At 39.5% G+C, this 144,179-nt stretch overlaps 3 protein-coding genes across 10 annotated transcripts; 2 read left to right on the top strand and 1 right to left on the bottom strand.

Annotated features, from left to right (window-relative positions):
• Positions 1 to 42,230: 42,230 nt before the first annotated feature.
• CCDC80 (coiled-coil domain containing 80) lies at positions 42,231 to 78,362 on the top strand. The gene is made up of 8 exons (XM_038583254.1): positions 42,231 to 43,094; positions 43,513 to 45,332; positions 53,197 to 53,353; positions 65,513 to 65,649; positions 67,481 to 67,629; positions 74,127 to 74,230; positions 76,744 to 76,824; positions 77,856 to 78,362. The coding sequence occupies exons 2-8, from the start codon at positions 43,524 to 43,526 to the stop codon at positions 78,200 to 78,202; spliced, it is 2,784 nt and encodes a 927-aa protein (XP_038439182.1). The 5' UTR covers positions 42,231 to 43,094; positions 43,513 to 43,523; the 3' UTR covers positions 78,203 to 78,362.
• Positions 74,082 to 110,057, bottom strand: SLC35A5 (solute carrier family 35 member A5). 8 transcript variants are annotated; one of them, XR_005383320.1, is made up of 9 exons: positions 109,588 to 110,057; positions 108,416 to 108,564; positions 104,169 to 104,267; positions 102,755 to 102,888; positions 100,146 to 100,213; positions 92,008 to 92,788; positions 90,253 to 90,554; positions 82,882 to 82,988; positions 74,082 to 74,287 (listed from the first exon to the last, which is right to left on the bottom strand). XR_005383320.1 is itself a non-coding variant. In XM_038582813.1 (7 exons), the coding sequence occupies exons 2-7, from the start codon at positions 108,543 to 108,545 to the stop codon at positions 90,486 to 90,488; spliced, it is 1,281 nt and encodes a 426-aa protein (XP_038438741.1). In that variant the 5' UTR covers positions 108,546 to 108,564; positions 109,588 to 110,057; the 3' UTR covers positions 89,092 to 90,485. The 8 variants fall into 8 exon arrangements, 1 of the variants encoding a protein (XP_038438741.1); XR_005383319.1 differs by lacking the exon at positions 74,082 to 74,287 and adding an exon at positions 79,821 to 80,898; XR_005383321.1 differs by lacking the exon at positions 74,082 to 74,287 and adding an exon at positions 88,687 to 88,782 and having other exon boundaries at positions 82,645 to 82,988.
• A 197-nt stretch (positions 110,058 to 110,254) lies between these two features.
• ATG3 (autophagy related 3) lies at positions 110,255 to 136,568 on the top strand. Its single transcript, XM_038582812.1, has 12 exons — positions 110,255 to 110,416; positions 114,012 to 114,053; positions 117,929 to 117,978; positions 120,869 to 120,939; positions 122,242 to 122,349; positions 125,948 to 125,997; positions 128,227 to 128,308; positions 131,732 to 131,766; positions 132,016 to 132,171; positions 132,950 to 133,077; positions 134,608 to 134,676; positions 136,298 to 136,568. Exons 1-12 carry the CDS (start codon positions 110,345 to 110,347, stop codon positions 136,377 to 136,379), a joined length of 945 nt encoding a protein of 314 aa, XP_038438740.1. The 5' UTR covers positions 110,255 to 110,344; the 3' UTR covers positions 136,380 to 136,568.
• The last annotated feature ends 7,611 nt before the right edge of the window (positions 136,569 to 144,179 follow it).

The following is a 144,179-nucleotide window of genomic DNA, read 5'->3' as shown; positions in this document are numbered from 1 at the left end:
TTATTGGCTACATTAATTTTTTTCAACCCAATGACTTGAATTTGATTGACTTTTTTTTGGCACAGAAATGTAATGTGACCGTCTTTTACTTAGGGTATGGGTTGGGTAGGGTGGAGCTAAGTGTGGTTGGGGAGCCAACCTTGGCTTCTGAGTTTGGTTCGGTGCCAGTTGGTGGAAACTTGAGAGTTTCTAGTCCTTTTCAATATGATTACATAGTGAGGAGAAAAATGTCCAAACTAGGCAGCTGAAAAATAATTTCCCTCAAATCATGTAATAAAAACTCAAGAAGCATTTTTACTTTATTTGGCTGTCATAAAGAAGGGAAAATAAGGGATATTTAAAGATTTGTAATGCACCCACAGAAGCCAACTGCAATTTAGATGATACTTACAAAAGGTATGCATTTTTTTTTTTTTGTACAGAGTGGTATGAACTAACCTGCTTTGCCATAAAAAAAAGAAATACTAGTGCTTCAAGTGGGATGGTAGACAATGGCATTTATTAATCAACTTTGCAACATGTCTTCACAGTAAGCCAGGATTTTCTTTGAGACTATTAGCCGTAAATGAATGGCAGTCTTTACTCACTACCTCTCCTGTTTATGAAGTTTTGCTCTCTATGACATTTATCCAGATTCTTTACTTCTCCATCTTCCAGAAATGCATTTCTGTCTTCCTTGCACTTCTGGCCATACATATCACAGATGTTCATCTTCCTGAAATATAATTAAGGCTGGACAGTTTCATGGAACATTCTCATTATCCCAGCCTCATTCCTACCCTGCATATGCTCAACATTCTCACGGATCATTGTAAAATGTTTATTGCTTTTTAGTGTTATCTGATGAATATGTCCATCCAGGAAACATATCTCATGTTTTATTGCACTAACTTTTTATTCTGGGAGTCCTATCTAGGGTGATAGGATTAACCTTGAAAAAATTGTACTGATGGCATATTTTTGTCTCCAATACAGTCCAGAATATTCTATAAGTCTCTGCAAGTTTCTCTGAAGCTTTTGGTGTGTTTTCTAAGATCTATATTCCTCAAGCAGATTCCACATTGTTTCTCTGTTCTTCTCAGACCTCTTCTTTGGCCTGGGAGCATTATATCCCAGGTTTGGCCATATGTTGAGTTCTGGTCAATAGAATCTGAGTGAAAGGAACATGGTCACCTCTAGCCTGGCCTCAAAACCTCTGCAGTGTTTTAAGCCAGTGTTCTCAACCAGGGAGGGTGTGGTTTTGCCTGCAGAAGTTTTGGTAATGTCTGAAAACATTTTGGTTGTGGCAACTGGGAGAATGCTACTGGCATCTAGTGGGTGGAGCCAGAAATACTGCTAAATATCTTACAATGTACAAAACAGCAAAGAATCATCCAGCTGAATATGTCAGCAATGCTGAAGTTAGGAAACCCTGTTTTAAACTTTTTCTTACTCTGCCTCCTACCTAGATGCAGGAGACCCATATGAAGATTCAGAGAATGTAAAAGTTGCCCAAGCCTCCAGCTAGAAGGAGACTGGCCTTCACTGAACAATTGGTTGGCTCACAACTTGAGGAAGGAATAAAGCTTTTACCATGTTATGTCTCAGAGATGTAAAGGCTATAAAGTGGTTAGAAATTTTTGACTAATTTAAGCTAAAAATCTTGGACAAGTTAGTTAATCTTATTTTGACTTAATTTCCCTTATTATTAAATAAAAATAATACTAGTACCTACCTCATTAGGCTTTTGTGTGGACTGAGTGAGTTTGTACTTGAAAACACTTAGTAGCGTGTCTACCTAATTGGTTAACCATTATATTTATGAAAATCTATTTATCTTTGGACTCATTCCTATAAAGGACTACTCAAAAGTTTGATAATAGCCAAAGTGGGAGACTAAAGGTGCAGATTTCTCTAGGTTGTAAGCCTTCTCCAGATAGCATTGTTCAATAGAATTTTCTACAGTGATGGAAATGTTCTGTGTGTGGTCTAGTATGGTAGCCATTAGCCACGTGTAGCTAGTGGAGATTCAAAATCTAGCTGGATTGACTGGCTAGAATCACTGAGAAACCGAAGTTTAGATTTGACTTGATTTTAATTAACTTAAATTTAAGTGACTTTTGTGCCAGTTGTTACTGTATTAGACAATGCAGCTCTAGAATGCAAGTTCTAGGAGACCAGGGAATTGTTCTGACTTGTTTATTGTATCCTCAATGCTCAGATTATTCCTGGGACTTAGTAGCTCCTCAGTTAATATGAATGAATTTTAGTCCATAGAGAATATTTTTTAGGGGATCCATATATCCACAAAACATAATAAAAGCAAAATTATTACCTGGACTAAACTGTTAATTTGTTGCTCCTCATCCTCACTGAAGAGCTCCTTATGTCAGATGTATGTTATGTCACTGCTATTCTGGATAACCTAGAGTCCCTCACAAGAGTATCTGTATACAGAAATAAAACTGTTATTAATGGCATTTTAGGTCATATAATTCCATACATTGTAGGATTTTAGAAGTATCCCTGACCTCTACTCACTAGATACCAGTAGGCCCTGTCCCAGGTGATAACTAGAGTGTCTCTAGGTAGCTTCAAGTATTGCTTGCCCTGCCCCGGCCTCATAAGAACCATCTCTCTATTCCAAGAGAAAGACAATGGCAAATAAATAAATAAATAAATAAATAAATAAATAAATAAATAAATCCCCAAGAGAAGAACCAATTGTTCATTTCACCAGGAGATCTTGCTTTGGATGAGATTGCAAACCCAAATTTTAGAGAAGCTGGCTTTGTTTTAAGTTGTATCCCTAGGTTATGTGCTTTTAATATAGACATAAAGACTCTTCTTAGTAGTGGCAGCAAGAATGAGTGTTTAGTGGTTGTCAGGGATTCAATTAGCATTTTGCTTGGATTGTCTCGTTTGATGCTTAAAACAACAACCAGCCAATAAGTTGAATATTATTACTGGCATTTCATATGGGGGAAACAGGCACAGAACTGTTAAGAAACATGTCTAAGTTCAGGCAGCTAGTGGACGCTAAAACTCCAGTGAAAGAGCATGTGATCTGACTGCAGTTTGTGCACACTTCCTGCATTACCTTCCTAAAAGAATAATTCTAATAGAAAGACTATCTGATCCCTGAAGCTGAAGGCTGAAGTGAGAATGAGATAGTTGGTTCTCTCTTTGCCCCTCCAACCACATCAGTACTCCATCACCTAACCTACTCATGTCTTGGGCAGTCCTTTCTATGAATGGACAGAAATGCAGAAGGAAAGCTCAGAGCAGAATCTATCCTTATACCACCACTGGGCCATTTTCCCTTTAGGAAGAGTAGTCAGACCTAGATCATCAAAAGCTTATCCAGTGGCAGTGAAACTCATGGGAAGAAGATGGCTTATAGTCACACCGACATAGAACCAAAGTGTAGTGTGGCCAAGGAGCTTCCATTTCTGAGCTTTGGCTTCTTCATTTGCACTTTAGAAATCACAAAGACTAAACCCTGCAGAGTTATGATGTGTATAAAGCATCAAGCCGAGTGTCTGGTACACGGTAGGTGTTCAATTTAATGGTAGTTATTCTAGTGGCTGAAAGGATAGTCCTTGCTAATTTACCTCTGAAATTGGACTCATCGCTCTCTGTACTCCTACCTTGAACCCTGTCTTCAGTTTTGATTCTTTTTGCTGTTTGCTGCTGGCTTTCTCGTCTGGCCTATATTCTACATGTCTGACCTAGTCACTTGCCTCTTATGATCAACCCACCTCTGGGGCCTTTGTGTCACAGGTCTTCCTGTTCTGGAATCAGCTTGCCCTACATTTTTAGTTTTGGTTTGGTGTCAGGCTCCCTGACATGTGAGCTCTGGAATCAGCTTGCCCTACATTTTTAGTTTTGGTTTGGTGTCAGGCTTCCTAAACCTGTCTAAGGCTGCCTATAAGCTGGAGCAAGTAGAATTCAAAGAAACAAGAAAGAGAAGGTGTAAGTAATGCTTACTAAAAGAGCCAAAGAAAAAATAGCTACAGAATTAGAGAGTCACAAAACGGAAGCAGAAAAACCACAATGCAGAAACAACAAAAGCTGAACAATTTGGTATGAAAGAAAGCCAAAGGTCTTTTCCCTCTGGCATGTATGTGGTTTCGGGTCTCAGTGCTCACGTCTTCGTGAGACCTACCTAGGTCAGAGAGCTTGCACCGAATAAAAAATCAGCTCAGAAGAAATCCTTTGAAGCATGTTGAGTTGCTGCTGCCAAAGAGCAAACTGCTTGCCTCCTGTGGGCAGGAGCCTACAAAGCCTCGGAGACGTGTGTTTGCAAAGCAAATGCTGGCTTTTCATGTGTTTGAAAGCTGCCAGGAACAAATTTTTCTTTCTTTTGTGCTAGGCTTCTTGCCAATACCAATAAGCAATTTTGGTTCTTAAAAACAAAAACAAAAACACAAAACCACCGGTTTCAGGTTGACCTTGCAATCTTCAACCACCACCTGCAGGACTGGAAACATACTTCCATATGATACTTCCTCTCCCTTGCTGAAGCTGAAGGCTTGAAACCCAAGGCTAAGAATGTCCCCTTTGATCCAACATCACTGGTAAGAAGAAGTCAGGACACGTGCATCAAAAAGGTTGACTGGAATAAAGGAAACTTTAAACCCAGGATTTACAGATGATAAGTAATCAACATACCTCTGGCCCCCGTGTGGCTGGAGGCAGACCATTTATTTTATTTATCTGAAACAAACGAAATCTGTTTAGTTTGTGGTACATTTTCACAGAAACAAGAAGAAAACACTCTGGATTTTATTGGTGCCTATAAAGCAGATTGCCCCCTCAAGTCTAAAAGTGTAAAGAAACAGGGCTTCTTAGTCCTCTCTGTTCCCATCATGCCTGTGAGCAAAGAAAACCCTGGAGGGAGAGGGAGAAGGGAATCAGAGGGAAAGAGTGAGGGCAATAAACACATAAGCCTAAGTGTCTGCTTGTTGAGCAGATCTTTTACATCCTACCTGGAATGAGTCACAAGAGAGTTCCAGGCAAAACTTGAGAGAAGCCTTTATGTTTCAGCTTTGGTGAGTTCAGCTTACTGGAACTCCTGACACAGCCGGCCCTCAGAGAAAGAAGCACACAGAATTTGCATGTCCTGGACTTGGCCCTTCGCCTGCCTCATGCCCAGCCTGGCTCCTAGTTGTGACCTCCCTAGATGTCCCGCTACCCATGGCTCCTATTTTCCAGTTGAGTTCTTTCAGCATTAGTCTTGACCAGCCCTGTTACCACATCCAACTTCACCTACTCATGATACTCTTTCTTCTGGCTCTGGAAATTCCCTTGTGATAGGAAAGTCGGGGGTTGAGAATCAGGGATTGGTGAGTGGATGAAGCAGGGAAACACTCATAACTTTATTCATTCAACAAGTATTTATTATTTACTCTGTGCCAAAAGCTAGGACTTCCATGGTCCAAAACATAGTCAAGGATCTTGCTCTTATATGTGCTTGGGTTCCATGTAATACCACATGCAGGTAACATCTCCTGATGGTAATGATCCACGCCAAGCACTGTACAAAGACCTTCATCCTACAAAATACCCACAGAAGCACTATAAGGAGTAAACTTGTCAGTTCTGTTTTGTAAGCTGAACATCTGGAGGTGGAATACATTGTCTAGGCTCGTAAATAAAGTCAGTAATGGGTGAAGCTAGGATTTTATCCAAGCTCTAATTCCTGCCCCACTGCACTTAATTTCTGTGCTGCACTCTGCTAGTTTGGAATCACAGATCCTTGCACATTGCCATTCTAAAACGTTTGTAGAATTGGACTGTTTGTTCAGAGAAGTGTTGCAGGGTAACACTGTGAGTGAGGAGAAGGTAATGACATCGGTGATGGTAATGTGACCAATTGCACATAACTTGAAACCCTGGCTTTGGGATTTACTGTGGGAGGTGACTAATTAGTCCATTTTTAGTTCTCTTCCAAAGACTGCATAGCTCTAAGGTATGATGAAGATTTACATTCAGGGCTGAACATCTTAATGAGAATTCTTTTATGTCTTTTTTCCCTCTGGAGATAATAAGCATCCTAAGAGAAGGGGATTTTGAAGAGGGTATAGAATGTTCTGACAGCCAATGAGTCTTCCATCACCATTTGAACCCTAGGGATGTTCCTAGGACTCTTAGATCAGTGTTTTACTTGAAACCAACCAGGCTCTTTTGGGACCTTATATTTGGCAAGGAATCTATCTCAGATCATAGCATATCCCTTGGCCATTACTCAGCATTTCTGAGAAACCCTCTATCTATCTGAGTTTGCAATAATCTCCTTGTTTGGTAAAGTTGCCAATCAAAACAACGTCACCATCTCTGGTCCAACATGTTTTCCCTAGCATGGTAGACTCAATTCCCACTGACATCACACAGGGGTTTTGGAGGACTGTAATCATAGTGGATGACTATGATATTCCCTGGGGTAGGTTCACAGGGAACCTACCTTCACCCACATGGGGAATTCTCTACGGTCAAGGAAAAGACATACCACAGTAGGGCAAAGACCTAAGCGATTGGTTTCAAAGGCATAGCCATTGTATTGTCCAGGTCTGCAAAAATAAGCAGAGTCTCTTCTGGGACAGTGCCCTTGTAATTCAGCTATTGTCTAAATTCCAAAGCCCTAGACATTTTGTTTGGTTTGTGGCTCAGCAGTGACACAGTTGCTATCAACCCCTAGGCAGACACAACTGTCTGGTTGGCAGGATAAAGCCCATCTTCACTGGGAAACATGGGATAGTTCTAACATTGTTTGAGCCAGGAAAGCTCTGTAAGGAGGGAAATGTTAATTTCAGACCTAGAAGTTGCTTTTTCTCTTGAGCAGACCCAAAGATAGATAAAGAGGGGCACCTGGGTGGCTTAGTGATTGAGCGTCTGCCTTTGGCTCAGGTCATGATCCCGGGGTCCTGGTATCGAGTCCATGGGGAGCCTGTTTCTCCCTCTGCCTATGTCCCTGCCTCTCTCTGTGTGACTTTCATGAGTAAATAAGTAAAACCTTTGTAAAAAAAAAAAAAAAAAAAAGAGTAGAAAAAGAGGCACCTCAGTGATAGCAACCATTTGTTTCAACTCTGAGAACAGTCTGCTTTCTTTCATCCATAAAGAAGAAGGTGGCTGTATCAAATGAAGCCCAAGAGGTAAAAGGATTAAAAATTCTCCAAGGGGATCCCTGGGTGGCTCAGAGGTTTAGCGCCTGCCCCTTTGGCCCAGGGCATGATCCTGGAAACCCGGGATCGGGTCCCACATCGGGCTCCCTGCATGGAGCCTGCTTCTCCCTCTGCCTGTGTCTCTGCCTCTCTCTCTCTGTGTGTCTCTCATGAATAAATAAATGAAATCGTTAATAAAAAAAAAAATTCTCCAAGGACATAAATTCTAAGTCTGACAATCTTTTAAATAATCTATCTAAGGAATTTTATATCTTACCAACGAATTCTCCCTTTTGAAGGTTAGCATAATAATAACTGATATTTACACAGTGCTTAATTTGGGCTAGGCAGTAGTCGAAGTGCTTTTAAAAAAATTGTATATTATATCTTTGAATTCTCACAGCAGCCCTATAAAGTAGGTCTTATTTTAAAAATGAGGCAACTAAGGCACAGAGAGGATCAGTAACTTGCTCGAGTTTTCACAGTGAGTAAGGGCAGAGTCAGGAGTTGAATTCAGGCAGTCTAACTCAGAGGCTGAAGATACCCCAAACCCTTTCATCAGAGAAAAGAGAGAATTTAAAGGCAAATAAAGAAGCGTCTGTCATTCCTTCCCTTTGATTTAGGTGGCCATGCTTCATGTCTCAGTGACAAAAACTAATCCACAATGTTCCAACCAGCAGAAATACTCCATGGCTCTGGAAGCCACTTCTCTATCCCTTCATTCTTACTACTCCCTCCTTGACCAACAGCCTGCTCCATGTGCCAGCTGGTATCTGTGGGCTGATTATGTTTGGAATGATGCTAGGGAGTGTGGCATATGTTCACTCATAAGAAAGGCAAGGAGCCCTCAGTTGGGGGTTTAAGGGTGGGTTGGAGCAAATCACTTTGCTCTGAGATCTGTTACAGGAAACCAATGGACTCTGGTTAGACAGCATATGTCATTTTCCACAACTCAGCACGTGATGACCAAACTTCTACTCAAAGGTGACATTTTATGAAACACCAGATGCAGTTTGGTGTCTGACTGAAGTTAAGTGTAAAAACAGCCATGGATCCCTAAGAACAGAATAATAATCTCCCCAGGAAATTTTTCCGTCTCTGAGATTACTGACTAATAACATAGTTGACCAAATAATAGTGCTGGAGAGGGAAAAGAATAGGCTATAATGGGAAGAGATGCTAGCTAGCTGAGCTCATCCAGGTTACAAAATACATCTTTGCCATTCATTTGTTTATTTTCTGTTCCTTTTCATGACTTTCCCCTACTATTTTAATAGTTTCCCACTATTTTAGTAGTTTTATATTCATTATTTAATATTTTGCATCAGAGATACATGGTGATTATCTCTAGTTTTAGGATCTTTGAGTCTAAGGGCTTAGACAAACATTAGGATCCCCTGGGCCAATCATACTGTTTTGTGAATGAAAAGGCTGAGACCCTTTCAGGTTAAGGGACTTTTCAAGGGTAGTGAGTGAGATGGCTGGAGATAATGCCTCACAGCCGTGGTGGTGGTTTGAGCTCAGCTTTCTCCAAACAAAATTGGTGGTGAGGCAGAGACAGAGTGGAGCAGCAGCTCTTTGACCCTGGCTTTACCCCTTTTCCAATCCCTGTGGTAGTCACCCTGTTATAAACACCAGGAGTCATATTGATGACTTTAGAAGTATAGGGGTGAGACAGGGTGGTACATGGGTCTATTCATTACAGAGTGACTCCCTTCCAGATGCCATCTACCTGCTTACGGTGTTCAGTCCTTCACTTCAGGTCATTCTTTACCTAATGCTTTCAGCCGCTGAGATACCTACACTGTGTCCTCCTCAAGGACAAGAGAAGGTTTAGGGGCTTACAACTGTAAAACCTTCACAGTCTTGATCACAGGCACAACAGATTTTTACTCTTTTCCTTATCATGTTTGTTAAGAACAGCTTATTTTTATTTAGAAGCAGTTAAGCAACCTAAATGACATCTATAATTGCCTATATTCTTCAATTTTCTTATTCCATGTACAATACAGCCAAAATGTGTGCATGTGTATATATGTTTCTTTGTATTTGCATAACTGAATCTAGGATAGCAGTTTCTGAATCTGAGAACAAAGTAGGGTGAGCTTGATTTTTAAGTCTCAGAGTTTGAACTAGAGTTAGACTGAATTAAATGTTTAGTGCAGCAGTTGAATTTAGTTTTAAGCAATAGTATTTATCTACTTGTAGAGATTTGTGTCTTGTTCCACTTTATACAACTCTTTCTGATGCATAGCTTGAACCTAGATATTAATTCCCCTAACTTGATATTTAATATGAAGTTAACTTTTAAGGAAACATTTAATTTTATGTTCTGGGTTCATTAATTCAGGGAAGTACTAATGGGCCAAATATAATCATGATTATGCTGGGTGGCAGCTGCTAAGGAAACACAACGAAAGAAAAATGAGATTTTTTTTTTATTTGTGGCAAATATCATAAGACCTTTAGAAGCTGGGTTTAATTTTCCTGTTTCCAAGTGGTGAAAACACAACCTCTAAGAGTTTCTTTGAACTGACTGTGTTCATGTGGCAAGCTAAAGGAGGAACCTGCAGACTATTCTAGATATCAGTGTGTTCTCTTTACCTACTTTACTTCCTTTCTATTTGCCAAACTCAATTTGGTCTCAACTTCATTGGCTTAGATTGTTTCCTCAGATAAATAACCCCAAAGTAGGCTCCGAATTATACCTGCCTCAGCATATTTGAGTGCACTATTCTATGAACTCCTGTATCTAAGGTCATCAAAGAATAAGGAAAAAACATCCCTAAACAGCTAACAAGTTGGCAGAAGCCAGGAAGTATGGTCCTGGTATAAGGGGAAATCTCATTGAGACTTCTTAGGGCAGGGAATGTTTTATTGTTCTAATTTCAACACAGTCAGTAAAGGGGATGTTGGCTGTCTGCCAGATAAGGAAATGAAAACTGTAATGAAAAAAAAAAAAAAAAGCCACCATCAGAAATAGAACCATGTCTATCCTAACACTCATTTGAATTTTGTAAAACAACTCTTACAAAGCAACCGGGGAAGTTTAAACATTACTTTCATATCCACCCAGGGCTCAACATGTCTGGACTTGGGATGCCCTTCAGCTCAACCAACCAGAGAAAAAAGGGCATTCCCAACTATATCCTAGTGAAATGATTTGTGGGCTGAGCCAGAAGGAAACCCAGGTAGGAAAGCTGAGCCCAGCCCTCAGAGGCTCCATGCTGCCTGCAGAAGCCTACTTCACTTCAAAAGAAATTCCAAACAGCCAAGAGAAAAACTTGACAAAGTCCAGAGAGTTATTGCAATAATCTTGATTTAAACTTGGTTTAGTGGATTTACCTAGAGTAATCTATTTAAAATGATTGAAATCTTATGAAATATAGTCTCTGACCACAGTGGAATAAAATTAGAAATCATAACACTCAGAAATTTGGGGAAGTCATAAATACATAAAAATTAAACACACACTCCTAATTAACCAATGGATCAAAAACTGTCTCAAGAAGAAACGGAAAATATGAATAAATCTGTAACAAGTAGAGATTGAGTCAGTAATTAAAAACTTCCCAATGAAGAAAAGCTCAGGACTAGAAGGCTTCATAGGTGAAATCTACCAAGTATTTAAAGAAAAATTAATACCAATCCTTCTCAAAATCTTACAAAATCTAGAAGATGAAGGAAAACTTCTCAACCCATTCTGAGGCCAGCATAACCTTAATTAAAAAACCAGACAAAGACATTACAAAAAAAAAAGAAAGCCACAGAAAAATATTCTTCATGAATATAGATGCAAACATTCTAAACAAAATTTTAGCAATATGAACCTAACAATATGTGAAAGAAATAATATATTGTAACCAAATTGTGCTTATCCCATGAGTGTAGTATTGGCTTAATATTTAAAAATCAATGTAATTACCCATATCAACAAATTAAAAAAGAAAAGCAAACCATGCTGTAAGAATTGGATAACTTTGTGCAAAACAAAACTAAACAAACAGAAAATGAAGTTTGATCCATATCTTACACTATAAAAAAAATTAACTGAAAGTGGATAACAGACCTAAATGTAAAACTACGAGTATAGAATTTCTAGATGAAACATAGAAGAAAATCCGCTACTTTGGGTTAGGCAAAAGTTTCTTTTATCCAACACCAAAACCAGTACCCATAAGAGGGGAAAAAAAAAAAAAAGATAATTGGAGTTAATAAAAATTAAATTTTTTTATTCTTTGCAAAATGCTATTTTTTACAAAAAGAGTTTCAGGTCAAACCATAGGCTTGATTAAAATATTTGCAAAGCACATAACTGAAAAAAAACAGCAATAAACTTGCATCTGGAATATATAAAGAATTCTCAAGCCAATAATATGAAAGCCACCCATCCGATTTTAAAAAATGGGCAAAATACTTGAATAGATACTTCACTTCAGCAAAGAATATAGATGTAAGTAAATGGTAAGATTAACTCAACATTTTTAGCCATTAGGAAAATGCAAATAAAATCATAATGAAATAACACTGCATACCTATTAGAATGGTTGAAATTAAAAAGGCTGACTATATCAGGTATTGATGAGAACGTAGAGAGACTACTGGTGGGAATGTAAAAAAGGATGTAATTACTTTGGAAAAGAGTTTGGTGGTTTCTTAAAAAGTTATAAATATGCTCTATGATTTAGCCATTTGTCTCTTAGATATTTACACAACAGGAACAAAAACCTATGTCCACACCAAAGCTTGTACACACATACTCAGAGTAGGAATTTTTGAAATAGCCCAAATCTGGACACAATCCAAACGTCTACCCACAGGGGAGTAGATAAACCATGGTACGTCCACACAATCGAAGGCTACTTACACAGCAATACAAAGGAATGGACTATCGATACCTGCAGCAACACAGATAGACATCAAAATAAACACTCTGAGTGAAAGAACACACGCAAAAAAGTACATACTGCATGATTCTATTTATACAAAATGATAAGTGACAGTAAATCAGTAGTTTGCTGGTAATAGGAAGTGGTAGGGAGGTAGAGGACTAGGAAGGAGAGAACTACCAAGGACCACAAGGAGACTTGGCGTTGATGTATGTTTTCGCTTCCTTGATTTTGATGATGGTCTTACAGGGTGTATGTAACAGATATTCTCAAAATTTATCAAATTGCCTACTTTAAATATGTGTAGTTTATTGTATGTCAATTATACCTCAGAAACAGGTTTTAAAAGAAATAACAGAATTGTGACTATAAATTGAAATTTAAAAGAGAAATTCAGTGATCAAAAACATGAAAGTTTTGGTATTGTGGTAAACTTCCTCATTCCTCCCAGAATTAAGTAATACTAAACAGGTATACTTGGTGAAACCTCTCTTGAATTACGTATCATCTTGAGTAACTTACATTTATTTACTGAATACTCACAACATCCCTGTGAGCTAGATAACCCACTATAACATTTTATAGTTGGGGAAACTGAGGCACAGATCACCTTAATCAAGGGTTCACTGCTAAAACTAGCCAAGCCAGGATTTCAATCCAGACCGTCTGGCTCTACTATGTTTACTCTTGACCACTGCGCTGTATGACTTCTCAGACAAAACTCTCAAAAGATTGTGAACTGAGCTAATTGACTGGAAGTAGAAATATTGAGACAAGAAGGAAGACCTTCAGGGAGCCAAGGAGAAGGGCTGCATGAGGTCTGGACAGAGTGGCCCAAGTCATCCAGATCTGGCTTTGTGCCTGTCCCGCAATGGCCCACCGGGCTCTGTGCATGATACAGCACCACTTATATTCAAAGGATTTAGCCTAAACCTTTGACTCCTTCCCTCATTAGGCAGGTGGACTGTTTCTGCCCCAAGCCAACCTCGAAGCTCAGGGTCCCTCACCAGTTTTCACAAGAAATTCAACCTCCCTGAGAAAATTCGGAACATTTTTAGTTTTCATAAAGATCTGGGCATTCGTGGGAAAGAGTGACACCTCCCAGAGAACAGCATTTCTTCAATTCCTTCACCTCATGCAACTATCTACCTTCTAATCCTCTCTTCTTCCTTCCCCAGGCAGTGTCCATTCCCCCCTATATCTTTCCTGCAATGCTTAGTCCTAGCTTCCCTTTGGTTTTCCTTCTCCACTTAAAAAGCTAGTCCATGGCTTTTACCCTCCTCCCAAGCCTGTCAAAGTCATTCTGATGTCAGTTGCTAAGAAGACAAAGTTATCTCCATATCCTCATAGGAGCTCTTGGCGGACTTCCCAAGGCTGACCTGACCATGGTTGCTGTTCTGAGCATATCTAAAAGAAATGCATGGAGCACAGGCAGGGACCTTCCTCCCAGATAGAACCTCAGCCCTTGGGTTCTATCTTCAGTAAGCAAAGGCCCAAACTCAATGCACCCTTCAGGAATCTGACTGAGATTTTCTCAGACTGATAACCAGATATCTCCCGGTGGCTAGTGGGCATCAGTTTATATGGTTCTGTTAGGGAGATTTAAAAAAGCCTGGAGAGCTCTCCCCTCTCCTCGAGCTTTGTATGGCTGTCCCACTTTGGCTTACAAAACAGTTTGCAACATGAAGGCAGCATTGGCAGGGGGGCCATTTATAACTCAGGATCTCAGTCTCCGAGGGTGGGAAGAACAGATGGAGGATGATCTCAGCCCCCGCAACGATCTGGATTGCCCTGTCACCCCCTCTCTGTGAGGGTACGTGGGAGAGTAAGGGGGTGGAGAGGGAGGAAGAGAAAGCAGATGGGGCCTCTCTCCAACAGTGTGTGCAGAGTGAGGTGTGGGAGCAGAATAAACTCTGTGAAAGGAAGTGAAATCCCCAATGAGACAGTCATGCTACACCTCTTCTTTGCTGTGTCGCCCCCTCACTCCAGTGATGACTAAGCTGATTCATTTAGGGCACATCCATTTTCAAATGAAGAGGAACAGTTAGGGCCTGGGAGAGGAGGAGAGAGACACAGGCTCAGTGTCCTCTCCTATAAGAGCAGAGATGTGTGTGCAGGACAGAGGATCTGTGGATGTGCTCAGCAATCACAGTGTCTTACACAGGCCTGACCTAGTTGTCAATGTGTGAAGAGGGAGCTGGGGATTATTTTCCATAAAAAAATCAGAACTCTTGAATATCAGCTCATCTGGCAACCTCACTGGATCACTTTAACAGCTTCCTAGCAGGTCTCCCTGTTTACAGTCTGTTTTAAACCCAGCAGCCAGAGGGATCCTTTTACAGCATAAATCACATCATGTCACTCCATTGATCCAATCTGCCCGTGATGTCCCATCTGGCTCAGAGCAAAAACCCAAGCCCCAGAAATGCTCTGCAGGGCCCTGCACTGGGGGAGGGGAGAGGGGGGTGGAGGACACCTGATTTCCTTAGCTCCCTCCTCTTCCTCTTTTCTCCTTCTCCTCCTGTCCCCACAGATTACACAGATTCAAGTCCTGACATTATTCTCTGCGTGTCTTTGGGTAAATAACTGGTACGTGTCTCACTTCCTCCTCTGTAAAATGAAGCTAGTAATCTTATCTTGCTCACAGAGTTGTTATGAGAACAAAGAAACTAATATTTTAAAAGCCCTCAAAACAGTCTGATACATGGTAAGAACAATCCTGTTGCCTCTCTGCTCCAGCCATGCTGGCTTCCTTGATTTTTTTTTTTTTTTTTAAATAAGCTTTGTTTGTACCTGCCTGGGTGCCTTTGCAAATGCTGCTTTCTCTGCATGGCCCTGCTTCCAGAGATACCCATGAGCTTTGCCCCCTCTGCCCCACCATCCCCACATTCAAGCTTGCTTACTAGTATTTGGGGTGAATCAAAATTTTAACAATTCAAAGCAAAGATGGACCAAAAGAAGAAGAAGAAGAAGAAAAAAAAAGCCAGTTCAGAAGAAATTAAATGGGTATTGATTGAATTTAGGAAAGAAATGGGAGGAAAAAGACAATTATCTCAAAATGAAAATTCAGTTACAATGTGGCTAAAGGAGAAGAGATTCGAATAAAAAATTAACAAAGAGCGTTGAGAAAAGCCTGAAAAATAACAAAGATAATTAAGATATATGATACATTTTTCTAGAAAATCATGAGAGCACCTAAAGTTTTAAGCTAGATATGGATCAGTGCTGTCTCGTTTAGGATTTGTTCTAGATGTTCTGGAGCATCCAAGACCAGCTTACCACCATCCTGGCTACTGAAAACTTTTTGCCATGACCTGTTGGCATGAACTGTCCAGGCTGAACTGTCTTGTCTGGCCCTGGGGCTCCGGGAGGCAGAGGGCCCACGCTCCTTGTGACTGTGTCTAGCCCTGCCTGGCTGAGATACACCATCACGAGGCTCCCCAGAGGTTCCAAGTGGCAAATTATGCCACGTGCCCAGCTCCTCCACCCCCTGTCCATCCTCTTCCTTCTCCTCCAATCTCTAGGGTCAGGGTCAGGGTCAAGGGTAAGGTCAGACCCTGTCGATCCCTCACTTCTCTGCAGAATCACAGTTTCCATTTCTATTTGGCATGCCAGCAATGATTACTTTCCTTCATTCATCAACAATATTTATTTTAAGCAATAGGTATCTAGTATTGCCCTTATTTTCAGAGAAATAGAAACAATTGTATGTTTTTTCTTATTTCCAAAGAACTCTAAACAAGTATAAATGGAGGCTTCAGTGTGAGTGCCTTAAATCAGTATCACCGATTCAGAGGCAATAGAGGATGGAAGAGGGGCAGTCTCCACGGTCCTGCTTTGGTCCTAGGCCAGGGAGGGGAGGCCACAGGAAATGGTCTTGGAAGATTGCTTGTAGCTCCTGACTCATCCTGCCCTTGGTCAAGGTCTTCTGGGCTCCTTGGCAGCATGGGGGCGATGTAGCGAAGCCTGGGCCAAACTATAAGAGAAAGAGAGACGTTTTCTCCTTTTGGCATGAGCCCCTCCGCACATTATCTGGAAGAAGCGAGGCTGAAGTCTGAGAGTCAGGCACACCAAAGTGCATTCAGACCTATGGAAGCTGGCAGATGGGTGCCAGTGAATGTCATGTGATTGAACACTTTTCAACACTTTTCAGGGTGGGGAAGGGAAACAAAAATAGAGGGGAAAAAAATCTCAGAACATATAAAGATTTTGCTTGATGCCTTTTGAATGAGAGCTAGAGTTAGAGTGGAGACAGTAGTCACTGGCCTTCCCTGCCCGCCCGCCCCCCCTCCTGGAAACTTCTCTTAGGGGTGGGAGGGAGACTTAGGGATCGCAGATGTTGAGTAATTTTTTTTTTTTTTTTCTTCTCAGGAAGCTTGTCTGCTAGAGTCCTCATCTAACTCTTCTCTGCCCCTTCAAGTGAGATCATTGCTTTGCTAACAAGCTTTGGGGAGGAAAAAAGTCTCGTGGATTCGTTGCAGAATATTGTCACTTTAACGGAGGTTCACTCAGATTCGTGTTTTCCCTCAACCTGAAACAAAACCAACTTCCCATTCCCTCTTTTCTCCTCTCCTTTTTACTAGAAACAAGTTCTGTGACCACAATGGGGAGGAAGTGACCTGCTCCAGCCTTCCCACCTCAGCAGAACCTAATGAGCATGAAATGACTCTGTTTAGGATCCTATAAACACCCGCTGTTCCTGACCTGGGGCAGAGGGAAGAAGGGGCAAGAAACATGGTGCCAGGGTGAGGGATAAACTAAGAGGCCAAACAACGTAAAGAACGCTCATCAATGTTTTGTAACTAAAATCTGGGTTTATACAAATTTTAGGAAAATTCTAGATTTGTACATTTTTCCAACTGAAGACCACGTTAATATTCATTTCTGTAATCACATAGTATGCTACTTCGCCTAGTTTTCCGTTCAACCCCAATACTACTGCAGTCTGAGATGATTTGAGATTTTAACCATTTCAGTTTTGACTTTTGAAATTAGATATGTCTGCGAATATAAAATAAACTGCTTTTAAAAATCCAGAAGTGAGGGAAGCCTGGGTGGCTCAGTCAGTTGAGTGGCCGACTCTTGATTTCAGCTCAGGTCATGATCTCAGGGTTATGAGATAGAGCCCCACCCCCCCCCACCCCAGGCTCTGCCCTCAGTGGAGAGTCTGCTTGGGATTCTCTCCCCCTCTCCCTCTCCCTCTCCTCTTCCTCTCCCTCTCCTTCTCCTTCCCCCTCTCCTTCTCCCTCTCCCTATCCCTTTCTCTCTCCTCTTCCTCTCCCTCTCCTCCTTCCCCCTCTCCTTCTCCCAATCCCTCTCCCTCTACCCCTCTTCTCTCCCCCTCTAAAAAATAAATCAAATCAAATCAAATCAAATCAAATCAAATACAGAAGTGAATGGCTTTAGGTCTGATCCCACATTGAACATTCCAGGGTTTCTGGGGCACTTCTGTATATGCCCCCGCTCTCATGAGATTTCACTGCCTGACACATGGATATACTTGCCCACCTCTGTTCTCACTTGCTACCCCTAGATGAAGCCTGACTGCTCTTTATACATGCTAGGGTGTGTAAGTGGTTACGACCGCATTCTGAGGGCTGACTGCCTGAGATCATGTTGTGGTTTTGCCACTTCTTGGATGTGTGGCTTTAGCCAAGTCACCTATTTTCTCTGTGCATATTGCTTCATCTTTAACATAGGGGATAGTTAGTCCTTATGTCATAAGAATACTGTAAGGAATAAAATCAGTTACATGTATAAAGTGCCTAGAACAACGCCTGGCAATGTTATGTGAATATTAGCTATGGTTATTCTTCAGTCCTAGAGTCCACATGATCATATCCTCTCTGTGATAATCCTAACCCTTCCTGTTCCTTTTAATCTCAGATAAACTTCCTCTTTCCTAGGAAACCATCATATGTACCATGTACTTAATCCATAGCATGTCTTATTTTATTGTATAATTAATTTTTCTTTGTGTACCTTTTATCTGCCTCAATTATACCAAAGTCTTTAAGGAACAGTAATGCTGTTATATGACTTTTTGTATCTCCTATGTCCTGTACAGTATTTTGCTCACATAGGTCCTCAAATAATTTTTGTTACCGGGACTGTGGAAATAGTAACAAAGATGAATTTGGGAAAAATGTGGCAAAAAAAAATAGAGAAACTCTATTTTGGGTGTGTTGGTTCCCATTCTGATACGAAGGCAGAATTTTCATCCTTTGTGAGTTGGAGATCTGAGATGATGACAGTTCTCTTTGTTGATACCATGTGGGTTTTTTTTTGAAATGTCATCTCTTCAAACCACATAGGAATTTTTATCTTCAAATTTGTCCAATAAGGAAAAGATGCTGATGTGCATTAGCCAATGCAATTGCCATTTGGTTTTTCTCTCACAATAGTGTACAGGTCCCTCTGTGGAAAGTTCTGCAGGACTTTGGCATGAGTGTTGCCCAGCACCTTGTCACCACATATGGTTATCTAAAAGGAAGACACTCTACCTGGGTCAGTGTTCCTGTGTCTGGTATTCCTGCTGAGATTCTGGTAGAGAGATGGATGCACCAAGGTAAGTGCAGAGGAAAGGTGGTGAGAGAGATGCATGAAGGCAGTCTCATATTCTCTCAGGCTCAGGTGAAAGAGCCCGTCTAGTCTGATTTAGCTTAAAGGATGTGGTTTTGTCCTGGGGTGAACTTGATGGGAAAAGTTTGCTCTAGTTCTGAACTCAGTTCTTGGAAACTCCTGCCAAATTAATGTCTGCTGAATGAAGAAATGAGTCAGTGAGTGAGAGAGTGGCCTTAAGAAAATGACGTTTGGTATAAGCTCTCAAATTGAAAATGGGAAAAAGACTACATTGGTCTGTGTGGCTATCCTAGAGGCTCAGGCCATACCTTCAAAGTTTCCTGAGTTTTAGAATAAAATGGCATCAAAAATTATACAATCTTTCCACCTGGGGCTCTAAGCCTCATACCAACCTCTAATCGATTTCTACAGTTATCTAAGATGCAAACATGATCACTGTGATACTCACTCCTTCAGTGGCTTCTTGTCACATTCAGAAAACGTTCAAAGCCCTTGGCATATCATGCAAAGTGCTCCATGTTTTTCCCTCTGTCTTTTTCTGTCATCTTGTCTATTGCTCCTCAATTCAGTATTTAAAGTTCCATTTCTTGTCCTTTGATGATGGAAAGCTGTTTGCTGTCCTCCAATATGCAAGATGCTCTCAAGCCTTCTCACCTTTGTATAAATGGTTTCTCTGCTAGGCATGCCCACCAGCCTTTTCTCTCTGCTACCATCTACTACTCATTTCCCAAGGATTAACTTCTGGGAACTTAACTCAAGAATTAATTCCCAAGAGTTTCCTCTTGGATGAATCTTTCTCTGGTCCCTTCTAAGTAGTTTAGGGCTCTCTTCTCTATGTTCTTCCAGCAACTTTTGCCAATTTCTATTGTAACACACTTTCTTTTTTTTTTTTTAAAGATTTTATTTATTTATTCATGATAGACATAGAGAGAGAGAGAGAGAGAGAGAGAGAGAGAGAGAGAGAGAGAAGCAGGCTCCATGCAGGGAGCCCGACGTGGGACTTGATCCCGGGACTCCAGGATCGCGCCCTGGGCCAAAGGCAGGCGCCAAACCGCTGAGCCACCCAGGGATCCCTGTAACACACTTTCTGTCTCTCCAAACACACTGTGACCTACTCAAGGAAAAATATTTCATCGTACACATGAGCATAATTCTGGTAGACAGCTATAGTTGTCCCTGAGTATAATTATGGAATTGTAATAAAGTATAATGTTGATATTATGGATATAGAAGTTAGTATTGCCTGAGTTTCCATTATAGATTCCCCATTTTCTGAATTGTGCTGCTTTTGTAACCTCTTTAAGCCTCAATTTCTCCATCTATGAAGCAGAGATAATCATCAGCCTCGTGTGAGTATTAAAAGGAAATGTTGACTGTCAATGTCTTAGCACACAGTTCCTTGAACACAGTATTTATTCCATATTGTAGTGCAGACACAGATGAAGATGAAATTTGTTTTGTTTTCTCTGCTTCAGCAAAGAAGGAGTTAGAAAAGCACTATTATCTCTCCAAGGCCAACCTTATTTAGAAGGAAGTTGGGATGAAGGATGTATTTTAGAATCACTGTGGATGGCTACCATTAGAAGGGGTAAAAAGATGGAATAAAACAATGGAATAAGACTCTGTTGAAGCCCAGACCCCGGGGTTCTGGATACTGCAGACTGCTCAGCCTAACCTAACTCTGTGCTTCAGGTCTGACATGCAGTTAGAGTGGGGTTGTCTGTACAAAGGAGAAAAACTGATGTAAAAATCCTGGAATTGAGAATTAGCCCTACAACAGAGTGCTGGGCTTAGGTCTCACAGCCAGCTTTTCCTTAGCTCTCCGTGCCTCACCACACAGAGGTAGTGCAGCAAAGTGGGATGGTGTTAGTCTGGAATATACCTCCCAGTCCAAGATACTCTTTTATTTTTTTGGAAGAGAAAGAATGCCAGCCAGGGGGAGGGGCAAAGGGAGAGGGAGAGAGAGAATCATCTTAAGTAGGCTCATGCCCAATACAGAGCCCAACATGGACTTGATCTCAAGACCCTGAGATCATGACCTGAGCCAAAATCAAGAGTTGAACACTTAACTACAGACTCACCTAGGTGCCCCCCAGCCCAACGTACTCTTTGTACTGGAACAAAATAGAGTCCAGAGACTTGGATTGGCTCCCATTACTGGTAAGTAGAAGGATGGGCTTCTTCGTCAGATCTCTGGATTGAAACTGGATCATATGTGTTGTATAATGACACTTAGGAAAGGGTTAGGGCACCCATATTATGATGTTGCCATTAGTTGTTAAATGGATGGAATCTGTAAGGTGGGGTTGATTTTGAGTTCCCTAATAGTACCCAAAATGAATGGATATGCCACAGGCTGTGCAAGACAGTCCACTGAAGTGTGGGAAGAAAATATTAGAACTTCTATTTGTAATTCTTAATATAGGTATAAAGATACATAGTTTTTGGTTTTACCTAGACAAACCTCACAAAATGGATAAAGTGGCATAAAAAGGATTTCTGCAAAAAACCAAACCCCCCAAATTTCCACAATACTCCACATTTAACGATAATACTAAGAGTATAAAAACAAGAAAATAATAAAACGTGTCAAAACTGACAATTTCTTCTTTTTAGTTGTTAAAAGATAAACTGGGGATATTTAAATTTTAAATTTTTTTACTTTATTTTGAGAAAAACTTGATTTATCTAGCAGCATCCAATCTACAGATAGAAAGAAGCTCTGAGGAGCAGCACCAAATGAAAGACTTTTACAGGGAGAAGAGAATGGGAACTAGGAAGTTGTACTGGGCAAAAAGCTGGCTGGTGATTGCAGTTACTTTCCCTTAGGGGATGGCAAGGGCCTATGGGCCAGATGACCCAACTACTGCTAATCAAGTGATAGCTGATCCAATGGTTTAGATTTTATTCTGGGAGAGTTGAAACTGCAGTTAAGTCCCAGTGTGGTGATGTGAGGATAAGCATAAGCAATTCCTTTTGGAAACTGATGTCTTGTTTTTAACTCAGTAGAAACTTGTCAACCATGTAATTATATTAAAATGATGATTTAAGCAGTTCTTTTTAAAAAATTTTTTAATAATAAATTTATTTAATTTAAGCAGTTCTGACAGTATGTTATATTATAGATATTTTGTAAAAGTAAACTCAACATCTACTTCCAAGGTAAAGAAAGTATTTTAACAATGAGCGGGATAAGAATTGCTTGTCAAAAGAAACTCGAACTCTGAAATATGAAAATGATGCTTCCATTGATAAGCAATTTTTTTGCTGAAAATGATTCCATGTTATCAGGTATTCTTTCTCTGTACACCTACAAAATTAGAAAATACTGCTTCCTGGACTATTTTTAAAGCCTTCCAAAAAGATTAGTTTTGTTTCAACTCATGTGCTTAAAATATATAAAAGTGCAACACCCTGCAGTTCACTTCCAAGAATAACTGATATCAGGGCAAATGTTAATTTGCCAGTTAATTTCATTAAAGTTTTTGACCTAATTTTTAGTGATTTGACTATTTACTCAAATTCTAGAAGCAAAGAAGAGTGAACAGAAATGTTCTTTCACCCTACTATCCTTCCATTATTAAATACCTTTCAATGAAGCAAAACGAACTCCATCTCTCAATTGGAATATAATTTTGTGTCTACATGAAATAATTTTTCCCCAACAAATATTAAGCCACATGAGAAGTATTATCATATTGGTCATACTGTTTTTTTCCAAAGCAGGAAGTTTGAGCCACAACCTTGTGAGTACTTTTCTTTCTGAGACTCTAAGTTTCTGGGGGAATTTGCCTTCAGAAATAAAGAACTGGCCAGCATTCAGTTAAAACTGAACACAGACCCAAGGACCTAGATTTTGGGATTTCCTGTGGGTAAATCACTTAAATGAAAAATATTAAAATGGACAGTTTATTTAATCTTCATGAAAATAGAATAGAATAGAAAAATAGAATTGTAACATACTAAAAATTACACACACACACACACACACACACTTGGAATTAAGAAAAGAAAGGAAAAATTATACTGATACATTTGACTATATCTTTTAATAGGTAACAGGGGCTAACCCAGCAGGTAATCCAGGAACTGCTTCAGTTTCTAGGTAAACTGCTTCTTGTCCCCTTCTCTATGGAAAATTATGCCTACAGATTGTGACTCAAATGAATGCCAAACCTTCTGACTATGGGCTGTCCTGATGACTGCCCCACTCTGCCCCGCTTACCTCCAGCTGTCCCCCAAATCCAGCACACATTCCAGCAGAGTACTAGGAATGGGAGAATAAAACATATCAGTTAGGATTAGGTTCATCTGAGAATAAAATGGACCACTTTTCTCCCTTCCTCCCCCCCACACACAAAAAATGCCTTTAGAAAGATAGAAGTGTCATTTTCTCAAGTGAAATAATTTCAGAGATTGTAAGTCCAGGAATGATAACAACCTCATGGTCATCAGGAACCAGTCTTTCCCCAAGGTTCTGCTTCAACATGCTTAAGACGTGGTCTTAGTTCTTATGGTTCAACTGCCTGCTGGAGCTCCAACCGTCAAGTCAGCAGGTTGGAAGAAAGGCAAAGGAGGGCTTTTTAATTGAGGAGAACTCCTGAAGTGTCACACAATGCTTCCTCTTATGTCATATGGCCCCAAATTAATCATGTGGTAAGTCCTAGCTTAAAGGGAGATCGAGCATGCATATTTTTACTATATTCTAAACTAAAATATATATTTCTTATTACTAAAAAAAAAGGAGGGGGGATGAATATCAAAAGACAAGTATCAGTGTTTGCCAAAGGAATAGATTCTTTATTTCATGTTTTATAAAAATGACAAATTCCATCTCAACTATGTAAATGGAACCCTTTTATACTATAGTGTATATAATTCCTTATATTCCACTTCCCAAAGAATTTTAAGTTATTGGCCCAGATGCCAAACTCCAGAAGTCTAGGTTTCCATATGGCAGTGGTCTCTCTCTCTCTCTCTCTCTTTTTTAAGATTTTATTTATTTATTTATTTATTTATTTATTTATTTATTTATTTATTTGAGACACAGAGACAGAGAGAGAGGCAGAGACACAGGCAGAGGGAGAAGCATGCTCCATGCAGGGAGCCTGACGCGGGACTCAATCCCCGGACTCCAGGATCATGTCCCTGGCCAAGGGCAGGCACTAAACCGCTGAGCCACCCAGGGATCCTGGCAGTGGTCTCTCAATGTGACTCCCATCTTTTCTCTCCAATCTGAAGGTCAATGATTCTCCCAACCATTTTGTTTATTGATCCCACAGTCCACCTTTTTATTAATAGCTACAAAAACTGGATCATCTCAAATATATTCATATTCACAACATGTACTCAGAATTCTGGGAATTCTAAGTGGTGTTATTCAAAGTGGTATTATTTTTTTTTTTAAAAAAGGAATGGAATTATAGGGCCTACATGACAAGTGTAACTCAATATTTCCAAATATCTAGATAGTAAGGTATTGCAAGATCCCAGCTATTTGATAATCAACCAGTATCTTTTTATATGGGTGTTTTGGTCTCATTTAAAAATATTTTTTTTTGTCCAATTCCAAATTTTTGAAAAATCATCTTCTTGGTATTTCAAGTTTTTCTGTAAGGATTTTGTGAACTATTTAGGATATCTGCCATTTTTCATTTGATACTTATTAAATCCACTTCTTTATAATTGCTAACTTCCTAACTTATCTTCTTAGTATTTTTAGTTTTTTCTTACAATCCTGGACCTAAATCTCAAAACTTCTAGAAGAATTCCTAATAATGGAGGCCACATATGCATGAATGTTTCAAGTCCCACAAAAAGATTTTTTTGTGTGCCAGTGATAGATGGAAAGAGCACAGAGATTCAGGAAATTCCAGACCTAGACTGTACTCAAGTGTTTCCCTCACTTGTTTGTACACAACTTTGATGTAGCCGAATGATCAAAGAAACATACAGTGATCTGTGCATGGTCTTTGCAAGATGTTTTCTAAAACCCACATTTTAGCTATTGAAATAATTAGCAGAGTTAAATTAACTTACATGTTTATGGGGGATCCCTGGGTGGCTCAGCAGTTTGGCGCCTGCCTTTGGCCCAGGGCGTGATCCTGGAGTCCCGGGATCGAGTCCCACGTCAGGCTCCCAGCATGGAGCCTGCTTCTCTCTCCTCCTGTGCCTGTGCCTCTCTCTTTCTCTCTCTACATCTATCATGAATAAATAAATAAATCTTAAAAAAAATTGAAAATATATTAAAAAAAATTTACATGTTTATGTAAAATTTGTTTATACCTCTCAACTGGTCCTTGTGGATTTCTGGCCTATTTCTTCTCAGTTGAAGGTATCGGTATGTGCCTGTGGTATTGTTCTTGTGGTTTAGTTTTATCTATTCTCTTTAACTTATTCTGAGTCATATTCCCATGTCAGAAGAATAAGAGTACAGCAAAGGAGAGAGCTGGAGGCACATAGAGAATGAGAGAAAATGGTGGAGGTCATATGGAGTATAAGCTGCCATATCACATTGGTTAGGCAACGAATTCCTTCAAAACTATCATCTCTATTTATTATACATTACATATGTGTTACACACTGGGTATGTCTTGCCGAGAGCTGAAGGGTAAACTTCCCTTGTGTCAACCAGCAGGGTTATACCTGCTTGGAGCAGGAGGAGGCATTAAATAGCTCTTATGGTGGGAAATTCCAGTGAGAGAAAGGGACTAGAAGAATTTACAGATGGGCAGTAAGGACTGAAAGTAGGCTGGTGCTCTACCAAGGCCAGAACCAGACAACTGAAATGAACTGATGTTAAACCTGAGGACAAAGAAATGACAGTTAATATCAAGTGTGTGGTAGTTGTAAATCCCGAGGGGTCAGGATTAAGGACTCTGGTAAAGAAAGGGAACTGTGCTCATTACAGGTCGCAGGGGAAATGGAATGAGATTTCAAGGCATTTGCAAGAATCCCTTCTCTTACATTGTTGGTCTTGATGACTTCTCATCTCTTTGGATCTGGGAACTCTACAGAACTGACCTGAAGCCCTAGAGTATATATGTGGATACAGGGGCCTATCAAAGAAAAAAACTACTTACTTTGCTATCTTCAGAAGAGAAACTTCCATTTTTATTTAAATGTCATATATATATATATATATATATATACACATATACATATACATATAATGGAATATTACTCAGCCATCAAAAATGAAAAATTTTTTACATCCATATAAAAATGTGGATAGAGCTAGAGAGTATTATGCTAAATGAAGTACATCATTCAGAGAAAGACAGATGCTATGAGTGCATAGCCCTCAAGACCCATGAGATCATGACCTGAGCCAAAACCAAAACTCAGAAGTTTAACCAACTCTGCCAGCCAGGCGCCCCTATCACCAGAGACTCTTAATGACAAAAAACAGAGGGTTGATGGAGGGAGGTGGGTGGGGAATGAGCTAGGTGGGTGGTGGGTATTAAAGAGGGCACTTGCTGTGATGAACACTGGGTATTGTATACAAGTGACGAATCACCGAATTCTATTCCAGAAACCAATATTGCACTGTATGTTAACTAAGTGAAATTTAAATTAATTAATTAATTAATGCAATTATTTAGAAAATTCTATTTAAAAGGAGTGCCTTTATTTATTTATTTATTTTTATAGTTTGCATTTCAGTGTTCCTAACTCCCTTAGCAGATGTCTCTCTCAAGGGGCCCCTGGCTATAAAAGTACCTGGCAACAAATTTGAAGTGAGGCCATGAAGACTGTAGCGAGAAGACATAAGATATCTTTCTAACAGTTGTTTTCTTTTGAAAAGCTTGGGTTCACATAAATATTTTGCACCACAAGAGTAGCCATGAGGACAGAAATTTTTACAAACGATTCTGTGTGATGTCAGTTTTGGATCACTTTGAGAGTAATGGTTCCATCCAGGGATTTTTAGATGTTGCTAATCTGCTATGTTTTTAAAAGGTTTCTTTAAATTCATATCACAATGATAGGAACATGCTGTGGGTAACAAGCAGGGCTCATGGGAATGGTATTAGAGCACAAAACTTTGGCCTTAAGGTCTTTTGTTTTGATTCAATACACTTTGTGAATGACTAACTGCATACCAGTAGTTTGGTAATTGAAGTCTGCACAGAAACAAAGAAAAACACGTTGTCACTAAAGGCACAGTAAATGTTAAAGATGCAAATTGGATGATGAGTAGTAAAGAAAGATTATAAAATATAAAGATTATAAAAACAGAGATTTATAAAATATTAACAAACTGGACTCTATCTTAGAAATCATGTTGAAAAAAAGAAAAGAAATCATGTTGAAACATGCTACCTTTCATTTTTTTTATTTTTTTATTTTTTTAATGCTACCTTTCAAATGAAGTAGTTTCAGACTTGGCTTCCCAAATGTATGTTGAGAAACAGAAGTCAAAGAAATATATTGATCTTGTTATAAAAAGAAAAACATTTAAAATAATATTATTATTAATAATAATTGAGTACAATGCAACTCTCATTTTTGCAAACATTATTTAACTCTCATTTAACCAAACACAGCATTTCAAGCCCAATTACTTGACCACCAACCATGTGAAAACACTAGGAAAGAGGACTCAGAAAATTACAAAGTAATTTTTTACAAAGTCATACCTTTTGACTTAAGGTATGAAGAATGTTGTTAAATGGGGAGAAAACCTTTCCCCAAATTTCACATAAGTAAAAAGGAGAAGATTTGGACAATTCAGTCGTATATTTTTCCTTTGAAATTCAATAGATATAAAAATAAACCATTCTTAAAAATAAAAGCAATTAACTTCCTTTGTAAAATAGTGGTAATAATAATGTCCACCTCATCAGGTTATTCACCTCAATAAGTCCCAGCTAAGGAGATCACTCAATATATGTGTTAGTATTCTTTCTTCAAAGAGCAATCAAAATGCAACTATGACTATTCATATGGGTCATTTAGGATAAAGTAAATGGTGATTGGAACTTATTTTTTCTCTTAAATCATAACAATTCTTTCATTTCAAAGAAAGCAGAGAACTACAATAGAGGTAGAGAAATCTTTAGAAAATCATTTCCTCCCTTCTAATAGTCTACCCATCTACCCCATCTACCCTCACACAATGATACCATCAGACTCTGTAACTGTGACTAATAGCTTATCTACTATTTTGTGATTATGATGTCTATTATTAAGAGAAATAAATATTTAAGACTTAAGGTAACTCTTGAAGATGTCTTTCTTCTTATAGAATTACAAGGCAATTAAAAGTAAAAAAAAATAACAAAAGAAAGACAACTTAAAGGCACTTCATAGAAAGCTGATGATATGAAGGAAAAGACATGATGTGTATAATCCCAAGAACTGGGTTTCCATTTCAGCTATGCACACAAGCACTGTGTGCCCCAGAGACTAGATTTCCTTGCCTGTGAAATGGAGATGATACCTGCTGTGAGAATTGAATAGTGTATGTAGAACATTCAGCCCACTGCTTATCTCATGGTGTTCACTCCTTCTTTCATTCGGCAATGTTTAGTGGATATTTACACTATGTCTGGCCATGTGCAAGGCACTGGAAATTTATCAGTGAATAAACAGACATGGTTCCTGCTCTCATGGAGCTTACAATATGGTGGAAGAGGCAGACATTAAGAATGATGCAAATCATAGTTTGATAAATAAGTAAAAGTTAATTCTGACTAAAAATTAGTTCCATTTCCCTTCTCATTTGTAATAAAGAGAACACCGATTCTTTGTAGTTTCACTTATGAGAATTAACTGAATTGCTGCATGTGAATCCACTTTGGAAATTCTAAAGCTCTCTATAGATGCCCATTGCTATATTTGTAACAAAAAATGGATCACACACCCACTGTCTGCAAGGCCCTAGGGCAAGTAAAAGAGGAGCTGGACACGGTTCTCCTTGCCCCTGCTGGGGGAAGGTAGGACAACTGGGTACTGCGAGCTACAATTCCAGGCAGAAAGTACTAAAAAGTGTTTTGAGAGAGGAAGGAGGGAAATTTGGAGGCAGCAGAGACAGGCTTGATTGAGAAGCTCAAGAAGACTTTATGGAGCAGGTATATTGAACTGGCCTTGACAGGGAGCACTTGGACTTGAAATCAGGAAACCGAATAGGCAAAAGCACAGGAGTGAGAGACAAGGGGAAACAAAGAAACAGTATGTGGTGCATTTTGGCTGGATTGAAGGAAGTGTTAATGGCAGTAGTTGGCAACTAAGAGTTTTGACAAGTAGTTTGAGATCAGGTCATAAAGGACCTTGAATGCCAAGCTATGGAGTATGACCTGTGTTTTTGACAGCTGCAAGCCATGGAAGGAATTTGAGTAAGACAGTAACATGACTGGAGCTGTGAGTCAAGAAGAGTAATCATCCTATAACAGTGTGTCAAAAGGAGTGTTATGACTTTCAATATAATTTTGCTGAAGCCCCTGGAGAGGGAGATTTTGAAGTCTTATATTTTGTCTTCTTGAAATCCAGGGTCTTGAAGACATCAGAATCAGAGTGGTCTAGGGAACTTGAAGTATTCTTGTACCTGTCTCTACTGAGACGCGTAGAAAATAAACTTCTTTCTCCAAATAATATGGAACTCATAATGTAGGTGTGAGCTCCATATTATTTGTGGTTGCAAATAATTTGTGGTTGCAAAAAAATTTGTGCTTTGCAACCACATCTCTCATTTGCCTTAGCATGGGTCATGTTACCTCATCTCATAGAAATAGACAAGAGAGACACCAGGAGGTAAAAACAATCGCTCTAAAGACTAAGCTGCTATGACTCACCATTCTAAAAGGTACACACCAGACCCGGTTTCACACACACTCAGGGCTGTGACTTTAGCACTCAGTAATGGCTGATCAGAGCAGCTTAATGAAATATCCTTGCTTCTGGAATTCCCATGGGCTGCAGCACAGAACAAGCTGACCCTGACCCCCTCCCTCCACACCCAAGAGCCTCTCAGAGCCAAAACAGCTGTGGGAGATGAGTGGCAGCTAGTCAGCCAATCAACAAACAGCTGATGGATGACATGTTCCATATGTGACTCTACAGAGGAGGGAGCCAAGTTGCCCTACCCAGCTGGGTTCAGAACCTCTTGACTGAAAGAGAATAACAGATGTTCATTTAAAAAGTCCAACTGCAAACCCTAAACATGATTTTACTGCACAAATACATGCCAGTGAATATTTGGAGCATAAGAACATTCTTTTTTTTTTTTTTTTTTTTTTTTTTTTGCCAGCCCTCACAGGGCGTTTGGAAGACAGACACAGAGAAAGGTCTACATATTTCTAATCTTTATCACATTTCCATGATGAACTCCAGAGAGTGTGAGACACTGTCTTGGTATGTCCTACAGAGCTCTCAAGGCTTGCACTGGGTTTGTTTAGAGCTGGGGCAAACATGGGACTGGTCTTTTTATTCCCAAGGCGAGGAGAATAATTAAGTAGGAGCAAGATAGGTAGCTGAAGGCTTTGTATCATTACTTCATATATAAGTTTTCACATTAAATTAACACATTTGGCATGAGTTTACCAACATAGAAGAAAACGACACTAAGCCATTGACATAAGCTTTTAAAGAATTCAAAGTCTAAGATTTAAAATTCCCTTCATCCAAATAAGCAACTGGCAACTAGGGTCGGGCCTCGTGATGTACATATTATGTAATGAAGAGAGGCAGCCAGAGGTTAAGCCCTTTTTCCCAATGATGAGCAAGGAAGTGGAAATTTCCTACCATTGAGAAGATCACCTGAAGGCCTGTTCTTCAAAAGCTTCACCTTGCTGCCTTGGCCCAAAGACCAAAGTGTTTATGGCCAATGTGTGAAGTTGAGCTCTGTAAAGGACAAAGAAGATGCCAGAAATGTCTTGAAAGGTTGTTTGGGCTAGTCTTTGGACTCTAGTCTATTTGTGGCTCTGTCTTGTCGAAACTGCCTCCAACGTCTTTCTAGCTCAATTACAAGAAGGCCTGAGCTTCCACCTCTATATCAAGATTTCCTGACCTCTCAGATCTTTCTTTGAGGGCATTACTCTATAAGGAGGAAAGGAGAAAATTGGTTTAAATTAACTAGAGGTTCTGGGTATCCAGGCCAACCTTTCCTGGTACTTCACTTGGGGATAGAGTTAAATTTACTTTAAGAAACCAGGTGATACCTGTGAGGATTGTGAGAGTAGAAATGGACTCCAATAGGCACTCAGATTGTTGTGCTGGATCCCAAAACACTGGAGGTAGGTCAAGAGACCAAGGTAGGATTCATGGAGCAGAGGTCACAGGCAGAGCTGGGATAGACCTAGCATGGGAGTAAACCCCTAGTCTCAGAATGCTGAATCACCTAAAAATACACCCATAGTCACCTACAATTGCACTCAGTGACTGAGATCCCAGGGCATGCTTCCTGCCTTGTGTAAACTGTTTTTAGTACAATTGATTAGTGGAATTATTTTAGATTTCTAAAGGAGCTTCTGACACAATAGGCATAGACTTTTTCCTTTTAAGTTGACAACATATGTCTGCTATTTCTACTGTGGACTTGTATAGGGCGGGAAAGTTCAAATAATTTCTTAAAAATTATTAATACAATGCCTCTCATTATATAGGTGTGTTTCCAAATTGCTTTAGGGAGCTCCCTTGGAAAATACAAGAAGTCCTTACTGCTTAACAAAAATGTAACCCTGAGAGAAGACCACTGAAATCAATCCATCTCAACAAGTAGTAAATGAAATAGCCAATAGTTCAAAGTTTGTTTGCAACTTTATCTTGAAGTTTGAGAGAAAAATATACAGTTTATTTTAGGTGTAGCATATTGAGTTGTAATTGCAAATGTGTGCCCTATTCTTAGGATGATGAAGGAATGACTCAGCCCTTGCTTTGGGGCAGAGTAAAATTTTCCCAACCAAACTGCATAATGTGACTTGGTATCCATCACTTCACAGTGGACTTTTATAGCATAGTCCCAATGAGGATCACATTTTTAAGCTTATTCAATGGCTTTTCAATGGCTCTTCACTGGTCTTTCTGAAAGACCCATTTCCAAATAATTTTCATGGGAAGTACCAATCATTTTTTTTATCCTTGTTGATTTTGTTTTCTGCCAGTTTTCTGAGTGTAACTTTAGCAGTTCTTCACTATTTCTTGTTAGATAAAGATGCCAATTGATGGGGACCGTTGTGACATGGAGAACAACACTTGGGAACTAACTTTGTAAGTAGATAGTCCACTACTTTTGTATTATTATGACACTAGCTTCTTCTCTACCTTGTGTCTTTAGATAACAATTATGATGACAGGTATTTCATTAATTTTTTTTTTTCCTCTGGGACGCCTTGGTGGCTCAGTGGTTGAGTGTCTGCCTTCGGCCCAGGGCATGATCCTGGAGTCCCGGGATTGAGTCCCATATCGGGGTCCCTGCATGGAGCCTGCTTCTCCCTCTGCCTGTGTCTCTGCCTCCTTCTCTCTCTGTGTCTCTCATGAATAAATAAATAAAAATCTTTAAAAAAACAATTTTTTTTCTCAAAAGCAAGCCAAGGAAATGACTTCAATTCATACACAGTAATCATAGTAACCGTAGACTCCCAGAATCTTCAAGGCAAAATATTCACCTGGGGTAGCCACTCTCCAAATGTATAAATTCTCTGCAAAGGAACCCCTATTTTAACACTTTGTTCAACAAGGAGCTTACTACCTCCCCAGGCATCTCTTTCCATGTTTGAACAGCTCTGGTATTGATACCATTTTCCTTATAGTAAGCTGAAATCTTATCTAGTATTTGGGCGTATGTAAGTACAGCTGTCGGATGCTGGAAAAACACAGTGGGGAAAAGTGAGGGAAAAAATTAACTGAGTTATTTTTGCCATGGAGACAAATTAAGTTTGAATAGTTGGGTGAACATTTAACTGGCTCTGCTGCAGTTGAAAACACAGAAAAGCAATTGTTCTTTTAAGCATCTGTCAGACTGTCATGCTCTGAATATCCACAGAACAGATAGTTTGGAATTTCTAAGTACTTCAATAAACTGGGTGTATATTAAACATTTAAACAATAAAATATTTATTAAAAAAACTCTTAAAAATAACCTCTGGATTTAAAATCTTTTTTTTTTTTTTTTTTGCTATATGTCCATCTATATTCACTTACTGAATCAGAAATCTTGATAATTTAGACATACTAGCTCACCATGAACAGGTGTACATGTGTCATGTCTAATGCCCATCTATTTTGAGACAACACTTAAATGTAAAATAATTTAAAGTTATAATATTTTTAAAATCAAATAAATTATTTTATTTCCAAAAATAAAATTAAAGGCATGATTTTCCTTTTTTAAAAAAATATTTTATTTCTTTATTCATGAGAGACACATAGAGAGAGGCAGAGACATGGGCAGAGGAAGAAGCAGGCTCTCTGTGAGGATTCTGATGCGGGAATCAATCCCAGGACCCCAGGACCATGACTCGAGCCAAAGGCAGATGCTCAACCAGGTGCCCTAAAGGCATCATTTTCTTTCCTGCCTTTTTTCTTTTCTTAAATTATAGACAGGTTAATTTAGGTGCAACATGGTAAAAAAAAAAAAATTATTTCCATCTTATTCCAAGTTTACAGTCAGGAAATTTTTTAAAAAGATTTTATTTATTTATTCATAAGAGACACACAGAGAGAGAAAGGCAGAGACATAGGCAGAGGGAGAAGCAGGCTCCATGCAGGGAGCTCAATGTGGGACTCAATCCGGGAACCCCAGGATCACACCCTGAGCTGAAAGCAGACGCTTAACCGGTGAGTCACCCAGGTGTCCCAGGAAAATTCTTTTATGATTAAGTTATTAAAACCCTTAATTAATGGAATCACTGCTCGATTTCCAATGCAATTGCACTACTTTTTAAGTGAAGACAGAGTCTCTAGGGCTCCACTTTCCCTTCATACATGAGGATGTTTACAATTCAGTGTACCTTTTAAGATATGACTGGGGAGTTTCACAGGTCCCTGAATTTTGTGCAACTCACATTCAAACCATCCAGTGATATTCTTCTGAAGACCGTGGCCCTGAAGGTCATGCATTCCTCTTGCTTCTCTAGGGCACCTTCACACTCATCTGTTGGTTAAAGTTCAAAATCTTCTTTGCAGGAGGAAATCCCAGGGTCCCAAGCTCCACTCAGGCATTATACTGCCTGGTCTATATCTCACAACTGCTTTCAGCTTGATCTGACTTTACACCATCAGATTTCCGTGGTTACTGCTAGACACAGTGCCTATTTTTCAGCTCACTTCTAGACCAGAGGAGCCTTGAGTTTTCTCTCTAAAGTTCTCTCTTACTGTTGAGGAATTTGCAGCAGGAATGAAACATTGATATTTGAGGAAAATTACAGTGACAACCATTGAGGGGATAGATTGGAAGGACGAGTCTGGTGGCCAGAAGACCAACTGGAAGACTTTTGCAGCTGTAGAGAGGTGAAAGCCAACAGGTGACACAGGGTGTCAGCACTACACTGCCTTTTGATTTTATGACAGATTGGCACAAAATACTTAATAGGTGATTCCTCTTCTAGTGGTTAATCATTTCTCTTTGTGTTTGGTGTTTAGCACTCTGTTTGATCCTTTAGCTCCTTCCATTGCTCCAGTAGCCTTTTGTCTTAGGCTGGACGCTTGAGGTTATGGGCTGTTCTTGTGCAGGCACTGTTCCCCTCTCCCCCAAGTAGCTGAGTGTTAGCGTTGTGGTAGGCACATTGCATACATTAAAAATAGCCATTCATAGTCCGATTCCATAAAGACGGAAGGTAAAATAGTGGTTTCCGGGGGCAAAGGAAAGGCAGGCAACAGAGAGCAATCTTTAATAGGTAGAACTGTTTATTCCCCAAATGAATGAGACCATATAATGTTTGTCCTTCTCAGATTGACTTACTTCACTCAGCATAATACCCTCCAGTTCCATCCACGTTGAAGCAAATGGTGGGTATTTGTCATTTCTAATGGCTGAGGAATATTCCATTGTATACATAGACCACAGTTTGGGAAGATGAAAAGGTTCTGGAGATGAACATTGGTGATGGTTGCACAACAATGTGAATGCATTTAATGGTGCTCAACTGAACACTTAAAAATCATTAAATTGAAAAAAATCATTAAAATGGTAAATGTTATGTTATCTATATTTTACCACAATGAACAAACAACAAAAAGATTGAGAACTTCTGGGGCAAATCAACACAGAAATTTGCCCTTCTTCAAGATACTTCACTTGTGTGAATCAACAAATTCCCTGTTGTTTACAGCAGTTAGCTATGGATTTCCGGTAAGCATGAAGCACTCTAATAAAATCATTGTTAGAGAAAGATTAACCCTATTATTTATATTAAAAATAACCATTCACATTTTAATAGATGAAGGAACTGAGAGGTTCAGGTAGGTTGACAGCTTGCCCAAGTCACACAATTAGTGAGCAGGGAACCTTGGATTCCAGTCTAAGGCTTGTTTGGCTGTAAATGTTGTACGGCCTACTCTTAGGCAAAACAAATCTATGAATATATGAAATCCCCAACCGTGGGAACTAGGAACTATTCCCCAACCAGGAACAGGAATTTCTTTTTTTTTTCAATCTAAGCTGTTTCTCTTGTTTTTGATGCAGTTACTTACCAACATTTATTTGCACTGACTGAATTTCCTGAGAGTTAATGCCAACACTTCTGTCAAAATCCACCATTGAAAATTATTTGTAAAGGGACCACATGCTTTTATTTTCCATATTTAACTTTTAAATAAAAGTAACATTTAAAGCTTTAGAATGTTACCTGTTAACATATTCAGAATGAATTTTGCTTTGAACTTTTAAACTCACTTTGAAGACCACATTGTATTTGATCTTTATTCTGGAATTTTTGCAACAGACTTTGGTTAAAAATATTTAAGTTATAACAATATAGTTTTTTTTTTTTAAGATTTTATTATTTATTCATGAGAGACACAGAGAGAGAGAGAGGGAGAGGAGAGAGGCAGAGACACAGGCAGAGGGAGAAGCAGGCTCCATGCAGGGAGCCTGATGTGGGACTCGATCCCGGGTCTCTAGGATCAGGCTCTGGGCTGAAGGCAGTGCTAAACCGCTGAGCCACCTGGGCTGCCCTAACAATATAGGTTTTAAACAGAAATTCCTGAGATGTGGTTACAAACTAATATGACTTTTTAGGAAACAGTGGAATCCAAATTCATATCACTGACTTCAGAGCAAACATCTTGGGAAACTGTACATAGTAATATTTCAATGGTTCATTCACAGAAACACATAAGAAGTACTTATTCTATGTCAGACACTCAGAGAGTTTTTGAAATTCCTTTTTTTTTTGTATTTCTTCTAAAGCCAGTTAACGACCCATGCAGAAAGCTTGCTTATTTATTTATTTATTTATTTATTTATTTATTTATTTATTTATTTGATTTATTTACTTAAGAGAGAGAGAATGCACAGAGGGAGATGGAGAGGGAAAAGCAGATTCCCTGCTGAGGAGAGAATCTGACATGCGGCTTGATTCCAGGACCACGAGATCATGACCTGAGCTGAAGGCAGATGCTTAACTGACTGAGCCACCCAGGTGCCCAGAAAACTTACTGCTTTATAATCATCTATTATGTTGACCCAACCAGAAATATACAATGTGATCATCTATTTTGTCCTATAGACATGGCTTCTAGAGATTTCAGGCCATGACTAAAACTCAACGCCAACTTCAGAGGTTGAAGAATTAACGAAGTGGAAAATATGATAAAGATTCCTTTGTATGTAGCGGACAACTGCTCTGGTAAGTCTTGCACTTGGTAATATCTAATCACCCAATCTTAAACAGTACTTTTCTTCCTTCATTTGCTATTACTTTTCCCTACAGTGTTTTTCTCTTCAGTGCTTATCTCTCCCTAATAGAATGTGAGTTGCCTGAGAGCAGAGACTTGTCTGTTGCTGTATTCCTAACCCTGGAATAATGCCCAACACATAAAAAGCGCCGCATCAATAGTTTTTGAATGAATGAATGAATGAATGAAAAAAATGAAGATTTAAAAAAAATGAAGATTTATATTACTTCACATAAATGTTTTGCTTTAATTTCACAATTCCATAATTCAATGAAAGAATAAGGTCTCATTTTGATGATGTACAGTGCCACGGTTGTGTTACTACTATTATTATTCAATAAATAGGGACAAAGGGATTCTTTGGTTCATTAGCAGTGTAGATTCTCTTCTTCTGTTCTTTCTTACTTTAAGGTGATAAGTCATAGTTGGGTTGCCTTCTGGAACAGTGCTGTCTCTCTTTTTAACTGTATTAGAGAGGACAGACTTCCCATTTTTGTACCATAACTACACGCAGGGTGCTAAGAAGGTGCAAAATAAGTGTAGGGTTACTCCATGTTTTTAGAAGCTTAAAGCTGTGCTTGGAAGAACAAGAGCCCATATTTGAAGTACAAAACAATTAGAAGAGTGATGTTGTCCTACAGGATACCTTCGCAGAGAAAGGAGAATGATTTGTGTTAGGGCTTCTCAGAAAACTGTATGGAGAAGAGAATACTGGGCCTGGACATTGAGAAATGAGCTGAATGTGGACACGTGCGTTAAGGACCTGTTGAGAAAGGTCAGAAGGAACATGTGATTCAAGCTGTGGGGCACCGGAAAACAGCACGTGCTCTCACCTTCCTCTCACCGCATCAGCTGGTCCTCTTCCATGTCCTCGGCTCCTCGTCTTTTAAATATTGTGCTTCAGGCCACAGGACTCTTCCTCTCCACGAGTACTCACTCCTTGAATGACTTCTTCCAGCCTCATGCTTTAAACAGCCTCCCAAATTTACAATTCCAGCCCCAATCCTCCTTGACGTCCAGACTCACATACCAATTGCCAGCTGGACCTCTGTACCACAGTGTCTAATAGGATTTTCAAACATAACATTTGATTGTTTCTTCCCCAAACTACTCCCATAAGTCTGTCTTGAAAATACATACCGAAGAGGATGACTTTTCTGTACCCATACTCCTGCAGCGGCCTAATTTAAGCGACCACACTTGCTCTAGTGTGCTTAAGTGTCACTTGCTCTAGTACAATGTCTTCCTAACTGGTCTCTCTGCTGCCATTCTCTATTCATCGTGTAGCACCCATAGTTATCGATTCAAATTATGTATCAGTTCTGGCCACATCCTTGCTTAAAATCCTTGAAACACTGCTCTTCTGCAACACACTTGGGTAACAGAGTTTGCCTCAGTGACTATGTACCTGCTATTCCCTCTGCTTAGAATGTTCTTCTCCTCCCCCAATACTTGGGTGTTCTAGCTCCAGTAGCTTCACTTAAAACCATTATCCTTGACCCCTATCTAAAATGGCCCACCCTCCCTTCAGCAGTTTTTAATCCCTTCTCTTTAAAAAAACCCTTCCAACCACTTATCTGAGTATAGGTATATGTATATTTTTTTATATTTTTGTTTCCTGTTTCCTACCACTGGAATAGAGTTTCCATGAGGTCAGGGAGTGTTTGTTCATTGCTATATCCCTTGTGACCAGAGCAATGCCTGGCACTGAGTAAATATCTGTTGAATGAATGAACTGCCGTCCTGTTGGTTATCCCCTCCTTACGTAAGGTGGTATCCTGAGTGATGTGATCAAAATCCAGAGTGCAGGCTCAATACAGAGAAACAGCAAGTGAAAGATGGGGCAACCCTAGAAGAGCAAGTGCAGCAGACAGAACCAAGATGGGGACCAGGAAAATGAAGATGGAAGGACTGTCAGGTAATCCAGTGCCACCCAGTTTATCTCGGACTCTCGCAGACTCCAGTCCACTCTAGAGCCTATGAAACATACCAAGCAAGATTTTTCAGTGCCACATAGTAACTCCTCTTTCTGGGGAAAGCCTGCTCCAGGAATCTAAGGAGCAAACTCTCCAACAGGAATGGACTCTATGCATATTGGCTGCAGCCATAGTCAGCACTGAACTTTTTTTACAAGAAAGTTGGCAGTACTGCTGTGGAAATATAATTGATATTTGTTTAATTTCTCCAATGGGCTGTGAACTTCTAAGGGGAACAGACTTCCTAGTTCGGTACCGTTCCTGATACAAAGTTTGCACTATTGGCAAACATTCCAGAGAATGGCTGAAAGAAGGGGGAACAAATGGTTCAGTGATCTCTTCTTGGCTATACCCACAGGTGTGAAGAGCAGCATACTTAGAGTTTACCTCTTTAAACTAGACTGATAGAAATCTTTTGCATGCATTGAATGGCCAATAGTTAAGACTTTGAACATGGTACTATCTATCCCTTCCCAACACAGAACTAATGCTCCGAGCAGCAAACTGATATGCCCACAAATTTACATCTATTGCACAGACAGAATGGCAACCAATGTAGATCTAAACTTCAAATTATTGACCTTAAAGATTTACAATAAGCTATTAGGTTATTCACATAATTTCTTAATCTCTGCTAGGGCAAGATCTTTCAATTTGCTCTAAGTTAGGAGTTCAAAATTCTCTTCATTAAATAACTTTCCACTTGGAATAAAAGGTAGCCCTTTATGGCTCCCTCAACAAGCTCTAAAGTAAAATAAATGAATAAAAAAGAATATTGATGGCTATTTCCCAATAGCTTTGGCCATTATCCTGTCAAGTATTCCTTACTTTTATTTATTTTTTAAAATAGACCTATTTATCAACTGTGGATTGAACACATGACCCTGTTGACTTTCCAGAAACAACCCCAGATTGTTTTTTCTTGGGGATTAGCCTTTCTCAGAGCCTCTCTGGGTTGGCAGTTTCCTGAATTAACACATTGCTGGCTTTCTCCTGGACCGTGTTGTTTATTTCTTTCATTATCTTACCCTGTGAATACTGAGAAAGAGGATAATTCTTTTTCATTCTGAAGGACATACATGTGGTCTTCATTCTTAAGAAGGAACGTTTGATTAAGGTCTGCAAATGAAAAGGAAAAGCACAAATCAGTATCTTCAATGTGCAATTCGATGTCTCTGCCACAAAGGTGTGATGAAATGGCTCTGTTATTTTCCAGAGTCTTCATCCCAGGGTGCCGAGCCTTAGGCCAGTGTGTGACTGACCAGTTAGCACACCTCCTTCTGGATGCCTCTTTACATTTATTCCAACCACCAAATAATTACTGCTACCTTCATGTCGCTAAAGCCATTCTGTTTCACACACTCATTTCCTTTCCTTCCTCTAAATTACTGTGCAACCGGTGTCAGGCAGTTTCAACACAGTGAAATTCCCAAACTAGCATTTCTAAAATCTACTTTCAAATTTGATTCCTTTTACCTTTGTCTGACTCAACAGTCATCTCTTTGAAATCTCTTTTCTCAGCTAATGGGTTAATGTTTCTTTTTTAGGTTGAAGAAAAAAATGGAAAGATCTAAGTGGGAGGGTTTTTTTTTTTTTAATACAGAGCTCTTAAAAGTCTTGGACTAGAGCTTGAGAATCTTTAGAAACCACATATCATGATAGGATTCTCCAGAAAGGAATGGATGCTAACCTGCTTCCTAGTTACTTTTATTAAGTATGTGCTCCCTGGACTTCTGAGGTCTCAGGGAAGACTTTAGGTATTGAGGTGGAAAAATCCTGAACAGGTAGAGAAACCCCACATTGCCAGTCTGCCTGTGAGGGGGATGGGGACCTCTGGGGAGACGTGGAAGTGGTCTAGTCAGTCCCCTCCCACCTGTGTGTTTAGCGCGCCATCTAGTGAAGCTCGCAGAAGGGAGAAAGCCTGAGGGCCGCAGGAAGACACACTCAGCTCAAGGTTGGGCTGTCTTCCCCTCTGGGTCAAATCCTTTGGCAAAACTGTGTTTCAACTCTGCCAGTGCACAGGTGATGAATGTTGTATGCATCGTTAGAAGGTTGGTGAAAGTCATGGGATACTTAAGAAGAAGGATAAAAGATATTAAGGACTTATTAAGAAAGGCAAAAAGTACTGCTATACAGTCATCCCAGAAAGTAGCACTCGAAAATTATAAGTACTCTGGCTAAGCAAACAAATAATACTTCTGTATGAATATGAGAAACACAAAAAAGGAATTGAAGGAAGGGAAAAAAGAGAAGGCATGGGGAGAAAATGAGAGAGGCATGATGCTTTCTAGGTAGTTCTAAACCTGGGTTCAAATTTCAGAGCTACCATTTGCCATTTGTGTGATGGTAGGCAATTTACTTAAACTTACTAAGCTTCAATACATTCATCTGTAAGGTGGGCATCATCCCACCTATCTTGTAGGGATGCTGTGAGGGATAGATAAAGGAAGGTATGAAAGCACCAAGCCCAGAGACCCAGGTGAAAATGCTCAACAAATGGTAGTGCTACTAAAGGGGAAAAGACAAAAGGAAAAGAGAAGAAAAGAGGTCTCAGCAAAGGATAGTGTGGAACACAGTATGATCTGAGAAAGGAAATAACATCTGGGACTGTCCAACTTTGCAGAAGGCATTGATTTGGTCAACTTAACAGGTGAATCCCATGAAAGGGGATGTCGTCTCTGACTCCAGTGGACAGAAGGCCTCCGTCTGAGGTCCACCTTTGTTACTGCTCACAAGGGTCAGAAAGGGCTCCACAGGAGAGCCCTTCTTGTCACATCTCGTCTCGGTGAGCTAAGACTACACTCAACACCCTACAGGTCTTTAGCTCAGTGCTGGGAGCTTATGTGAAGGAAAGGTGAATGTGACCAGTCAGAGATGGGGCCGATCAAGGGGTAGCAATTAGGAATCAGTATTTAGCCGGTAAGGGTAGCCACTTACATGGCCTAGCTTGAAGAAGCCTTCTGAGAATCCTGGGTTGCCACTGTCTGTGCAGTTAATACCAACTGAATGATGCTCTTTGAGACTGGAAGAAGTATCTGTGTGCCCTGAGAATATTGAGATCATCACCAGATGAGAGATCAGATCTCTCATCACCAAAAGCTGAATGCCCTTGGCAGAGCCAGGAGGTGGATACACAGAGCTGCCTCAGTCTCTCTTTTGGAACCTGATCTGGTGACTTCAAAGGATGGCCTAAAATCCTCCAGACTCCTGAAACCTCTGGAGAGCACAATCAATCCTGTGCTACACTCCCACAGCAGCCTCCCTCCCCAGTCCCATCCTCCGAGGAAGCTCCTAGCCTAGCATCTCTAGCCAGAGCCCAGAACTGGAGATCATAATGCCCTTCCCTTGATGTAATGCCAACCACAAGCTCAGGGGAACAGCAGCCATTGCCTGCCATTTCTAACCTTTTCCCAGCTTCCTTCCATGCCAAGGAGAAAACGAGGAACAAGAACTCAGTAATATGATCCCCAATTAACATAAAATAAAAACAACCCAGTCATGTTTTCCATGGGCTTTTCCAATCTCAAACTAAACACATAAAAGGAGGAGAAAGAGATAAAAATACACACATGGAACTATAAATATATATGCTGTCCGCGGATGTACAGCCAAGCACCCTGACCCAAATGAGTATCTGTCTCTAGGAAAACTGAGCAGCCAGATGCAGAAATCTGAGAATTTTCCGTTTCCAAAGTGCAGTGTGATTCCAGACAGGAAGGGAAAGTATCCTGATTCCTTGGCATGGAAGGGGTTAAGTCCTCAGCCATCCTATCCTAAAGTGATTTATGATGATGTGTAGCGTTTCAAAACTTTCCCCCACCCCAAAGCACAGCCCTCTCCTTCCCCACGGAGTCCACTCTCAACGTGCTGAAGTGGGAAGGAGGTGGTGTTTTGCTGATCTGTTAAATTCTTAGCGAAGTTTCCTTGATTTCCAGCGGCTGCTGTTGTTGGGAGTTTGGTTTGGATCAAAACTGAGGTTGTCCTGGCATTTCTGGGACCGAGTCCAGGCAAGAGGAAGAAGAAAAAGAAGGAGAAGGAAAAGAAGAGGAAAGAAAGAAAGAAAAAAAAAAAGGTGGAGAGACGTAAAGGAGGGGACAAGCGCAGGAAAAGAAAAAAAAGTCCTTTTTCAACATCACATTCCTGTGTTTTCCCTCAGCCTGGAAAACATATTAATCCCAGTGCTTTCACGCTCGGAAACAAAGGGACTCAGCCAGACTGTGGGGGAAAGGGTGATAAGAAGGATCCTGGAACTCTAAAGAGAGAGAGAGCAAGATTGAGGAGTAGCTGGGACTCCACTCTCAGGGGCCCCTGCGTCGCCGGCACAGGGGACTGGCACACACAGCCACTCGGGACGAGCAGAAACTACAGACAAATGGAGATGCAAAGCCTCGCAAGGACAGCTCCTTTCCCCTCATCCTACTTGTCAAGAAGGTGAAAAGACAGCCAGGGGAAAGAGGAAAGCAGCTCGGCCGGGGTCAGGACAGGCGGTGGCCGGTGGCGCCTTTGGGAGCCGGAGCTGCCCGCACCCCCCTTTGTGCTGCTGAGCCTGAGCCGGGCTGCGGAGAAGGAGGCTTGGGAGGAAGAGGATCTCATGTAGGAGACCGTCCTGGGACCACGCCTGGGATTGCCTTTTAAACCCTCTGCATTCCATCTCCATGAGCCACAACGTAAGTGTGCAATCCCTTCTGTCCTTGGTGTGCTTGCTTGTGTCTTTGTCGCTCATTTGAAGGCACGAACTAGGAGTGTTGTAATTCGTGTGCCCAGTGTGCCTTTGCCCTGGAGCATCCGAGCGCCGGCCCTGCCCGGCTGGCCTTCCTGCTTCCTGCGACTGTCCCTGTGGAGCGCTAACAGATTACCTGGGTTTGAAAGCAACAGGCTGTCACCCTTCTTGCCAGCGCCTGACCTCCCTGCCTCGCCTCTCACCGCCCCTTCCCCCCACCCCCCACCCCTTGGCCAAGACAGAGAAAGAGAAAATGCCCAGTTCTGTTTGCAATTAAATGATTTTTCTTTTTCTTCTCTCTCTCTCTCTTTTTCTCTCCATTCTCCCTCTTCCTCCCCGCCTTCCGACCCTGCTGCCTTTCAAAGCGGATTGCACAATGACATGGACAACGGCACTCAGCTTTGCCATGCTGGTGGCAGTGTGGCTGGTGTGCGGCTCCGAACCCCACCTCCCTGCCGCGAAGAGGGGGAGCCACGGGGCGCGGGGAGCACCCCTGGTGTCCCCAGCCCCCAGAAGGCCGGCCCGGCTTCTGAGGCACGCGGGGAGGTCCCGGGGGATCGGGAGAGGCGCCCTGGAGGAGCCGAGCCTCCCGCCCCCCCTAAGGAGGAGGGGTGTGCCGGTGCCCAGGGCGGCGCCCCCCGCGCCCCCCGCGCCGCCGCGCATCAGCGGGGCCCCCGCGAGGCCTAAGCAGAGACCAGGGGCCCCCAGGTCTCCCCGGGACATGATCCGAGACGAGGGGACCTCGGCTCGCTCGAGGCCCTTGCGTTGGCCCGCGGGGTCCGGCTCGCCCAACGTCCTGGCCAGCTTTGCGGGCAAGAGCAGGGTGTGGGTCATCTCGGCCCCTCACGCCTCCGAGGGCTACTACCGGCTCATGATGAGCCTGCTGAAGGACGACGTGTACTGCGAGCTGGCGGAGAGGCACATCCAGCAGATCGTGCTGTTCCACCGCGCGGGCGACGAGGGGGGCAAGGTGCGCAGGATCGGCAGCGACGGCCGCGTGCGGGAGCAGCGCCTGGAGCCGGGCCTCGTGCCCAAGCTGATGAGCTTCCTGCAGCTGGAGCACGGCAAGTTCGGCATGGTGCTGCTGCGCAAGACGCTGCAGGTGGAGGAGCGCTACCCGTACCCCGTCCGGCTGGAGGCCCTGTACGAGCTCATCGACCAGGGCCCCGTCCGCAGGCTGGAGAAGATCCGGCAGAAGGGCTTCGTGCAGAAATGCAAGGCCTCCGGGGTCGAGGGCCAGGTGCTGCAGGAGGACGGCAGCGACGGCGGCGGCGGAGCGGGCAAGCAGGGCCGCGCGCCGGGGCCGCCCTCCAGGGCCGGCCGGCCCACCGCGCCCCCCGCCCCCGCCCCGACCCCGACCCCGACCCCGACCCCCAGGGCCGCCACCCCGCCTCCCGCCGCAGCCCCCGGCCGCCCGGCGAGCCCCACGGCCCCGCCCGCCACGCAGAGGCCCGGGACCCCCAGGGCGCCCCCGTCCTCCGCCGCCCCGCACGGCCTCTCCCCGCAGCCGCGGAGGGAGAGGCCGCAGGGCGCCCGCAGGCCCGGCAAGGCGGGCGGCTCGGAGAGCCTGGCCGCGCCCCCCCCCACGGCGCCCGGGCAGGGGCAGGGGCAGGGGCAGGGGCAGGAGCACGGGCAGGGGCACGGGCAGGGGCAGGGGCAGGGGCAGGCCGCGCGCGCCCGGGACAACCGCACCGACCGGCGGGAGCACGGCCCCCGGGGCCCCGAGGGCGGGCCCGCGCACCCCAAGCCCGCCAAGGGCAAGGCCGCCCCGAAGAAAGGCCAGGACAGAACCGGGAGCAACGAGTACGAGAGTAAGTATGACCCCGGCAGGCCCGGCGCCTCTCAGCGGGACCCCGAGCTGCGGGGGGGCGACGGCCGCGCTCCCAAGGCCAAGGCCAGGGAGGCCAAAAAGCACGAGAAGCTCGAGAAGCTCGAGAAGCTCGAGAAGCCCGAGAAGGAGAAGAGGAAGAAGCTGAAAAGCGAGAAGGCAGACAAGTTGCTCAAGGCGAAGAAGGAAAAGGCTGAGAAAAAGAGCCGGCAGGAGAAGGAGAAGAGCAAGAAGAAAAAGGCAGGTAAAACGGAGCAGGAGGGCTACCTGACGCCCACGGCGCAGCACGTGGCGCACAGTCCCGGGAAGTCGGTGACCCACCTGCTGGGGTCCTTTGAAGGCAAGCGGAGGCTGCTCGTAAGTAATCTTCTCCCCAGCTTTGTTCTGTGGGCTGACGCAGGGCAGGGGCGTATGGGTGCTTTATTTATTTATTTATTTAAAAAAAATTTTTTTTTTTCTAAAATCATGTTGCTGGATGGCAGACTGTGGCTGAACCTGTGCCACGTCAGGGAGATCCGGAGGCTTGTCTTGAAAGGGCTGCCAGGCCAGAAGCTCCTCTTGGTTTGGTGCTCTGTGGCCCCAAGGTTGCAGACTCAGTGGCCACGGGCCCTTAGACCTAAGCGTAAGGAAGCACCTCTGCTGGGGTCCTTCCAAACCCGTCCTTACCCATCCCCCATCCTGAGCTCTCTCTTCCAACGGAGAGTTCTTATTTTATTTTATTTTATTTTATTTTATTTTATTTTATTTATGCATGAGAGACATAGAGAAAGAGAGAGGGAGAGAAGCAGAGACCCAGGCAGAGGGAGAAGCAGGCTCCATGCAGGGAGCCCCACGTGGGACTTGATCCCAGGTCTCCAGGATCAGGCCCTGGGCTGAAGGCGGGGCTAAACCGCTGAGCCACCCGGGCTGCCCCCCAACGGGGAGTTCTGAGTATAGCCTCCCTTTTACCAAGTTCAAAGAATAAAAGAAGAACAAAGGAGTTCCTAAAAGGGCAAGCGTTGACTAAGGTCACAACTTGGGCAAAGGATTTATCTCTTCGTGAGCTTTGGAACTAGAAGCATGCGCATGGGGAACTGGTCAAGGTTTTTCCTTTTTCTCCTGGTTAGGTCTATATGAGAGTGGAAGCCTCAAAGAGGAAAGTAAGGCAGCTTGGGTGGAGAGTGGGCATGTATGACTGGGAGCCGGGAAGGGCCCTTGTCGGTGTGACCCTCCCAGATACTTTAAAACCAGCTGGTTGAAGTCTTCTCCCCTCCAAGACTGCCTCTCCCATCACTGTCCAAGTAAGAGGCCAAAAAGACAGAATGGGGAACTGGGTTACTTGTCCAATCTCCAGTACGCTAGAGACAGAGGTCAGTTTGTCCTGTGTCTCTGTCAAATGAGTGTGTATGTGTGTGTGCGTGCGTGTGCACGTGCGTGCTTGCATGCAGGTGAAAGGAGATAAGCAAGTCTTGCTTTCACTTTGCCTTTCAGTGTTCCTGAAGCCACTGATACTGAGCAAGCCATAGGTCCATCTCAAGAGCTCTCTCTCTTTGGGTCATTACTTGCCTCCATCCAAAGAATGATAAAAGAATCTAGTCAAGCCCTGGGAAGCCTTTGGAAAGAAATCAATCCCATCCTAAATGTAAGGGCAGTTCTCATCAGCCACGTGAGAGTGGCTCCTTCTCCTCTCCATGTCTCCTTGTCCCCTCTTTTAGTGCCCTTCCAAGATCTTTATCCCTTCTTAATGCTGTCATTTTACTTACTCCAGGCTGTCAAGGGGGAGAAGGTGCAGTACAATCATTGCAGAGAAAAGGATCAGTAAATTAATGTCACGCAGTGTGGGTCAGGAACGATTTTTTTCCGATACATGGGTGGGAAGGAGACATCTCATGCCACTGAGGACAGCATTTGTCCTACTAAAGGCACAAGGTGACCGCAGCCTGCATTATCCCCATCCAAAGAAATAGACACTCTTCTCTCAAGGCATCTCTCAAAGGGGCTTTTACTTTTTCCAGTCTGGTCTAAATTTGGATTAATGATCTGAGCAGAAAGGCGCTGGTGTCCATTGATCGTTAGTGGTCTCAAAAAATTTAAATTTGCATTTGAAATGTTACTCAGAGCAGAATCCCCGGTGGTGTTTATCATGGGTGGGGTATGTCCCAAAATTCTCTTATCAGGTCCACAATGATGTACCTGTGTATTAGAAAAAAACTCAAGTTTTCATTGATTCTACAGGTTTGTGTGTGTGTCTGCTGTTATGTATTTTTTTTTGTATATTTTACCCATCTTTAAACAGAGCTTTAAAGTATATAACGTAACTAGCAGAGGATAGGCTGTATGCTAGAGCAGTTTGACAGCTACTTGGTTATTTTCAGAGTACATAAATTTAAATGAGAATATTTTAGTCAGAGCCAAAGGAATCATTCATTTCAGAGGAGCATTCTATCCGGTACTTAAATGTTTGTTACAGAACCCCAGGGAGCCAACTGCTCTCTTTGTGGTGTGGGCAAACCTTACTCGTGTGCTGCTCCTGAGGACCTAGGACTTTGTCCAGGAGGCTAAAGCACATCACCCAAGCCTGGCCATTCAGGCAACGGGGCAGGTGAAGTGTTCCTCTGGGCAGCTTTTAAGCAGGGGGAAAATAATCATGGGTAAAATATCAGGATTGTAATTGTGCACCCATCTGGCAAATACTTCCATTGCCCCTGGTTTGTGAGTCAAAAGAAAGAGGTTTTCATACTCTTTCCCCGATATTAGTCATGCCTTTCTTTTCTCCCCTTTTGCTCTACTCCCTTAGTCAGGGATTTGAAAGCCCAGCTGGGTATTTTCTGCTTTAAGCAGTAACCCTGATCATAAATTTCTAGCAAATGAAATTCAAGCGACAGCCTCTGCTGATGTCATGTGAGGCAAAACAGAACCCAGCTGGGATTGCTCATTGCCATGAGCAAAGAGTGTTGCTCTTTGGGGCTGGCAAGAGAACCGAGTTTGTTATTAGGAAGAAAGTACCAATAGGAGGCAGTTCAGTCTTACCATCCCACATGTGCCCAGCTGATGATCATATCAGAAATGTGTTTTCTGGAAAGCTTATATCTAAAATGCGAATGGATTAGAAAAGACAAGATGAAATAAAAAAATGATACGATCTCAAAAGACGGAGAGAAAAGAAATCTATTTCACCAGGCAGAGAAGAGACTTGGGTTTCTGGGTGAAAGTGCTGGTTGGTGCCATGTATCTTTTTTCCACTCATTTTCCCCATGAAACATGCTGATGTTATTCAGGAAGTTTGGTGATTCAATTAATATTCACTAAGGCTTACCACTCTGCGAGCTGTAAAAAGACCCTGACAACATGTACCTCCAACTGGCCTCGGCCTACTCCGTGTGCTGAAACCGAAATGAGGTTAGATGCCAAGAAATCATGCAGGACTTTTAGCTCATCTTCCCAGTTTTTCAGTAACCTGATGCCCAAACTACAATATATCATACACTCCTAGGGCTTTACATTTATTTATATCATTCTTTGGATGTGAAAATATCATGTAGCTGCTCCTTACCCCCCTTTTAGAGAAACAATGGCCACAGTGGTGAACAGCATCCGAGGGGCCTTTCAAGGAGCTGCAGGTAGAACCAGGTGTTCTATTCTGAGGCCAGAGGTCAGTCCTTCAAACCCTCTGCCTCTCAGTCTATAAATCAGAAAAGGGCACATCCCGCAAGGTGCTTTGCCGAAGCTGTGAGGTTTAACTGTCACAACAACCCTATGAGGAAGGACTTATTAACTCCACTGTACAATCAAGAAAAAAAGCTTAGAGAGTTTGAGAAGTTTCCCAAGGTGTGTAGCTAATACCTGGCAAAGTCAGAATTAGAACTCAGGTCTGTTTAATTTTAGTTCATACTCCAGCCACTCTCCTCATTCTGCCTTCCTATGGGTGTGAGCCTCCATGGTCATATGCCATAAAGTGGAGGGGAAACTGAGATACTATCCTGTTAGTTAATCAATGCAAATGTTTTAGAATTCACTTTTAACCTTAAATTACTCAGATAAATGGGAAGGTCTATCAATTGTCAACATTTTGTGCTAAGCAACAGTGTAGAGACTCTGTCCTTAATACCCAGCTGGTTCTCTTCACCTGAGCTCTCTGGCTTGTCTGGGGGTCAGTCGAGAACGACAGAATGAATCCCAGTTAACCCGACCCCTCAGACTGGTTGGTGCCAGTTCGGGGTTGACAACGGTACGGATATAGAAGAGGCATTTATCACTAAAACATTGGACTACGTGGAGTAGAGCTGAAAAGCCATCAGCTTATGCCCTGAGATGTACCCACTTGTCATGAGCAAGAGGCCTCATAATGCAGAATTACAGACTCAATTTCAACTTTAAGCACACTGGAGACTGAATCTCCTGTAATTCAGTTGGGTTCATACATTTAAACTTACCTCAGAAATTTGGGTACTGGGAGAATAATCAACTTATGTGGTTTAATTTTAGAAAGGGGTATTAAGCTCTGCTTTACTAAGGCGTACTACTAGCTTGAATGATACTTTCAGAGTCCTGTAAAGATCTAGTGCTTTGAGCCTAACACAGTGCTTAGAATAAGCTGAGACCTAAAATACCTTCCCTCTCGCATCTCCCCATTCTGGTTTGCTCCTTTCACTTATGCAGACTGGCTTCATTATATTCTGAGGCTCCTTGTGCCAACGCACCAGTTGGAACAGAAACGTAAAAAAGAACCACAACGCAGTTCTGAATTCATGATACGTGCCCTGATTTATCACCACCAAACTGGAAAGAGGCCAAGTGTCAGACAATAATGTTTAGTGAGAAGTGCGAGGATGCTCTTTTTACGAAGAGGGGACTGGACACGGTTACCATTTCAAACACCATTTGAAAGACTGCCAAACTCAACAATGAATGGGACGGAGGTGTCAGTACACAAGGAAAGAGTGGCTGAAATATGTTCCCTTGGTCAGCCTCTTCTACTGTCCCTGAGGCAAGCTAGAGAGTAGATTAAATGCAAAAGAGGGGTGGGTCCTTCAGCAGCTGGTTTGCAGGCGGCATCTGGCATCTAGACATTTCTAAGCAGGGGACCACCCCTCCTCTCCTCTGTCTGGAGTGATCTATGGAACCTGAGGAACAGAGGCCAGCATTTGAACAGCAATTGAAAGGAGCAAGTGGCCATTGTGGGCTAGGAAAGATGTTAAGGAGGATGCTGCATTTGAAGACTGCCTGTGTGCCATTAAGGTGGAGGGGAGGGGAGAGCGTCCTGGGTGGAAGAGGTAGGCGCCAAGGCAGAGGAAGGAATGAGAGTCAGCTCCTCAGAGGCAACACACACCTAGGGTGCTTGTGTGCACACAGCCTGTATATATTTCTCTTCTTTCTTTCTTTCTTTCTTTCTTTCTTTCTTTCTTTCTTTCTTTCTTTCTTTCTTTCTTTCTTTCTTTCTTTCTTTCTTTCTTTCTTTCTTTCTTTCTTTCTTTCTTTCTTTCTTTCTTCTTGATTCTCACTACTATTATCAGGGAAGTTGTTTCATCGTAAAGATGCAAAGGCCAAGCTTCATAAGGCTAAGTGGCCTGGTGGAGGCTAAAGGTAGCCAGCGTTGAACAAGGAACAAGTGCAGACCCTGCCACTTTGACTACAGTCCCCCTTTCTCTGTGCCACTCTGCCCAGATTCCTTTCATTTCATAACTGAGACCAATCTGGCCATGGAGTGAAGAGGTCACGTAAGGGAGGAACAGGAGGAAAGGTTAGCAAGAGGGAGCCTGGGGCCAGGTTGTGGAGGGAGGAAATGAGTCATGCAAAATAAATGTCACCTCATGGGTAGGTTAAGGCATCCCTCAGCACAGGTCCTGAGGTGAAAATAAACATCAGGGCTCTTTATTTATTTATGTCGCTTCCCACTGGGTACCCAGTGGCCTCAGGCTACTGTGTTCAGAGGTTCTAAGAGAAGCTGCCAGGCGGGGTGGGGGGAAGGTCCTGTATTATTCTATGCTGTCTGAAATTCCCAGTTGTGCACAAGAGGGAGAAACAGACCAGAGGGAGCTTTGAGGAATCTTGTAATCCCGTCCTATCATGATCTGGCCACGGGCTGTAAAGGTCCATGGCAAAGTATGACAAGAATGAAATGGAATCTATGTATGGCTTTGAAGTTACAAAGGCAGGTGATTATCAGTCATCTAGCACGTGGGCAGCTGTGCCCTACAGACTCCTCTAAATATATTCTAAATACAGGTATATCCTTCGCTTAGAGAAGCGAGTCCAAAATCATTACTAGTAAATCTTACCTTTGTTTCTATTTTGTGTTTTCACTTAAACATTCATTTATTTCAAAATAGCGTGCATTTGTGAGCAAAGAAAGGCCAGAAGGAAAAACCTAAAACCAACCGAAAAAAGTTCCATCAAAACCTGGAAAAATATGTTCAAATGTCATAAAACCAATTAAACTGACAAAGAAAGCAAAAATACCATCACCATATCTTTTTATAGCCACTTCAAATCTCTCTTAAGGCTAAGTATGAATCCATGAATACATTTAGCGAAATATTATTTTTCCTCTTGGGAAATTGCATTTCTAAAATAAGCATGTTCTACCCACCTTGGTCCTCTGAACTGGCATGTAAACACAAACTCAAAAATAAACAAAATCATGGCTACTTAAATAAATAACAACCTGAGGGAAAAAAATAACTTCATCCCAGAAGAATCTTTGTTAATGTTCCATTCAAAAGTTATTGAACACATGATTTCCACGAGGGGTAGTATTTTGTCAAGCACACGGAATTTTTAAAAGAGAAAGCCTGCAGGCAACAATAAACACATCTCTGACAGAGAAGGATAAATAGCAGTATCAAGCTGGCAGCAGATTTACTAACCATTTTGATAAAGTCTTTGGAAGAGGTTAACTAAATGGCACCTCCCCCTCCACCCCCCGAAAAATGCCAAGCTAATAGCCACAAACTTCAGAAATATTTTGTAAGGTTTGATGGGTAAGTAGAAAAGTGGCTGATAAATTTGAATGTGGTCAGGTTTGAGAAAGTGTATAGAGAGGCTGGTCTCGAAGCCAAGTGATGAGTTAGCAGACAGTGAATCGACAGTGTTCATGCAGACAACAGCCTAGTGAACTATTTGGAGTCAGAGAGCTCAACAAAGACCTGGTCATCATCAGAATGACATTTCACGTCCTTCCATCTCCAGGGTGAAGAGCACCATGCCCGCTCACTCGTGGCGTGTGGTACATAGTTATGGTTTCCGCCCATGAAAAACCTGGTAAAATTGGAGAAGGCTCATTAAAAGTCTACAAAAATAACCAAGGAAGTAGAAAAGCTTTTATATCCAGTTAGATGGAAACATTGAGACATTCTTAGGGCATTCAACAGGAGCCCTAAAAATGGAGGGTATCCTCCTTTTTATCCAAAATTACAAAATATGCTTTCCCAGATGGCTCTGGTAACTGCAGCATCTCTTTCTTTTGCTCTGTCTTTCCTCTTTTTTCCCCCAGAAGTCAGGGATTCAAAGTGAGCATGAAAGACACACAGGGGCTAGTTGATAAATGCCAGGTCTGAGTTATATATAGAAGGCTGAACTGAAAGAGTAAAATCCATCCTGTTAGGGGTCTCTAGCATCAAAGAGGTCTGCCACAAGCTCTGTACAGGCCCAGTGTGACAAAACATAGGACATAAAGCCATCCCAAAAATTTTCTGCAAGGTTGCCTAGAAAACACTCTTAAGTCGTTGAATGTTCCATAGTGCCCGAGGCCTGGCTAGGAAGCTCTGTCAACCCCGTGGGACATGAAACAAAAGAGTAGTAACCATTGAATTCACAAATGTCTGAGCACCCAGTTAGGGTAATAAAGACCAAAGGAAGGTAGGGGGTTAGCACTTATGGAACAATGATTACATGTCAAGTACTCTGTAACGTTCACAACAGCCTTGCAAAATAAGTATTCCTGTGCCAAGTTCACAAATGAAAAAACTAGGATGGCTGAAGACTAGCAATAAAGGTAACTAGTGGGAATAGATAACTCTAAGGTATCTGGAGCCATTAAAAAAAAAAAAAAAAAAGAAGGGGACCTTTCCACATGGCCTGTCTTGGCCCTCATTATGCTAACTGCCCAGTAGAACACCTTGGTTTAGTTGACTTTAGTGTCAGTCACTACCCAGCCCCCTATTCCAAATCATCCCTTTGGATTTTGCCTCTGCGGGCAACTATCATTGTGAACTAATGTTTGCTTGCCTCCACCCACCTCTAGCTGATCACGGCTCCGAAGGCTGAGAACAACATGTATGTGCAGCAGCGAGATGAGTATCTGGAAAGTTTCTGCAAGATGGCCACCAGGAAGATCTCTGTGATCACCATCTTCGGCCCTTTCAACAACAGCACCATGAAAATCGACCACTTCCAGCTAGGTTCTCTTAAATATTTTAATTGCATTATTGTTTTTCTCCTATTTAAGGTAGGGCAAACTTTATGGGAGAGGTCAGCGGGGAATGAAGAGGAAAATTCAGATATTCAGAGGGTTCTTTCCTTGTGGTAACAAAGGTCAGTTTACCTCCTATTTATGTAACTATTCTGGATGGTTTTGGTGTAAGATTTTTGGCACTTTAAAATGAAAAAACATGCAAGCATTCTATGATTTGAAAGTCAATAATGTGGAGAAAAATCAGAGAAGCAATACAGTTGGTGGGAGAGCCGGTAGGGTACGTAGACAGTTTCTTCTGGATGCGGAATCTTCTTGCCTGTGAATAATACCATCTGATCTTCCTGCTGCCTTCATGCTGCAGGTGACTCACTCACAGATGGGGACCTGCCAGACCCTTGGAAGCACTTGACTCTGGCAAGCCTGGGGAGGGCTGAGAAAGGCTATTTAGCTAAATGAAAAGTCACTGAAAATATGGACTATCCTGCACCCAAGTCTTTTGGAGAGCCAAAGAATTTGGCTCAATGTAGAGTTTTCACAATTTTTCATATTAATGGTGCGTGTGAGGCTCATGAGGCGTACAGCTCAGCACTGGGCAGCTAACTCCTTGCAGTTCTCATGGGAATGTTGCAAGAATTAACTGTGAGTAGTTTGATCGCAGAGTCAGAAGCCGCAGATCTGACCCACCCAATTTCTTTTACAATCATTACATCTCTGGGGCTTTATGTTTAAAAAAAAAACCAAAAAAAACAAAAAAACACAACTTTTTCCCTTCATGCATTCTCTACTTTTTAAACTTTTTATTTTAACTACAACGAAAGTCCTTCATACTTTACCAGTTGCATATCCTGCATATTTTTCATAAAGTACATCTCCTCTGAAAGAATATAAAACATATTTTCCCTATTAGTTAACATTTAACTTCAATATATATGACACATTATCTCACAGATTTTTCTGTCATGTGATCTTGATGTAATAGAATGCATAGCAGTCATAATTATGTCATGACAATGCCAATTTGATTTGAATATTGTCTGGCTTCTAAATAATATTTAAAAAAACCTTTTTTTTATATTTTAAAAATTGTACCTAAGGGGCGTCTGGGTGGCTCAGATGGCTAAGCATCTGACTCTTGGTCTCAGCTCTGGTCTTATTCTCAGGGACATGAGTTCAGGCCTCATGTTGGGCTCCACATGGGGCATGGAGCCTACTTAAAAAAATTGTGGTTAAAACACATGATCCAACCTTTTCTTTCTCTCTTCTTTCTTCTTTCTTTCTTTCTTTCTTTCTTTCTTTCTTTCTTTCTTTCTTTCTTTCTTTCTTCTTTCTTTCTTTCTTTCTTTTTTCTTTTTTCTTTCTTTCTTTCTTTCTTTCTTTCTTTCTTTTTTCTTTCTTCTTTCTTTCTTTCTTTCTTTCTTTCTTCTTTCTTTCTTTCTTTCTTTCTTTCTTTCTTTCTTTCTTTCTTTCTTCTTTCTTTCTTTCTTTTTTTGAGGGAGAGAGACAGAGAGACAGGGAGAGATAGGGAGGGTCAGAGGGAGAAGGAGAGAGAGAGAGAGAGAGAAGCCTAAGTAGGCTCCATGCCCAGTACAGAGCCTGACACGGGGCTGGATCTCACAGCCTGGAGATCATGACCTGAGCTGAAATCAAGAGCTGGATGCCCAACCAACTGAGCCACCGAGGTGCCCTGAGCCTGACCTTCTTAACTGATTTTTAAGTGTACGATACAGTATTGGTAACGATAGGCACAATATTGAACAGCAGGTCTCTAGGTACATTACGACTCTGGGTCAGATTCAGATATGAAGTTTCAGTTATGCATTCTCTATTTTTATTAGCTCACTTTCCCCTGAGTTAGCTCCAAAGGAAAATAAATACCATCCTTTCCAATGCCCCATCATAAAACACTGCAAATCAGTGATTGGTTTGTGGACATTAATCCCTGTGCTGCATGTATGTTTGGGAGGGAAAGCAACAACAACAATGAAGCCCTTAACCATGACAACAATAATCATACAAACAGAAGACACAAAAGAAGTTCTAAAGTCAAACAGACTTTAGAAACAAATAATTCAAATCCACAGTCTCCACTTACTTGTTGTGTGACTTTGGGCAAGTTGCTTCCTAAGCCTCAGCCTAGAAGATAATTACATATATTTCATGGGCTACGGTAAGGATTTCGTAAGATAACACCTATGAATATCTGTCATATAAAAAATACTATTGTGTGGTCATCATCATCATCACCATTTTTTCTGGCAGGCTTCTGGAGATCAATGAGCTGTCACAGGGACTAGAACACCTATAGTTAAAAAGTACTTGCAGTTGCTTTCTGCTAATTACAGAATGTTGACGGGGAACCCCCACAACTGCCCTTCCAGGTGACAAGGTACATTACTACTCCGGGTCATAAAACCAAAGCCCAAAAAAGACTAATACTACAAAGACACATATTTAGTGTTTAACTGAGACTCAACCATTTGCTTCTGGATTTTCAAATAACAGCAAGAGCCAGTGAGCTTAATTGCAATCCAGATGACTAGAGAGGAAGTAGGTTTCCAATCCAGTGCAGAAACTGGTGCTGGCTGGCGATGAAAGGCCTCCTCCGCCAGGCGTTCCCGGTGTCAAATGTGTTGCCCACCAACCCTTACGCAAAGAATCCTCATTCCTTATTTCAGAGAAGTTTGGAAAAATCATTATATGTTCTACTTCAGCCTCTATGTGGTCCCAACTGTTATAAGCATCTGGTGCTGCCTTGGCAAATTTTTAGCATTAAACCTGCTGTTTGTTAGACATCTGGATTGAATATGAGCTGTAGAGGCACTGAGGGGATTTTTCCTGCCCTATTGGAAGTCAGGTATTGTGCGTTGGGTGTTTGCCTCTCCCTGGATGGCAGCTCGGACATGATCTGAGGGGACTTCTATTTTGTTCCTCATTTAATTCCTGGAAGGCCTTTTTTTCCTTGTGTTATGTCCCAGCTTACCCTCCTTATGGGAAAGGCCATAGTACTTTTCAGCCAAGACTGGGAGCCAGCCATGGGAAAACAGGAATTGGCGTGCAGCGCGGACTCAGTGAACCAAACTCTAGCCTTGACCGATTTTCAGCTGGAAATCTATCAGATGGCCTTACTTTCCTTAAAAATAAATCAAGCACTCTCTACTCTTCCAGACTTTTACTGGGCCTTAAAAACAGAAACCCACATCCAACTACACTGTGGGCTGTACTCACCAGCTGGTCCGTCCTGCTAAATGTATTTGAACTATAGATGATGGGCTTACAAATACCAGGAAATTTACCTTAAGATTTCGGTCATTAGCTTAATGAAAGTCACTCATGCCTGAGCAAATTGCAACCCAGAATAAGCCCATCTGGTTTTGCCATCCAAGATACCATTATATGTGAGAATTTAGAAAGACACAGCACATAACAGCATTCCCAATTGTTAGTGGTATTTAAAATATCAATTGGATAGAAAAAAAAATGGTGTGTAGGTAAAGAGGATGGATTATAGACAAAGTTTGCCAGGTAGGACAAAGTAGTTGGCTAAGGGCACTTTACTGGAAAATCTCAAAAGAGAAATGAGGGGAAAACATTGTGAGCATGTTTCTCTCTTAGCAAAACAGAGGGATAAAAAAATATTAGACACGGATATTCAATCATCAGCTTTTAAGGGCTAGAATATACAGGACATTTTTATGGGGCAAACGGAAGTCCTTTGATAGCTTCCTTTAAAGGAAGAAGAGTTTGAGAGTAATTGATGAAAAAAGGAGGTGGAAAGTTGATGGGGATGTGGCTAGACTGTAACAACAGGAGAGAAAGTGATTCCATAGTCATATGAATAAGGAATTCATGAGTAAATTTCTAAAATACCTTTTATAGGTGAGAACGATAGACTCCATTTCACCCTAATATTCTCTTTCTGTCTTTGATCTTGTTGAAGAGAATTGTTCTTTATGGACAAGCCGCACTGGCTCCATACCAATGCAGAAATGTCACTTTCCCTCAGGAGCACTGGAAAATTTGACCCTTTGCCCCAGCTCCTCCTTTTATCAGTGGTGACAATGTCTGGCAGCTGCCTTCTCTGGACTCTGTGCCCTTGTGCTGGGAGGGGAGGCTGGGTGAGTGATCAGATTTCCAGACACTGGCTGGGTGTCCCTCTCTGTTTATTCAGTCTCTGATTATCAATCACTGTGGCCCTGGAGGCTGGGGAGCCTGCCCCCAGCTTGTTCAGTCATCCCATTTCACTGCCCTCCTGCCTATCAAGAGTATCAGTGTCAAGATCAACCTCTGATGATCAGAGAATGTGGAAAGCACCTAATAAGTCAACCATACAAAACAAGTGCTTGAAGAATGTGGTGGAGGGAGATAGGCTCTTCCAATTGATTGCAGTCATTAGAGAAGATGTAAGTATCAGAAAATGTTGAAAAGTGGGTTGATTTATTGGAGGGGCCTTGAAAATGGAGAATTTTTTTGATAGTGACGACTCTATCAAAGTACTTTTTGTTTTTATTTTATTTCTTAAAGAGATGATGCATTTTTTTGTATCCCAAAGTCAAAACTACATAGAGAGGTACAAATAGACAAGCATTATGCCCATTCCTGACCCCAGGCCCTATTAATTTCTGCCCCATAGGTAGTTTATGATTCCTTATTGATAAACTTAGTGCTCCTTTATGCAAATATAAATACATATAAGCAGCTATATCCCCCCTTTTAGTACAAAATATAGTATTTATAATACTATGAACTTTGCTTTTTGTTTTTTACCTAAAAAACATTTCCTGAAGACCTTTCCTTATGAACTATAGAAATTGTCAGATTCTACAACAGTTTATTTAAGCAGTCCTCTTGTTAATGGACACTCAGATTGTTTTCAATATTTTATTATAAACAATTTCACAGTTATTTACTGGGCCAAATGAAAAATGTATTTAGTTTTGTTAGATATCACCAGATTTCTCTCAACACAAGGTGTATCATACTGCCATCCCACCAGCAGTGTGTAAGAGTGTCTATTTCCCCAAACCTCTCCAAAGGAGTGTATAACCAAACTTGTGAATGTTTTTAGCCAATGCGATATTTGAAAAATGATATCTTAGTGCAGTATGTTGTTGGGTTGTATTTTTCTTTTTATGAGTATGATTGAACATCTTTTCACATGTTTAGGAGGAATTTATATTTTATTTTTAGTGTCCTTTGCCTATTTTTCTACTGGCTTGCTCTTAAAAAAAAAAAAAAAAGATTATTTACTTGAAAGAGCATGAGTGGGAGGGGCGGAGGGAGAGAAAGAATCTCAAGCCGACTCCATGTCTAGTGAGGAACTCGATGCAGATCTCGATCTCACAACCTGAGATCATGACCTGAGCCAAACCAAGAGTTGGATGCTTAACCAACTGTGCCACCCAGGCACCCCAGGATTGTTCTTTTTAATCCCAATTTATAGGTACTCTTTATAAATTAGAATGAAAGTTCAGATTCTGGCCCTCTTCCCCATTCCAAGATACTGAGCCACTTTGGGGATAAGGTCCAGGAATTTATATTTTTAAAACGTTGCTCAAGTGGTTCTGATTTGCAGCTAGGTTAAGTGTAGAACAGAGGGAAAAAGAGGTTGGTACCAGATTTTAGAGGATTTCAAATACCAGGCCAGAGAATTCAAACTTTATTTGGTAAATCATGTGAAGTCATTAAAGATTTCTAAATGTATTTTTCAAATACATTTTTAAAAAAATTTAAGTTTTGGTAGAGTGAGTCTGTGGGACAGACAAGAACCTGGCAGGAGACTTTGTTCATAGATGAGTCAAGTTGCTCTTTCTAAGATCAAGTGAAAGCAGCAACTTTGTGATCAGGAATGGCCAGGCTAGTCCCATCTATAGATTTAATCCAGACATTCCTCTCACAAAGGGCTGGTAGGCAGGCAACCAACCCACTCAAATAGTAAAAGAGGAGCAGGGGAATCAACTATGAAGTCATTTAAATTGATCTGTTTCCAATCAAAAGAAAGTAAATCCCGTCATTGGAGGCCAGGGTTATCCTAACTGAGATTAGTCTACTACAGATGCCTCAGCAATCCCAGAAATATTCTTCAGATCAAAGCAATTCAGCTTCTTCTGGAGTCTTTGCTTTCAGATTTATCCACAGCTTTGGCCTGTGCTGAATTCTTGAATAGGATAGTTCTATTTTAAATACCATATAACCATATAAACACATTTTATCTATGTTGTATGTGACCCCAGACAGGGTTTATTAAGGTATGGTGGTAAATGGGCATCACAGTGAATGACACCCAAAATACCAGAATGCCACAGAAAAATAGAATATGTTGCTCATGGGCCTCAGACAGGAAATGGCAGCATACCTCCCGGGGCCACAAGAGGTCAAGGTTGGGTCAGAAAACAGAAGCAAGAGCAGAGGGGAGATCTTAGGTCACTGCCTTTCCTGGGGTTTCCAAGAAAAAGACAAGAGGGGACAGGATGAACAGTTTCTGATTGGCTAGTTTGAGTGATTTCAACAGGCTTTGGGTTATAGGGGTGGACTCTAGTTGCTTGGTACCTGACCTGAGGATAATTAAAGCAGAGGAATACCGTTTCCTGGGGTGCATGTGCCAGATTGAGGAGGTAGGGCATTCAGTTGAATGGCTTACATTTCAGAAAGCTACTATCGGCTGGACCTTTTGCTGTCTCTAAGAATTGAGTAGTCTTGGGAAGAGCAGTCTCTCTCCAGTCAGAAAGGGTTTTTAAGATCTCAAAGGATCATAATATATAGAAAATAAAAAAATATGATTGATACAATTATAAGACTTCATAAGTGAAAACCCAAATTGAGAAAATAAATCTATATGATGAGTTTTTTCAAATTACACTTAGACTGGCTGTGTTGTTGTAGGCTCATCAGATAAAGGAAGTGTAAGGGTTTGATGATGGTTCTCTATAGAAACCCAGAATTTCTCATCTTATTTATTCTATCCTTCACTACTATCTTTTTTTTTTTTTTTTGTACATGACATCTTTCTTAGGGGAGAGATTTATGATTACCAAATCTGTACCTACTGTTTATGTGTGCCAGGCTACAGGGATTTAGAAGATGATCAAACATCTGTCCCTATTGATGAATTGCTCATATCTGGTGGGAAGATAGATGTGTAAACAACTGGTGGAAATGTAGGTGATAAGCATTATTGCAGAAGTGTGTGTGTAAAAGTGTTGTGAGTGCCCAGATGAGATAAAGACAGGTTGACAGGTAGTTAGTTCCCATATGGACAAGGGTAGGGGTAGCATTCCAGAAAGAGAAAGCATATTTCTAGAAACTGAAAATAGAGGCTGGAGCACAATATCTGGAAGAGTTAAGGAATCAGCTAACTAAGATGGACTGAGTCCAGGACAGAAATGGCCTTGGTTGCTCTGCCCAGGATTTGGATTTTATGCTGTTCTTAGACAGCATAACAGTCACCTAGAAAACCTGCTAAAACGCAGATTCCTGGGATGCCTGGGTGACACAGTTTGTTAAGCTTCCGCCTCTCATTTTCAACTGGAGTTGTGTGCTCAGCGTCATGATCTCAGGTTTGTGAGACTGAGCCCTGAGTCAGGATCTTTGCTCAGTGTGGAATCTGCTTGACATTTTCCTTCTCCTGCTGCACCTCCTGCTCATTCTCTCTCTCTCTCTCCCTAAAATAAGTAAATAACTCTTTAAAAGAAATGTAGATTCCTGGGCCTCACCACTAGCAACTCTTTTTTTTTTTTAATTTTTATTTATTTATGATAGTAACAGAGAGAGAGAGAGAGAGAGGCAGAGACACAGGCAGAGAGAGAAGCAGGCTCCATGCACCGGGAGCCCGACGTGGGATTCGATCTCGGGTCTCCAGGATCACGCCCTGGGCCAAAGGCAGGTGCCAAACCACTGCGCCACCCAGGGATCCCTAGCAACTCTTATCTAATCGGTCTGGATCCAAGGATTGTGATTTTAGCAAGTGTCCTAGGTGATTTTGATGAAGGTAGACCGTGGATTGTGCTTTGAAAAAATCGCTGGAGGAGGTAAGAAACTCCTGAAGCAGTGGGAGACATGGTTCAGGGACACTGATGGAATGCCTAAAAGTCAGGTAGGACAGGGTGGGAGGGGTAAATATACCATGGATATCACAGAGAAGAAGCCATCACTGATGGAAGCTTCCAACGTAATGCCTGGCACATGGTTGATGATTACTAAGTTGTGGCTGAAGCTGAATTTTTCTGCAGTGTCATTGCTGTCTGTAGTCAGACACGGAAGAACAGATACATGAACGAACCTACTTATTACCTGAAATTGGCCACTGACTTTTGTAATCGAGGTCCTTCAAGGTTGGAACCCCTGGCTAATGCCCCCACTTGCAGAACAGGTCCTTGCCAGTATGTAACAGAGTTCACACCCCCTTCTGTCCCTCCTCAGTCATTTTAGGTCAGGGACAAGCTGTGTGGAATAGCCAAATCCCACCAGATGGGTCTGGATCTGTGAATCTGTTTGCTGTATCAAGACCATGTGGACTGTTTATAGGATGTATCCAAAAGAATGTTTGCTTCTAAGCCTTACGAATGAAGAGTAGAGCTTTGGCAAAACTTGGATAAATGTAACAAGAACCTGCCAGATTTATGCTGCATTTCCAGACTGAGGAGCACCTCGTGTTCACCCGGTCCTATCTCAACCCTGCTGAGACAGAATGCAGAGCATAACAGAAACCTGGGACAGGGGTAGGCAGCCGGAGGTGGGAGTTCATCTAGCACATACCTCGCTCGGAATTGGACCAGAGGGGAACTGCTGTCTTGCAGTAGAGTTGTGCCCATCCTAGAGCCACCGTTGATCAGTGCTTCCATTGTTTTTGTAGGGCAGATTCTCTTCCTCGACACAAATGTTCATTTGGGATGTAAATATCCTATAATCTGGGGGTGTAAAATGTTTTATTTTTAATGCCAGGGCAAAATGTTTCAGAAAATATTTTAGTTGAAAGGTGAAACCAGACCATGAAATTGGTTTCTTGACATATCCCGTTAGAACAAAGTTTGGCTTAAATCTTGGTCCTAGGTCCTCTCTGTCCTTGAATGGGTCTTATTTTGGTAAGCTAGAGAGAACAGTGGAGAAGAGCGAGGTCATATTAAATCTGAGGCTTAACCCTCACTCTGTTACCAGCTAGTAATGTGAACTTGAGCAAGTTGCTTCCTTCCTGGGCTCTATGATAGGTTTATCCTTTGGGAAAAAGACTCTAGACTCTGAGATTTGCATGTGTGACGTTAATTGGGAAGTATTCTCAGGAACAATCCTTGTGAGAGGTGAGGATACTAGAGAACAGAGAGGGAATCTTAATCATAATGCAAGCGACCCTTCAGTGTGGCTCTCTAGGAGACCGGGGCGGTGGGGGGGGGGGCATCTTTTAGATCTACGGCCTCCCTACCTCATCAACCATTGAATGTGGGCTGCCCCCTAGTTATAGTGTGACTTGGGGGAAAGGCAGCTCTTTTCTAGGGAGAATGATTTTCAGAGAGGGAGTCAGCTGCTAACCTGCACAGTGACCTTGCTTCTGAAAGTAGAATCTGGACGGCGCGCCACAGTGTCTGCTTCAGTTCCTGTTTCATATGTTTCCTATATTATTGTTTCTCAATAGCATGACTGGGTTGTGCCAGATAATGTCTGTATCACTTCTCTTGCCCCAATAAGGCTTTGTGATGAAGACTTGCACACTTCAGTGGCGTATAATTATTAAACGGTCAGTCATGGGTCTGTAGGGTTTGGCTCATCTGGACTAGGCTTGGTGAGTCTTGGTAAGGCTGGTCCATGTATTTGCTGTCAGCTACTGGTTGGCTGGGTGGTCCTGCTGATCTTAGTTGGGCTTGAACACTTTAGGGGTCAACTGGTGTTGGCTGATCTGGAGTAGCCCTGTCCAGGCTGAGGACAGGGTTACTTGGTGTAAGTTTTCCTTCAGAAGGCTGGTATGGATGTTTTTCTCATGGCCAAAGTAGAGGCAAGAGCAATCCCAAATGCACAGGTCCAATTCTAGCCTCTGTCTGTGTCACTCATGCCAACATCAGCTAGCATTGGCCAAAGCAAGTTGTGTAGATGGGCTCAGAATCAAGAGGCAGGACAGTTTACCTCATTCACCTTGACAAGGAGCTGCAATTACTGAGCAAAGGGTGTAGGTATAGAGAGGGGTGATGAATTGGGGCCATCTTTGAAATCTACTACAATCTCCAGCTTCCTTCCATCTCAGCCATTCAGTGGTTTTTGTAACTTTCTCTGTTAGGTAGATATAATGGTCTCATTTTGATTCTAATTAGAAACTTTAACTCTATCCAAGTTGCTGATCTCTGAATCCAGGGCCCAGCATAGACTAAGCACTGACAACAAAATATTTGTTGAATGAACAAAAGTAAAAATGACTGTATGTTGGGAATTAAAAATAGTAATCCCTAGGGTCAAGATAAAATCTGGTTTGTAAAGTATTAGGGTATTTAGCTGCTATAAATATTTTAAATTAATTTTTAATGATTTACATTATTATTATTATTAATTGTAAAGTATGTTCCTTGTTAAATTTTAAATATGTGTGGAATAAACAGTGAAAATTTCCACCTCACTTTTTCCTTTCCCTAGAGGCAGCCATTGTTACCAGTTCTATGTCCTTCTGGACATTTTCCAATGTCTATTCCTAGGCAGATGTGTTTTCTTTTGTTTGATATCGTTTTAACCAAGAATAACGCCTACTATCCATTCTCTTCAGCAACTTGCTCTTTTTGCTCAATGAGACATATTAAACAAAAACCGACATGAATCTCGAAATTCTTTTAAATTACTTTGTAATTAATTAGGCAGCAAAAATGTAAAAAATGGCAGCAAAAATAGGTCATATTTTATATGAACTTCATATGGATGAAGCGTATCATTTTTCATTTTGCAGACAGTGCTTGGTCCTCACATAACTATCTATCAGCTCCCATGCCTTTGAATCGCCTCCACAAAGAGCTGTCACAGTTTGGGGGAGGAATACAGATTCTTTCTCCTCGAGTTCTGATCTGCTTTGGGGGAAATCAAGTTCCTTGTTTGTATACATTCAGTGATCCTAATCACATAAACCAAAGGAATAGTTAAATTGTAATCATCCTTTTTTTAAGAATAAAAGGAAAATGGTCTATGATGCTCAAGCTCTGTAACCTCCGTATCTACAAAACTGTGAAACTGTGGTTGTTTCTGCTGTGGTATTACTCACTGAATAGCAATGTTGATAGTAAGTGATAGACTCTTTTCACTAATAAATCTACTATCAGTTATTTGCTGATATTAATTTTTCACATTTATTATACAGGGGATTATTTTGCAGGGGAAAATTTTAGTGCGGTTGAGGGAAACACTGTGACCTGTCAGGAAAGAAAGTAGCATTTTCATCTCAGAAATGTTAAAAGTATTTCCAGGGACATAGAGTTGCCATGTTCATACTTCCCATCAACCTGGGGACATCTTCAAGAACGTTTCAAATTGTAATAATTTATTCTTAGGGCATGGTTTTAAAAAATACATAATAGTTAAAAACTTCTGTCCATTTAGTAACATTTGGCTTGAAATTGTATTCACTTACAAAATTTGTATTATGAAGAGCCCTACATTTTTGGAGCTAAAGCGAACCTGTGGCCAGGTTTGAACATAGGTTTATTTTTCTCTATAGCAATGACATAGTTCACTCAGTCCCAAAGTGATTCTAAAATAAAAGTGAAGAAGAGATACAGATTTTAGACTCAACTAAATAAATAACTAGAACTAAGATAAATTTAAAAACTCCTTATTGAGGTGGGGTAATGACTCATCCCCAGGGTAAAATTGGCAGTCTTCTTCCAGGGATGACTCAGCTGCCTTCACTCTCACTTTGCTCCTTCTGATTCACTACTACCAGGGTAGGCAGAGATGGGGCTTGATCATCTGTAAAAGACAGACTTTCAAAATTAACTTATTCATTTATTTCTATATTTACTTATTCACTTGTAAAACTTTTGTTTAAACAAAATGTTGGCTAATGTGTGCAATTAATGAAAGCTGTTCTAATTCACTCAGGATGGAGACCCAGAGCCTTCACTCATTCACTTCCCACTTATTTCTGTCTTGTCACACTCATATTTATTCACATTTCATTTGCCTTAAGATAATGAAAAACCCATGCGAGTGGTGGATGATGAGGATTTGGTAGACCAGCATCTCATTGGTGAGCTGAGGAAAGAGTATGGAATGACCTACAATGACTTCTTCATGGTGCTCACAGATGTGGACCTGAGAGTCAAGGTACAAGTTTTCTGTTTGAGATGATACATTTCTACTCCTTAGAATAGCAACTCTGGGAATTTTTTGTCAATGAACTGATTAAATATATGAATAAACACAAATTACTTTATACGTGGGAAGGCTTTAGAATGGGTCCGATATTCCATGCTGCCCCACAGAATGTGTACCTAGAAATGAAGTCTATGGAAAGAGCTGGGTTGGATGCTCTCCTGTGGCCCAACTGTTTGACTCAGACTAAATTCAGTGCCATGCAGTCATCAGACACCGGTTGAATAGCTATCATGTACCAGGCCCAAGGGATAAAAGGTGAAGAGTATTTGGCTTCTTCCTTCAGGAAAGCCAGATTTAACATAGACCTACTCTTTTGGAAGGCTCTGGAAGTTTATCTCCTGATCCAACATGGACAAGACAGTAGGGTTTTCTACCTACTTTCCTCCCATGCTTAGGGAAAGAAGTTCTGAACCATAAAAAACTGTGCCATGTAATAACACTAATAATAATTATCATAATAATAACAAAATATCTAACTTTATTAAGTGCTTTCCTCATGCTAGGCACTCACCTCAACCCTTTACAATCCATGACTCAAACCTTTGAGATAAATAACAAGTATTATCTATATTTCACAGAAGAACAAAGAGAGTCCCAAGTTCACCCAGTTAGCATTGCACTCCATACCCATACAGGTGGGCTCCAGATTGGATGTCTTAACTCTTCTGGTACACCACTAACATATCATGCTTACCCAGAAATCGTCAGGGAAAAGGTCACCTGGGCTAACAGAACAGCTGATCCAACCTGCAGTATTCTTCTGGATCTGAAGAGAGGTCCTTTTATTAACTCCTTCCTCACTTGTGTTGCCTCACCTCTAATGTGAGGGGCTGGATTAGATGGGCCTGAAGGTCTCTACCAGCTTTCACATTCTGGTTTACTGAACTCCCACTGGGTGCATAGCTCCAAGCCACGTCCAGACTTCTCTCTAGTTTACGCTGCCTGTGCTCAGCCGGCTGCCAAACCCATCTTAGGTTGCTGTTGTAAGTCCAGACGGCTATGACCCAGGAAACGGAATTGGATTATCTTTAAGTTAGATTCCAACTTTTTTCTGAGACTATGTATAGAAACAAGACCTAATTTTAAGTGACGCTCAATAAAACAGACTCCATGAATTACAAAGAGTTTACGTAGATTCCTGATGACCACAGGACAGTCCCCTTTCTGGTGGAAAAAAAAATTTTTTTTTAAGATTTTATTTATTCATGAGAGACACGAAGAGAGAGGCAGAGAGACATAGGTAAAGGGAGAAACAGGCTTCCTTTAGGGAACGCAATGAGGGACTCCATCCCAGGACCCTGGGATCATGACCTGAGCCAAAGGCAGATGCTCAACCACTGAGCCACCCAGGCACCCCTTCTGGTGGGAAATTACCCTTATTGTTGAGGTCAGATACTTTCACAGCTTATTCCATTTCTGTGTTGGTTATAGCATTTCTTATCTTCTCCCCAGTTGTGTAGTGAAAAGAAACAGTTTAGTCCCAGAGAGAGGGAAGCGAACCTAAGATAGTGTGATGAGGAAGGCACAGACCCTTTCCAATAAAAAAAAAATGCAGTTAAGAAATGCTCATAAAAGGTAAGGGACAGTTGTCTCATGGATTCTAAACCTCAAAACCTCAGCAGAGGTACTTTTGCAGACAAGAATTTATAAATCAATGAACCCTCCAGGTTCTTATTTCCTCCCTGTTCTCCTGAATTCTCCTGGGCCCTCCTAGCCTCTGAACAGAGGGAAGAAATACCCTAATGCATTATATACATACTTTCTATTCTTTCTTAAACAGCAATACTATGAGGTACCTATCTCGATGAAGTCTGTGTTTGATTTGATCGATACATTCCAGTCCCGAATCAAAGACATGGAAAAGCAGAAGAAGGAAGGCATTGTTTGCAAGGAAGACAAGAAGCAGTCATTGGAGAACTTCTTATCCAGGTACCCCACCCTTGGCGTCCCCGAGGAGCCAGATGGGAATGTGTTGTGGGTAAGCTAAAGAAGAGGCCAAGGAAACACAAAGTAGATCTGTGTGTAGACCTTCCCTGGTGAAAGGTCTGTCTGCTTCATAGCCCTCTGGCCACTGGGCTTAGTCTTTTCCTGTTGAAAGGGTTTGGTCACAAGTTTGGGGTCATCTCCAAGCTTGAATGTTGATTTGGTGGCTTTGGATAGATCTTTTCTCTCTTTTCTGCTCCTTTTGGGTACAGAATAAAGAATTCTGACCTGTGAGGCTTCATTTATTCCATCAGTGAATTTAGAGGGCTTTGCATACAGCATTTTTATTTTACATATTTATTTATTAGGCCCCTCTGGTTCCAAGCAGGATTTGGAACATTCTGCGTGATTTTCTGCTTCCTCCTAACTCTGCAGAAGACAACAAAAAGCCCTCTGGGACTTCAAAAGGATAAATCCTCTTGACCCAGCTCCCTGATTCCCTGGGGAATAGGGTTTATCGAAAAGTGTTGTAGGAAAACTTCAGTAAATACACAGAGAAGACTGTTTTTTAAAAAAATTGCTCCACGTTCTCCCTTCTCTGTCCCTTCCCCCATGTTGGATGAAAATTGTACAGGGCCTTTGGGGCCCTGAGAGGTGCAAAGCTGCAGAAATTCCACCCACAACAAATAAATACAGAGAGATCTCAGCATAACATCTCCCCTTCTCACCCCCGACACTAGCAGTACTGTGTGGCCAAGAGGCTTCAGAAACAGAGCAAGCATTTACTTGGGGCTCATTAACTCGGAGGCTGTTAACTTCCTTACTTGTGTCTATAAAGCATCGTCTCCATATGTGAGTTGGAGAATCAAGAATTTCTATGCTTAGTAAGTAGATAGATCATTTGAATTTCTCTAGATTCAGGATGCTTGGGTCTCTTAAAAGAGAACCTCATGATGTGTATGTAACAGGTATAGGACTTGTTCATCCAAGTTTTGGGTCTGCAATTTACTAGCTATGTTGATTTCTCTATGTTTCTCAATTAACCTGCCTTAAAAATCTCACCCATAAGTGAGAATATTAGCAAGTAGCCCTGACCCCATCCCAGGGTTGCTGAGATCACTTTTTTTTTTTTTTTTTTTTTTTTTGAGAGAGTGAGTGCACACGAGGGCAGGTCAGGGGGCTTGGAGGTGGGAGTGGGCAGAGGGAAAGGGAGAGAGAGAATCTTAAGCAGCTCCATGCCCAGCATGGAGCCAAATAGGGGGCTCCATCTCATGACCCTGAGATCATGATCTGAGCCAAAACCAAGAGTTAGACACCTAGCTGAGCCATCCTGGTACCCCAAGGGATCATTTTTTGTATGCTCACCTTTAAGCCAAGCACCTCATTTTCCTTCCAGAGTTTAATCTTTACAACAACCTAGGATCTGAATACTGTAACTACTGTTGTGTTGTAAATGGGACAGGTGAGGGAGGCTAATGGAGATCAAGTAACTAACTTTCTGTTATCACTGAACTAGTGTCAACTCTAAGACTCAGTGGCCCCAGGAAAATCTGGGTCCCAAAGTCTGCATTCTTATCTAATACTCCTTTTGAAAATATAATGTGAATTATTTTTAGTCTTGGACCCAGAAGGCCACAAAGTGAAGCAAAGGGAGATATCCCTAAAACCACAGGATTTCAGAGTTGAAAGGAACCTGAGGTTCTTCCTTCATTCAAATTTTCAGTGCAGCGGAAGCATCTGGAATGGAGATGGAAGGGACATGTCTTTATAAAGACTTGAGTCTCAACTCAGCCTTCAGGCCACTCTCTTGGCTGAGAAAGGGCTCTAACACACCACTGGGCCAATGGCTCTTTGTCTAATCTTGGGGGCACTGAAAAATCAACTTCTGATCTAAGCTCAATGACTTAGAAGATTGACGATAAAACTTGTTGCCCTTGAGGTGTTTTTCATCCTTTTCCTTCCTTCTCCTGCTCTCCCTCGCCCTCCTCCTTCCCTTTCTTCTCTCCCTTCCTCCCTCCCTTCCTTTCCTTCCTTGTTTCTTTTTTACTTACTTGCCTTCCCCACCTTCCTCCCTCTCTCCCTCTCTCCCTTCCTTTTGGCAGATAAGATTCTTTAGAAGTTCACTTTAAAAAAAAAAAATTATTTATTTGAGAGAAAGAGAGTGTGAAATAGAAAGAGAAAGTGAGCATCAAGTAGGGGGAGGAGGGGATCCCCGGGTGGCTCAGCGGTTTAGTACCTGCCTTCGGCCCAGGGTGTGATCCTGGAGTCCCTGGATCGAGTCCCACATCAGGCTCCCTGCATAGAGCCTGCTTCTCCCTCTGCCTGTGTCTCTGCCTCTCTCTCTCTCTCTCTCTCTCTCTCATGAATAAATAAATAAAATCTTAAAAAAAAATAGGGGGGAGGAGAGCAGTGGGAGAGGGAGAAGCAGACTCCCTGCTGAGCAGGGAGCACCAGGTCGCGACCTGAGCCAAAGGTAGACACTTAAGGGACTGAGCCACTCCTAGCAGTTCACTTTTGATTTTCACAATTAGTGTTAAATATATCCAAGTTATAGATTTAAGACCATAGCTCTCTCTTAAACTTTTAAGGTTGGCTTTTAAATTTTATTATTCTATTTATAACCTAACACATTTAAGCTATCACTTTTAAGGGGCTTTGAATAAGGTTTGATCTTGCTTACAAACTCAATAATTGAACAATCTTATTATTTCAAACATCTATTTTACGTTTAATATATATTTTTGAATTGTTCAAAAAAAATGAACAAAACCTTGCTGAGTTATTAAATGATCCATTGATCTCATAAATACAGTGAATCTGAAGTTTTCTCAGATGTCGCAATAACTGCACTCGACTTAAAGCCATACATGTAAGCCAATTACTCAATTATACATTCTAATTTAAAGTTCCAAGGTTGCCATTTTATTAAGCTAAATTTTCTTAAGTTTCACAAGAACATAAATGATATATCTATCTATATCTATATCTATATCTATATCTATATCTATATCTATATCTATATCTATATCATGAAGACCAGGATCCTTCTTAGAAATACATATTATCATTATGATTCTTTGAAAACTTTTTCTTCTTAGTTCTAAATCTTCCAGGACTAAAGCATATCTGCAGAACCAATCTCATAAACTCAGGCTGCCCATCCTTGACAGCAGACAGTTAACCACCCAGTTCACTGTTATTTATAGCCAAGGATTTCAGCCCTGAGACCTGCAGCTACAGACATTCTAAGAGATTTTTCTTACCATCCCCAGGCAGGCTTCTTACAATTACCATGTCATGGGTTTCAAAACTTGACAGAGAAGGCTTGACATTATCTCAATGTTAATCACACACAAAGCTCGCAGCGCTCATTCTGGTTGATTATTGATCCTAATGGCATATCTTTGATTTTTAAGACTTGTATGCACATTTTTCATTTAAAGTCTTTTGTACTGGATAGGGCACTATGATAACGTAAGTGTGTTTTCCTTCTGACGTCAGAGCCTTATGGGCTTTAATATTCAGTACTATTTCAGGAACAGGTATTTGTTGTGGATACTCAGAATAGACATGATTATAATTTGGATGTCCTATAGCTCTGTATGATTTATCGTCACAACTCTTGGAATCACTTTGCTAGTAATTATCATTGACCTTAAAAGTTAAAGTGGAATCCCGTATTACCTAAAGGCATGAGTAAGACAACCCTGAGTTTGATTCCTGATTTCTCCACTTATTAGCTGTGTGACCTTGGGCTGATTATTTAACTTCTCCGGGTTTTAGTTTTCTCATTTGCAAAATGCAGATAATAAGTATATCTATTCCTAAGATTGGTGAAAGGTAAATTCAATACTAAAGGTAATGATGGTGCACAGCCTGGTACAAAGTAAGTAAGCAATGAATGCTGGCTATGAGTAGTACTGGGACCAGTCATTCAGCTCCTAGTTCGAGAACTTTGTCATGAAAGGAGAAGTAGGAGGAGATTTAGTAAACACATCAGGATTGAAACCCAGGCAAAGAGAACTGAAAAAAAAAATTTTTTTTAAATAGCAGTTCTATAAATAAATAAGTATCCAAATGGAAATTTTCCTTGAAATTTGCTGAGTTGTTGGTGAGTCTATACAGCCTGGTTTCAGCTGACCAGACTCTGAAGCCAGTCTGGTCTGTAGTGACACTCATCTGGTTCAGGCTATAATTACGTTCCTCTGAGACAGAAGCCCCAAAGAGTGGGCAAATGCACACTAATTTGGGAATGCCAGTTGAGAGAAGCAAACACACACACAGCTCATAGAATTTTTATTTACTGATAAGTTAAAGTAACAGGAGAACACGGTCTGAAATAAGGATCTGGGCCGCATTGACATCTCTTGTTACATCCTATGGAAGTGATTTCCTTCAGTGTCATGAGCTGGAGCCTTATACTTTAATGTGAAGGTCCATGGGAGAAAGAATCATTACTTAGGGGAAAGGACTTTCGCCTGGTTGTGTCTGCGACGGGGAGTCTCAGATCCTGTCCCTGTCCAATCAGGACAGCGTTCAGTCGTGCACACAGGTAAACAAGTCAAAATATACCTCACCCAAAATAGCTCCTTCGAGGATACCCTACGGCTCTGTGTGAGGCCAGGAAGGCTGGCCTGGTTTGGATGCTGGCTGGGGGGCCAGTGCTGGGCTGGCATGCCTCCTAAGGAAGCAGGGAGGGTACAGGAGACCGTGTTTGTGATCCAACAGCAGTTCCCTTTCCCAGGAGATCTCAGACGGTCTCAGACACTGCTCTCCCCTCCTCCATGCCAAATACATTCATCTCCCTATCTTCAGTGGAGATTTTAGTTTTTCTTTCCCTTTGAAGAGAGACAAGCAGAGGAAGCAAATGTAATGTCACAGCAAGCAGTGCTTGGCGAGCCTTGCTACAGGCATCCATTCAGGGGTTATATTTCATCAGACTATCATTTACTCTCATTCACCCAAACCACTGTTCCCTCAAGAGGCCATTTTCTTTGGGCTTGAAAACTCTCGTGTTCACTGTGAGGCTAGAATGGGCACAGGGAGAGAAGTCACGAATAGAATCAACTGGCTTCTAGCTTAGTGAGTGTAGTAACACTCCACAGTTGTCTGCAGAACTCAGAAAGCAAAACCCTGCCTCTATTGAAAGTGGAATTGGAGAAAACTCCATACTGTTACTCCTTGGATGCATACCCTCTCTCCTTCATATGTCCCGAGGGACCCTGACTGTGTCAGCCACGCCACAGGATCTCTGAGGGTGATAGACTAGGGAAACCATTGACCTGGGAATCAGGGAAACCTGTTGTTTTGGTACCACCTCTTAGATTTACTAGTTAGGCCAATTACCTCTCTTCTCTAAGCCCCACTTTGCCATCTGTAAAATGAAGACAAAAGGCTGCACCTTCATTGACCTCTAATGTTGTCAGTGTAGACAAACTCAGCTATGAAATGATACGAATGTAAGGACTGAGTCACTTACCATATGGCATTATGATAGACAAATGTCCAAGGTCTATTAATAGACAAAGTTCTATATCTAGAAGCCCACAGAACAAGCCACCATCTATATCCATGCTATTCCATGGATGACTTACACTGATGGGTGTATTTTAATTCTTAGTGTTATTATCTCTTTAAAGTAGATGCTCTTTTTGGTTCTAGAGATAAGGAAAAATTGAGAGTTGGATGAATTTAGTGACATGCTCAAGGAGCCCAAAAAGTTAGCAGTGACAAAACACGAACTCAGGTTACAAGACAAAAGCTCTTTCTACTCCCCAACAGTGCTGGAGCAGAAACAAGTTTACCATATATGCTAAATTCCTGGGCTCTGGGTGTAGTCCCATCCCACTTCACAGGAAGACTCTATAATGTTGGTTTTTCCTAATGACAGTAGGCTACATTTTAGAACTTCCATTTGCCTCTGGAAGAACCACTGGCTCTGGAGAAAAATACCCAGGGCTTTGCTTTTCCAGGAATCCTCCTTGACCCTTTGAACCACTTCCCCATTTTCCTTCTTCATGTCACTGTCACTCTGTCACTGTCACCTACTTAAAATTTCACCTGTTTTCTTTTTCTACTCTATTTCCTGTCCATACATTCAATTCTCAATCCTCTCCAAGCCCTAGCAAAGTCTACTAGCACTTGAGTTCTCTTCAGTTACCTTCCTCTTTCCTATTTCTATGGCTACAATAGACCTTGCTATTTTGGCCAGTCTTCATTGCATCTGAGAGCTTCGTGTCTCCCCAAGTGACTTCATCAGGCGTGGTGGCCAGATGCCTGATGTTTCATGCAAATGCCACAGTAGGCAGACCGTGAAGTTATAACAGAAAAGCTCAAGAAATGTGGAAATGCAATTTAATGGTTTTGAGGAGCTATGAGGTATTTCTAAGGGCCAGTGTTTTTTATTCTGGGCACAGGAACACCCGACAGCCAAAGTTACTGTGCCTTCTTACACTAAGCCTCTATTGTTTGAAGCAGTAATAACGGCCTCCTGCTCCTTCCAGGTTCCGATGGAGGAGGCGGTTGCTGGTGATCTCTGCCCCTAATGATGAAGACTGGGCCTATTCACAGCAGCTCTCAGCCCTCAGTGGCCAGGCCTGCAATTTTGGTGAGTGGGAAGCCTCGTCATCACTGTTTTCCCATACCGCTCTCTTCCTGGTCAACTCTAAAATGGAACATAGAAGCTTAGATCATCCAAATATTCCTCAGTCCAGACTGGAGATTCCCAGACACTTACTCAGTTGTATTGAGTATAAAGTTGCTTTCAGACTGGAGCCTTAGTAAACTGGAGGGTTTTTTTGTTTTCCTTTTTTTGTGTTTTTTTTTCTCAATATTCTCCCTTCTTGGGTTCTTCACCGAAATGTTTGAAAATACCTACTGCTTTACTTTCAGTGATCTGTATTATATGCCTTATTGTTTGTTTGCTTTTTTAAAAATTTGTCTCAACACCATAAAACTCGGGTATCATCATTTACTTAGGTAATACTTAGGTCCAAACACTAGGTACTTCTCAGTAGATTAAATGTCGTTGGTAAAACAGGAATGGCTTTGAGAATTAATATATTAATGGAAGCACGCTATACTATATTGCCACTCCCTTAAAAAGGATTTTGATCTATCATTGGGCTCCAAATACAGCAAGACCTGTTAAACAGAATCTTATTTTTAGGACAAATAGGTCAAAGAGAAACATAGTTTATTATTTATTTTCTTGTAGTGAACGGCTCAGTGTTTTGAAGACTAATATTTTCTTTACCTAAATTATTAGTGGCCTTAAGTATCACTTTAAAGATTATTTATTTATTTGGGAGAGAGAGCATGAGAGAGAGAGAGAGAGAGAGAGAACGAGCGCATGAGCAGAGCGAGAAGCAGACTCACCCCTGAGCAGGAAGCTGATCCCGGATTATGACCCCAGCTGAAGACAGACACTCAACCAACTGAGCTACCCAGGTTCCCCGTAAATAAATATGGACACGCAAAAAGGAAAATGCATAGTACATAGGACTTACTACTAAATTCAATGGTGAACCAAGGAGGTAAGGGCAATTTCAAAAGTGGAATTCCATTCCCAACTGGAATACAGATGAGTCAGCATTATTTTGATACTTCTGTTAGGAAGAAGAATCATTTATGAGATAAAACTGTGCTTGATTGATAAAAAGATGAGGTTATAAGTTTTGTAAAGTATTAACAGAGCCTGGGTCCTTACTCTGACCCCATATCTGTAAATTTTAAATACACTTCAGTTTGAAGATGTGAAATAGTAACTCCAAAGCAAGCAGAAAACAAGCTCATAAAAGTAAGAACAACTAGAAAATTCATGATTTTTTTATTAAAGTTAATAAAAGTTAATCATTTAAGACTTTATATCAACATATAAGATTTTTTGTATCTTTAAGTATATTTTAAATCATTTATAACCATCAGTGTTGCTAGGAAAGGCAGAAATTCTTAGAGCAGTTAATGGGCCTTCACAATAAGAATGTAAATAAAATCATGGCTTGTTAATTTTCCACAGACACCTTTGGAACAGTTATTAAGTGGGGTTTCATTTCGTCTCTGCACACAGAGCACAAATCACATTAGTGCAAGCAAATCCTTTTGTAATATACAGGAAATGTAAACAAGTCATATTTTCCAGGAATGATTAAATTCCTGATCTTTCCTCTTGAAAACATGACTCAACAACATGTAGAACAGAATGCTTCACTTCTCTGGGAGAAAAGCAAAGACCACAAACTTTTTTTTTTTTTTTTTTGAATAGCCTTTTGCTTGGATTTTAGCTCTTCCGTAAGACAGCCCCTGCCATGGCAACTTTCAGTTCTCCTCCGAACAATAAGCACCATCAATATTCGTATTATTGGTCCCAAGTTATGACCCTGACTAGGTTGGCATTTTGTCTAACGCCATGAAGTCTTGATATGATGAACTGACAGCCCCTTCATCCTCCAATTTTTTTTCTCCGGAATCCCTTCATGTGCACTTCATCCTCAAAAGAATTCCAACAAGCTACCAAGGCATGACCTTCTCTCCTTTCCTGAAACTTTAGCTGAGGGTGGGAAGCACATGGTGCTTGCTTAAGTGCTTCTCCTTTGAATCCTCTGAATAAGTGGTAAGAACCTGCTCTTTAAGCTGACAAACTTTTGTGCAAGAAAGCCAGAACTATTCCTTTAGCCATCACAGTAGATGGGTTCTGCTGTCTTTTCTCTGAGAGACAGTTGAATTATCTGTATAAGCTGTTATAACCTCAGGCATGACTCTTTTTCAGCACACTAATCAGCTCAGATCATTCCAGATATTTTAATGTTCCTATGGCTTCAATTTTGTTTTGTTTTCTTTAATAGAACCACAGTTTAAGAGCAAATTCTTGTATTTCCATCTTCAAACAAAAGAAAATTCACATCTGACCCTGTTGTTAATTCTAAATCTGCAAGTGGTCTTTTTCAAGGTTTTAAAAGTATTTAATTACTCTTTTTTTTTTTTATGGAAAGAAATGGATTATTTTACCTAACCAGGTTATGTTCTATAATCTTTTTAATGTAGTGATTTCTAACTGTCAGATGTCGGCCTCTGGAGGTAAAAGAGGACTTACTGATTCTGTGGCTTCCTTTTTTCTTTCAGGTCTGCGCCACATAACCATTCTGAAGCTTTTAGGGGTTGGAGAGGAAGTTGGGGGAGTGTTAGAACTATTCCCAATTAATGGTAAAGTGCTATTATTTTAAAATAGTATGAACTACTGGTTAAGTTCAATTAAATTATATTAAACTGCATGCAAGCAGTGGGTGTTACCTGTAAGATGAACACAGTTCACTCAGTCCACCCCACCTTGTGTGTGTGTGTGTGTGTATGTAAACAAGCAGGAAATAAAGTACAATCACTAATACTGTTTTTGATATAAAATCATTCATAAGTGACAGTAAAAATACCCATTTCCTTAAGTAGAATACTGCTTTTTGTCTGCATAGGACTTTATAATTTACATAGATAATTTTTATCTATACCATTTCATTTAATTCCCAGAATAATTTTATGAAGCACATGGGTCATATCTTACTGATTCCCTTTCAATACATGAGGATAAATGCTGAAAAGCTCAGAGAAGCTGAAAGAAAATGAGTAGTGACTCAAGTTTTCAGAAAGCAAACAGTCCTTCCTTCCAAGATCAAGATGTTCACAAGAGATAATGTGCATAAACTCGCTGGCACAGAAAGTGTCAGCACCTTCCCCCTTCCTCTTCTTCTTTTTGCTGACCATAATAGTTTAAATACATTTATCCACATCTTCATAATTGGTATTTCACTCCTTGACAGTGAAATAAGCTTTTTGTTATAATAAAAAGTATCAAAAGGAAAGCCATATTTGCAAAGAAGTAACTAAGCTAATTGGAACTAAACTTAGAAATATAAACAATATAATCTTTGTTTGTGACAAACTTGAAACAAGTTGATCTTGCCAGAACTGAATTAAAGGACTGGTTTTATATTTCATAACATTCCCTATAGAATAAACATCCTGTCACCTAACATTTGACGCTAATAATGTTGCAGAACATGTGGGATGTTTAATTTGTAGTGGAAAAACTCAGCAACCTTCTTTATATGGATTTTGAACCAAAGGGAACAGACTCATGGGTCCTCCTCTCTCTATTCTCAGAGTGACTTGTTCTCATTTTGATGTTTGCTTGAGGGCTGACTCTTCAATCCACTAACAACAGCTTTTCTAACCCTTTCTAGGGAGTTCTGTTGTGGAGCGAGAAGACATACCAGCCCATTTGGTGAAAGATATCCGGAACTATTTTCAAGTGAGCCCAGAGTACTTCTCCATGCTTCTAGTTGGAAAAGATGGAAATGTCAAATCCTGGTATCCTTCCCCAATGTGGTCCATGGTGATTGTGTATGACTTAATTGATTCGATGCAACTCCGGAGACAGGAAATGGCCATTCAGCAATCACTGGGGATGCGCTGCCCAGAAGACGAGTACGCAGGCTACGGTTACCATAGCTACCACCAAGGATACCAGGATGGTTACCAGGATGACTACCGTCATCATGAGAGTTACCACCATGGATACCCTTACTGAACAGAAATACGTAACCTTAGCCCCAGCCAGTTTCCCCTGCAGCTGTTAAAGCCACAAGTGGCCAGCTACGTAAAGAAGTTTTTCCACACTGCCTACATTCCTTGCCTTTTTCTTTCCGTGTTCTTCCAAAATTAAATAAATAGCAAACTTTTGTCTACTCGTGAGTTGTTATTGAAGCCTTAAGTCATAAAGATATTTAAAAGAATTGTTCATTTCTCTTATTGGAGGGGATCTGGTGCTGAATGGATATTTTCTTCTTCTTACATGATAGACATTATTTGGAATACAAAATTCTATGGAAAAATATTAATACCTCTCATTTAGTTTTTAAAAGTATTCATTGGTAAGTAAAACCATGATTGTTAAAGAAAATTAAAGATCACAGCACAGATGTTTTCAGGAAATGTCTGAACACATGTAACAGAGGAAACAGCTTCTTAACACTTTTGGAAATGTCAATCTAAAAATGAGTGAGATGCCTCTGCTTTATATTGTGAGTTTCTTTCATAAAGCCTGATACCATGGGAGTCTAATGATATTGGCCACCAAAGCCAGGAAAAGCACCAAACCCAGCTTTGCTATCATAGCCATTTCCTGCCCTGTTTTTCTTATCTTATTGTCTTTTCAGAGATAGATCAGAAGGCCAGGAAGAGGAAGACCTAAGTCTGGCACTGCAGCCAGAGGTGATACTTCCAAGAGTTTTAGCAGGTGCCATGGAATTCCTGCCAGGGAAACCTTAAACCCCTCACACTTGACCCCTCTGTACTTACTTGTTAATGGACCTATTACCATATTGGCATCTTATATAAGACAATTACAAAGAAGGAGATTACATCCAAGGGTTCTTTTTGTTTTCTGAGGTAAGTGTTACTAAGTTATAAGGGACAGAAGTGTAGCTAGAGGGCAAAATACAATCTTTACCTTTGTAAAAGAGCATTTATTTTTTAGATACGGCAATTCACACTAAATATACTCCCTCCTTCCCTTTCTCTTTCCCTTCCTTCTTTCCTACTTTTCTTTTTTTCAACAAATAAATACCAAGTAATGTTACCAACTAATATCTGTGAACTTGCCCTGAGGTAGTCGGATTCCCAGGCATGTAGCATCCTAGGTGCTAGCCTCTATCTATAATGAGGATGTTTATTTTTTTGTCTCTCTTACTGATAACTAATTCTCCAAATCATCTTGGTATTGGTCATTAACTCTAAGGAGCATAGATATTAATAACTGCGTTTAAGCCACCTTTGAATATTAGCTATTAATTTATCTGTGCCTATTTGCACAATCCATCTTATATTATCTGGACTTTGTTATACATAATTATATGGTAAAAGTGGAATTTGTAGCTCAGTAAACTTGAGAAATCACTTGTTTTGCCCTTTATTCTCCATGAAGACCATTCATTCTTACCTGATTAGGGAGCTGAAGTCCATATAGTTCAAGTGACTTTAAAACTTAGTTCTCCTATGTAAATTATGCTTCCACTCCCCTCCCCTCCCATGGTGAATGAAGAGCTTTCTTCCTCTCTCTTTTTAAATTTTTATTTATTCATTTATGATAGTCACACAGAGAGAGAGAGAGGCAGAGACATAGGCAGAGGAAGAAGCAGGCTCCATGCACCGGGAGCCCGATGTGGGATTCGATCTCGGGTCTCCAGGATCGCGCCTTGGGCCAAAGGCAGGCGCTAAACCGCTGCGCCACCCAGGGATCCCCCTCTCTCTTTTTAGAACAGTCTACACCAGCTGCTCAAAGTGTGCAGGTAGGAGGACCAGGATGATGTACTTGCTCTTAAATATTTGCCAAGGTGATGCTTAGCTTAAAATTGCCAATAAAAAATGGATTTATTTACCATTGCTTCTGAAATTATATAGGGACAATTTTTAAGTACGAGGTCTAAATAGTCTCAATTTCAGGAAATACAATAATGAAGGAGTTTCATCTCCCAAGGAAACCAAATGGATAATCATAGACAATTTACTTACAGAATAATATTAGCAAAGTTCTAGTTTCGGCAACCAAAGAAAGACAATACTTTTTCATAATCTGAGATTACTTTTCACTGGCACTGAAATAGCAATGTGTCTGAACTCTCTTTCCTTTCATGGCCAAGAAGCCATGAATCATCATTTGGGTGCTGTAGAATAAGCCATAGCTCAGCAAAGGGACTGAGACACAGGCAGAGGAAAACACTGTTGGGAAGTGTCCTCGATTTCTCTAATCTGGAAAAGCACAAAGTACATTTCAGTAAATGGGAGGATAAGAGAGTTAGATCACCTGAATCTCTGTCTTCTGGGAGTACAGATCAGATCATTTGAAATCTGGGTATTGTTTTGTTTGTTTGTTTTTTAATGAAAGTGTTTCCTTCCAAACAGCAGCAACAAAGAAGATAAAGTTTTTGAGAATTATTATGGAATTACACTATTTAGATTAAAAAGTACCCAGTAGAGTGAGAGAAATCTGGAAGACTCTGAGGAGGACAAAGTTGCTGATTGTCACAATTCACTATCGTGAATTTCCAGGAATTGTTTGTTGCTGGAGAAATCGCAGGGCTCTGAGGTGAACATTCGGCAGAGAGATCCTTCCCCAGATACAGAGGCAGGCAGTCCACACACAGTGGAATCAGTAGAATCCAGCTGGTCTCATTTTCTGGAGTATAGTTAACATTGAAGTTCACATACCTTCTCAACTTGTAGATCCTTGGTGATAAAAAAACAACTCAAGACCAGGGTGAATGATGGCTTTACGGCCCCTAATTGATGATCTCAGTATTCAATAACATAAGGAAATTCCAGAAAAAGAAAAACCTCTTGAAAAGAATCTCTGTTTTTCTGCCACTACTAACTCCCCTTTCCCTGTAGGATTGCTTTCCTTTCCTCCATTCTCCTTGGCTGCTCTGTACTCAATGGTTTGGGGTGTGCAGATAGTGGGGTGTGGTTGATGAGTACTCTTAACTTCATGACAAAATGAAGCACAGTTAAATGCTAACTATTTCTCTTCAGTTCTCTCATAGTTGGTGCAAATCTCCCAATGCCAAACTTTTCTTAGTTTTGGACATGTTATTAAGAACCAAGTTTAGGGCAGTGAGAGGCACAGGGCCAGCTGTCACAGAAGTCAGGAATGTCATAAAATGGCCACCAGACTTGGGAAAATGGTTGGTCCTCACTCTGCCACAGACTGATCTGTGTGACCTGAGGCAAGTCACTTTACTTTTGGGACTCAGTTCCTGATGTACAAAATGAGAGAGTAGTAATAAATATCTAAGTTATCATCTAACTCCATGGTGTTTATGAATCTTTCTTGGCCTTTAGGAGCAGGATCCTAAACTCAGAGGTTTCCTATGGCAGAGCTAATGTTAAATTCTTAGAGAACCCAAACTTCATAGTTCAGATTCTACTTTTAGATGTTTATGGGAATAGGGCAATATATTGAATAACTTCTTTCCAGCATGGTGCATTGGGGCAGCTGGACCCAACAGGTTCATCACCTCTAAACACAGGAAACCTCATCATCTCCATACAGCCAGAATGGAACTTCCAAGGACATTCAAGCTGTCAAGGACTGAGCATCCTGAACATTGATGGAGTCCCTCCAACAAGGCATATGCTTGTTCTCTGACACAATTTCCTAATGTGGCAACCACATGCATCACCTCTCTGATATCCCGAAGTTGAACAAACTGGGCTATCCTTGAACAGACTGCAGAGACCTTAAATATTAGGACTTTCCTTCTAGAAAGCAAAAGAGTGATCTTCATTCCTCCAATCTATCGGTTAATACATGTGGCAAAGATGTTGGGTGAAGGGATGGGATGATTTTAAGTAGCTAAAACTGACCCTGGGCAAAATTTTCTTTGGCTTTCCACCTCCTCCATAAGAATCTTTTTCCTCTCGCTTGGCCCTTTTCCAGGCCACTTTCCCATGATCCATTCCAGCTCAGGCTACAACCGGTAGGCTATAGGTGCCACCCTTTCTAAGAAATCTAAAAGTGCAAAAGGAAATCCTTGAAGCAGAGAGGTAGGGAACAAACCACTTCTGGAAGACTGCCAATCTTTGGAAGCAAGGCTTGCTTCCCTTCCCAAAATGTTAGAGAAAGAATAAATTCCTCCTGTAGACTTCACCATCATTCCATTTGTCTCCTTCAGTCCTCTTTTCTATCTTTAGCTTATTTCCTTGTGATAAACACTCCTTAGAGAGACAAAGTAGGGCAGGGTAGGCAGAGGCCCTCAAATTTGGCAAGTCCTGATCCATAATAGCTGTATGCAAAGAACCATCTGGTCATTCTGGTTCTTAATCCAAGACACTAGCTTGTAGATTAGACTCAAATTATATGATCATTCAAACATTAATTGTATTTATACTATTTCCTGGGTAGTCTGCTAGAAAACACAAGTATAAAACAGAAAAAAAAAAATTCCCTGCACAGAAGCTCGCAGACCAGTAGAGAACAGTCATACACTCAGTTATTTATAAAATGCTGCGTATGGATAATCAATATTGGGTCCTCATGGTGGGTGGGAAGGTTAAGGGCACAGAGGGGAACAAGAAAGATGAGTGGTGATAATCCTTCAGTCTTTTGGAATCTAGAATTATAAACTGTTCTTCCTGCCAAGCTCCACATGATGTGAGCAAGTGCCTCATATTGTCTCCATTGTCACCATGATCCTGTCTTTGGATACTCACAATGCAAGCACCATTTCTTCTGGGAACTTCCCTCTCCCAGATTTAAGAAGTTGTCTACATATCCACGGGAATATGGTGGCATTGATTCATTTGTAAACACCCTTTCCCTGAAATAAACCAAAATGAACAAAAATTAGTGAGTATATAGAAGAAAACTTCATCAACATTGAAACTAGGGGTGATCCCTGGGTGGCTCAGCGGTTTGGCACCTGCCTTCAGCCCAGGGTGTGATCCTGGAGTCCCGGGATTGAGTCCCACATCAGGTTCCCTGAATGGAGTCTGCTTCTTGCTCTGCCTATCCCTCTGTATGTTTCTCATGAATAAATAAAAGTCTTAAAAAAAAAAAAAAAAAAAGATTGAAACTAGGGAATGGCTTTAATCCTACAGCATAAACTTTGAGTAAACTATCTCCAACTTGGGGACACTTGGCAGGAGGAAAGATAAGTAATACATTTGTAGTCCATTGCCCATATAAGGGTCAGCTTAGAGGTCAAAGATAGTGACATGGCTGTGTCCTTATGTTCCCCCTTCTGACTCACCTAGCTTTCTAATTGGAGGAAGGAGGTTTGGAGGTGGGGGTGTCTATATGGAGGACAGAATTGGTTTACAGCTAGGCTTGGAAATGCTTTATCTTTATCTCTGGGGAGATAAAGATGTCTTATTTTTGACTCTTGGCCAAGATTACAGCAGTGGGATTTATGAAGTGCTGTTTAAAGTCTGGAATTACTCTGGTGATCCCTAGGGTCAGTTTCTTCAATGATGGTTTCCAAATGGCCTAGAGATTAAATAAACCCAGTTGATTACATAGCCAGCAAGGCATAAAAATCCTGGAAAATTCTGCTTTGAGCTCTCCCAGAGTCAAGATTCCCCACACAGATCTTTCAGGCAAGAGACAATGGAGACGGTGTGGTCTGTATGAACAGAGGAGAACCCTGTAGAGCTTAGTCATGAGCTCTCTCTCTCTCGGACCTCCAATGTCTATGTTCCCCCTTTCTTGCTGCACTGTATCCATTGCCTCTAAATAAAAGTGAGTGTACTCTGTGGAGTCTGATGAGTTCTTTCAAATATAAGAACTTGGGATATCTTTGCAGGGTGGTGTGTGTATGTATATATATATATGTATGTGTGTGTTCATATATGTATTTATGTATTTGTATACATATATGTGTGTATATATATAATTTGCAAAGTATAAAATACATTTTATATAGCATATTAGATGTATATAATGTATTAAATATAATATATAAAATATTATGATATAGAAATATTCAATATAAAAAATCTAGCAGTAAATTTTACATCAGTAGAGAAAGTTCACGTGCTACTTTCAAAGCACTTTCCTTAACCTGACTTCTTACCAAAGCAGGGCGCTCCATCTAAAACAGAGGAATAAACTAAAACTCAAGTGACACCCCCTCCTCACAGATGGGAGACAGTATTCCCCATCTTTATGGGGCTGGCCCTCAAAGCAGAAGTTTCAATCAGTATAGAAAAAAGCATCATCTGCAAAGTTTCCTCATTGCAACTTCTATGGTCCCTGCTTCCCAGTATCCAGGTAAAGAGCCACTAGGTTAAGGAGATTCTACTTATACCATTTTGTGGTGCATATTTGGCCCCCTTGGAGTATTAAACTTTGTTTAAAGATGAGTACACAGAAACCTTAAAGAAAAGACCCATATAATAGCCAATCACTGTTCTTCTAGGCTTAAAAGACAGCTCCCCCCCCCCCAAACAAAACAGCTCATATATAAAAGGAAAAAAGATACACATACACACATCAATACACAACAAAATAGCAGGGAAACATTTAACGTCTTGTAAAACTAAATGGTAAAAAAGAGATTTCTGATAGTAAAAAAGGGTGACCAAGAAATATTTTCCAGACAAGCCGTTATTTATGTTCAGTGACTACAGACAGTAATAAAAAGAAATGTAAAACCTGCTTGAGCAATGCGACTAGAAAAAGTGCTGTTAGTAAATAATTGCTAGATGCTTAAAAAAAAAAAAAAGAAAAAACAAACCCAAATCTCAGGGAGTGTATTAGCCAAAAGCCCTTGCAGAAGAGAAAAAATCTATTTCACGGCAGCTTCCAGTTGAGAGATAAATTAGCATTAAGAAGTTATGAATGAGGAAATTATGTTATGAACAAATTAAGTTTAATTAGCTGTGATAATTAGAATTAGTATTAATTCTTGAAAGAAAAGGTATATAACAAGGAACAAAAACTGAATGAACTTCCAAATTTCACCATGTCTATGGCAGCATTAATTCCGAAAGGTATCAATCACTATTTTATGTCCTCACTAAGAAAGGACACTCTCAATTAAACATATTTTTTGTGACTTAGAATTTTTACTTTATATTTCTTTAAAGAACTCTTAAAGACATACCTACCATTTTCTGGTTACACAAAAAGGGAAACTGGAAGTTAAATAAATTAATTAAGCTATTTCTAAAACACCTTTCCATTTTGAGCCAAAAATCTTTTGAATAACATTCTGGCGCAGAGCTGCAGATGTCTGAGGTTTCCAGAGTTCTCTGTGCCCTTGAGAGAACTGATCATGATGTAGCATTTCTTAAGTTTCTCTGTCTCCAGGGTTTTTAAAAACTTTCAAGCTATTGACACTCAATTTGTAAAATGTAATGCTGGTATGTTCCTGATCTTACTGGGAGGTCTCATTGCAAGATTTTCAGGCAACAACAGGACTCTTATGCTCTCCTCAAATGGTTTGGGTTTTTTGAGGGGGGCAGGGAGGAGGGTGCAGAGGAAGAGAGAGAATCTTAAATGGGCTCCACACCCAGCACAGACCCTACATGGGGCTCGCTCTCACAACCCTGAGAGTATGATCTGAGCTGAAATCAAGAGTTGATGCTTAACCAACTGAGGCACCCTGGCACCCCTCTCCTCAAATGGTTTTTAAGTGGTTTGTTGACTGAAACGTTGTCCAGTCACACCAAATGCCTGTATGTGCAAGCAAAGACAACTTCATTATTACACCACAAAGCAGCAGTCATTTTAACCTGCCATTGCTAAAGGTATTCCAGTTTCAGAAATGGTAATGTGAAAACATAGGAGTCTTAGAGAAGACAAGATGCAGTATAGCAAACCTGGATAAAATCCTCAAGCTTATTAGAAGAAAACTGAGAGTTGGGAGGAAATATCCTAAGTTCCTCATCTCAGTGAAAGGAGTTGATGACTATATTTTAATTTTTCAAATTGCTAAGTTTATAAATAAGGTTCTAAATTTGCTTTTTTAAATGTAAAAGTAATTACTAGTGATGAAATGGATTAGAAAGAGAAGTAGAATAAATGTCAAATACTACAAGAAACTCTCAGACTGGCTCAAAATAACAAACCAATACCAACTTTCTCAAAAAAAGTTATTGTGTACTGAAGGACCAGCCAAACTACACTTAGTAATTCAATAAAAACATGCAAACAACCATAGAAAGAATACAGATCTCATTTTCTAACTAAATGTATGAAACCAGAAATTAACGAAAGTATGAATAGAAACCTCAACCCCACAATTCTTGACTCAAAACAGACTAGTTTGAAAATAATAATACCATATTTTAAGGTCTGTGGGGGTTGGCCTAATATGCATTTATGCCAGGAAATGTTTCTACTAGTTATAAAAATGCTCATTAACAAACAAGAAAGGAAATAAATGTATTTCAAGTACATAAGATGGAAAAAGAACATAAAACAAATCTTAGAAAAATGGAACACAAACTTCAATAAAATAAAGATTATAAACTGCTTGTTAACTTATTTTAAGAAAATACAGAAGCCATTCACACACAAAATTAAGAATATAGAACTATAGTTACAGAAAATTAAAAGAATTATGAGACTGATTCAAAAATTCCTATGCAAATAAATTTGAAAATCTGGATGATCTTTTAGCAAAATATAAGTGACAAAGTAGACCCAGAAGAGGACAAAGGATAAATAGAAAATGTTGGGGGGGTGGGGGGTGAGTACTCAAAAAATGCCAAGCTGAGGCAATTCTATTGGTGAGTTCTTTCAAAACTTTAGGGAACACATAAAGCTGACGTTTTAAAAATCTTTCCAGGGCACCGAGGCCAATGGGAGTTGGCAGCTTGACCCACACCACATCCGTATGGGATTGTCAGGGACATGGGTTGATAAATCCCGGCAGGATTAAATGCATTACTGGCAATGTCAGCAGGTTTTTATCTTGGCAGAGACAGGATGGTGCTTGAAGCAAGTAAAATAGCAAAAGAGGGCAAATGTTCTGCAGGTTAAAGGGCTTTATTGTGATTTTATTCGAGCAAAACAACCCCTTCTCATTAAACTCATATTTGAATTGGAAGTTTATTGCTTTATAGCTACGTTCCTATTTTAATTTGCAAATTTGTTTTGGTTTTCATATAAACTATGAGCAAAAAAGTTTATACTTCATATTATGTTTGTATGAATTTATATAACAGCAAAGGAGAAAAAGGTCAAAGTTGAGATCTGTGAGAAAAAAAATTTTCTCTTAAAAGAGGAATATACATTACTCAATTTCAGAAAGTCAGCTCTAAGTGTCAGAGAAGGAGAACCACTGTCTTTCCTTTGAGTTTGGCTTTCTCTGCCTCTTCACATTGGAGTGGCAAGAGTTGGTGGGGAAAATCAAGATTTACATATAAGGGAGAAGAGCCAAGGAGGAACCTGGGCTGTCTTGGGTCAAGCCTGTTAGGTCTGTTCAGAAAATTGAAGGGATTCCCTGCAGCTCCAGTCTAATCCAACTCATATGCAATGGGATTTCCACATGGGGATTGAGGCAAGCCTTAAGAGTTGTAAACAAAATAATCTGGCCCTGAGTCTCCTCTGCATGTGGACTCTATGCAGCAGGACACAGCTGGCCAAGGATCTGGGATCCTGGGTCTAGGCCGTCTTTCCCTCTACAAGCAGCATCCACATCCTGCTTCCCCTCAGGATTAGGCACATTGCTGGACCTAAGTTTGGTCCTGGGGCCAGTGAAAGAGCTGGAAGCAGGTCACTGCAGGCCATACCCGTGGCCCAATCAAAGGCTATTTGGAAGCTGTGAAGCAAACAGATTTAGCACATCAGTTATAGAAGTTTTAGATGCTTAACAGAGCATCTAAAAATAAGAAGGGCCTTCAGAAATCACTTAGGCCAACTTCTATACCAATGAAGGAATCTCTTCTAAAACATCCTGATGGTACAGTCTCTCCCTGAAAACTTTAGTAATTGAGAATTCACTACTACTCTCTACCACTCTGCAGGAGGACCTTTTCTACTGTTGAAAAGAATCATTTGTCAGGAGGGTCTCACTTGTAAGGAAAGAGTAACCATCACCCTAAAATTTTCACTACACTTTGGTTCTTTGGAGTAGAAAAAACTACTTTTTCCACATGACAATTGTTCTTCTCCCCAGGTTATACACTGTCTCCAAGAGCACCTGAGGTGATAAACTATGGTTTCAGGACCTCTGACCTTCCAGTTAGTTATTCTCCTTTTTAAAGCACCAGTGCCCGCAAAGTATTGCAGCACACCCACATCAGAACTTTACATTTTACTTCTTTTTATCCTATTAAGTGGTCAATTAACACAAGTAAACCTGTAATTACAGATAAAGTCATTGTAAATAAGAAAATCAAGCTCCACGAAGTAGTAAAATCCATTTTATGTAATGTATTTAGTGTAGGCAATACCTTTGCCAATAATACTGTAATTTTTTCTGTTCCATAAGATAGATTATTTTAGGGATCCCTGGGTGGCGCAGCGGTTTGGTGCCTGCCTTTGGCCCAGGGCGCGATCTTGGATACCTGGGATCGAATCCCACGTCGGGCTCCCGGTTCATGGAGCCTGCTTCTCCCTCTGCCTATGTCTCTGCCTCTCTCTCTCTCTCTCTCTCTGTGTGACTATCATAAATAAATAAAAATTAAAAAAAAAAGATAGATTATTTTACATTTTTCCTAAAAGTGAGGTCTTTCTATACCTGATTTTCTTTCCTTTAATGTGAATTGCCATATTAATGTAATCTCCCTCTTTCACAACATGGAGGGCTATACGTATGATAAGGTGAACAGTTTCTCTATTCTCAGAAGTCAAGATCTACTGAAAAATAAAATTTCAAAAGTTGCTTGGATTTCTTGCTTTGCTCCATTTTTTTTAAATGAAAATGAAAAAGAACTCTGCGTCCCATCTCACATGACAGTGATAACTCAAGATAAAGGTTTAATAATTATTTTATTTATATATTTCCACCAACTTTTGCCTGTCATATTATTCCAGGTATCACAGATGGATTATTTACAGTATTATCACATGCTCATCTGCATGAAAATCAGGGAAAAGAAAAGATATACAGAGTACATGAAGATGACATCTTATAGTTCACATTTACAGTGTAGTGCTTTGTAAACATACAGGTTATAAACTAGGCCTGTCCTATCATAATCCAGCTGCATGACCTTGGGTAAGTCACTTCTGTTTTCTCACTTTTAAATTATCTATCACCTGACTTCTCTACCTCATACTTAATTGGCAGCATGCAAAAATACCTAAAAAAATATCATGCATTGAAGCGTCAATATAATTACTGTACTTTGTTATGTTTCCTCATTTTAGAGTAAGAGTACCCATATTTCAATGAAAGGCATTTGTTTGCAAAGGGATCCTTTTAAGAGAACTCTTAGGCATTAATCTTACTGACAGTCTTAAGCCAATGCCTCAATTCTTAGTAACAGGGTATGATAGTGAGATACACAACAATCTTAAGTTCTAGTTAATAACTAATACAATGAAATGACTCAATAGATCCCTAAAATACTCCAAAAGTAATGAGGTAAAACCCAGGAGAAAAAAAGTCCATCGTGGCTTACTTAAATGATTTAAATCCAAGTGAGAATCGTGGTAATTGGGAACCAACTTTTACCTAAATTGAAGCTTATTTGTGCAGAAAAACATCAAAAGATAATCAGTGAAAATCATATTCTCTATGAATTTCTGAAAATTAAAATTCTAACACTTTTGTTTCTGAAAAATTGCTTCTTTGTCAAAACATCTGGCACAGACTACACTGCCCTCAAATCAATGTTGTAGCCAGATGGTAAAGTCCTTCGGTCAAATTTTTTAGAAAGAGTCACATTGCTTTTTAACTGTAAAGTGAGTATCTCCAGGGTTTCAAAATTCAAGGTACAACCTGGAGGATATTTATAATGATATGTAAGGGAAGACTTTAGCATGCAGAATGGAACTACATAATTATGAATATCTGGCAAACCGATCGCTATTTGTGTATTTATAGGGTAGAGTCAACATGATTATTATGAGTTTTTGGAACCCTGGAGGAGAAGGGAAATAATGTGGGAAGTGTCTTGTCGACTTACCAAGTACCATTAATGCAGTCTCCAGACTATTACTCCCATCAGTTCCTTAGAACATTTTAGCCTTTGCGGACTCTAAGCCTTGGATGGAACTATTCAGGGAGTGGTTAGATATATGCAAACAGTTATTATGCTTGAGAAATGTTCTTGTTTATCAAAGTGAAAAGATAAACATCACACATGCTGAAAATGTGAAAATAAGGGTTTCTGAGAGTTGTCAATCATTTCGGTACCAATTAAAAAGTATCTTCATCTGATTCAATGTCACTTTTCGGTTTGGTAAGTCTCTCCAGTTCTTCTCCATCCTAAAAGAAAGATGAAATCAGTAATTACAACAAACCTAGAAATGTGTAATTTTTAATGATTACTAAGGAGAAACACTGACAAATTTATTTCACTAAACTACAACTATAATCTAGTCAAATGAAATTAAATAACTACTCATGTTCTTAGAAAGTGAATTTTAGACACATAATGAGATTACAAAAAAATCGATATACATCTCAGTACTTGAATTCCAAAGTTAACAGGAATGCAGTAAGGAGCACCCTCTGCTGTTCTTGAAGGGAAATAACTAGTGGTTTGAGAAAGTATAAACTAGGTCATTACCTAAATCTGTATATATATTTTTTTACCTGAAAAGTAGGGCAAGCAGTGTTATCAGACCACTGGAAAAGAATACAGGACTTTTGAAATTATACTCTGGCCAAGATCAGGGTATTTGGGACTCACCCTTTTAATAATTTTTTCATCTTAAGAATCTGCTGTATCACCACTTCAGAGACATCACTGATGGAAAGCTCTACTACGAATAGGCAAGAGATTTTCCCAAAGAGAAATGTTCATTTTGCTAAGTACTTAATATTTTGTGTGTTCATGAAAATTGTAAATTTAAAGCTAGTTAGAGGGACACCTGGGTGGCTCAGCAGTTGAGTGCCTGCCTTCGGCCCAGGTCGTGATCCTGGAGTCCCAGGATCTAGTCCCGCAATCGGGCTCCCTGCAAGGAGCCTGCTTCTCCCTCTGCCTGTGTCTCTGCCTTTCTCTGTGTCTCTCATGAATAAATAAATAAAATCTTTAAGAAAAAGAAAAGAATTATAAGGAACTTGCAAAATAATACTTATCCAGGGTCACTGCATAAGTATTTTTCTAGGAAATATTTTTCTCTTACTCATGAAGACCCTTTTCAAAAATCACCTTCTTAATGAGGTAAGACCTAGCCTTCTGGCACACTGGGGTTTTAACTCAGGGAAAATCAAGGAGCCAGGCCTTCCATTTATATTTAACAAGACTTACTAATATCAAAGATCAACTTTTCTTATGAATGAGGTATATTTTCCTGATGATGGTGGAGTGGAAAGAGTAATGCACTAGGGATCAGACCTCATGGGTTTAGTATCTTTTTACATCCTTTCTATAACCCATGTAGTCTGAGTCTGTTTATTTATTTACCAAACCAGAAAGACTGGCCAGGGTAACCTGTGGGACATCTCCCAGCTCTGTGGCTTTATAATATTCTAAGATACAACTAACACAGAAGGTCCTTGAGACTGTGATTTATATTTTTTCTCCACCCCTAACAGCATTATCACAAGCCCTTGAACATGTAAAGCCCAGTGAATGTTAGTTGAATAATTTTTAAAAGTCACAGAAATCCAATGCATCCTTTGATAAAATAAGCACTGACTGATTTCTCTCCTTGTGTAACCATGTGTCGAATTTAGGAAGAATAGGCAAAAGGCAGCATCCTCCCAAACTTACCCCAGAGGAGCGCTCCCAAAGACTGCCACCTAGATCTCGGACTCTTTCTTGCCTAGGTGCATATTCCAGACCTTGAGGCTTGCTGGCTTTGTAAATAAATATGGAGAGAAGAACTGAGGGAGCTTCTAAGAAAAATTCTAGGGAGGGCCTGAAGTCAAAGACCAGCACAGACACTGTTGTGATGATGACAGTGGTGACCTGGGCCATCAAGACATGGAACATGTTATCCAGGAACTTCAGGATAAAAGCCACGGAGAGGCCCTGGAATGCAGTCACAAAAATAAGAGCAACTGAAAACACATTGTGGCCATAGAAAACCCCGCAGTTCTTAATCTGATTACGGTTACTGCCCTGAAGGCCCAGCGTCAGTCCATTAAAAAGGATGCCAAAGAAATAGAGTTTGCTGTTCTGTATGAAGATGCTTTCGGTGAGCTGGTTCCCTTCCTTCAGTATCTTTTCATTATAGATGTTGGCCATTGAAGAAATAAAACACTGGACGATGATCAGCACATGGCCCAAGCCGAGACGGATGTGGCTAAAAACCATGGCTGTGGCGTTCCACTTAGCTTCAGGAAAAGTCCATGCCTTTTCCGTGCAGTTGTCTTTTCTGGGACACTCACTTCTGAAAAGAAGGCAGGAATTGGATGGGCTGAAGAAGGCATCGTGATGAAATCCATGCCCTGCCAGGTTATGCTGGGACGTTTCGGTCCCAGCAGTGAGAGCCACAATGGACAGGAACAGAATCAGGAGGGAAGCCCATTGTATCCAACTTAGATGCCTCCTGTTCAAAGAGGAAGAACAAGATTTTACTACTGTTTCCCTCCCTCCCTTTGCCCTGTCGACTTTCTACTGAAAACTCAGACACTTGAAGTACTTGGTTGAATAAACTAGACTGTTTTTGCTCCCCTTCCTGATTCAAGTTCAAAGGAAACCTGTTGGTGTCTCTGCTTCTTAAGCTTGGTATTTTTTTATTTACCCCTGTAATAATTGCCCTTTAATGCCATTCAGTCATTTCACCTCATTGTAAGTTTCCTTTTAACTTTAGATTTAACTAAGTCTCCTTTTTGCCTCCAGAGCTGATCTTAGATCTTTGTGACAGTAACTTTTTGTCTTGCTATGAGGTAAGTTATGGCAGAGATTCTCAATCCGATTTCCACGAACATGAATTTGGAGCTTTAGAAATTGGCGAATCCTTGCAGTGAGTGCCAATTCTTCTATACAGGTGATTTCCCAGCCCCACCCCCATCAATCCCATAGACTCTTCAAAGCTCTGTCAAATTTCAAAGGTGTTTGTGACCCAAAAACTATTTAAGGAGGGAGGCTGCTCTTAGATCCATGGCCTAATCATAAAGCATTTTATAGCAAACTACTGGTTGGGATAGCACGGAAAAGAATATTTTTAGTGTTTCAGTTTACAAAGTCTTAACAATGCTTTATCTCTTTACTTATTTTGCCTAAACACAAACCACAAACTTGTGTGATATAGAAGACAAACATATTGTCAATCTGTTCTGTGGATTCATTCAGTTCAAAAGACATTTAAATAAGCAACTACTATGTGCCAGGTTACTATGTGCCCGGGGAGATAAGACTTGATCTCCATCCTCAAGGAATTTACACTTTAATAGGGGAAAAGCCATGAAACTAAATAATGCAAACATAATATGTGACAAGTGATACATAGAACCATTAGGTCACAATAAGGAAGGAACCCTTGAGTCCATAAATGGAGTCGGGTATTGTTTCAAAGAAAAAAAAATGACCCTTGAAGTGAAACATAAAAAATAAACTGGAATCTGCCATGTGAAAAGGTAGTTGGTGATATATCCAGCCAGAGGGAAGTCTATACAAAGACAACAAATGTACAATGTTGACTAAGGATAGCGGAGTAGCTGACACAGGTTGGGGTAGATAGGGGGAACAAATCTTCAAGTTTAAAGATGAATTAGTCAGATGAAGAGGGAACACACACAGAGAGAACATAAGTAAAGGAAGAAGTGTAAAGCACCAGGTAAGAAATGGAAGTTTTAAGACTTTTGGAGCATCTACTGGATACCTTCTATGGGTTGGGCAATTTCTGTTCTAAGGAAGAAAACAGTGCTCTGAGAGGTTAACAGACTTCCCTTTCTTAAGGTCATGTATTTATGAAAAAGCAAGGAGGGAATCTGAACCATGGTGTGCATGTCTTCTTTTTGGACCAATGCACCTCTAAGGCATAATGTTTAAGGAGAATGAGTTCCCAAGGAGCATATATACAGGAAGAGGTATCTGATATCACTAATGCTTTCACAGAGCGTCATGGATTGAAATTGATAAATGCACACAAACCTAGACAGCAGCACGCACGTGCACCCTATCATGCCTTCTCATGTATGCACTTTCAAACAACCAGACCTAGCATTTAGTTATGAGGCTACTATGACAGGAGGTCAGAAACTATGTACTAATTACATAAATTTCTACAGGTGTAGCTGGTATGCGGTAAGTGGTAGAAAGCAAATTGACTGGAAATAGAAAAGAGACATGAAAAGTATATGATGGGCAGCCCGGGTGGCTCAGCGGTTTAGCGCCACCTTCAGCCCAGGGCGTGATCCTGGACACCGAGGATTGAGTCCTACATCAGGCTCCCTGCATGGAGCCTGCCTCTCCCTCTGCCTGTGTCTCTGCCACTCTCTCTCTGTCTCATAAATCAATCAATCAATCAATCAAATAATTTTTTAAAAAGTATATGCCCAATTTATAAAAACCATTATATAACCAATTATTGGATATTAAGACAAATAAGGTAATAATATAACTATAATTCCTTTAGAAGTTTTCCATTCTGAGAGCTATAGATTTTCCACTAATGCTGACATTGAGAAAAAAAGAATAAAATTAAAGTCTTAAACAAGTTAATCAGTACTACTGTAAACATTGTTCATTCAACATAATGATCCAGAAGAAGGTAAAAATTATTAAGGGTTAGGCTGAAAATGGTAGATTTTCAGCAAAGAAAATAAAGCTTAATAAATTATCCCATAAAGTCAGCTGATAGGTGCTCTTATAAATGACAATTCATGAAAGAATTTGCTTCTCACAGTTTAGTGGATACAACTGGTAGAAACTCACCTAACTGATTTCTCCACTGCCCCAGTAAATAATTTGTAAACCATTTGGATTTTTTTTTAGTATAAATGTTCATTTAATTTCAGTATAATAAAGACAAAAAAAAAAGCAACTAACTTGTCACACTGCACAGTAACTTTAACATAAAAGGTTTAAACTTATTTTGTCAACATTTTCTTCATTGTATATAGCTTTAAAAAAATATCAGAAATTTGTGATATAGATTTACAAACAAGGCAAGAACATACACTCTCACATTCCTGGTGAGTTAATTCTGCATTAAAAGGGCTCAAGTTATTAGTAATAAGATAGAAATTACAAGAAATCCTTTGACAGAGGTAAGAAACGATTTGAGCTGGAAATCATGATGGTCTCATTTCTTCTCCTAGATAGGCAAATCATATGTCTAAATACTTACTAGAGCCAAATCTATCTCAAAAGTTTGGGATATTAATTTTTCTTTGTTAATATTAAATGAGAAATGAACACTTAGAATAAAACTTTTTCGGGACGCCTGAGTGGCTCAGTGGTTGAACGTCTGCCTCTGGCTCAGGACATGATCCCGGGATGTGGGATCCAGTCCCACATCGGGCTCCTTGCAGGGAACCTGCTTCTCCCTCTGCCTGTGTCTCTGCCTCTTTGTGTGTCTCTCATGAATAAATACGTAAAATCTTAAAAAAAAAAAAAAAAAACTTTTTCGATGAATAAAGGATAGTAATATCCACCTTTGAAACTGAGTGCTTACAGCTAGAAGGCTATTCTATCTGAGGGCTTCTGCTCCCAAATGAACTGCTTGCTCACAAAGAGTCTCTGTTCCTAACTGTGTTTTTGCCAGGTGACCTCATTATTGTAATTAGATATTTTAATGATTACATAAATGATAAATTATGAGCAAAAGAAAAGGACTGCTGTTTTTATGAAAAGTTGCTTTGGGAAGACTATTTAAAGGCAAAAATTACTTCCAAGATAATCTGCCATCAAACTGGGTACAGATGAGCTAATTTTAAGATTAGAAAATAAATAATAAAAATCTACAATAATCTACTTTAAAAATATTTTTTTAAGAACTTGCTCTACTTTAAAGAAACTGAAACCAGAAAGCATGGATGATGTATAATGAATGTAGCTTCAAGAAAGACGCCAAAAAACTCCCAATTAGTAAATCTCACAAATTCTCAAAGGCCTGAGTCCTTCAAAAGAATGAACGGACATTTACATTTTAAGCTGTTTAAAGTATCTTGTTGTTTTAGTGATTGATCACTTTGAATTTTCCTAATAACTGACAATTAATTTCAAATTCTGTCAGATAAGAGCATCTCTACCATTTTGGTGATAGTAAAACAGGACAGAACATGAAAATAATGAAGTGGAAAGACTCACAGGACTTTAAAAAAAAAAAAAAACTGTACATATTTCTTAGTAGCACAGTGACCAGAATTATCAAGTGAATGATTTTGGAGCAATGCTCGTGCCAGTGAGTGGCACTTTTATTTTTCTGCTGATTTGGAGAGTAACTAAATGTTATTATAACTTCTAAGACACCCATCATGTATCAAAATGTTTTTCATTTTTTCCCAAACAGCTTCCTTTTGAAGATATCAGAGAAATTTATACATATTTTTTAGATGAAGGTGCTTGTTGTCTTTTGCCCCCAGATCTCAATGTTCAGGTTGATACTACTATTTCCTAAAGTCTAATTAAACAAGATAATACAACTTTGCCATGCCTTAAGAGCAAACCAGTAAGACTCCAAGGCAAAATGCCTGTCACCAGTTTCCACTGTGGACCAGTAGCTACACTTAAAAAACAAAATCTACACATTCATATGGGGTTTCTCTAGAGCATCCATTAAGACATTTGATTGATGTATTTTTTTGTACCACACTTCCATATTTTTCCAAATTATTCTTGCATTAGTCACTGGACTTTTTTCCTAGACTGTGTAGACTTACACTCTTTATCTATAGGAGAAAGGTATTTGATGGCTCTGCTAAAGTCAAGTGTAAGACAAAAGCTTTAATATTCTAAATGTAGGTGGGAGGAGTGGGTAACAGGGTGATGGGCATTAAGGAGGGCACATAATGTAATGAGTACTGGGTGTTATATACAATTAAGGAATCACTGAATCTACCTCTGAAACTAATAATATACCATGTCAAATGAATTAAATTAAAAAAATGTAAAATGAGTTATTTATGGCAAAAAACATTAAGAATATGCGGTAAGACTCAATCTGCTACTCCTGAGTCAAAATTTTATTGCTAAGGGTAAAAGACCATTAAGTGGTTCACAAAGGGCAAGACTGAATAAGGAAAGCCAAACAAACAACATTTAAAATGTCTTAATAGATAATACAGTACTTGGAAGACATTCTCATAAAAAGACAGTATTGGATTTATTATATTCTGTTAGCACTACTAAAAGTAGCTTTCGTGATGATTTGTGAATCAGTCAAATTAAAATTCCCTGTAGGAGCTAAGTTAGTGCCTGTAAAAATAATAAAAATGGAGTGATTTTATTGTCTGTTTAATTAACTTCAAAGGATTCAAAACAGACATTTACAACAAAGCAAACACAGGTCTAGAATTTACTGCTCTGAATATTAAAAGTAAAAATATGTAAAAAAGCTTTTTGGAACTTTAGTTCCTAACAAGGTTATTATTAAAACCAGCAACAATACAATTAATTTTATTACAATTAATAGTATTAAAAGCAAACATTTTCAGTTTACAGTAAAACCAGATTTGGATTTGGTTACACTACAAATTAACTTTCTTAATACAAACAGTTAAATGCTTAATGCTTTAGCAGGGCCATCTCTGCCATGTGCTAGTTCTCTGCCCTGAAAGGGGCAGTTGACTTTGAACTTGTCCCTCTGCCTCAAATCCTGCCACCCCACATGCTCCCTCCCCTGTGGTCAAAGCCACCTAAATGCTGCAAAATGCCCGGTGGTTCTGTGCACAGACTCAGATTGGGATGAATCTACTGATGAACAGGGACAAGAACTTCTGCCTCCTAGGGTTATTGTGGGGTAAGTCTAGATAGAAGAAAGGTCCTTGGTTCAGCCGTTGGCCCTGAGGAGTCCTTACTGTGTTATCTTTTTTTTTTTTAATATTTTTTATAATTTTTATTTATTTATGATAGTCACACAGAGAGAGAGAGAGAGAGGCAGAGACACAGGCAGAGGGAGAAGCAGGCTCCATGCACCGGGAGCCCGACATGGGATTCGATCCCGGGTCTCCAGGATCACACCCTGGGCCAAAGGCAGGCGCCAAACCGCTGCGCCATCCAGGAATCCCCTTACTGTGTTATCTATCTTCTCACTGTTCAGCTGAAAGCCTGCCTCCCTGGTGCCTACAAACGAACGGGCCAGCCCTGGATAAAGCCTTTCTGGGAGGCCCCCTACCTGACCTTTGAGCCTCAGCTCATGCTCTGCAGTGTATTAAAGAAATAAATAAAAATATTATATACAATTAAGGGCACAGCTAGAACTATAGGCCAATTCTAAACCTGGAAATACATACTTTGCATATTTTTGCTTTGGTAAATTCAATTTTAAATAGCTGTAACTTTGACATAATAATAATGTATTATATAAATACCATGTGTACCCATAAGCTGTCATTTCACTGGGAAAAAAATTTTTATTTAGAAAAGCCCAACATGTGTTTGAGACCTCTTTATGAGACTCTCTTATTAAATAATGAACTTTTTATTATGTGGCAGAGCCAATTTTTTTCTCCATGGACATGTCTCTCTAATTTTATGAGAGGAATCAATATAAAGATATTACTGTTTAATTTCTCAGAAGTCAATTTTTTATCCTGTAAGATGACTTTTATGTTGATTTTAAAGACTTCCAAACATTTTTGGAATAGCATTTTGGAATAGTTGAATTATTGTCACAATTCATAAATAAAATGAAGAACCTGATGCAAAGCAAACTTCAGTGCACTCTAACATTTAACCTGGATGAAATATGACTTTCATTTTTCCCCCCCTCTCTCATGTCAACAGTTAAATTGAAGACTTCCTCAGGGTAAAAAAAAGTCTTTCAAGAACTCCATATAATTAAGGTACTGAATTCATCATGGATTCAACAAATATTTACTGAGTATCTATGTACTAAGCCATTCACCCTTTTGTACACATAAATTATGAAAGCACATATTACGACATGGCATATTGAGAAATAAGAAATTAAAAGGGAAAGTGAACACAAAATTAAAAAAAAAACAATCACAACAAATATAACAAGAAGTTAATTTTATTTTTATCATCAGCATCAAGTAACAAAATAAATTGGAGTCAAGTACCCAGATCCCATTCTACCTTAGAACATTTTGGCCTTTGTGTGGCAGCAGAGCCTATTTACCTAAAAATGTTTATTTTATTCAAAGGTCTTCTTGGAGAAAGGAAACACTGGTGACAATATTTTTAAAAGTTAAAAAAAACTATCATTCTTATTAATTGTAATTTTGACTAGATTCCTCATGAAAATCCTCTGCCTATCAGAGCTCAAATTATGCACTTTGAGCATAATTATTAACTATTTGAGATGAGTATAGTTAATAGCTAATAGTTAATAGAGAATAGTTAATAGTTAATAGAGAATGTACCACTCTTTATCATCTCCAAACTACAAATGACAAATGTATTAACAATATTTAGGACCTTCTTGGTTCCCTACCAAAGTATAGAGATTCTCGGAGGAAAAAAGGCTCACAAATTCTTTGTTGAAAATTTGGCACTAAAAATTAAAATAAGCCAATTACCTTTTGTCTTGTTTTTTTTTTTTTTTTTAAATGGTAAGAAAAAAACTTTTCATACATCTAGTTGCAAAGATTTAGACGGGCCAGCACTGGAGTTGCTTTCTAGACGGGTTAAACAATTTTGTCCAAAACACAAAGCCAGTTAGGAATAAAATCCAGGCCCTGGGACTTGGAGGGTTCAGTGCTCTGGGTATATCATCTGAAATAAGGCTGCGCTGTTTTAAAGTATGATATATGCTTTCAGAGCAAGTTACTTACTTCAGCACTATCCTGAATAGAAGAGCTGTTGTTATAATGCTAAAATTTGAGAAGATAACAGCCATGGCCTAGAAAGAAGAAGAAGATAGAGTTACAATCCAAACAAAGTAGTGACCTCAGAAATCTCCCAGTTTGCTGGTTTACCTGACAAAAAAAGCTTTTTGGTCAAGAACCTGAGAGGTTACCAGGGCAGCTATTTCACTAGAGGATTAAATTCCATTTTTATTGGGTGTTAAATTTATGCAGATATGACCAAATTATTGTACAGGCTTCAAAAACATTTTTAAATTCAGTTTAATAATCTGTATGTACAGATCTGGAAATGCTTAGAAATTCGAAATGTCCAGGTCTAGAAATAACAGCTACCTTGTTTATGAAGCATCTTTTTCAAGCTCCTCAAGTGCTACTTTTCACACTGTTTCCAAAGGTATAGGGAAGGCAAGTACTATTAGACCCATTTATACATTAAGAAAATTGAGGTACAGATTTTTAAACATCTTTACTATTGCAGGAATTTAATCAGTTCTCCTGGCTGAACTGCAGTGACTTTGTACCAGTGATTCAATACCAGACTCCTATTGGATAGTCCTTTTATTTATATTGTTCTAAACACTTAGAAATGTGTTAGCCAGATTTTATAAAGGACTCTTTTTGTGCATTCAGTCATATTTCACATATGAGAATATTAGCCTGAACATGTATATATTTTGGCTGGTAAGTATGAAATTTCATCATTGCTCCCCATGATTGGATCTGACAACCTTAACAATTTTTAAAAACAAATCCTACGTATTGACTTCACTTTGCTTTTTTCCTTGCTGTCAGTTTAAATTGACTAAACTCCAAAGAGTATTTTTCAATAGTATTATATAAGCAGCAAACATGGCTAATGTGCTGGTGAATTAAAGAAATAAGAATAAACCCAATAAAAGCCAGCAAAAATTCCAAGAACACAACATTGTTGTTTTCCCACTGAATTTTTTATGGGAAGCACTATTTTAAAGATTTCTCAATGTCCTCCGGAGATGAACGTTTATAAACCCCTGGGTAAGGGGAAGATGAAGAGCTGATTGGGAAAGTAAGTGGCTGGAAGAGGGAGTAGGCAGTGGCTCTGATCAGTCACAATAATGGTGCACACATATCTAACACCAAGCAGCCTGGCTGACCCATGAATTCTAAAACTGCTTTCCAAGCAACAGCACAGAATAAACAAAGCACCAGAGCTCTTTGCCCCAAAACTTCCATGTGTTATCTATTTAATTCTTTCCAACTAGACTTGGGCATGGCAATACACAGAATATACCATGTGATTGATTTTGTAATATCTGTGGTTGTGCATAATGGGGAAGGAAGAGAAAGGAAATAAGCTGGAAGAAGAGGGAAGCTGCAATTTGCTTTCATATTGGTGATGTGGGAAAGGGACATAAATATAGAGGTAATTTAAATAAAATACAACAGACATGTACTCATTGATGTGAATAATCATGTTGCTGGGTACAGGAATTCTCAGATCTGAAAAACAAAGTGGAAGTAAGAACTTACGAGAGAACACATTCTTATGTTCAAAGTACTTACTAATAATAACATGGATCACAGAGCTGAAAGGAACTTCAGGTGATCACAGGGCCCAGGTTCCTGCCTTGGGTTGGTATGGTAACGTTATCCTATTTTACAGACAGACTACTGACACTTACACTAGCTGGGGGTTGCCTGGTTACACACCTTCCTAATTGTGCAAAAGAATCAAATTCCTGTTTTCTACTTAGTGCTCTACTGGTTCCTCTTTCTTGTCCCACTCCCAAGCGGATCTGGCTATATCTAAGAGGCTTCACATAGAGAACTAGTGCCAATGAAAATCCTATTTATCATCAAAATGCCTAAATCTATTCTTTAAAGAAATTTAAAACACATTTTGGCAACAATGGCAACAAGAATTTTCATTTTATAAAACATTAGGGGGAAAACACACGGTAGTACTGAAAAAAGGAAGACCAAATTTTAATTCTGATTATTAATGATTTCTCAATTGGCATGGAGGATGCCAAGAGAGATAAGAAACATCCCTAGTATTATCAGTTATAGACAGCATTTAAAGCTGGGAGAATGTATTTTCTACCCCTAAAGACCTTGCTGCTTAAATGACAGGACTAACAGGAAAAAAGTCATGCAAACAGAATGCATATATCGCATGAAAGTAGATATAGGAAATAGTAGTACACGGAGTATACGATTTTCTGAGTTCATTGTGGACACCTGTTTGGAAGTCCTGAATGCTGAAGTTAACAGAGGTTGGTGACCACAGGACGGCTAGGAAACAGGCAGACTGACTAAGGTTAAACAACGAGAGATGACTTCACACTCATTGCCAGGGGGCAAGTCCTGCAAAACAGTCAGCACAGCTTTCTTCAGCAACATTTAACAGCGAGAAAATGCGACAAGCAGAGTGGTAATTCAGTATTCCAATGATTCCGATGATTCTAGTCAAACCTCAGGAAGACCACTGAGGGCAAAGAGAAACTAACGCTGACAATGAAAATGATAAAAAAGATTAGTTCTGGGATTCATTTCTCTACGTTTTCCCAAAGCTGTTTTCTATCATAATTACTTACAGGCTGAAGGTAGGAAATGACATAGAAGACAATCAAATTATCCAGGAAATAAAGAAAGGCGGGAATGGACCACTTCATGAAATTACAGAATTCCTTCCAGGAAGCACATCTCAAGTTTCTACTTTGATGATCTTCTAAAGAAAGACAGACAACAATAAACAAAGGATCTTGATGAGAATGCCCATATTTTTAGACGAAGTAAGTTGTATTTGATTACTGATATAATTCTTTGAAAGAGGCTTAATGAATTTGCTTTTATCAGTGACTATTAGCCTCAAGAAATCAAAGGCAATATAAGATTTCATTATTGTCTCTCTTCAACCTACCACCATGCTCAACTGATAATCAGCAACACCCTCAGGAATACCTAATTCCCGTTAACTTGAAACATCACTTAAAACATCTCAGGATACTTACGGTTTCCCTTACTACTATGAGAGCCTAAAGCCAAGGGAGAGAGAGCAAGAAGCTAGAATATAGAGAAAAAAAAATTCCCAGCATAAATCCAGAGGGGACCGGGAAAAGACGCTACCAGGTAAAAATTTACATATATGGGAGTAAAGAAAATTAAATTTTACTAATCCCAGTATGAGTTATGATCCCATCTCTAGATTTCCAAAAACTTAGGAAAAGGTATTGTAACAAGAAAATGTAAAAGAACATGCAAAAATAGAAAACAATTTAAGTATAAGCTCTGCCAATAATGCATAAATTTCATGAGATTAAGAAATGTATTCCACCAAATAGAAACTTTTAAGAATAAAAAGAAATCTTCCTGGAAAATACCTTTAATACTCTAAATTCTACTTTACCATACATGTGAAGGCAGATCAAAGAATGGAGAGCTAAGGCTTAATGATTGGGGAATCAAGGTGAAGAATATATAGTACATGTGAGGAGCCACAAACGGCCAGATGCTTTAGATGTGAGGAAAGGATGGGTATCCTTGCTTGATAACTGATGAAACTGGAACTCAGAGAAGTTAATATAATCTCCCCCAGAACATTGTGTCTCTGCCTCTAACCCACTATACTACCTCCCCTGTAGGAAATGAGGACTGTTTTTACAATATGCTACGTATTAAATCAGACAGCAGTGATTTAGAAAATCCTAAATTTGAATAAAAACTAACTATCTATGTGACCCAACACAGGAAGTGGAGCAATGGCCAAGACAGTAGGAAAACAGGAGTTGGAGTCCTGGCCCTGCCCCCTCCTACCCACCACTGCATAACATTTTCTCTTTGATCCTGCTTCTCCACTTGCAAAACATGGGTAATCATACCTACGTTTGTATCTTAGTGTCCTCATATATAAAATTAGTGGGCTAGACTAACATCGAACGTTTCTTTTAGTTCTAAAATGTTTTGACTCTCTCATTTTTAACAAGTATAGAGTACCACTTCAAGACTCACCTTTCTTTACAACCCAGAATGACACAAGCACACAGAAAACTAGTTTCACCAATTCTGAGCACACATTCACGGTAGTTGGAAGATAATCATACTTGTTTTCTGAAAAGTAACAGAAATTTTTTTAACTATAAATTTTGTTCTATATAATGCTTATATGCAGTTGATATTTTATAACTGTTTTAAAACTTTATCCAGCTGGCTTGTTTTCTCTTGGATTTTCTAATCAATTCACCTAATATTGATTTTTTAATCAATTCACTATCCCCACCGCATTGAGTGTTTTATTATTCTTGAGTTTGATAAATAGGCTTCTAATGTTTTCATCCAAGTTGCTGATAAATATGGGGAAGAGGCCTCTTTGGGGTATGGCATTAGAGATGGACTTTTAAACTGACCATTAATTAGCACTCAGGGACTGACTCATCAAAAGCTATGAATTTATCTGGCTGAATTAGGACCCAGGCCTGGTTCCTCCTGTGTCATTTGCTAGAATCAAGGTACACTGTCTGTTTCGCATCCTGGCATGTACAGAAAACAGCATTTGTTTGGCACTCTGGGATAAACAGCACATTGGCGTAAAAGAAGGAAGTTATTAGAGGCAAGAGGCAACTGCCCAGGGCTCTGGCTACCTCTAGGGCTGAGAGGAAATATTTGACATATCCAAACCCACTGACAAGTTGGGAAGATAGTTCTTAACTTACAAGTCAATTTAATTAGGAAATGAGGTGAGGTCAGTATGCCTTGGTCTTAGTTATCACCTCTGTCTATTCCAAATGCTGACAAACAACTTGCTGTATAATTTTGCTACGGACAAACATAAACTTTATTAGGTCCTATTTTAAGGAATGCATTTCCCCCGCTTTTGAAACATTTGCTTGTTTCCCTTGGTCATGATATGAAAAACTAAAACTGGCCAAGTACAGGGGAAAAATGCCAGTTCAACATTCTTTCTATCCAGAACATTTTTTTTCTTTTTTTCTGTGGTTTCCCTTGACCTTCTCAACCTAAGCATAGTCAATTCTTTGTTCATCTTGGATCTTGTTGCACTTCCTATAAACCTTCATAACAGTACTCATCATGCTGTATTATAGTTACTTCTTCTGTGTATATCATAACCTTAGAACGTAAGCTCCTTATGAGAACAGGCCCATGTTAGTCATCTTCATATAACTGGCAGGTAACAGTATTCTACATCTAATAAATGTTCACTTGAATTTAATACTTGCCTGTTATATTTTCTCCATCATTCGAAGCCTAGATAAAGTATCTCCTGTTCCCTTCTCTGAGCTTAAAGCTAGGCTGAAATCATACTCTGCTATCTGCCAATAATACTTTGCACTGAGCTCTATGAAATACACAAGAGCAAACATCCATACAAGAATGAGGGGGGCTTCAGGTTACAACTCTCAAACTCTAGCCACTGCTCGAGAACTCACTTTGGCTTTTATTCATTTATTTTTAAATTCTATTTCTGTCATGGTAGATCCCAAACTATGACTCAGCATCACGTCAGACTTCCTTCCACATACCTTCTGCCCTCACTCGTATACCTTATTTACATCGCATCCATCCTTATCCATCTGTTTAGTCCAAAGAGGGGCCATGATCCCCCTATGACCCATTCTTCCCTTTAAAACTTTCCTTTCTCTTCAGGAACTTTGCTCCAATAAATACTTCCTCTGGATTCTATTAATTGGTTTCCTCCCCTTGGCCCATAAGTATGCTCAAACTGTCCCATCCAAAAATAAAATTTAAGATCCTACCCCTGCCCTAGTGACCATACTTTCTTTTTCTTCCTAAAATAGAATCAACATTCATTATCTCCATTTTACCCACTTTCCATTCAGGGCTAATTCCCAAGCAATCTGGTTTCTGATCCCAACACTTTATACAAACTTCCTAGTCTCTGAGATTATCAAACATCTTCTAATTACTAATTCCAAAGGGCATGTTTTAATCCCTATCTTATTTGATGGTGCAATTTCCTTTGCCTCCAAACTCATTTCCTTCCCTTCTACAAGTCATGAGCATTTAGTTTTCTTATTTCTCTAATGATTCTTAACATCTAAGTGTCGGTATGGCTCTTAAATGTTGGCATTCCTTGGAGTTCTATCCTTGGCTCTTATTTTCTTATTCTGTGTGTTCTGCTCCTATGGTTTAAATGTCAATTTAATATTAATGTCTCCAAATCTGTATCCTGGAACATTTAATGCTCACTAAACATATCCACACAAATAACTACCTCCTATTTATAAATTTAATTGGTATTTCCTTCACATATGTGATTTGCTAGACAGCGTAGAATATTGCAATGAACAAGGACATAGCTCCCGGCCTCATGGAAGGTACCTAACTAAAATTCTGTAATCTTTCTGAATTCTGTCCAACCTGCTTTTTCCTACTAGTAGCTTCCATCTTAGCTAAGAACACCATCAATCAATCTACTTAGGATCCTAAATCAGAAACTTTTGAACTATCCAATATATCACATCCTTTAATCTCCACATTCAATACATTCTCTGAGTCCTGTCTTTTCTATGTTTAGAGTATTTCTTGAATCTATCCTCTCATCTCTATCCCTACCTCCAAAGCCTTGGTTAGTCTTCATCTGTGGCTTGAATTTGCAATAATCCCGACTGGCTAATTTGCCTCCAGTCTCTTCTGAGTCCACACTCTAACCAGCTACCGTAACAGTCTCTCTCACTTTGTTTACAATCCTTCAAGCATGCCCTATCCCCTAGACTCTAAGGCGTAGAGAATAAAGTCAAAGTCCCAGCTCCTTAGCACATGAAGTCCTTAGGTATCTGATCATGACTTTCCCCTCTGGTCAAAGACCTCTTGCCCTTTTCCTCCAAGTCCTTAAACTTTCTGCTCAGTAATTCTAAAGTAGACATTCTTACAATTCATCCTTTTTTCTTTACGTATCCATTCATTTCTATGGATTGTTGCTTCTGTTTTGAATACCCCTGCCTACCTGTCCTCTTGTGGATCAACATCGCCCTATCAGGGAAGTGTTCCCGGATCCCTTTGCACTCCACGTCATCGTCTCCCAGACAGAATATATCACTTCCTCATCTAACCTATCTGCGTCTTTGGTATAGAACTGCGTTTATTCTACTGTATTTTTAGGATGTTTCACACGTATGGCTTTCCTAATTAACTGAGTTCTTGAGAACAATGTCTAAGTCTTACACACTTTGAACACTGCTACTAATACTTGGCCTTGTGCCCAAGAGATAAATGTTAACTGAAGTAAAGACTTATATACACATCTGTCTCCCGAAGCAGACCATTAAGGGTCATGGTGTGATGACTTTATGTGTCCTCAATAACTAGTAAGAGGTTCTCAACACAGCTTTGTAGAATTAAACTTTATCTAAATACTAAATTCTTACATAAAACAAACAAACAAACACAACACCAGAAGGGGTGCCCGGGTGGCTCAGCTGGTTAAGTGTCTGACTCTTGATTTCAGTTCAGGTCATGATCTCAGGATCATGAGATCAAGCGCTGCATTAGGCTCTGCACCAAACATGGAGCCTGGTTAAGATTCTCTCGCTCCCCCCCCCCCAAAAAAAAAAGGCAGCCTGGGTGGCTCAGAGGTTTAGTGCCGCCTTCATCCCAGGACGTGATCCTAGAGACCCAGGATCGAGTCCCATGTCGGGTTCCCTGCATGGAGCCTGCTTCTCCCTCTGCCTGTGTTTCTGCCTCTCTCCCTGTGTCTCTCGTGAATAAATAAAATCTTAAAAAAACAAAAGATTCTCTCTCTCTCTCCCTCTCCGTCTGCCCCTCCCCCACACTGTGCACAAGTAAGCTCTCTTTTAAAAAAAAATACCTCTTTGGCTAATAATTTCAAAGCTAATAACCTCTACTACCACACCGATGTAGTAATTAAGACAACACCTCACAAATGCCAAGTGACCACGTATCTATTTCAAAGTAATTTATAATTACACATACTGCTACAGACCCAAAGATACCTGTTGATTAATGCAATAGTCAGATGTTGAGACCTGTTCTCTAAAGGGTTTGATGCTGTACTTGACTAACCCAAATTTCACTCAGTTTCAAAAATTTTTCTTGCGGAGGAATGAAGCGTTACAGAATCAAATTTAAACATGCCTTATTGTTTACATGAAGCAGCGTACCTGAAAGGGTATTCTATTTTACAGGCAAGGAGACCAAAGACAGGAGGCAGGATGTGTGATTGCATGGAAGTGCTTCATATATTCCAAGTCTTAACTTACCTTCATTGGCCGAATATTTTACCAGTAGGATTCGACTTGAACTTAAGGCAATGAATACGGTGCCTAGCAGGAATGTATACATTGTTGACCAGGAGCAGAACACAGGGCGGCCACAGCACTTGCTTTCCATTGCAGTGTTTGTTAATTGCCTTAAAAAGAACATCTTGGTGAGCAATGCTCCAGGCAGATAAAGCATAGCACAAATATCACGGACAAGTGAAGAATGGAAAAGGTATTTTGTAGATGTCTGGCTACAGTTCTATCAAAACCAAGAAAATTGGGCAGCCCGGGTGGCTCAGTGGTTTAGCGCCGCCTTTGGCCCAGGGCCTGATCCTGGGGACCCGGGATCGAGTCCCAAGTCGGGGTCCCTGCGTGAAGCCTGCTTCTCCCTCTGCCTGGGTCTCTGCCTCTCTCTCTCTCTCTCTCATGATTAAATAAATAAAATCTTAAAAAAAAAAAAAAAGAAAATTGAGAACAAGACAAACTATGGGGAAGGGGGGTGGGGAGGGAATGAAAAAGAGTCCCAACTGGATAGGAGGGGCAACCTGAGAGACACAAAGAAACGGCAGTGCCAGATCTTAAGTGCTGCCCAAAGTAGCAGGTGAGCAAGCGACACTCGGGGACCGCGCAATTCTGCAGGGAGCGGCTTCAACTTCCATCCCTATTAGCAACTTTGCTACAGAGGAAGAGATTTTCAGATTTCTGTCGCTCTCCTCGGCGGCAGCTCTTCCCTAGAAAGATGGGGGGCGGGGGGGAAGAGCTGGCTGGGAAAGATTTCGTTACAATAATAAGCAGCCAAATGCAAGTATTTGAAACAAATCAGAGCTGAGAATCTGTACTCGTGCTGAAAGCAAAAAGAGAACTCAGAAATCAAGGGGCTGGAAGATCGTCTTTTGATATGTTGAGGAAACTAAGCTCTGGGCTGGGTCACTTGCCCAGGGCCTCCCAGAGCAGGGATGATGCCCCGGGCCTGGGAGGCCGGGGAGAGACGGACAGCCCACCTGCGCTCCAGCGTGGAGCCCTAAGAGGCGCCTCCCTAAGCAGGGAGGCAGGATTCCCTCGGGGGGGGGGGGGGGGGGGGGGCGCTGGTCGCACATGCGCAGTGGCGATCTCGAGCGGCGCGCGCTCCCCTCCTACGCACGCGCACTTCTCTGCCAGCCGCCTGAGGTTACCTCCGTCCGTCCGTAGGGCTTCTGGTAGAGGAGCGCACGTCCTAGAGCCGGGGTAGTGGCCATGCAGCTCCGCAGAGGCGGCAGCGGCTGTTAAGGTCCATAGCTGCGGAAGCCATGGGGAGGAAGGAAAGGCGAAAAAGCCTCGGCCCCCGACCCTCCTATTCCGGAACGAAAAGCATAATAACGTCCGGACTGGGAGAGAGCGGCCCCGGCACACAGTGCGCACGCGCGCCCGGCGTTCCGCTTCCGGGAGGAGGGGCAGGAGCGTCCTGAGCCCGCCCCAGCGCGCCCTTTCTCGCGTCACGTGTCGGGGAGTCCTGGGTCACGTGAGGCCCAGGTGGCGGCGGAGCTACGGCGAGAGAGAGAGAGAGAGACGGGGAAGCCGGAAGGGGCGCGAGTGCCGCCGAGGGGAGCCGACAGCGCCTGAGAGGCGAGGGGTGTGCGTGCGCCCGCCGCCCGCCGCCCTCCCCCCTCCCTCGCCGCCCGCCGCCCTCCCCCCTCCCTCGCCGCCCGCCGCCCGCCCGCCGCCCTCCCTCGCGGCCCGCGCCGCCGCGCCTGCCTGGGTGGCCGGCAGCGCGCGCCCTGCCCTCGCGGTCGGCGCCGGCCGCCCCTCCCCCTCGTCCCGTCCGCGCCGTCGCGTCCAGTCCCGTCCCCTCCCGTCCCCTCCCGTCCCCTCGGGCGCCGCGGGCCGGGGGCCGATGCGCGGCGGCGGCGGCGGCGGCGGCGGCGGGGAGTTCCCGTGAGTCCCGGCCCCAGGATGCAGAATGTGATTAACACGGTGAAGGGAAAGGCGCTGGAAGTGGCTGAGTACCTGACCCCCGTCCTCAAGGTAAGCCGGGCCGGGCTTCGCCGGGGGCGGCCAGGTACCCGCTGCCGTCCGCGGGGACGGGGGACGCCGCGGTCCCCGGCGGGGAAACGTGCCGGCGGGCGGTAAGGGGGGACGCGGCAGGGGGTGCGGCCCGCCGGGGGCTCAGCTGCTCTCCGGGGCTCTCGGGCCCTGGGGGTCAGCGTGGGGCGCCGCGGGGTGCGCACTGCTGCCCCCCCCCACCCCCTCCGGGACCCGGCGCGTCCGGTGCGTCCAGCCCGAGGGGGGAGGGGGTCGGCAGCGGGGTACATCCCACCCGGGAAGCTCCGACCGTGACATCCGAAGTCTGTCCGACTCTTTAACGAGGGCTCTGCCGATCTTTCAAAAAACGGAATCCGTATTGGGTACCAAAATGACACATGTCACTGTTTTCTTTCATACTTCCTAGGAAAGCCCTCTTAGCATAAGGAGTTTGAAACACGAAGTGGTGACTGAGGTCCTGAGGTCCTCCCTCTGTTGTTAGGATTTCAGAGGAACGAGGTGAATTGCAGCATTATCGCTGTGGGTATCCTTGATCCCAAATAACAAGGGGGAAGCGGTTTTTAAAAATAGCCGAGAAACTGCAAAGCCTGGACTTCATTGATGATAAGGAGCAAGCAGCCCGGCCCTCCGAGATATATTTACCTTTTTTTTTTTTTTTTTTTTGTCTTGTCAGTAATACGGCGTCTTTAAAGTGGAAGTTGTTACAGATTAGCTGTGTGACAGCAGTGACTTTATGTTTGAGAGAGAAATTTCCAGAAGTGCATTCAAGTTTTTAGAAGTGTTTAAAGTTTGTGTCATTGTGTTTTTTTTTTTTTTTTTTTTTTTTTTCCCCTTTCTGGTAAGTGTGCAATGAGAGGAAATGAGTAGGGAGTTCTTGCTCAAGTGCTTTTATTTTATTTATTTATTTTTTTAAGCGTTCAGTCAAAATTTTGCAGATTTTCTTTTTAAAGATTTTATTTATTCGTCAGAGACATACGCAGAGAGAGGCAGAGACACAGGCAGAGGGAGAAGCAGGCTCCATGCAGGGAGCCCGACGTGGGACTCGATCCTGGGTCTCCAGGATCAAGCCCTGGGCCGAAGGCAGGCACTAAACCGCTGAGCGGGGGGCCCCCCCCTCCCCCCCACGGGTGTCCCAAAATTTTACAAATTTTACTGTGAAGATGAAATATCCTTGGATATGGTTGGTTCCCTCTTCAAATCTTTGTTCCGGTATGCTAAGAACAGTGGAGAGTTGTACTTTGCTCTCTTTCCACGAAGAAGGGAAGTGTTGGTCCTGTATTTATATATATATATATATATATTTTTTTTTTTTTTAAGATTTATTTATTTATTTATTTATTTTATGAGAGAGATTGAGAGAGACCCAGGCAGAGGGAGGAGCAGGCTCCATGCCGAGAGCCCGACGTAGGACTCGATCCCGGAACTCCAGGATCACGCCCTGGGCCAAAGGCAGGCACCAAACCGCTGAGCCACCCAGGGATCCCCTTTCTTATATTACTAAGACTGATTTTAAAATGATAACTTTTGGGCCAAGTTAAAAAAAAGACAGAAAACTATGAGAATTCAAATTCTTGCTATGCTTATATATTTTTTTTTACTGTGAAATGTCTCGTAATTAAAATTAGTCAACTTAGAAGATGAATTTGACGTTTGAATCAAATGATTCTTTTGCATATCATGGCATCTTTCAGAAACCTGTCTACCTATATCTGACATTTAAATAATGCACAATTACTAAACTTTTTAGAGAGGAAAATGAAAGAAAAAAATTCCCAAATTAAATATTAAACTGCTTGCCACATTGTTAGCCAATCGTGTTTTATTGAACTTAAAATAGAATTGTGTTTTGAGGAATCATTTTATTCTCTAAACTAAAAAGTCAAGTGTTAGCTTGTCAGTATGTACTTGTCAGTGTGTATTTTTAGTAATAAGGAGAATTATTGACCTTCTCCTTGCCTGTCTCTGTTTAAGAGAGAATCCTTATAGAGGCAAGGAGGAAAAACTAAATCCCTTGGAAAGAAACAATGACTTAACCTAGCAGGTAGAAATTAAGAAAAGTCATGGTGCAGTAAAAGCCAAAGTCTACAGTGATCTTCAGGCCTCTGCTTGATTGGTAGAGAGGCGCTTATTTCCACTACTACTTTTTCCTTGCTCACTTTTGCTGCAGCCAGTCTGAGCTCTTTGTTACTACATTAATGCTCTCTTACCTTGTTTTTTTTTTGTATTCCTGCTTCATCTGCCTAAAATACTCTTTTACAGCATTCTGGCTTGTTCATTTTTTTAAGGTATCTGCTCAGTAGTCACCTATCAGTGAAGCCTTTGTTTTCTTACCATTCTATTATGTTTATTTATTTAAAGTGTTTTGTTTTGTTTTTTAATTTTAGAGAGAGCAAGGGAAGGGGGGGGGCAGTAGAGGAAGAGGGAGAGAGAAACTCAAGCAAACTCCACACCCAGCATGGAGCGCAACGTGGTGCCTGATTTCATGATCCTGAGATCAGACCTTAGCTGAAACCAAGAGTTGGATGGTGAACCAACTATTGCCACCCAGGCATCCCGTTTTTTTTTTTTTTTTTTTTTTTTAAAGATACTTATTTTAGAGAGAGAGTGTGTGTGTATGCAAGTGTGGGTAGGGTCAGAAGGAGAGGGAGAGAGAGACTCCTCACGCTGACTCCCCTCTGAGCTTGGAGCCTGTTGTGATGTGGGGACTCCATCCCAGGACCCTGAGCTCATGACCTGAACAGAAAGCAAGAGCTGGCCACCTAACCAACTGAGCCACCTAAGCACCCTACCATCTTATTTTAAATCTCTCTCCCCACCCCTGACCAGTTTCCTAGCTGCCTCATTTTTCCTGGTGGTTTTCATTACCATTTGGCTTTTCTCCCTCCGCTAGACTTTAAATGCCTTGTGAGGACAAGGATGAGTTTGGTTTATTTTATGCACTCCTATATCCCCATTACTTGAAATAGTGCCTGGCACATAGTGGTTATTCAGTAGATACTCATTGAATGAATAATGTTCATAAATGAATCCTTTCATTTTTGTAATCTGTACTACAGAATCTCACATTTAACTTAAAATTTAGCAACATTTGGAAAATAGCATCTTTGCTTTAGAGAGGAGAATATTATATCAATATCTTGAAGATAATGGAAAGGATTAAATGATTTATGACTTCTAGGCTTGGTTTCTAATATTATTCAATTGAAATGAGATGTTGGAGATGTTGGCTTAATAGTAAGCTAGCTAAACATTTTTAAGACATTTTTACTGTTCCGTAAAATAAAGATATTTGGTCATTTCACAAAATCATTGTAAGGCTTAATGTTGTATAAACCTTTGGATGTTTTTCCAAAGAGCTTTGCTCTGTTACAGCACTGATCTAATTGTATTGTAATTATTTTCATGTCAGTTTCTTCATTAGACTTTTGTATATTCCTTGGGGTCAGGTATCAGTGATGGGTTCTTTTTTGTATGTGCTCTGTTGCTTGGAAGGGTGCTAAGTGAATACTTGCCCACAAACATTTTTAGTTTGAAAGTGAGAGAGTATATAATATGTTATTCTTTTTGCTCTTTTTAGGAATCAAAATTTAAGGAAACAGGTGTTATCACCCCAGAAGAGGTGAGTGTTAAAAATATTCTGAAACTATTATATTTTATAATTATATTTAACTGGGTGGGGTTTTTTGCTTTAAGAAATCTTTAAGAGATGTTTAAGAAAACAAATTTCAATCTTGATTTGAATAAAATTAGATTCTTTTGACTTTATTAGCAATTTTATAGGGATTTCTACTTCCTCTTAAGACCATGTAACTTCCCTCTCAGTTTGCCACTTCTCATATTTCTCTGTAGTTCCTCTTTATTTAGAAATGGAGGTGGGAGAGGGAATGGAAAAGATTCCTATGGTCATTTACCCTTCACTCATATTTGTATTATATTGAAGTTGTATGATGGGCTTTGTGGTGTTGGCTGTTGTCTTGCCTCTGTCTACATCAAACATGAGTTTTCATGGCTTTTCATTTGGAAACTGGCTCACTGCTTGGATATTAAGTTTCTTTCAGTATTTAGCTTAAATATTTTATTGCTAGATACTGTATGCTGATTTTTTTTTCACAATTCTTTCACGTTTTCTACTAACCAAGTAATGTTGAATCTACTTACTGCTGAAACTGAGGTCTATTTTATAGGTTAGTTGTGTTTTATTCAACTTTTAACCTAGAATTATGTTTTGAGGAATCATTTTACTTGTTCACCAAATGTATAGAATAAAAGCGTTCTCTTAGGTAGTTTGTTATCCTTACAGAAATGCTGTTGTAGAAATTCTTTCACATTCTAGTTGTATGAATAGTTATGGTTGCATCAGACTTATTATTTTAGTCTTAATAAATAGCAAAGAATTATTTAAGCTTCACCTTTAACTTTCATTAAAAATACCACTTATTAGGGCAGCCCCAGTGGCCAAGCGGTCTAGTGCTGCCTTCAGCCCATGGTGTGATCCTGGAGATCCAGGATCGAGTCCCATGTCAGGCTCCCTGCATGGAGCCTGCTCCTCTCTCTGCCTCTCTCTCTCTCTGTGTCTGTCATGAATAAATAAATAAAATCTTTAAAAAAAAAAACAACAATACCACTCATTGGTGATAGAACTTTACTTACTCTTTTGAAAGAAACATTTTGAGTTGGGCATATTTTATGATCTGGCTTTTGCTGTAAATTTTAAGACCTCAAGCCTGAGAATTAACTGATCTTTCAGTTTTCAATTGTGATGGAATATCTTAAGTCCCAAATCTTTGTGAGTTCTGAGAATGGTGTGCTGAATTGATCTTTTATCTAAAATTATCTCTATTTTTAGTGAAAACACATGGTAGTATAAAAAGAACCTAGGAGATCTCCCTTTTAGACCCATTTCTCTTAGTCTTCTGACTTGGGCAAATTGATTAAGCTATGACATAGGCCTCATGTTTCCTTGTCTGTAAAATGAGGGATTTTGGCTAGACATTATCTGAAAGACCTATTCTACCTTAGGCACCATGAGTTTAATACCTTGAATGCCACATAAAACTAAGTTTTGATATTGTTAACTTTCTTGCCAAAGGTATAATTTAGACTTGGCTCTTAAAACTCTGAAATCAGGAGCAGGGATAAAAGTATGCTTTTCTTCTTGTGCTCTTTGGTTTTGTCTATAGGAGGATGACTAATTGGTAAATAGATAGTTGGAGTTAGAGATACAAGTCTGTGGTCATTGGATAGACTTAAGCTAATTTTTAAAACAGCTACTAACCGTAGAATGAATAACACTTAGCTGTATCATTAAGCGGTTTTTGAGTTTCTTCCTTTTTAAAAAAATGCAAGGCTAAACTAACTCAGCCGGGTACCAACCACATAATGCTGGATTGAGGTAAAGTACAGTTGCAGGACTGAGTTAGATTAGAATGAGTCTAGAGGAGGAAAACGACATAATTGATTTAGGATAAATGATATACTGAGTTTATTTGTTTTCTCTTACTGTTTTTGGGCTTCTGGCTGTTACCCTCCAGCTCTCTCCTCGTTTTCATTGAGAGGTGTTGGAAGTACTGTGTTTAAAAAGAGGGGTAGGCATTATCTAAGAGAGTATTGCCTAACTAAAAATTATATATATATAAAATATATATATATGACTTGATTAAGTGTAGAGTATTAGTAGAATAGCTTGAAGGATAAAGTTGCTGACCAAAATCTTAATAACTGCTTCCATCTTGGAGTTATTCTGCATTGTCACCAGGAGAAAGCTACTGCAAGCAATACTGAGAATTGAGAAAATTGAGTCTGCCTTACATTTTGTTTCATTTGAGCATATGAAGCCTGCAGTAATGGTCATTACTAGTGAGGGCAAATGTACACGTGTGCTAATTATCTGTGCAATTCTATGTTCTTTTGTAGGTTTTCTTACCTTCTAGTGTTTTGTTATTTTTAAAAATTTTTTATTTATTTGAGTAATGTCTACACCTAATGTAGAGCTGAAACTCAAAACCCCAAAAAAAGATTTAGATATCCTACTGACTAAGCTACCTAGGTGCCCTTGTTATTTTTTTTTTTTTTAATAAATGCTACTGGAGGCGCCAGGGAATAAAGTGTTAGTCTTGTGACAAAGCAATATCATTAAAGAATTTTTAAATTTTTAACTCTTTGTTTTGCTTGCATTTTGTTGAATTAATACCTTTTTGGTGATGATAAATTAATTCTGGTAACCACAGAGTTAAAGGTAGCATTTGGTAGCAGTGACCTAAAATGATTAAAATGTGGGGAGACAGTATTGTTTTCATTTGTTTTTGTTTTTTCCTAACTAGTTTAAATAATAAAATTCTTTGAAATAAAAGAACAGAAACATTTGAAAAGTTGCTGTTGGGAATATGCTCCTAAATTTTATCTTGTTAATGTACATTCTTGAAAGAACTTGCTCTTAGAAAACTTATTTTATAAAATTTTGCTATCTTAAATGAAAGTAGAGTATTATATGTAGACATTCTTTTCTCAAACATTGGAGATTATTTTATTTTATTTTATTTTTTGCTGTGTAGTAAACCATGAATGATACGTGAATTTAAGTTAGAGCTATTGTGAAATAGAATTGGGAAAGTATGTGTATATATTGCCTGAGTTGGGACACTGCAGTTATGCTTAATGAGACCTTAAAGAAAGGTCTCATTTTCTTTAATTTTTTACTCTCAAGAATAAACAAGGATTTTTGTTATACTTACAGTAAGATCAGTTCATGCTCATATATAATAGACATTCTCAAAAGTTTGAACTTTCTTCCTGAGTCTGTTTTTGATTTCTGAAGAAAAACAAAAACTTGTGAAATGTTCAACCCGCCCAGAAAGTCTAAGGTGTTAAAGGATTCGATTTCTTAACTGTGTTGGTACTTTCTGAGTCAATCCAAAAGCTTCTAAATATTTCCCCACTGTTTCGCATTGCCTTTCTCACTCTTGTTAATGTGAAAAAGCTTTCAAAATGGGCCTTTACCTAAATTTAAAAAGAAACGTACACTGTGATGTCAAACTATTGTTACATCATAGGCTTGTATCTATTTAGTAATTTTTCTCAAAGAACTTCATTGAGTTTTCAACCAGTACCAGGAATATCTCTTCATCTTAATTATCCACAAAATGGATTCAGCATTTTAAATCCTTCAGCATTTTAAATCCTGCATTAAATTATTCATTTAATGATACTGTATCCTTTTGGCATTATTTAATCCAATGAAAAAATTTTAATTTAAAATAAATAGCACTCAGTGTTTTTTTCTTCAGAATTTAAATTTTATGGATATAAAAATTTTTGCAGTTTTAATAATAATCAAAAATCATTGGAGTGGTAGAGATTTGATGCTGTTTGCATTTATATGATTATTGGCTGTCAAGATTACACAGGATGATCACTTTGGCATTTTACCATCTTACATTCAGTGATGTTCAATTTTTCTTTTCCCTTTTCTTTATATTCCTTTTAAATCCTAAATAGTTTGTGGCAGCTGGAGATCACTTAGTCCACCACTGTCCAACATGGCAATGGTAAGTAATCTTGAGTAAGAAATAGAAATTAGTACAAGGTATAACTTTATAATCCTGGCAGTTTGCAAAATGGATTAGGGTATGAATTTTAGAATGACCAGCTTAACTCTCTTCTAGTAGCTTTCTCTGTTCAGCAGTGTGCCGATGATATTTAAAGTAAAATAAAGGCTGACAAATTGGTGTTATACCTATTTTATTTTGCTTTGTTAGAAAAAAGATAGACTTTTTTGAGATCTATGCCTTTACTTCCTTTATAGTGTCTAGACAGATCTGATCTTGTGGTGGATCTTTAAAAAACAGTGTTCAAGAGTTTAATAAATTTGACTAGTTCATTTTTTTTCAAATTAAAATGTTTACTGAATATTTTTATACCAATACAGACATTTTGCAGTCTTAGGTTTTTTAATCGTAAGACCTTTTTTTTTTAAAAAAAAAAAAAGGATTTTATTTATTTATTAAAGCACAAGCAGCAGGGAGGAGGGGCAAAGAGAGAGGGAGAAGTGGACTTTTTGCTGTGCAGGGAGCCCAGTGCAGTACAGGACCCAATCCCAGGATGTTGGGATCATGACCTGAGTTGGAGGCAGATACTTAACCGACTGAGGCCCCTAGGTGCCCCTAATCATAAGACCTTCTATTAAGGTTCAAAAGTATGCTCCCATTTTAGGAATTAGCTGAAAAGTTAAGAGGAACATTCATGATATTCATTAAGGTCTTAACTGAAAATCTGATAGTAATAGACTTTTTACATTTTTTTTCATTAACTTTTTTTCATTATGAAATTAATTTAAGCAACTTAGCAGATCTCATAACCTATTTTAAATATTCTGAATAATAACAAAATGTTTTAAAACATAGGCTGTTTCATTACATTCAAGTACTTATGTAGGGCAAAACCCCTTGACTGTAGCTGAAAAAGTGTGGCTCTCCCAGTACTGGCAGAGCTATTTTAATTAGGCTAGAATTGTTTGGGAATTATCATCTTGTTTGGATATAGGTGGTACAACTTGTTACATTCTTTTTTCTTTAAATTCTCTTAATGACACTTTTTCAGTTGTGGTTGACAGGTACAGTTTTGATTTGGGAGCAGGGGCTCTAAAATTAATAGAACTGATAATGTTTTCCTTTGTTTCTAAAGAGCTTAGATACTTAAAACTATTTTAAGCCAAAATTGGAACTCTCTTTTATCTGTGGCCTGTTCTCTTCTTTTTATATTTGAGTCATACCCAGAATAGTTTTACTGCTTTTTATCAATTGCTTTTTATCTTTCAGAACACTGTTCCTTAATGTACCAAAAAAGGCCAAAATGTCAGGTTTATTTCATTTCATCCTTTGTCTTCCTTATGTGTATTTCTGTTTCATATTTAAAATTGAGTTAATATCATAGCAGCTCTCTGATTTAGTAAGAATGATTAATTTTTTTGGATTATAAATTGTTAAAATTCTACTTAACTTGGTTCTAGTCTATAATCTTTGTGTATTTCAAGTCAGCTATATACAATTTAAAATAATATCCATTTTATAAAAGGAACCAATTTAGGATTTTCTTCAATATAATGTACATTTTCTTCGGGTTTCTTTGTCATAGTCCTTATTTGTCTAATTCAGACATACGGTTTATAGTATGGTTATAGGGATATGCATATATGGACAGGATCTTTTTTTTAGCAGGTAGTTTATAGTTTCACTTTATGAATTGTGACAGTTGAAATAATTTTATTGTAACAGAGCTCAGCTATACCCTACTCCAGTGTCCACACTTCTGGCTGAACACTGGGGCCAAAGGAACAATTCATTTTAAACCAGTGCTAGAAACAGATTATTTCCCCATTATAGTTTCATGTCTACAAGTGCCATCATGACCTTATTGTATATTCATCATTCAGAACTTCAGGCATTGCCATGTCATTGTTGAATTTGACAATTGAGAATGGTCTAAAGAAGCCCAGAAGGCTATTAAAAGGTCATTTCCTGGCTTTATTTTATGCTCGTATCTAAGGTTTAAAATTTAGACTGAAGCTTTGATAAAGCAGTAGACTCAAAACTTTTGTTCACATGTTTGTGACTGACAACACATGCCATTCTAGCTCTGCCAGTTCCATTAGGTGACCCACAAAAGAATCCATGAGCAAATTCTTAGTAAGGTAGTCCATACTAGCAATGAAAAATCAGAAAGGGTATAGCTGGCTCTGATCCACAGAGGAAGTAATGTTTAAGCAGGAGCCCTGGATTCCTTTGCTCTTTTGTGTTCTGGTTTTCTGACCAGAATATGAGCAATCTGACTTCTTTAAGCTAAAACGGGGAGATTAATATTACTTACCTCTTAGGGTTCTGAGGAGTAAATAAAAATAATGCATGTTAGAGTTCTAAGTCTATTTTCAGTCATTATTTTTAATATTATTATCTTGTGATTCAGAGCATCTTTTTTCTCTTAGTTCCAATTTTACTCAAGTGGCAGGAACGGGGATCTTGCCAACCACCTACTTTGTTATATAATGTCCTACAGTTATTTTTCTGCCTCCTCTTCTTGAAGATGAGCAGTACTTTAGAATTAAAAGTCTGAGATTATACTCCCTAAGGAACAACATTTTCTTTTTGTTTAGAGGCAAGCATAATAGTTGCTTAATAGTTCTATATTATTCTTTTTTGGTCTGCTATTTAATCTAAATTCTCTTAGGTCTGTCTGTGTCTCTTAGTACATTTCACTTATAATGCTATGCTCTTCCATGCCCTAGCATACAGCACTTAATGGTATCCTTCCGAAACTAGTCCTTAAAACAGTTTCTTAGGAGTGTGGATTGTGTAGTTTTGATATTTGCATGTGATATCTTCTGTTCTGTCTTTGCCTTTTAAAATAGTTGTTGTATTTTGGTGCTTTTTGCTCTTTTTAAAGGGCTACAGGGGAAGAATTGAAAGTGAAGGCATATCTACCAACAGGCAAACAATTTTTGGTCACCAAAAATGGTAAGAATTAATGTTGCATATGTTAATAAATTTTACACAAAGAGTTATGTTAAAAAACACAAAAATCCTTAGCATTTACTGATCTTAATTTATGTTTGAAGCCATACGTAAACAGCTTCTCTCAGAAATTTGGAAATTTGATGGAACTCTGGGTTTTCCATTGCTAGAGCATTTTTTTTCCTTATTTCATTTTTACCTCCTTCCTTTTTGTTGCTTCTTTTTGCCAAAAAGATCTAGTTTTAAGATGTAGAGGGAAAGGGCCCAAGCAAATTTGGAATTTTAAATGCCTTTTTTTAAAGTTGACTTCATAATCAAAAACGTTTTAGCTATTTGATTTTGATCTTCTTTAGACTTAAACATTTGTCATGAAAAATGAAATTGAACTACCTTTGACATCTAAAAGCTCCAAGCTGAAGATTTATTATCCATTGTGTCTTGAAAGATTGCCTTTAGAAACAAAAAATGTTTTTGAAACTGGTGGTATCTCATTTATGAAGTTAATTTGAAAACAGCATCAGAAGGTTGTTATAGTCCCCATCTAATCACATAATAGTACAATGGTTTTTATTTTGATTTATCTATAACAGGGAAAATATGTATAACATACCAGTTTTTTTCTTTCCTACAGCATATGTTTTATTATAATTGATCAGTTATATCCTTGTTTTTTAAAAAAAATCAAGAGATAACAGCTATTTCTTGACTCTACATCATCATGTTTTTACCTTATAATTGTTCAGTTATAGGCTTATGTGAATAATACCTGTTAATTGACACATACACTATGAAAAGCTTAATTCCAATATTGTATAAGATAATGAAATGTAATAGTTTAGTGAATTTTACACTGGCTTATCCATTATGAATAGCTGGAACTTAAGAATTATGAAGTACATATTAAAAGTTAGTAAAGCAAACTGAAGGTCACCTCTACCACCCCTGAGAATGACAGGTGGTGCCTTCCTGTTTTGAGAGTAAGGCTATTAATATAAAGGATTATTATTCATTAGCCTGAAGTTGAGCAATTTCATCTTTGGCTCTAGCCTGCTGTTCTTCACAGACCATCAGGGTAAAAAGTACATAGAAAATTTCCAGTAGAGCCTTTCTACTTGTGTTTTGACAAGGCTATTTAGGGAGAGAGAAATGTGGTCATGAATGTGTCTGTAGGCTGAAGGTAACTCTTTAATCATTTTTATTAGAAGTGAAATACAATATTTCCTTAAAATGGAATAAACTCTTTTTCCTGATTTATAGGAAGCAGATTATGTACTAGTAACTGTATTTGCCATTTTTTTTTAATAGTGCCATGCTACAAGCGGTGCAAACAGATGGAATATTCAGATGAATTAGAAGCTATCATTGAAGAAGATGATGGTGATGGGGGATGGGTAGATACTTACCATAATGCAGGTAAGAGAAGAATGGAATACTATATATTAGTTTAAATTGTTTTAAATTCTTACAGTCTTTTATTACAGTGTTGATTTAAAAACACCAACAAGAGCAAATATAAGGCACAGTTGTCCCAATAGACTTTTACCTGAAAAGAAGCAGTGAGACAAAATTGGAAAAAAAGAAAAAATGCCCTTAGAGTATACCAGATTTCTATAGTACTGCTACTTCAGCAGCCATTTGAAAATATCCATATCATATTATTTTAAAGAAACAAAGATGATTAGAATTACTGAGTGTGCATACTGCTTTGCTTTAGAATTCCTTATTTATCTGTCATTCCATTACTGAATGATGAGCTTTGGGACAGGAACTATAGTTACATTTATTTTACTCAGAGACCTGGCATTTGAAAGTACTTAATAATTATTTGTTGAATGACTAAGAGTATTATAAGGACCACACTACATGAAAGTAGAGATTCATTGTTGAATCCTCAATATCTATCATAGTATCTGATACAGCAATTGTTCAGTAAATCTAAAGGAATTCTAAAGGAATTGACTAAATTCAAGCCTTTCATAAGTGTATGTTTGCAGAAGTTGTTTCTAAGTCTGAATATGATTTTTTATTTCTAGTTGTAAAAACATTTTGCCACTACATTTATATGTCAATGCAGATTAGTATATACTGCTATAGCTATACTAACTTAACAAGAGCAGCCTACTCTAATCTACATTGACGTGATTATATATAGTTATATGATATACAGTTGTATAAATTATTAGTTAATAGTTAACTATTAGTTCATTAATAGTTAATTTACATAGTTATATACTATTTATGGCTTAGCTTTAATGAAGAAAATGTGTTCTGAGTTTAACTCTAGGATACTAAAAAATAAATTTTCTCCCTCTAATTCTAGAAAGTAGCAGGTGTATCAAAAGTAGTATTAGAGCAAGGTTTCTCAGCCTTAGCACTACTGACATTTTGGGCTGCATGATTCCTTGCTATAGCATTTCCTGTACGTTGCAGAATGTTTACAGCATCTCTGCCCACTAGATGCCAGTAGTATGAACTTAATTGTGATAACTCAAAATGCCTCCAGGCAGTGCCAAATATTCCATGAAAAGCAAAATTGCTGCCACCATTTGAGACCCACTGCAGTAGTTGGAAGGCTAAGTAATCTGCACAGGAAAAAGTATCTTGTTAGGTCAGTTTCCCCCTCTAGTTTTAGAAAGGGACACTGCTATGCGTTTATGATGATAAAGGCATAGATTCAGGACTTGGGTTTCTTGATTTGAAACTCATTTGTTTCTTGATGAGGTTGAGTGTTAACATTAAGGCCTTGAGAAAATAGTGGATTGAACAACTTTTTAAAATAATTTTAAAAATCATGCTATTTCTCCACTGAGAGTGCTGGATTTCTTTATTTTTGATCTTTCCAAAATTGTTCAGGTACTCTGCCTTAGTTTTCCTGTGGTGGAAGATGTGGGCAGCACATCTATAAGAAATTGTTGACTAACTAGAGCCATTAGTTATAACACTGTATTTTTGATGTCAAGTAAATGACTTATTCTGTTTTCTGGTTGTATTCTCTTTCATAATCACTAGGTCAAAATCTAGATGCATATTTACAGAGCCTTTCATTGCAGAAATAATAATAAGTAGGTGTCAGTATGATTGGATTAATAAAAATCTATTACAAAAATTCAACAACTGAAAAAATGTTTGCGCTGCTAGAGAGAATTTTAGTTTAAACTGTATCGTGATTTGCTTAAAACAGCATGCAACTGATGCAGAAGGTCATGTGCCTGGTTTCTTATTCACCTCAGTTCTCTTTGCTTCATCTTTGCTCCTCATAGGTTTCCTTTATTTCTCTTAGCCCTTGTATTACTCATGGTTCTCCAGAGAAACAGAAACAATAAAATCTAGTATATAGATATAGATATAAGTATAGATAGATTTATTTTAAGGAATTGGCTTACATGATTGTGGGAGCTAGTCATTACTGCATTTTATAGCGCAAACTGGCCGGCAAGCTAAAGACCTAGGTAAAGGTGTCAGCTCGAGTCTGAAGACAGTCTGAAAGCAGAATTCTTTCTTTTTCCTGAGCACCTCAGTTTTTTCTCATAAGGCCTTGGATGAGGTCCACCCACATTATAGAGAGTAATCTACTCAGCCTGTGGATTTAAATGTTAAAATCTAAAAAAAACCCACAACAACAACAACAACTAAGAAATACCCTCATAGCTACATCTAGACTGATATTTGACTAAGAACCTGGGTATGATAACCTAGCCAAACTGACATAAAAATAACCATCGCAGGTCTTGAGAATGTTACCCTTATTAGAGTCATTTGAGTTTTGGGGGTTTTTGTTTTTGTTTTTTGGCCTGTATATCCTATTTTTAGAAACGTCTAGTTTGGTGGGATACTATTATTATTATATTTGGACAGATTGAAGGTGTTTATTTTATTTGTATCTGTGTACTGGATTCAGTGAATCGTTTTTGTAATACCAATTCAATGTGTTAAGATTTTTTTATTATGAAATAATTTTATAATATGAAATTTTGTGAAATAATATCTGTTATGTAGTAATTTGAAAACCTATGAAGTAAAAGCTTTATGCTAGAGCTGTGGATTGTGACATTTTCTATTAGTAAAAGTGAGTTATTCTTTGGTTTGAAGATGTCGAACAGATCAAGGTTTTAGAAGATTAACAGAGGGGCAGAGCTTATTTTGTATATATAGGGTTTTTTTTTTTTCTTTAGTGTATTTCTTCTTTGTTGAACTATGGAATTAAAAACACTGGCATGTATTTTGAATTAGAAATACTGTTTAACTGACTTGTGCTACCATCAGCTTACTGCCATCTTCATCGAGACAAGTAGATTCAAGGTAGTTGCTTAATGGGTGCAGTGGATAAAACATTGAACTAAAAGCACATGTGGATTTGAATCCCAATTTCTTCACTGTGAGACTCAAGCAAGTTATTTCATCTCTGGAGACTTCATTTCTTCTTCTGGAGAAATGATTACCTAACTCAAAAGATAGTGTTTGTAAGGATGAAATAAGCTATGGAAACAGTAAGATAGAAAACCCCATATAAATGTGGTATGGTATTTACTACTTCTCCATGTCCTAGATTTCTGAAACAAATAACATTAATACCTTCTTGAGAAAATTCTAATGCAGTTTTGAATAAAATCAATGTGTGTCCTATAGTCTCTTAATGTGTTTACTCTGAGAATAAATATGTATTGGATAAAAATCCACACCAGGAAAGGTAAATGAAGAATAGTAGATGAATGATAGAGTAGAATAATTCATGGTAAAATATCACATTGGTATTTTATTTTATTTTATTTTTTTTTTTTTGTTTGTTTTTTTTTTCACATTGGTATTTTAAAAAATTTTTTTTTTAATTTGAGAAGTGCTTTTAGTGTAATTTTTCCTATTAGAGTTCATTTGTAAAAATGCTGCTAACATTGCCTCCTCATTTCAAAGAAGTGAGAACTTAGGTAATTTGAAGTGTTTATATATTGTTTGAATCTGGTAAATAGAAGATGTTTACAATTTAATTTTAGTTATTTTTTTGAATTTTAAACAGGTGTTACAGGAATAACTGAAGCAGTTAAGGAGATTACATTGGAAAGCAAGGTACTGGTTAATTAGTTCATTTGTAAATTCAATGACATAGTTATTTGTGTATATATATATTCTTACTTAAACTGATTAGTTTTCAAGCTTTTTGAAATTCCAGTTATTTTTTTCTCCTCTCAGTTTTCCATGTCAACATATCAAAACTACTACTTCCCAATGCTTATTTTCCTTAGTCTGTTGTATGGTTACAAAAATTTTGAGATTAAAGCTGGAAAAAACTAATTTTCACCAATTGGGAAGGCTATAGGCTACTTTAAAATAAATAACTTTTTATCTTTTGGTGTAAGTACCAAATATTCTGTAAATGGAGGTTTTGGGGGAGGTTTATGTACTTGCTGGTTAGTAGATACTAATGATACATTATTTAAATTTTATAGTTCCTTAATTTACTGCTATTTTGAGTAGAAATTTTGGTTTTTGAAAATTTAGAGGTAAACTTCAGTTTAACATCATCCAAAATGTGATATATTTTGACTGAGTGGAAGCTGAATCAGTTAGGTTTTATTGTATGGTTTATTGTGGGGAGTTGGGTAAAAATCTATAACTGGAATTTTTCTGCTTGAAAATTTCAATTCAAACTATCATATCAGCTTTTCATTTCTAAAAATGATTGCAGTTATTTTCATATTATTATGTTTGCTTGAAATGACATGAAAAAATACAAAATACCTTTTCCCATATCTTTTCTTAATTATTTTGTTAACAGATCTCTTAGAGGATAGACTCTTTGGACAGAATAATTGAGTTTCTTTTGTCCTTATGAAATATTTTCTACAAGAGTTACTAGTTTAAGATACACTTTTTTGTATGGTTTTGTCATTTGGATCTTTTGGGATTTGTAACTGGCTTTTAACAGGAAGTGTTAGAAACTGAAGCAAGTTTTTGCGTTGTTTCCCCCCCCCCCCCCCCCCCAATGTATAATTTTTTGCTTGCTAGGAATTAAGATTCATTTGCTTGGCCCGAAAATTCATCCATTTGAAATTACACTTTTTGGAGAATTTGACAACTGAAGAAAAATTACCAAAATGGCTTTGCTACTTTAGGAAATCTTACTTATTACTCTGGCCATAATTGTATATGCTTCAGACTTTGAAAATGAAAAATGGCAGAGTACTGTGGATAGCATTTTTTGATAGGTTTATAGTAATTCTTTCAATAATTTTTTTTTAAATGCAGTACTGGTTAATATGGTCCTTGGTATCCCACTTAACATCCTTATACTAAGGGATGAATACTCAGAATAATGTACAACTTGAATGTCTTTCTTGTTATTTCCTATTTAATGTAGAATTTACACTATTTTTTATAATTTAATGCTTCCAGTACTTGTCCAGACCCAAGTATTAATCTTTCTTGTTGATTTCTGCTGTATTCTGTTTCAAGTACGATCACCATAACAACAAAATGTTAAAATTTCCCTTAATGATCAGTTTGTTACATATTGGCTCATCTAATAATTATCGACATACTATCTTTTTCTATGGTTTCACATTTTGGGTGTGGTAATGATACATAGAATTTTTAAGTTTCTAGTGGTAAATAAAATCTTCTCTAAGTAAAATTATAAATTAGGTGAAACTAGATGTCCAGTTTTTTTTTTTAACTTTTCATTGACTTCAGATTTTTAGAATATTGATTTTGTGAAATGATAATTATATATTAGACTTGTCTTTGGTTAGTATTATTATTTCATTTCAGTGCAAATAGAGTTTAAAAAATGAACTAAAATCTTACATTTTATAATAACTGTAAAGTCCGATAATTTTGCTTAATTCAGTCTAAGGTATTATTAACAAATTAGAATATAATAGTGTTTGGTTTGTAATAATAAGCTTAACTTACAAATGTACTATGATTTATAAATACATATCTTTTTTCTCCTTTATGTGTGCAAATTATAGCTCTAAACTCTAAGCTCTAATATTAACGATTAGTTAAATAAAAATACTATTTTTTTGGAAGTGCAAAAAACATTAATTGTTAGCTTTGATGGTACTTGGTTCTTCTCAGATACTTTTTATATTTTTCAGTCATAGCACTTGTACATCACTTTTTACCATTTGGTTATGGGTTTGTTATCTCCATTGGAGTAGGAAGGAGTTTCTTGAGGATAAGAACTATCTTTAGCACTCTTATTTTCACAATGGTTTGCACTGTGCTGACACATGAGTACTCAGCGTTTGAACTAATGGACATATTTAAGTGACTTTAAATATAATTTCAAAGGACAGTATAAAACTTCAAGATTGCTCAGCAGTATGTGAGGAGGAGGAAGAAGAAGATGAAGGAGAAGCTGCAGATATGGAAGGTATTTTGTGTTCTAGATTTTCTTTAATCATACTAGAATGTTGATTTTGGAATATTCGTATTTGAAGTAGATAAGAATTGTACTCCATTGAGTTCTAGATTTTAACATTTAACAGCCTAAAGAGGATTTTGTTTAGTTTAAATTTAGTTAGCGCAGAGCTTACCTTGGTCTTGAACTATTGTTGTATTTTACCTAGAGCATAGCCTTGATTTCTAGTGGGATACATTTTAGTCATAAATCTTTAATGGTAGGTACAGTTCTAAGACACAGATTCTTAAGCTAATTCTTTTTTTTTTAAAGATTTTATTTATTTTTTCATGAGAGATACACACACACACACACACACAGAGAGATAGGCAGAGACACAGGCAGAGGGAGAAGCAGGTTCCATGCAGGGATCCTGACATGGGACTCGATCCCTGGTCTCCAGGATCAGGCCCTGGGCTGAAGGCAGCACTAAACCTTAGCTGAGCCACCTGGGCTGTCCTCATAAGCTAATTCTTAAAAACTATTTCAGAGCAGAACAGAGCTTGCCCAAGTACTGTATATTTTCTTTTTTTTTTTTTTTTCTGACGAAATATATAGAATTTATGGTGAGACTGAAATGCTCTATAGCATGCAGAAGTGGAAGATGGTGCCAAGTGGAGTTGAAGCATTATAAGAGCAAGTGGTTTGCTAATGAGGAGGTGACAGCCAAATTGCCAGAGTAGCCTTGACTCAAAGTACCTTTTTTTTTTCCTTTTTCTTTTTGAGAGAGAGAGAGTCAAGTGATGGAAGAGGAGCAGAGGGAAAGGGAGAAGCAAGACTCTCTGCTGAGCAGAGAGCCCACCCAGCTTGGGGCTCAATCCCAGGACCCTGGCTGGGTTCATCACCAGAGTCGAAGGCAGATGCTTAACCAACTGAGTCACCTAGGGCTCCCCTCAAAGTACTTTTCAGTTTTGTTTCCTAAATTACTTTTGAGTCCTCCTGAAACCTAGCTGTATATCTGTTCCTGAATTCTAGTAAGAGTTTATTTTTATAGTAAACTCCCATCCTTTGAAGAAACCAGAATGAGTTACTGGTAACCAAAATTGCTCACAGCAACCTTATATACCGTCGCTGTAATTGATTTCATGTTTAAATCTCCAATCCAGATCTCCTGAACTTCAAATGTACTTGTTTAGTTTCATTTGCACCTGAATGTGTCATAATTGTCAGCACCACCTCCTTGCACAAATACTTTCCACATTCCATCTGTCTGAATGGTGTACAGTTACCCGAGCTGGGGCGGAGGGTAGGAAGAGTACTGTGAGTAAGGCACTGCTTTTAGAGTACAAGCTGTGGGACTGCCTTAAATATCTGACAGCTTTTTAGTGTGTTTGTTACATTTCCCTTGGCTAGAGCTAAAGAAAAAAAATGCTTTATTTGGAATTTTGCTTAAAAAACTGTTGATGATATAGCAGGTAATATAACAGCAATTAATATTACAGGCAATTTTCACTCCTTATTCAACAAGTATTGGGCAGTATAGTATCTGTGTGTCAAGTACTGTCCTTGGTGCTAGAGATGAAACAGTAGACATGTTCTAGTTATAGGAGAGGAAAAAAGAACAATAGGTAAGCAATATATATGCTGTTTTAGATGGAGATAAGTATCAAGGAGAAAAATGAAGGGATGGGGATGGGACAGGGAGTCTTGGGGAGCAATGAGTATTATTTTAAGTACGTTTGTCGAGAAAAACCCAGTTGAGAACATGAGTTTTCAGTAAAGCCTGGCAGGAAGTGAGTGAGCAAGCTATTTGGATATCTAAGGAAGAGTGCAAAGGCCCCTGAGGTAGGAGCTTGTGTAGCTTGTATAAAATACTGAGCAGGGGTGCCTGCCTGGCTCAGTCAGTAGAGCATGTGACTCTTGATTTCAAGGTCATGAGTTCAGGCCCCACATTGGGTGTAGATCTTACTTAAAAAAAAAAAAACAAAAATACCTGTGTTCAGAGAGGCGTAAGGGCAGAGTCAGAGAAGTAAGGCTTGGAGTCAGTGAGATAACCTTGGGACCAGATCATGTAAGGACCTGGCTTGCCTCAGTGAAATGAGAAGCCATTGGAGGGTCTTTCTAAGTAGAAAAGCAACCTAGAGTAAGATTTAACATTTTAACAGAATCACTGTGTGATTGCTATATTGAGAACAGAATGAAGAGGTTTAGGGACAACAGTTGGGAGGCTCTTTTGATGATCTGATTAGGCAAGATAGCAGCTTGGTCTCGATAAGCAACATTAAAAAGTCATGAGAAACAGAATTGTGGACATATTTTGAGGGTAGGGTCAAAACAATTTGCTGCTGAGGTGGAGTGGCATGGGAGAGACAGAGTAGTCAGGTGTGATTCCAAAGATTTTTGACCTAAGTATCTGGAAAGATGTCTTCAACTGAGATGAGGAAAATGATAGGAACGAATAGCTTTGGAGGAGGAGTTTGGGAGGTCAGTTTTGGATGTGTGCTGTTTTTGATGTACATTAGCTATTCCTTTGGACCCATAAATAGACAAATACTCAGGTTTGTAGCCAGGGATAAATTTGGGAATCATTATCATTTAAAGCCATTGAGACTAGATGAAATCATTAAAGGAGTAGTGTGGATAGAAAAAAGACAAAAAAAAAAAAACCCACAAGGTCCAAAAACTGAGCCCTTGGTTACTGTTGAGTTTTAAAAAAGAGAGATGAAGAACCAAGCATAGAAAATAGTAAAGGAGAAGCCAGTGAGGTGAGAGACAAAGCCAGGAAAATAATAGTATTTCAACAGCCAAGAAAAGTGTTCCAAGAAGGTGGGACTAAATCATCCAGAGGGCTCTGTGAGAGATCAGTGAAGATGGAAACTGGGAATTTACCCTTGGATTCAGCAGAGTGGAAGCCACTGATGATTTCAATGAGCACATTTTATGCAGTTCTATAAATAGCCTTGTGTATGTGATGGAGTCACTGAGGTTCTACAGTATCATTATGCTGTTTGGAATTGCTAAAAGCCTGTAGCTTGGACCAGGCCCTGGCATCCTAACTTTCTCTGGCTCTGTCAGGTAGAAAATCTGCTGTTCCTTTGGAAGTATAAAATTAGCTCCTTCGGGATCCCTGGGTGGCGCAGCAGTTTAGCGCCTGCCTTTGGCCCAGGGCACGATCCTGGAGACTCGCGTCGGGCTCCCTGCATGGAGCCTGCTTCTCTCTCTGCCTATGTCTCTGCCTCTCTCTCTCTCTCTCTCTCTCTCTCTCTGTGACTATCATAAATAAATTAATTAATTAAAAAATTTTAAAAAAAATTAGCTCCTTCATACCTATTCAGTATCTTCAGTTAAAAAACAAAAGCAAAAACCCAGGTTTTGAATGATACTCTGAAGTAATATATAGTTTGGTTTAGGAAATTTTCTTGAACTTGATTAATCTTTTGTTGCTTTTTATAACAGAATATGAAGAAAGTGGATTGTTGGAAACAGATGAGGTTTGTAAATTGAGTTTTTAGTTAACTTTTACTGAATAAACTTGGAGATTAATATTTCTAATAGTATTTGATCTTTCCATAAACTTTTTAGTTATATGTTTGCATTGGTTATATAGCATATAATGTTTTAGCTTTGGCTTTTAAGTTCTTTTTGTTTTTGAAAAAAAAAATACAGGATGGGAAAAATACTTTCTAAGTTGTCACATTCATTCTGATTTTAATGAGTGTAAATTTCTCTCCATATTCCAGGCTACCTTAGACACACGGAAAATAGTAGAAGCTTGTAAAGCTAAAACTGATGCTGGAGGTGAAGATGCTATTTTGCAAACGAGAACTTATGACCTTTATATCACTTATGATAAATATTACCAGACACCACGGCTATGGTTGTTTGGCTATGATGAGGTAAAAACAAAATATATTTTAATGTAAATATCTTGAGTTGTTGGATTTAATTCCTTTGTGGGTATATATTATGGGCATATATTATGGCCTTTTATTTAAATTTTAGAAATCATTTGTTTTACAATTTCATGATTAATATTGAACTACTTATTTTGAAGAAATTATTAATTATTCAGTGTGACAATAACACTACTAAGAATCAAACAAATAATCTGTTACATATTTATTACTTGGTCCCTGAGGTTATTCCTTCAAAATATAAGGGAAATTGAACTCTGTTATATTAAATTTATTGGGCATTAACATTTGTTGAATGTATAACAGAATGATCATGTTGGCATGTGTGTTTTTTTAAGACAAAACCTTTTTTTTTACTCATTTACTTAGTAGAATTAAAGGATAACTGAAATAAAACTGTTTTAACCTGTCAATCTTATGACTAAAAGTGGGAAGTAAAAAGATATAAAACAAAATAGACCCAAAAGATGAGTTATAAAATGTTTTGATAGCCATGAACTTGCTTTTTTGTGGGATCTTTACTACATTAGGTGGTGGCTGAAGTCACATAGCCTTGGTGTTCAGATTCTTCCCTCCCTCCTCCTTTTCTTAGTTATAAGTGTATTGTAAACTCTCCCCCAAATAGTCTAGTAATTCTAAATAGTCTGGAATTCTATATTGCAAGTGACACGGAAGATGGGGATAAATATATTTTAAACAGAAGTTTAGGCCTAAAAGGTTTCAGACAGTGATTTTAAAACATTTTTTGTTGTTGTTTCAGCAAAGGCAGCCTTTAACAGTTGAACACATGTATGAAGACATTAGTCAAGATCATGTGAAGAAAACAGTGACCATTGAAAATCACCCTCATCTCCCACCGCCTCCTATGTGTTCAGTTCACCCATGCAGGTGTGTGTGTGTGTGTGTGTGTGTGTGTTGTGTACTTCATGGATTTATTACTTGAGAATCTGTAAACAAAGTGCAGATTTGTGACAGAAACATTATAATAAGCAAGTACGTACTGTTCTCTTTTGTCTTTCTTAGAAATGTTCTTGTGCTTAAATATAAAAGAAACAGGAAAAAGTCAATTTATTTTAAGTTTAATTCATTAAGAATATATTTTGCTCTTTGTGTGTTCAGTTATAGCATAGATCTTTGTGATTTTACTATTTTTAGCTCCAAGAATCGTTTAGAAAATGCTTCTTAAATAAAAAAAAGTACCCATCATTTAGACATGGTTTGCCCTACTGTGATGTATCTATTAATGTGGAGTATAAAGTGATCCTTGTGTTTTTCTAGGTGACTTATTTATCTCCTTTTATTGGTTAGTGAAGGGAGACGTATGCAGAGTTCTCTTTTCCTTTACTCTTAAGAGATGTTCAGCCCAACTAAATCAAGTGCATTTTATGATTTGGGGTTTTCTTCATACCATTGTGTGTTTTTCAAGGCCAAATGAGTGAAGCTGAGTCCATATGCATGATTTGTCAGTTATTTCTAATGAGTAGCTTTCACAAACCATTGAGGAATTCTGGTAACAATATTTTTGAGATGAAAACTTTGGTATTCCGCTAATTAGATGCAACATTCCAGTTTTAAAAAGTTGTTTAATATTTTCTCATTTTTGCAGGATCTTGATTCTCAGATTTTATTATATAGAAAGCCTAGTTCATTTTTCCAGTTTATCGAGAGTTGTTAATGTTGCTAAGTGAAAAGTAATTCAAGAGTCATTAGTTTTAGTTTTAAATTATCTAAAAGGTTTTCATTTTATTCTCTTCGCTTCTGTGATGGTTGGAGGGTTTAGGACAGTGCTTGTCAAACTGAGGCATGTCTCAATTCTAAATAGAATAAATAAACTCTAAATAGAATCAGATGGATTTTATAGTATGCATTAGGACAAAGAAAAAAAATATATATAAACTTCTTGACTCTAACCAGATTAGCTTTTTTAAAATTCAGTTTTAGCTTATTCTCTGCCAAGTATTTGAACAGTCAGAATCACAGCATTAGAAATATCTGTTTTTTGGATTAGCTGTTACCATGTAGCTTTTTTGAATTTGCTTGGTCTGGTTCTTGTTTGTTTGTTAGAGCCTACAACCCTTGCTCTGCAATTATACTTTGGCATGATTTGCCTTTCTCTGGCTTTCTACTGTACTACTCCACCCCCAAGTCCTTCTACCCCTGTTATAGGAACACTAACAAGTGGTATTGTGTTTGTGACTACCATAGCTTTTAAAATTTAACCTGTGCTCCAGTAAAATAGTGTATATGATTCTCAGCAATCTGACTTGTTGGGGAGTAGGGAGGAGAATATTTTATAATACAACTATTATGTTAAAATTAATTCATTGACCCTAATAAGATTTCTTCAGAGACAAAAACTTGGCTCTTCCTATTTTGATCTAATATGTTAATAAGATTTATTTGTTCTTTTGCTTTTAGGCATGCTGAGGTGATGAAGAAAATCATTGAGACTGTTGCAGAAGGAGGGGGAGAACTTGGTGTTCATATGTATCCTTACCTGTATATGTCGTTAGGGGCATATTTGCTCTTAGGATTTTTTTTTTTCCCTCTTTGGGAAATGTTGGTACAATGTTAATGCCCCAGTACCTGTAACTTGTTTTAGCCCCTCCCTTATGTGGAAGTCTTAGTAGGAGTCTTTATTTGGAAAATGTTATATTGTGATAGTTCTGCTTTGTTCAGTTGGTTAGCACATGTCCTTGTTTGCACCAGTCAGCTCTGCCTTGTTACAGAGCCTCAGATAAATATGTCTTTTCTGGCAACAGCTTGCCAGTTGATTTCGTTTGTCTAAAAGGCAATGGCTAAGAGTATGTGAATATAAAACCATTGCTCTTGATGGAAAAGAAACTCAATGGGCTTAATTTATTGATGAAAGAAGGGTAACCTACTAATTTAGAAGATATCACATGAGTATCTTTTCCCTAAGTATATTTCCAGTTTAACTGTTATAAAAACTGTGCTTCCCATCAAGTAAAAGTAAAATTACCTCCTATCATTCTAAAGTCTCTGAAGCAAAGAATTCAGACTAACAAATCGGTTAATTAAAAAGTAAAGCACACAATGCATTTTTTATTAAAATGTAATATTTTTATATTTCTCCAGATGAAAGCAGGAGATTTTATATCTTCCTGTGGTTTTCCTACTTAGTTCTCTGTGATTGACAAGAGAAGTAAACTAAGTAAACTGCTAGATCCTGAAATACATGTACTCATAGCATGGATTCATCCGAAGCAACCAAAGTCAATGATTTAGACGCAAATAGTTTGAATTTATTTGGTGATAGATTGATGTTACACTTGGTGCTTCATGCCAATCAGCATTCATTGTAGACTGTGAAGGGTCACCCCTTCTTGCAGTTACAAATAACCTAAGAATTGCTAATAAAGTGTATCCCTCAGAGGAACACTGGTCTTATTTGACATTGAAAGAAACCAATAACTTTTGGTCCAAACTAGATTTACTTCTGAAACCTTATTACACATAATTTGAGCATTCATTGCTATTGTAGGCTATGTAGTAACTTAGAAGATTCTGTGTTTAATAATTGATTCATCAATTCCTTCAATTAAAATTGAGTTCTTAATATTTCCAAGTACAGTGGAACATAGAAAAAAAATCATGATCTTATTAGACAGTCCAATATAGTAGATTCTATGGCAAGTACATATACTAACTTAGAATCAGTTCATGGAAGGTTTCCACTTTATTTTTTTCTCTTTTCTCGAGTGCGTTTATATTCTTTATAACATAAAGTGCGTTTATATTTTCTAACATACCCTAGCAAACTAATAGACAATAAAGGAACCATTTCCTACTCATTTAAACATGAACAACCTTGTCCTTATTTTTATATCAAAATAATTGGGCTCCTGTGAACTCTTACTTCCAGGAAGTTTCCATCCAAATATTAAATGGGACTAGACCGAGCAGTCCTGAACCTCATGTTGAGGAGACACAAATTTGCATGGGTGAAATTTTTAATATATTTGATTTAAGATTTTGTCTTACATGTTTTTTTCTGAGAAATCATTGCTTAATAAGGATAATTACAATGTTAGCTGAAATCATAGTACCATTTACCAATCTGTTTTCCTTAGCTAAAGTCCTTTAGGTATCTTCTAATTTTCTTGAAGTTTGTACAAGCTGTCATTCCAACAATAGAATATGACTACACAAGACACTTCACAATGTAACGAAGAGAGCATAGAATCTATCCTAATTATTGTTTCTGATTTTTAAAGAATTAACCCATAGATGTGACCATTGACCATATTCACCGATATGTACAATTTCTCTAATAAAGGGACTTATATGTTTATGCATCAAATAAAAAAAGTTCCACTACCAGCCTTATTTGTTTAATAAAAATGAGTGTAAAGAGACTGTTTTTCTTGCTTCTTATCAAAAGATGATAGTATTTTCTTTGAGGATTCTGGAAATGAAGAATTATCTCCTACAATATGATAAGAGTATTTTTGGTTCATCCTAATGAGGAAGGCATTAAATGTGTTGTAATAGTGTGAACTAGGACTAAAAAATACTGCAGGCTAGACATACCTTCCCTTTCTCTTCTGTTCTTTTTGTTTTCCTTCTCCTCCCCTCTTCCCAAGTTTCTTATCTGCTAATGGCTAATATTTATGAAGCACTTACTGTGTGGCAGGAAACATGCTAATACTTTGTTTCCTGATTGTTTTAATAAACTGATACCAAAATTATTTCATACTAAGGATTCAAGAATAGATTGCATGGTACAATATTAGCCTTTAAAGGGATCTCTTTGTTGTATGACATGAATGTGTAGATCTGGGTGTAGGAGCTCAGAAAGATCAAATTTATTCTACTGTGGGACAGTCAAGGAGTAGGACCAGAATGCCCATTAGGACATTCTCTTTGTATTTTGCATCTTGTCACTGTTCTTTCCATTCTGCGCATAATGCAGTGGCTAACCCTGCCTCTAAGGAGTCTGTTTTTTTTTCCTCTCCTCATCATTCAAGAATACTCTACTTACTTTGTTTGGTTTTGTTTTAAGATTTTATTTATTGGGATCCCTGGGTGGCTCAGCGGTTTGCCGCCTGCCTTCAGCCCAGGCGTGATCCCGGAGACCCGGGATCGAGTCCCATGTCGGGCTCCCTGCATGGAGCCTGCTTCATATATTCCCTTATATTTCCCTCTTAAGATTTTATTTATTGATTCATGAGAGACGGAGAGAGAAAGGCAGAGACACGGGCAGAGGGAGAAGCAGGCTCCATGCAGGAGCCCAACGTGGGACTCCAGGATCACGCCCTGAGCCGAAGGCAGACGCTCAACTGCTGAGCCACCCAGGCATCCCACTCTCCTTCCTTTGAGTGCTTGTTTACTTTTTTCCTTTGTCCAACTGTGGTTCAATTTTTGTATTGCAAGGAAATCTCCATAATAAAGATAGTGACTTGGTAAAGGTAAGGTGCGATCTCTGATATGGTGTAATATGGAGATAAAACATTTGCATCATCCTCTAAAATACTTCAGGTATCCTACTTGCTCATAAAGCCAGCAAGCTCTTTTTCTTTCTTAATCTTCCAAACTGGTTTTACTGAAATACTCTGTTTTTGAATACTTTTAGTCTTAACTGATATCCATTATTAGATATTATCACATTATTCACTTTTTTGCCCAATTAAGTCTTATCAAAGTACATATAACCTCAAATCTTTTTAAGTCAACAGTCCTATTTATCTCGGTCATCATTGGGTGGCATAAATAATTTCGTTGGTCAAACCTTTTTAGTTTCAGACCTTTTTTTCAATTGAAATCTTTATAAGGATCCTTAATAAAACAAATGGATCTGTTAATTATTGTAAAACAATAATATGTTTTTGTAAGTTCATAGGAGTTTTATGATAATGGGTTGTTTTGATGTATTGAAAATCGTTATGAAAGTCTTACAAGCGTTTGCAGTGTACTTTTTATATTATGCTTCATGGTATTTTTAAATAACTGATTTGCATAAATAGCCTATGGAAATAGTTTTTTTTTTTAATTTTTTATTTTGAAATAATTTTGTATTTACAGGAGTATCACAAATCCTGTAAAACCTTCACCTGGCTTCCTCCAGTGTTAATATCTTACATAACTATGATACGTTTATCAAAACTAAGAAACTAATATTGATACACTTAACTGCAGATTTTTTATTATTATTTTTTTATTTTTTTTTAATTTATTTTTTATTGGTGTTCAATTTACTAACATACAGAATAACCCCCAGTGCCCGTCACCCATTCACTCCCACCCCCCGCCCTCCTCCCCTTCTACCACCCCTAGTTCGTTTCCCAGAGTTAGCAGTCTTTACGTTCTGTCTCCCTTTCTGATATTTCCCACACATTTCTTCTCCCTTCCCTTATATTCCCTTTCACTATTATTTATATTCCCCAAATGAATGAGAACATACAATGTTTGTCCTTCGACTGACTTACTTCACACAGCATAATACCCCCCAGTTCCATCCACGTTGAAGCAAATGGTGGGTATTTGTCATTTCTAATAGCTGAGTAATATTCCATTGTATACATAAACCACATCTTCTTTATCCATTCATCTTTCGTTGGACACCGAGGCTCCTTCCACAGTTTGGCTATCATGGCCATTGCTGCTATAAATATCGGGGTGCAGCTGTCTCGGCATTTCACTGCATCTGTATCTTTGGGGTAAATCCCCAACAGTGCAATTGCTGGGTCCTAGGGCAGGTCTATTTTTAACTCTTTGAGGAACCTCCACACAGTTTTCCAGAGTGGCTGCACCAGTTCACATTCCCACCAACAGTGTAAGAGGGTTCCCTTTTCTCCGCATCCCCTCCAACATTTGTTGTTTCCTGCCTTGTTAATTTGCCCCATTCTCACCGGTGTGAGGTGGTATCTCATTGTGGTTTTGATTTGTATTTCCCTGATGGCAAGTGATGCAGAGCATTTTCTCATATGCATGTTGGCCATGTCTATGTCTTCCTCTGTGAGATTTCTCTTCGTGTCTTTTGCCCATTTCATGATTGGATTGTTTCTTTGGTGTTGAGTTTAATAAGTTCTTTATAGATCTTGGAAACTAGCCCTTTATCTGATAGGTCATTTGCAAATATCTTCTCCCATTCTGTAGGTTGTCTTTTAGTTTTGTTGACTGTATCCTTTGCTGTGCAAAAGCTTCTTATCTTGATGAAGTCCCAATAGTTCATTTTTGCTTTTGTTTCTTTTGCCTTCGTGGATGTATCTTGCAAGAAGTTACTGTGGCCGAGTTCAAAAAGGGTGTTGCCTGTGTTCTCTAGGATTTTGATGGAATCTTGTCTCACATTTAGATCTTTCATCCATTTTGAGTTTATCTTTGTGTATGGTGAAAGAGAGTGGTCTAGTTTCATTCTTCTGCATGTGGATGTCCAATTTTCCCAGCACCATTTATTGAAGAGACTGTCTTTCTTCCAATGGATAGTCTTTCCTCCTTTATCGAATATTAGTTGACCATAAAGTTCAGGGTCCACTTCTGGGTTCTCTATTCTGTTCCACTGATCTACGTGTCTGTTTTTGTGCCAGTACCACACTGTCTTGATGACCACAGCTTTGTAGTACAACCTGAAATCTGGCATTGTGATGCCCCCAGATATGGTTTTCTTTTTTAAAATTCCCCTGGCTATTCGGGGTCTTTTCTGATTCCACACAAATCTTAAAATAATTTGTTCTAACTCTCTGAAGAAAGTCCATGGTATTTTGATAGGGATTGCATTAAACGTGTATATTGCCCTGGGTAACATTGACATTTTCACAATATTAATTCTGCCAATCCATGAGCATGGAAGATTTTTCCATCTCTTTGTGTCTTCCTCAATTTCTTTCAGAAGTGTTCTATAGTTTTGAGGGTATAGATCCTTTACATCTTTGGTTAGGTTTATTCCTAGGTATCTTATGCTTTTGGGTGCAATTGTAAATGGGATTGACTCCTTAATTTCTCTTTCTTCAGTCTCATTGTTAGTGTATAGAAATGCCACTGATTTCTGGGCATTGATTTTGTATCCTGCCACGCTACCGAATTGCTGTATGAGTTCTAGCAATCTTGGGGTGGAGACTTTTGGGTTTTCTATGTAGAGTATCATGTCATCAGCGAAGAGGGAGAGTTTGACTTCTTCTTTGCCAATTTGAATGCCTTTAATGTCTTTTTGTTGTCTGATTGCTGAGGCTAGGACTTCCAGTACTATGTTGAATAGCAGTGGTGAGAGTGGACATCCCTGTCTTGTTCCTGATCTTAGGGGAAAGGCTCCCAGTGCTTCCCCATTGAGAATGATATTTGCTGTGGGCTTTTCGTAGATGGCTTTTAAGATGTCGAGGAATGTTCCCTCTATCCCTACACTCTGAAGAGTTTTGATCAGAAATGGATGCTGTATTTTGTCAAATGTTTTCTCTGCATCTAATGAGAGGATCATATGGTTCTTGGTTTTTGTCTTGCTGATATGATGAATCACATTGATTGTTTTACGAGTGTTGAACCAGCCTTGTGTCCCAGGGATAAATCCTACTTGGTCATGGTGAATAATTTTCTTAATGTACTGTTGGATCCTATTGGCCAGTATCTTGTTGAGAATTTTTGCATCCATGTTCATCAGGGATATTGGTCTGTAATTCTCCTTTTTGGTGGGGTCTTTGGTTTTGGAATTAAGGTGATGCTGGCCTCATAGAACGAATTTGGAAGTACTCCATCTCTTTCTATCTTTCCAAACAGTTTTAGGAGAATAGGTATGGTTTCTTCTTTAAACGTTTGATAAAATTCCCCTGGGAAGCCATCTGGCCCTGGACTCTTGTGTCTTGGGAGGTTTTTGATGACTGCTTCAATTTCCTCCCTGGTTATTGGCCTGTTAAGGTTTTCTATTTCTTCCTGTTCCAGTTTTGGTAGTTTGTGGCTTTCCAGGAATGCGTCCATTTCTTCTAGATTGCCTAATTTATTGGCGTATAGCTGTTCATAATATGTTTTTAAAATCGTTTGTATTTCCTTGGTGTTGGTAGTGATCTCTCCTTTCTCATTCATGATTTTATTAATTTGAGTCTTCTCTCTCTTCTTTTTAATAAGGCTGGCTAATGGTTTATCTATCTTATTAATTCTTTCAAAGAACCAACTCCTGGTTCTGTTGATCTGTTCCACAGTTCTTCTGGTCTCGATTTCGTTGAGTTCTGCTCGAATCTTTATTAACTCCCTTCTTCTCTTGGGTGTAGGATCTATTTGCTGTTTTTTCTCTAGCTCCTTTATGTGTAAGGTTAGCTTTTGTATTTGAGTTCTTTCCAGTTTTTGAATGGATGCTTGTATTGCGATGTATTTCCCCCTTAGGACTGCTTTTGCTGCATCCCAAAGATTTTGGAAGGTTGTATCTTCATTCTCATTAGTTTCCATGAATCTTTTTAATTCTTCCTTAATTTCCTGGTTGACCCTTTCATCTTTTAGCAGGATGGTCCTTAACCTCCACGTGTTTGAGGTCCTTCCAAACTTCTTGTTGTGATTTAGTTCTAATTTCAAGGCATGGTCTGAGAATATGCAGGGGACAATCCCAATCTTTTGGTATCGGTTCAGACCCCACCCAATATGTGGTCTATTCTGGAGAAAGTTCCATGTGCACTGGAGAAGAATGTGTATTCAGTTGAGTTTGGATGTAAAGTTCTGTAGATATCTGTGAAATCCATCTGGTCCAGTGTATCATTTAAAGCTCTCGTTTCTTTGGAGATGTTGTGCTTAGAAGACCTATCGAGTATAGAAAGGGCTAGATTGAAGTCACCAAGTATAAGTGTATTATTATCTAAGTATTTCTTCACTTTGGTTAATAATTGATTTATATATTTGGCAGCTCCCACATTCGGGGCATATATATTGAGGATTGTTAAGTCCTCTTGTTGAATGGATCCTTTAAGTATGATATAGTGTCCCTCTTCATCTCTCACTACAGTCTTTGGGGTAAATTTTAGTTTATCTGATATAAGGATGGCTACCCCTGCTTTCTTTTGAGGACCATTTGAATGGTAAATGGTTCTCCAACCTTTTGTTTTCAGGCTGTAGGTGTCCTTCTGTCTAAAATGAGTCTCTTGTAGACAGCAAATAGATGGGTCCTGCTTTTTTATCCAGTCTGACACCCTGCGCCTTTTGATGGGGTCATTAAGCCCGTTCACGTTCAGAGTTACTATTGAGAGATATGAGTTTAGTGTCACCATGATATCTATTCAGTTCTTGTTTTTGTGGATTGTTCCACTGAACTTCTTATTAAAGGGGAATTTTAAGAGTCCCCCTTAAAATTTCTTGCAGAGCTGGTTTGGAGGTCACATATTCTTTTAGTTGCTGCCTGTCTTGGAAGCTCTTTATCTCTCCTTCCATTTTGAATGAGAGCCTTGCTGGATAAAGTATTCTTGGTTGCATGGTCTTCTCATTTAGGACCCTGAATATATCCTGCCAGCCCTTTCTGGCCTGCCAGGTCTCTGTGGAGAGGTCTGCTGTTACCCTAATACTCCTCCCCATAAAAGTCAGGGATTTCTTGTCTCTTGCTGCTTTAAGGATCTTCTCTTTATCTTTGGAATTTGCAAGCTTCACTATTAAATGTCGAGGTGTTGAACGGTTTTTATTGATTTTAGGGGGGGATCTCTCTATTTCCTGGATCTGAATGCCTGTTTCCCTTCCCAGATTAGGAAAGTTTTCAGCTAGAATTTGTTCAAATACATATTCTGGCCCTCTGTCCCTTTCGGCGCCCTCGGGAACACCAATTAAACGTAGGTTTTTCTTCCTCAGGCTGTCGTTTATTTCCCTTAATCTATCTTCATGGTCTTTTAATTGTTTGTCTGTTTTTTCCTCAGTTTCCCTCTTTGCCATCAACTTGTCTTCCATGTCACTCACTCGTTCTTCCACCTCGTTAGCCCTCGTCGTTAGGACTTCTCGTTTGGATTGCATCTCATTCAATTGATTTTTAATTTCTGCCTGATTAGCTCTAAATTCTGCAGTCATGAAGTCTCTTGAGTCCTTTATGCTTTTTTCTAGAGCCACCAGTAGCTGTATAATAGTGCTTCTGAATTGGCTTTCTGACATTGAATTGTAATCCACATTTTGTAACTCTGTGGGAGAGAGGACTGTTTCTGATTCTTTCTTTTGAGGTGAGGTTTTCCTTCTAGTCATTTTGCTCAGTGTAGAGTGGCCAAAAGCAAGTTGTATTGGGAAAAGGAGAAAAAGAGAGGAGAGAAAGAAGGAAAGAAAAGAGAAAGAGAAAAAAAAGGAAGAAAAAAAAACGAAAAAAAAAAAAAAAGGAGAAAAAAAGGGGGTGGGGGAAGGAAACAAAAAGCAAAACAAAACAAAACAAATCAAAAAGCAAAACAAAACAAAACAACAACAAAAAAGAACCACGGGGGAGTATCTTCTGATTCTGTGTACTTTAAGGCCCTTGGCTTCCCCTGGAAGTTGTCAGTCAGTCTAGCTGGTCTTCTGGGGGAGGGGCCTGTTGTGCTGATTCTCAGGTGTTAGCAGTTGGGGGAGCTGCTCAGCGAAAGATATTTAAGCTGTTTATCTGGTGAGGCCACTCTGAGGCTCAGTGGGGGTTGTTTACCCCTTGAGGCCGCAGGAGGAACAACCGCAGTGGCAGGGCCAGCTCTGCAGCCCTGGAGTCAGCTCCCGCAGTAGCTCCGGAGCTCTCCGTCTGCAGGGCCTGGAGGCTCCGGGGCGGGGCCGCTGATGTGCTCAGCTGGGGCAGGAGCGTCCTCGCTGTCCTGGGCCCTCCCGGCCTCTGTCTGTCCCGGGGGGGAGGCCGATCCGGGCTGTGTCCCGTGCCCTGTGCTCCGGAGCCTGCGCTGTTGGATTCGCGCTCCCGGGCCGCGCAACCCCCTCCGCGGAGCCGCCGCCAGAGCACCCCCGAGCTGCTCCTGGAACCGCGCAGCCCCCTCCGCACGGAGCCTCTTCCTCTGCCCGAGCCCGTCCGAGCTGCTCCGGGTCCCGCCGGTCCCCCGTGAGCGCTGCAGCCCTTAGGG

The sequence above is a fragment of the Canis lupus genome, chromosome 33, assembly GCF_011100685.1.
Source record: "Canis lupus familiaris isolate Mischka breed German Shepherd chromosome 33, alternate assembly UU_Cfam_GSD_1.0, whole genome shotgun sequence".
Lineage (NCBI taxonomy): Eukaryota > Metazoa > Chordata > Mammalia > Carnivora > Canidae > Canis > Canis lupus.
This window is presented reverse-complemented; position numbering and strand designations above follow the sequence as displayed.

Excerpts from the sequence above, each read along its gene's own strand:
- ATG3 (XM_038582812.1), top strand. The coding sequence starts at position 110,345 with ATGCAGAATGTGATTAACACGGTGAAGGGAAAGGCGCTGGAAGTGGCT. Across the intron at positions 110,417-114,011 it reads ACCTGACCCCCGTCCTCAAG|GAATCAAAATTTAAGGAAAC; the intron begins GTAAGCCGGGCC and ends TGCTCTTTTTAG. Across the intron at positions 131,767-132,015 it reads GATTGTTGGAAACAGATGAG|GCTACCTTAGACACACGGAA; the intron begins GTTTGTAAATTG and ends TCCATATTCCAG.
- SLC35A5 (XM_038582813.1), bottom strand. The coding sequence starts at position 108,545 with ATGGAAAGCAAGTGCTGTGGCCGCCCTGTGTTCTGCTCCTGGTCAACA. Across the intron at positions 102,889-104,168 it reads ATTCTGGGTTGTAAAGAAAG|AAGATCATCAAAGTAGAAAC; the intron begins GTGAGTCTTGAA and ends GTCTTTCTTTAG. Across the intron at positions 100,214-102,754 it reads TCATTTCCTACCTTCAGCCT|GCCATGGCTGTTATCTTCTC; the intron begins GTAAGTAATTAT and ends TCTTCTTTCTAG.
- CCDC80 (XM_038583254.1), top strand. The coding sequence starts at position 43,524 with ATGACATGGACAACGGCACTCAGCTTTGCCATGCTGGTGGCAGTGTGG. Across the intron at positions 45,333-53,196 it reads AAGGCAAGCGGAGGCTGCTC|CTGATCACGGCTCCGAAGGC; the intron begins GTAAGTAATCTT and ends ACCCACCTCTAG. Across the intron at positions 65,650-67,480 it reads ATGTGGACCTGAGAGTCAAG|CAATACTATGAGGTACCTAT; the intron begins GTACAAGTTTTC and ends TTTCTTAAACAG.